The 144,179-nt window shown below is 39.1% G+C and overlaps 1 protein-coding gene across 1 annotated transcript; it reads right to left on the minus strand.

Moving 5' to 3' along the window:
• Positions 1-9,626: 9,626 nt before the first annotated feature.
• On the minus strand, positions 9,627-112,369 carry LOC137258769 (FMRFamide receptor-like). Its single transcript, XM_067796457.1, has 2 exons — positions 112,314-112,369; positions 9,627-11,068 (listed from the first exon to the last, which is right to left on the minus strand). Exon 2 carries the CDS (start codon positions 10,813-10,815, stop codon positions 9,667-9,669), a length of 1,149 nt encoding a protein of 382 aa, XP_067652558.1. The 5' UTR covers positions 10,816-11,068; positions 112,314-112,369; the 3' UTR covers positions 9,627-9,666.
• Between the last annotated feature and the right edge of the window lie 31,810 nt (positions 112,370-144,179).

Below are 144,179 nucleotides of genomic sequence, written 5' to 3' on the forward strand. Positions count from 1 at the left end.
AATCCAATTTGTCGTCTCTTCACGAGATCGGTCATAAATTAATTTCGCCTGTCAACCCAACAATACTGATTAGAGGTTCATTCTGTACAGCTGACAGCTGTAGTTCTTGACCGCGGTTGTAGTACAGGTGCCCAAGGGGAATAAATAATATGTTAATGGGTGCGTCCTTAACAGTGAAAGGATTGGCCATTCGTCTGCATTTGTTGTTTCAAGACGTTATACGAGTTGGCTCATGACATTTGCATGCGACAACTGATTTATAGACACAGAGACAAATTTTAAAAAGTTGGCAAAACTTTGAAAAAATATGAAACATTTCACGTATTCAAGTGAAAGGGAGCCAGGCACTGGAAAATTCGTCATATAAGATTTATGAAAGTGTTAAATGCTTAGAAAAGGTTGGAATGAGACAAACAGGTTGATTTTTCAAATTTGTTGGTTTTCGTAGATCATTTTTCGAACATCTGCGGGTTTAGAATTTCAATCATGTAATATTTACATGTGTAAAACCCCACATGAGGCAGAAAACAAACAGTAATGTTGTCAGTCGTTTCAGAAACTGAGTGAATGAATATGGTTTTATGCCGCCTTCAGCATCATTTCACCACTACCTCCAGTGAGGCTGCATTGGCTGCACACTTGAAATTCACGTGCAGAATCGAACCCAGTGCCAGCCAGCCCAAATGTCGGTGAATAATTTCGCAGCGATATTTCAAACATGTTTTTTAAATTAAAATGTTAAAATCTTAACTTTACAAAAATGATCCTTATCCTTCGTCATCTGGGATAGGCTACCAGACCAAACTTTGATATTTATATAAAGCTTGAGAAATCGAATTTGCTGACAATTGTGGTAAAATATACGTTAACTTGACGACCAGCATAATTCCATATCTGTAATAATTAATGATGATTCACGGAGTTATCAGCTGAGATAGATTACTGTTGTTGTGTCGTCCAGTAAAGTTGTAGCCGATGATCACTTGGCAACCCCGATAGTTCCTAACAACAAAGCGTCCGTTGATACTGACGTCAATGGGCGTAATTTATCGCCATCAGCGACCGAGTTATCATCAAGCAACGTGGAAGTGTCAGTGTTCAACACGTGGGAATTCTGCGCGTCAGAATCAGGGAATTATCCCTCTCGATCATCTGATGAAACTTATTAAATTTGTCGTAAAAGACAAAATAGGATTAGCAACTGGATTACTGACAATCAGTGAAGAAACCACCTATTTGCTGATAGCGTAGGCATGTTTTGATTCATTGGTAGTACGCTATGTCCACGATTTCCTTAACAATGTAATATAGGTGGATGCAACATACTGGGTCCTTTATGCTTTGTCTTGTTTGTCCATTGTTTAACAGACCCGTGAATGTCCCGGTGTAGAACAGGCCTTCAGCAATCCATGCTTGCCATAAAAGGCGACTATGCTTGTCGTAAGAGGCGACTAACGTTATCGGGTGGGTTCCCACTTGCTCAGAGTGATGCTCATGCTGTTGATCACTGGATTGTCTGCGCAGTTGGGATACGATGACATGTGTCAACCAAACCAGCAAGTCTGACCACCGTTAACCGCCTCTTACGTCAAGCATGGGTTGCTGAAGACCAATTCTAACCCGGATCTTCACAGGTCCACTCAGCTACTGTGACTTCCATAGGCGGGTTAAGTGGCTGTGCTGGCGGGCGATTTAAAGCCTGACTGTGAGGGTGCGGGTTCGAATCCTAGATGTGCATTATTCAAACCAAAAAAAAATGAAATAAAGAAAAAGATATATATAAAACAAACAAACAAACAAACAAACAAAAAACACGCTAGAATTGGCATTTTACTAAGAAAGTGTAATCTCAATTTCCGTGACGTGAAATCAGTAGATGCTGAATATTCAGTCATTTAAATTAGCCTGTTGGTGACAGTGGCTAACAAGCATGGCAAGCGGAAACTCGGTTTCAGTCCGAAATGAAATAGCATCGCTAGGGCAACATCGACACTGACGGATGGTTCTTGTGGTGCTATGATCATTTTTCTATAACTGGGCCCACTTCATCATCACCCCCATTATACAGTCCGTCTGGCTCATACGGATCAGTGAATCGGAATCTCACTCGAAAATTATTAAAGATAGCATACTCAATGAAACGCTTATCGTAATTAAAAAATCGTCACTGTTTCTCACTGTTTCTACTGGGAATTCCCATATTTAAGCACTGGGCACAAAATGCAGAAAATTGCTATTCTAGTGGTGATTTATTTAACCAGGGCTTAAATTCGACAATGCACGTCATATTGATAATAAAAAGAAAAAAAGCGGGATTTTTTAAAACTCTTTAATCGGGAAACTGGTCTATAAATTGAAACTGTTTACTCGAGTGAGTAACGTGTATAATAAAGTTGACAGTCTAATGTAAAACACAAACTATCAACACAGGACTGACTAACATAAACGACAATGACTAGTCAATAGAGGGAGTATTTACAGCGTCAAAGTCTCATCGTTGGAAAAGGACGTCGCTTTTAACACCCTAGAACAAAATCGAATTAAATTTAGCCCATGCGCTAAGTTTCGCGTAGACCTTAATATGAGAATTCCCAGTGCAAACTTTCTCCTGCACATTAAACAATCACGACTGAATAGGGCTCAGTACTAAACTTTGTACATCATGGGGTCATCTTCAGTTATAGAGTAAAGGCATGATACAATGTATAAGCGAACGCGCGCATTCATAGCCCATGGTAGTATAGTAATTCTGTCTTTACAGTCCAGATAAGGGCATTCCTTCCGATGAAGACAATACATGTCCCGCACCCATAACTAAATAAGTGTAAACGGGTTTAAGCTTAGGGTGCCACAGAGCTACCCTGCGTCGTTTTAACGCATACCTAGCTGAAGATCCGGGTTAAACCAGCCTTCCACTATGTCATTGAGTGAGTGAGTTTAGTTTTACGCCGCACTCAGCAATATTCCTGCTATATGGCGGTGGTCTGTACATAATCGATTCTGGACCAGAGAATCCAGTGATGAACAACATGAGCATCGATCTGTTCAACTGGGAACCGATGAATTGTGTCAACCGAGTGAGTCTGACCACCCTATCCCGTTAGTCGCCTCTTACGACAAGCATAGTCGCCTTTCATGGCAAGCATGGATTGCTGAAGGCCTATTCTACCCCGGGACCTTCACGAGTCTCCACTATGTCAGAATATATTGTCGCATGCGTTGCTCTTTGCTTTTTTCAGCTTACACTATATGCGATTTAATTCCTTAACTTATTTCAGTTGATGACTTCCGTCTTTAGAGGGTACTGTTTTACGAGGGGCATTCCAAAAGTAGTCGGTCTAACTGGATTCTCGATTTCCAATGCCAGAAAAGCTTCCATTTTATTTTAGAAGGAATTATTAGCAAAGGCATATCCAAAATTACACATACGTGGGTAATGTGATATTAATTAGCGAGATATTAGTCATGACAACACATTGGGATATAGCTGTACTGTATGTCTTTCAAAACTGAATGTGAAAAACGATCTGTCAGTTGGTACCTCATGGATAATGGTATGTCCTCAGATTATATCAAATAAAATATGTTCTGCAAGGTATTTGATTTCACGTCATAATCACCATATGCACGTTTGATTCTAGAGGTTTTCTGCCTATCTGAAACACACAAAAAGTCTATTCGTGTTTGTGTAACATTTATTGTAGATTTTGCGATTTATAGGTGGGTAGCGAGCAAAGTCAAACAAAACTAGAATGGTGAGACAGGAGCACAACAAAAGCAATTTGCATGATTGTGACAGATAATGTGTAGAAAAATATAACATAAAACATAAAACAGCTGCATTTGTATAATTGTCTAGGTAAGGCTGACTACTTTCGGAACGCCCCTCGTACCATGTTTTATCGAAAATTGAAAACGCCCCTTTTAAGCAAGATACAGAGATAAAAAAAGCAATTGCTAGACCTGCCGTTAGCTTGAAGTACGTTGAAAACAATTTGTTCTTTTACCACTTAGTCTAGTATTTCTTTTCACATGGTTCCATCACAAAAAAGTACCAGAATCGGCACATGTGGTGAGCCACTAATCTAAATTACATGTAATTATATCTCTTTCTTGAAAACAAAACGCATACTTTACAAGATGCAGATAACAAACCACCGGACACCTTTTTCTGGCACACGACATGATGCAATGCCAACCCCCCCCCCCCCCCCCCACACACACACACCCAAAAAAGAAAAAGAAAAAAAAAACCAAGTGGAAGGCCAGTCTCAGGAACGATGTTCAGTAATCATGTCGAGAGAGACGATAGACGTGATCGGGTGGTGAGGCTTGGTTGTGTTGGTGTAGCTCGTTTGAGTAAATTGATGATCATGATGTCTATCACTGGATTGTCTCGCTCGGACTCAAAAATATTTTCAGACCGACATCATATAGCTGGAATATTAAACAACGCCACGTAATACTCCTGTCAAGTAGTCTATCTTTTTGTGAGACCCAGGAATATCCGTATGGATTCCCGGATAAACAATGTATTACTCACCAGAAAATCAGATGTGCTTCTCTATCTAGACGTAATAGATCAGTTATTAAGGCAAGTTGAGTTGATTGCGTGCGTTTATTTTATCAATGATTTATTTGTCTCCGTCATTTCTGAATCAGGGCAGTCGATGAAAGTGTCTGGAAAGTGTTGGACACATCAGAGTGGCGTAAGTTCGGCGTAACGCGTACCTTCTTGAAGAGTCTGGTCTTCAGCCACCCTGCTTGAGACAATGGGATCTTGGTGAATACTATCGTGAGTGAATATGGGTTTTCGCCGCTTTTAGCAATGTTCCAGCAACATCTTGACGGGGACACCAGCAATGGGCATATGTAGGGAATAGAACCCTTGTGTCCAGCATAATGGGCGAACGCTTGAACCCCTAGACTGATGTCATTTCCCTGTTGCCAGGAGTGTGTGGTTCATAATAACAGATTTACCGATCACCTTCGTATTCAGCCAAACACTGCTGTGTCGAATACAGGAATTTACGTAAATACTTCGCACTATCCGTAGTTCAGTATAATCGAAAAACTACAGCTAAATATAGAATATTTCGAGACAACATTAAGTTTACTCAGCACATTTCGACACAAAAGTATCTAACGTGTTCAAATATTGCCCTTTGAGGAGTTAATGAACATACAATGAGTGAGTGAGTGAGGTTAGTTATGTGTTCCAGCTATGTGGCGGCGGTCTGTAAATAATCGAGTCTGAACCAGACAATCCAGTGATCAACAAACCGGGCATCAATCTGCACAACTGGGATATGATTACATGTGCCACCCAAGTCAGCGAGCCTGACCCCACAATCCCGTTAGACGCCTCTTACGACAAGCATGGGTTGATGAAGATCAATTCTAAACCGGTTCTTGAAGGGTAATAAATATACAAGAAAATATGTTTAAGCTGTCTATATCTATTGACGATAATATGGCGTATATGGTTGCGCGGTCATCAACCATTCCATATAAACTACAAGTAATTACCCCCACGTGTGATATATAATATACATGTAACACAACAATGGGTGAAAATAACCACAGAAGCCAATTATCGAGACTATGAAGCTGTTCTGCTGATAAACCAACACATAAAACAAAAACACATTGGCAGCATAATCTTTTATGTCATCAGTTAGATGGCATTTAACGTGATTGGGTATGACATATGTCTTACGTGGAAGTTACGAGAGTAAAGCTTATTGACAGGTGCGATAGATCTTACTACCAAAATAACACCACTGTAGGACAAGGTTCCTCAGCTCTAAATGTCACGCCTGAAAAACGATCCATTGGGGATCTCTGAGACACACTTCTTCCTTGACAATTCTTTCATTATTAGACATGCATACACAAGTGATGTCTCGGGTGAAACGAAATGAAGGATGTATTGCAGAAATTGTCACCATCAACATACTTTACGTCTTCCGGAGTCTAATTGTGACAGATTGCTGGAGTGTGTTGTCGTCAAATATCGCTATCGATTTAAATTGTGGCTGTTTGCTGGAGAAAGTTATCCTGGAATAGTGTCGGTATCAGAAGGTATAATTGTGACTGTTTGCTGGATTATGTTATCGTCAAATAGTATAACTATCAAAGGGTATAATTGTGACCGCTTGCTGGATTATGTTATCCCCGTATAGTATCGCTATTAAATGGAATTGTGACTGTTTGCTGCAAAAAAGTTATGAAAGGAGTCTAACTGTGAACGATTGTTGAGTATGTTGTCATTGAATAGTATCGACATGAAAGGAGTCTAATTCTGTAAGCTGTCGTGAAACAACGTCGAAGACTGCTGAAGTATGTTTAGGTCGAAAAGTATCAGTATTAACGGGTATAATTGTGACTGTTTGCTTGAGAATGTTATCATCGAATGATATCACTATTAACGGGTATAATTGCGACTGTTTGCTTGAGAATGTTATCATCGAATGGTATCACTATTAACGGGTATAATTGCGACTGTTTGCTTGAGAATGTTATCATCGAATGGTATCACTATTAACGGGTATAATTGCGACTGTTTGCTTGAGAATGTTATCATCGAATGGTATCACTATTAACGGGTATAATTGTGACTGTTTGCTTGAGAATGTTATCATCGAATGGTATCACTATTAACGGGTATAATTGTGACTGTTTGCTTGAGAATGTTATCATCGAATGGTATCACTATTAACGGGTATAATTGCGACTGTTTGCTTGAGAATGTTATCATCGAATGGTATCACTATTAAAGGGTATAATTGTGACTGTTTGCTTGAGAATGTTATCATCGAATGGTATCACTATTAAAGGGTATGATAGCGACTGTTTGCTTGAGAATGTTATCATCGAATGGTATCACTATTAAAGGGTATAATTGTGACTGTTTGCTTGAGAATGTTATCATCGACTAGTATTCATATTAAAGGGTAGAATGGTGACTGTAACTGCGGCATAAATCTCACATGATAAGGAGACGCGCACATTCGCGCAAATTAGCGTTACAATCTATGTTCACAGTGCGGTTATGACCGCAACGTACACGAGGTCACTGGCTTTCACTGTTAAACTACTCTAACCTACTACGGTTATATCGAATTAGAACTGACCCCTAGTTTTAGTTCGCCATAACCGTAGCCTTTATGTATAGCCAGAGGTCAAGATGCTGTAAAAAGCAGCTGGTTACATTCATCGGTTCGTTACATGCGAAGTCTACTGGGTCTGGGAAATGGGGGCTCACATGAATAACTGTTGGAAAGAACTTATCGTATTATCAGTGCATGTGGTTCTCACTGGAGCGGGGAGATAATCTACAGTCCGTTTTGGCTCAAATGAGAACGATGAATGATTAAATATCTTGACTAGAAATAGTGCATATTACATAACCAGTTCTGAAATCTGACGTTTTATGATCGATCATTGAAAAGTTGTTTACGAAACTATTTATCGGTGTGAAGTGAAAACAGAACAATGATAAATGATAGCTTCTTGAACAACTAATTCCGTGATCAATCATAAAACGTCAGATTTCAGATTCTGTTGGATACAGGACCATATGTTTCTTTTCTGTTTTGTGCACTTATCCCGAGTTCGAGTTATTTAAGTATTCGTCGTTCTCATTTGAACCCTGACGGACTGTAGTGGGTAACGCTTTCTCCTGTCGCGCCGAGGGCCTCGATTACTGCCATTAGTGAAAGCCAGTTCGTGTGCAACCCATTACTCAAGCGGCATAATTCTAGCTCACTCACTAAATGCTGCATTCTTGCCTACACGCTAATGGAACTCCTTGAGAGCCACTTTTAAGCTGGAATACTAATGCAGGATTTTAGAATATGTGGACGAACAATTTCCTTATTACAATAGGAGCGACGTTTCGGTGTAGGACGTACACGCCAACTTGGGATTGAGAGGTATATGTACAAGAGTCTATGCAAAGTTGATAAGAGCGTTCCAAAAGAGGGGAGAACTACACAATGGGTAAGGTCAGAGTATAGAGCGCTAACAGGTGAGGTCTCGAGGAAAAGTGAAAGGTTTTTGATTAATGGGAATATTCCAGTTTTATGGTGAAGATCTGTAAATAATCGAGTCTTCCACCAGACAAGTCAGTGATCAACATCATGAGCATCGATCTACGCCATTGGAGTACAATAACCTGTGCCAGTGGATTCTTTGGTGGGGATAAGACTTAGCTGGAGACAACTTTCGACACTGAACTCTTTTGTTGTTTGGTTTGGGTTGGGAGGGGTCTGGATATTTCACCGACAGGAACATGGCCACAACTGCAGGGAACGTGGCATAGTCTTTCGACTGGTTTCAGGATGCATGTCAACAAAGAACAAAATGTCCACATCCCTACCACAGGTGTGAGTAAATCCTGAACAAAAACTGGTGTTGTTCTGTTCAGTGGGAACTTTAATTTCTAAAATGCTCCAATCATTTTTCATGTTTTTTGACAATGTTTTCAATATGATGATGCCCGTTAGCCGAGAAGGTTAAGCCGAGATGTTTATGAAAATCACGTGTTTTCAAATTGCAGCAACCAAAATTCAAGTTAACGTCTTTTCGTCTTTCAATGTAAATAATCTAGTTACGTTTTTGCTTCTGTCTTCATTTGAACTTTTCCAGTACAATGTGTAGGTAACAAGTAGTAGGTAATGTTGATGTTTTAAGACCTCAGCGTACTGCCTGTCTGCACAATGGGAGGACACATTAACACGTGTCTGATCGTCCGCATAGCCATACACAAACTGGTTACGGTTGTTGGATTAATGATGATTTCATTGTGGCGTTACTGCTATTTGAAATGATGTTGGCGGATCCAGTTTGTGTGTGTGTGCGCTTGCGTGCGTGTTGGCAGGCGGGTGCGCGCGCAGGGATGCTCATCCCCGACCCCTTTTGTCCTGAAGGTTTATTAAATGACCATTGAAACTCGGGTGGAAATGAAGTGTACACCCCCCGGTTTCTAATTAGTATGCACCATCAAAGAGCTGTATCCGCACCTGGTTCCTCTTGAAAAGTTCATCTACAGCCTATACTGACCGGTGTCTTGTAGAGTCCCTGGTCTCCCTGGCTGACGGTATCACAGCAGGGAATGCTATTCACGATGGGGACAGATTCTTGACGTGTTTTCAAAACCGTAATACTCTAATTCAGTCATCTTTGAAACCACTTCCTCATAATTGCATATATGCCTCTCATGCCTTGACCTGTACACTACTTGCCTAAACCGGTGTTAAAACCAACACCAAACGTCGCTCCTAGTCTAGCAAACACGTTGTTCATCCATGTATACTGAACATCAAAAGAAACGAAAGTTTCGAAAAAATAATGAAATCTCATAAAGAGCGTTCATGTTTATGTTCTCTATTTAAAAATCTGGACAAAAACAGAGTTGCGTTTCTTTTGCTGTCAGTATATTATTACGAGCGTTCTACTATTTCCCACTTTACATATCTGAATGACCACTGTCGTACAGTATCACATGAAACATGACATGGAAATGTTTAAGGAAAAAACATACTAGACAAGGCAGAGGTGAAAAGAACGGTCATTTTATGAACACAATCTCGTTAACAGCTAATTACGTTGGCTTACATTTTTGTCGATGCACTCAATTATGATACTATGCCTTCCCGATATCTAAACGCTTGAAGGAGATGGGGATTTATGGGTCGTCATAGAAGTTGAAAAACGGGTTGAAAACATGTTTAACCTCGAGGACAACCCTTGCGAAATGCGCCGCGCTCTTTGAGGGCAGAACCTGACGACACACACCTGTCTGAACTTTTTCCCCAACATGCAATAAAACAAGAAATTAGTTGCGGAATTTAACATTATTAACAAGTCTCGACTGAAAAAGAACACGCTTCTACTTCGATGACACTGGGATACAAGTAGTTCTTTGGGAATTATCACATCGTCCAAAATTGCCATAAATGGGTAAGCAATAAAGAACAATGTCGTAACAGCCAGAACAGCAAGTGTCATTCGTTTGTCCATCTTATTTGACCGGTACCATCTGGACAGACTACTAGAACGTCTGCGGCTCCAGATTGCCCGGATGATCAGAAGGTTTAAAACCAACATGGCTATCCAAGGTAAAATATACATGCATATAAGCTGGACGTGGAATTTGTATATCTTTGTAAACGGGCTGTTCCACAGCGATGTGAAGCTGGGTTGTATCCATGTCCCACCAATGGCCGGTTCGTAGTACGTTTCAAATTTGAAAGAGATGTAGTATGGGATGTTGTAAACGAGTGAGAAACACACGACCCCGATGATGACGTAAATTGGCACGTTACTGTCACTAAACGTCATGCCGGAAAACGGTCTCGTTATTCCAACATATCTCTCCGTTGCTATGGTAAGCGTCATGGAAACCGTACCAGTCTGACCTATTTTCTGAAGACTGACCAGAAAGGGCATGAAAGCCAGTTTGATATAAAGGTCTGCATACAGAGTCACTACTTCAAGAATCAAGGTCATGAGAATTATGTTATCAAATCCTGCAAGACACATCAGGAAATAGGACGTAGGACTTCGCATATTACGATGAGATAGCACTATAATGGACAGCGTGTTTCCAATTATTCCAAACAACGCCAGGGTCGTGCCGACACCGCCTCTTATGACGAGGTAATCGGCAAACACATCCTCACACGTTCCGTTCAACGGATATATCCCCGCTAAGGTGTGATTCGCCTCGTTTCCGGCGTTCCACTGAGAAGTGTTAACGAATTCCTCCGCAAGCATTTCTGATGGAGCTGATGCGTTCATTGTTGGCATTCTAGGTGCACCAGCACTGGACCTCGATGTGAGAATAGTCTCTAATATGGTAAATTCCCTCCGGATATCTTCATCTCTCCTCTATGCACACGAACATACTGATTTTCTTCGTAAAAGTAATCACCTTTCACCTGTCATTTCAACGTATCCGGGAACATAGCGTTGAATGAAAGCTCCAGACTTGAGGAGTTAACCATGGTGGTAACTTTAACATCGACCCCGTCTTTTGAAAGTCAGCAACATCTCCAATATTCTGAAAAAGAAGAAGATAAACATGAACTCTGACAGAACATGTACAATGCAGGGGACACCGAAGTCACATATCTTTCCTCTCCGATGTCGGAAGTCTTTTACCAGCGGAGATATTCCACATAATGCTAGTCTTTTCAGAGAGAGTTAATGGATTTTCATGCCAGACAGGTCTTATAATTTAAATATGTTGTGCAGAGACGTATCAGTAAAGTACGGATATCGTGAATTCAAACAGATCACTAACTTTAGTTCGTAATACTGTTTCGATTAAAATAGATAGCAAGTGCCCGAAAAAACAACAACAGCTCGTTACCAGTGAGTTACTTCAATTTTACACCACTTTTAGCAATATTCCAGGTATATTACGAAGGTGGTCACCAGAAATGGGCTTCACACACCGTAGGAATCGGAGAATCGAACCTGGGTGTTCATCGTGGCAAGCGACCACCGTAACCACCTGGCTACCAACCTCCCTAGCATGTCTGGTACAGACGTGCTGTATGTATAATTTATGCTGTAATAACAATTGACATTTTCATGATATCAAGAATTGGGTTCACCTGCCAGGTTCTGTATACTATGTTGGGATACTACCAATCTAAACATCTCACAACAAGATTTCGTTGCATTGCTTTGTTGTCAACGTGGTCGCAGCATGTGTCTTGACGGGTGCTCACAGCGGGCAAGAAACCGTTCCCGTTTCCCCCACGCTGTGTCATCAGCACGTCTTTCATCAGCACGTGATTCATATGCGCATCATATAGTCCGGTACATTGTCAAGGAACTCTCCGGTTTCTGGTGGTTATGGATATAGTATTGTTGCCTATTCAGAACACAAATCTTCTGGTGTAATAACACCATATTAAATTTTTAAACATCTTTACATATGAACACTTACATTTGGTGATATAAAACCTTCGACACATAATATGACATGATGAACAACCCAGCGCCCTTGATAAGGAATAACTTAATACACAGAGTACAGTGTGGACAAAGAATATACATCGTGGGCCCCTTATGTATAAATTGACTTCATTTGCTGCTATTTGGGCTACTGCCAGAGATGAACTTCGCATACGTGACCTGAAAAGATATTATATATGACTGGGTTTAGCGGGTAAAGAGCGCCAGCGGTTAAACACTGTGCTCTAGACTTGCCTCCATTTTGTAGTTAAGGTTTGGGGGTCATCCATTGACGAGGGTCTGTTGCAGCAACTGTAATCATTTGACAAACAGTTTGTTACAGACACTGTCAACCTTTAACAAACTATCTGTTACAGATGATGCCATCCTTCAACAAACTGTCTGTTACAGATGATGCCATCCTTAAACAAACTATCTGTTACAGGTAATGCCATCCTTCAACAAACTGTCTGTTACAGATGATGCCATCCTTCAACAAACTATCTGTTACAGATGATGTCATCCTTCAACAAACTATCTGTTACAGATGATGCCATCCTTAAACAAACTGTCTGTTACAGATGATGCCATCCTTCAACAAACTGTCTGTTACAGATGTCAATCTTCAACATACTGTCTGTTACAGATGATGCCATCCTTCAACAAACTGTCTGTTACCGATGACGCCACCCTTAAACATACTGTCTGTTACAGATGATGCCATCATTCAACAAACTGTCTGTTACCGATGACGCCATCCTTAAACAAACTGTCTGTTACAGATGATGCCATCCTTCAACAAACTGTCTGTTACAGATGATGCCATCATTCAACAAACTGTCTGTTACAGATGTCATTCTTCAACAAACTGTCTGTTACAGATGATGTGATCCTTCAACAAACTATCTGTTACAGATGATGCCATATGCATCCTTAAGTAAACTGTCTGGTACACATGTTGCCATCCTTGAACAAACTGTCTGTCACTCATGTTGGCATTCTTTAACAAACTGTCTGTTACAGATGATGCCATCCTTCAACAAACTGTCTGTTACAGATGTCAATCTTCAACATACTGTCTGTTACAGATGGTGCCATCCTTCAACAAACTGTCTGTTACCGATGACGCCATCCTTAAACATACTGTCTGTTACAGATGATGCCATCATTCAACAAACTGTCTGTTACCGATGACGCCATCCTTAAACAAACTGTCTGTTACAGATGATGCCATCCTTCAACAAACTGTCTGTTACAGATGTCATTCTTCAACAAACTGTCTGTTACAGATGATGTGATCCTTCAACAAACTATCTGTTACAGATGATGCCATATGCATCCTTAAGTAAACTGTCTGGTACACATGTTGCCATCCTTCAACAAACTATTTGTTACAGATGTCATTCTTTAACAACCTGTCTGTTACAGATGTTGTTATCCTTCAACAAACTATTTGTTGCAGATGTGATTCTTTAACAAAACGTCTGTTACCAATGTTTTCATCTTTTAACGAGCTGTCACTCATGTTGGCATTCTTTAATAAACTGTCTGTTACAGATGATGCTATTCATCAGCAAACTATCTTTCACATACTTGAACTTCAATGAAATATAATATCTTTCATATGCCATCCTTTAACAAACCTTCTGTTACTCATTTTGTCATCCTTTAACGGACTGTCACAGATGTTGCCATCGCAAACTACCTGTTATTCATATTGTCATCCTCCAACAAACTATCATAGATGTCATCCTTCGCCACGCCGCCATCTTTTAACGAACTGTTACTCTTGTTGGTATACTCTTTAGCAAACTGTCACAGATGTTTTCATCTCTTAACAAAACACCTGTTGTTCATGTTGCCATTTTTATCCAACTATCTATCACAGATGTTTTCATCTTTTAACAAACTGACACTCATTTATCATCCTTAACCAAACTATCTGTCACAGATGGAGTCTTCCTTTAACAAACTGTTACTCATTTATCATCCTTAACCAACTATCTGTCACAGATGTTGTCGTCTTTATACAGATTGCTACTCATTTTATCATCCTTAACAAAACCATCTGTCACAGATGTGGTCATCCTTTAACAAACTGTCTTCTACAGGCGCTGTTATCTTGTAAGAACCAGTCTGCTATATCTGTTACTGCCTAAATATGGAATCAGCTTTGACTACGCGTGACCTCGGTTTTGTGACAGCACTAAGTGGGCAGTCTGTATATAAATGCCATAATGAGTGGCGATGTCAGTCATAACAAACGGTTTAAGACGTGTATAGATGTTTGGCCATATTGCTGGTTATTTTGTCAGACGGTACGTATTAGGGTAAAGGGCAAGAAACAGTGATCGAATGGTTCGTTCGCGAGAATGAAATTTGTGGTGATTAGGTATTCGATCGCAGACATGTGATATTATTCATACTTTGAAGGGTTGTAATCCACAGCTGGATATACCACCGAAATAGCCACTATTTGTTTCTGAAACAATACACGAGGAAAAGAAGCGAAGCGATAAGACGCTCCTGAAGACTAAAACCTGTTCATATTTCAGTTTGCTCCTAGTCTGGGTGAAATTAATTCCGGAATATTTGAAATCACACAAAGCAGTTATTTTCAGCTTCAATATAACGTTACCAGAATCAACCTGAAAAAAATCCAAAGAGCAAAGCGTTCTTTTGGCTGTTTCTGAAAATTAACATGTTATAATAGGATATGAGGATCACAGACACTCGAGGTTAGTACAGTTCCTCGGCAACCTGGGTGGATTTGCACCTGGATAAGAGACGGCAATGTGTAAAGACGGTTTCAGTCAGTGTGAATAATGGGAGCGAGTTAGTTGAGTGTTAGAAATATTCCAGCAAAGGACACCTTCAATGGATTTCACACATTGTACCCATGTGGGACATCCATCGTCGGCGTGACGAGCAAACGCTTTGACCACTAGGCTACTTGGTCCCATGAATATCGAGACAATGGTGCTCGACTGTTTAGTGTAGGGAATAATTATTCATGAGACGTAATGCATGTACCATTTGTTCCCAAGGTAACTGAAAATTAAACTCAAGCGCTGGGACCACACATCTCTCACTTTCCTTCCATCAATCACCTTCCAGGTATGTATAGTTAAAAGTCCCGGTAGACATGGTTCTGTAAAAATGATAAGCAATAAACCCCTCAAATCTACTGGGATCCTCAGATACCTGTGTAGACAGCAAATCACTCTCGAAGAGTGACGTGGTGCAGTAAAATTCACTATTTCGCTACGTTTTAAATGCCTTGATTTCCATATAGATAGGCATTTTGTGACATATGGGAGTAGGACATTTACCAAGAACAATGGCTCCATTTGCTACCGAAAATTCATGTTCCTCTTTCTTTGAGCATACGAGTTGGTCTTCCTACCAGGACTAGCAGAATCACTACAAAGGAATTTAGCCAGGACTTGCAATTTATAATTTGAAACTATTCATAAATGATTAAAAAAGCAAAATATCTTTCACTAATTCTCTCCTGAACCAGACATAAAGGAGACCTAGAAAACACATGCGTGTGTTTTATATTTAGATTTATGCATAAAGATTCCAAGTGATAAAAAGGCCATCCACAATGCTATGTGACAGGAAGGATGACTACATATTTCAAATATTCAGCTTACTTTAAGCCGAGCAACACCCCAGTTGTTCCAGTCTCATTTCACAACGTAGAGAGTACAATCTTTATGGTCTTTCCTAATATCAAAATGGGAAAATCTGAAAGGACGTCATACAGTCGAAAGCATCAACAGTCATCAAGTTTTGTGGTAGACGCTAAGGGCATTCTGAAAAAGAGACAGATACAACGATGTCTGTGGTGTTTTTCTATAAATTTTACCATTTGCTTCCATGTGTTATCGGATTAACAGAATTCTGATAATTATAGACACGATTTTGTCACATTTGTGTAAAGTACAAATATTGCTAGACCGTAATAGAAATAAAAACTTTAAACTTTACATTTTCATAAACCTCTTTAGAACGACTAATATGTCCATGTTAAATACAGATACGTACATTGACTTATGGCAGTCTCTGGGCTACGATCGCTTTGTGAAACGGGCCCCAAAAGGCATTTGAACGAATATCTTTATATAGCAAAAGCAGTTATCCTTTTAATAAATGACATAATATATATTTTTAAATACGAGTTGTAATCCGTTGTTTAACTATTAGACAGGCTGACCGCTTTATTGAAACTTCTTATACATTAAGAAATGTCAGAAGTAAAGGATTTATGAAAGTGTAGCTATTGTAGTATTCTCTGATAACAGCAAAACTTGAGATGGTCAGACTTAATCGATCATGTCCTTTTCTTTGACATTGAGTATACCTGCACATGATAAAGAAGTGTCGTCAAATTGCCATTGGAAACAGTTATTATTCGCTACCTCTCGGTGGAAAGGAGATCTGCAAATATTACAGTTGAAATAAAGAGCATACCAGATCTGATTAGACCAGATCATTAGGCAGTATCTAAGTGGTTATGCTTTACAAACTGAAACTGATCATTAACCAAGATTAAGCAATAAAAACAGTAGTATCACGTAGACCACCCACAACTAAAGCAAGGCACCCACTGATCAAAGCTAAACTAGCATCAATCAAAGCAAGACAATGAGCAACAAAGCTAAACCAGCAACCAGGCAATGTCACCAACCAAAGCTAAACCAGCAGCCAGGCAATGTCACCAACCAAAGCTAAACCAGCAGCCAGGCAATGTCACCAACCAAAGCTAAACCAGCAGCCAGGCAATGTCACCAACCAAAGCTAAACCAGCAGCCAGGCAATGTCACCAACCAAAGCTAAACCAGCAACCAGGCAATGTCACCAACCAAAGCTAAACCAGCAGCCAGGCAATGTCACCAACCAAAGCTAAACCAGCAGCCAGGCAATGTCACCAACCAAAGCTAAACCAGCAACCAGGCAATGTCACCAACCAAAGCTAAACCAGCAACCAGGCAATGTCACCAACCAAAGCTAAACCAGCAGCCAGGCAATGTCACCAACCAAAGCTAAACCAGCAGCCAGGCAATGTCACCAACCAAAGCTAAACCAGCAGCCAGGCAATGTCACCAACCAAAAGCTAAACCAGCAGCCAGGCAATGTCACCAACCAAAAGCTAAACCAGCAGCCAGGCAATGTCACCAACCAAAAGCTAAACCAGCAGCCAGGCAATGTCACCAACCAAAGCTAAACCAGCAGCCAGGCAATGTCACCAACCAAAGCTAAACCAGCAGCCAGTTAATGACCAACTAAAGTTAAACCAGAAGAAAAAAGAACAAACAAAGCAAGACAAACACTTTAGTGATGCACCCGCTTGTAGCTACAAGTAAGAATAAAGTGATGGAAATCATGTCTAGCTTGTTTGTTTTCTTGTTGAGATGTAAAGGTTTTCGTCTATGATTTTTCATACTGACCAAGGACTGACCAAGGACTGACCAAGGACAACATTCACTTTTGGAGCAGTGCTAATCCGAAGAGGTGAAAAACGTCTGGGATATATAAAGATTTGAATGCAGTCGGATTCCTCGACAGTATCGACTTGAATACATTTAGGCAGTGAGCTTTGTTAAGTTCCTGAGTTGACTCCCCTTTGGGGCAATTATCACTCACGAATATGTGAACACATGAATGCAATGTATTAATTATACACTCAATACTGAAGAAAAGGTCTGCTCATGCATCAGAAATTAGAAATTGTTATGCGATGAATATCATTTAAATGCAAATTTAGAGCAAAATAGGGTCGTTGTTTTCAAATAGGTGTTATCCTCACAGAGCACGAGTTACTAGTCGTTTGACTGTGTCAGCCTTGATGTGTAAACAATTCTAAATATTAAGGCAAAACCTATACTTCGTCTTTATCGTTGAGTAAACAGGAAAGGGAAATGCCGCTTTGAGCAAATAATGTATTATTAGTTAAAATCCGTAACGAAATATCCCATTTGTATGCTTATAACAAACCGACATAGGCTTGTTCTGTCTTTCATCCGGCAGCTGAGGTCGGTCGAGGCCCCATCGTAAAAGTCGCTCTTCGAATTTGCGTTGGTTTGACGTCATTTTTTACTGTGATTATTAGGTGTAATACAAGATTCCCCGATTGTTATCGTTGGTTTGGTAAGCGCCTAAGACCTGCAACCCCGGGAGTTACATCGACGTCAACTGACACGATGTGGCACAGATGAAAGAACGCTCAAGTTGCGATAAAAACAACCGGCCCGTTCAACATTCTATAGACCGAAACATGACGTTGTTTACAAGGTTACGTTAGTGAGTGCCGTAAGGTAACGGGCGTCATGGATCTTATTATTCTCCTATTGCAAGTACCGGTCAACAAGTGGCCGGGAATAAACAAAAGGTGGCCAATCTAGAGTTTAAACTCTTAAGCCAGTGTTGGAGATGCCCCACAGCTAAAATGCGTTTACACGTGTTTTAATACGCATCAGTTGTCAAGTGTTGCGTGGCCTTGGAAACGTAACTGCCGATATGCTCATTGTTTTGTATTACCCTTTCGCTTTAAAGTCAAGGCTAATGTTCTTAATTCAACCAGCAGTGTCGGGTTTTGTAAAATCAGTGAGATACCATGAAGAATAGCCGGAAACAACGGAGTGAAAAACAGGGCCAATTAATGAGGCAGGGCAGTGGAGGATGTATATCTCGAGAGTGAATGAGATTTGGGCAGTCACAAAGTTCTAAAGGTAGAGATTTATCACAAAATAGCATCAAATTGAGGATATCGAGGGACCCCCAGGGGCCGATTTGAAAGGAACGTCCTTTAGTGTGATCATGTTCCATCTCCCAAGGATAAGATGCAAGCTGGGAGTTTAACGTAATATTTCTTTGTAGCCAAAGAAATGAAAAGGACACGAATTCTAATAAATCCAGGGGTTATGAGTTTTTGTTTGACAGTTTATCAAACTCAAATCGATAATAAATTGTCAAATTATACTAACCGATTCAACCATTACATCAGTGTATTTTGAATTTGTAAGATTTGAACAGACCTGACGGAAACAGTTGTGTGTTTCTGTGTAATGTCTAATGATGCTCATTTTCGGCATTGTTATACTACTGCCTGACAAGTATTAGATGAGCAATGACCTGACAAATGACTCCAATTTGCATATATGTGAAAGCCCTCCAGAACATTCCATTTGACACAAGAGGGAAACAGGTTGTCGTCTCAATATTGAAAAGTTCAATTTCCTCGTGCGAATCGTGTCGTGATTGTGTTTTGCTGAACCAAATCGCTCTACGGGACACGTGTTAATCAGTAGTGGTATTGATTTCAGGACACGGTCAGCATGTATTGCACGTGCTTAATCGCCAATCCACTTGTAGCAACCAAGTGTATTCGTCCAGATTACTTGCTCCGCCTGCTTGTTACAAACATGTTCACTACGCTGGCTTATCTAATACTTGTCAAGTACTACACTGTAGTGTGATTACACTGGTATTGTGTAAGACAGTTACTGATTCAAATATGTCGGGGTTGTCTTCTCTGCGGCCTGCGCCTCCGAAGCAATTAGTCTTCTATTTCGATGCCTCGAGAAAGCCGACAGCGTATGGAGATGGCTGTTTTCAAGACAAAGCAGGGACATTAAACAATCGATGAGAATTTGAAAACTGAGAAGCGATGCACGAAATGCTGGTTATTAAGTGATTGAACAGTGATAACAGAATCGTGGATATTTGCGTAACCGGTGTCTTTACCGGAAGACTTTCAATACGAGGAACAGGCAAGGTGACGAACAATGCCATGAGCCTATGACCAAATTGTTTTAGTTATCCCTCGAAGATAACATCTCAACGGACGGCACCTAAACTTGCCAGGGGAAATGGTTTTGATGAACTTTGACAAACCTTGTCTTGTAGAAATTACTTTTGAAAGTAGAACAATTCATAATGCAAGGACAGATAGCATAAATCATGAAATTAAATATTCCATTTCCATGTGGTTGGAGACGCGCGTTTATGGTGCCAACAAATTTAACGGAGAATCTTGGACTCCACAGGACAAAGACGGGCTTCTCTATCAAGGGATTCAGTTCCTAAAGGTCATCATGTGGCGACTTGACGACTTAGTACTCGTGGTCCACTTTGAACATCCCCGTCCCTAACCCGCCAAAACAGAAACAAAACAAAACAAAGAAACAACAAAAAACCCACCCTAAAACACACACATAAAAATAAAAAAACCGATTTGATCGTAACGCCGAACGCCGAGTTTCGAGTGTCCAGTCGTGATGTTGATGGAAGATTGCTAGCTAAAAGCGGAGAAAACCTTACTCACAAACATAAACAGAGATCTTTTGCTGGAACCCAGTTTATTAGGCGTAGAATGGCAATAAAGCGACTGACATGCGTGAATCAGGGTGTTCACAAAATCGGCAGCACACATTTGGTGTAAAGAATGTCTTACTCCACACAGCTGTCCTGCCTGAGGATGCTCCCTGGAAGATGGGTTTCGACGTCACCTGTCTATTACCCTCAAGGAGTGACTGAGTGAGTTTAGTTTTATGCCGCACTCAGCAATATTTCAACCATATGGCGGCGGCCTGTAAATAATCGAGTCTGGACCAGACAATCCAGTGATCAACAACATGAGCATCGATCAGAGCACTTGGGAACCGAAGACATGTGTCAACACAGCCAGCGAGCCTGACTAAACGATCCCGTTAGTCGCCTCGGGGTTATATCTATCCATCCGTTACCATCATCGACACAGCTTAATAATAATGTAGTCATGTCTTATTTTCCAGCATCCCTTACTTTGGTAAAATATAGTAATACACAAATTAAAAAACCCCAAAAAACAAACAAACAAACCAAAAAAGAAAAAAAAGGAATTGAATTTGGAATAAACCCAATTGGTAACGTAACATTGTGTATTTGTTTGAACTGGTGCCAAGACGTTTTATTCAAAATTTCGGAACAACTCGCTCAGATTCTTGTCGGAAACACGATAATTTGACATTTAGACCTGAAGGCTTTCAGGTCCAGTGTCTCCAGGTCGGAGATACGTTAATATGCAATGCTGAAAATAGATAGAGTATTATAATCATGTGCTATTTATATCGCATCTGTTCACATCGGGTCAAGTACACAGCAACTCATACAAAGTCTGTTGCTTGAGATCGCAAGGTGGAAAGAGACAGAATGGCGGCGATAGTTCTATTCAGGATATAATCGGATAACCGGCTAAAACTGGACCGGATCAAAAACATGTTTTGGTCCCAGATGCACTTGTGACTTTTCGGCATTGTGTCGCGATACTAAACAAGGGACGAACACGTGTGTGTGTGTCCGCATGGTGGCGTGCGCGTGGTGCAGTTTGAGTCGTTTAAAACCTTGTAGTGGATAACAGAAATCTGGTCAGTGTTCATGAGTTTATCAGTAATTATGACATTACTCATAGTGGTCCATAAACACTTGCTCTGTCATCGCATCCCATTGTGACAATCACTGGATTGTCTGATTTACTCTCGATTTCTGTGCAAACAAGGTCGTACAGTTGCAATACTACTTAAACAATATATACTCACATACAATCACAACTGTACAATTGACGCTGCGTTCAACAGAGATTTCCTATGGATGTTGGAAGTTTTTTGTCGCTTCCATTTAAATGTTCACATATTAGGTTTCATCAATATTTCATTTATTATCAACATGGATCAGAAATATAATTTTTACCCATCAATGTAATATCTATGTACCCATCTAAATTGCAAAACTGAAATCAGTTTCCACAATCATTTCATTTTGTTTTTCGGATGTCACGTTTCGAAACACCTGGCGACATTACAATGTGATAGCACCTAACAAACGTCTACCACACATTATAAATCGTGCGAAAACAGTGTTTGTGTTTTTTAGTGCATTGTAATGAATAAACCAGATAAACTGAATAACACACAGGAACAAATACCTAAAGCTATACTCTATTCAACCATGTTTACTGCCTTCAGTGTATCTATCATGGTATCGATTGTGATGTGGCGCGAGTCAGCATTGGTATGTTCCATTGTTCAGCATTTGTATCAGTCACAAAGAGCTCATGGTCTGGCATACTGTTCATTTCAATAATGGTTGCATCGTGGTTTTATTGGGAACATTACAGTTGAAGACCCAGACGGCCATTTTTCACATCGGACACTTGAAGGACCGGATTTAAGGAGTATAACAGGCTTATTAGACTATACTTGGCGCACAACGTGTTAACAAAAGTGAAATAGGCTTCCTTAATGACAGCATTGTTTTCATTTCAGTGACAGTACTTTCGTGGCGTCATTGAGAAAATATTGCAGACCCAGATATTTGCCGACGGTCGTTTCCGACATAGATAACTTGAAGAAACGGATTTTATGAGGGCAAAGACGGTGTGAAACTAAAAATCAACTATATTTACATAAAAACCGTAAAAACCAGAATATACAACCAGATACTGCCACATATTTGCTAAGAATGCAAATGGTTTGTTAAATCTGAAATATAATGACTACAACTGGGTTTCCTGGTCACTACTGACACTGTTTTGGTCGTTTGTTTTCCTGGGTATTTAAAAGTCAGAATTGTGATTTAAGCGAATAAAACAATAACAGATTTTTTTGCATTGAATAAAGTTCTTTGATTACGTGAAGTTACATTTTAACTCTCTTTCAAAGAATGATTAAACAATCCGACAAAAGAATCTCGAATCACGACACTTACAACCTCACGATTTCTTATCTACTAGTACGGAAAGGCTATAAAAGCAGGCTGATTTAAACACAGCAGTAAACTGCAACCTTCAGGACTTCAAAACTTAGAATATACAATCTCCGTATTAATTTGAACAGTCTTCAGTGACTTACCTTTCTATTCGTAACAACAAGTCTTCCAATCACTGACACACGTTGAGCAGTCCAAAGCAAGAGAAGTTCTAGAGCTATTAAATCAATATACTGCAGCATCCAAATCATTGCCCTTTGACACGAAACTTCCTGCCATGCAGTCATTCATACAATAGACGGAACCAATCAGCGTGTTAGGTTACAAGCAGCAAGCACTGCATGTGAACCAATTTAGATCTATATTAGTAGGCAACAAAGTTCCGAAACCATTTCACATAATCCAGAAGGTGCCGTTTGCTGTGACAAGGTAAGGGGTGGTTATTCTCCTCTTACACGAATCGTGACAGAGAATTGGTATTTATCTTCCACAGCGGATATTGCTTGCAGGACACCAAGAGATAACTCAAGGGAAGTGTGGCCTCTGTGAAATTGCATCCCAGTGTTTTGCAGACCAATATGACGCCACGTCAGCACTAAATTACATTACCAATTTGTCTTCTACAGAACCTGGTTTTCCGTGCTCGTTACTATTTAAACACTGGTAATTATTGTTTACAAACTGGGAAGGTTCGAGGATGATTTAGATAGATGAATAGAATCTCATCCCCTATCTTTCAAGTTAAAACATTATCAAGTATCTATGATAAAAGTTTGAAGACAAGTCATTTCATAACTATAACTCGCCAACTCTGTTCTGTGTTCGAATCTTTGATATCTTCATCATCAGGACGCTAAGCATCACTTGTCTTCAGATTCCCATCAGTTTCTCTCGGAAGACACTCTTTATCATCTATGTATCTCTACATCACCTATAGTAACTGCCTGACTGTCTAGTTCTGTTTGATCTCAAAGTACTCCATTCGGCCTTGTTTCGACCCAGAGTTGAATGCTTTGTTGTTTCTAACGCCACCTTACCTTGTTTTCACATTCATGATCATTTGGCTGTCTGATCACTTCAATCACTTGGCTGTCTAATCACTTCGATCACTTGGCTGTCTGATCATGAATGTTTATAGCGGCACTGCAAAACACCAGTAAGTCCGGTCCATCAAAACAAACAAACAAACAGAAACTGATCAAATTACAGTGCCAAAGACACTCAAAGTCTCAAAGCTCCTATGTCCAATGCTCCAACAACTGCAGTGATGATTAGTACGCATGCACTCTTGCCACTGACGGATACTGGGACCGCAGGCGTTGGATTACAGACAGGTGCAGGGGAGGGAATAATGTCACAGATTTCGTTCAATGTTCTGTACTAATGAAAGTCTGCGCGCCTTGATCGGAAACTGTCGAAAATAGCATTTTGAAATTATCCAATTACTTCCTTCCTTCCTACTCTTACTAAATTCAGCGATTGGGAACAGTTCGATGACGTTTCTGTTTAAGTCTTCGTTGATTGATCACCGGTGGGCAGGACATGGTAAACGTTTTCGCGAACATCTGATATCACAAATAGATGGTGCTTCTTTTGAAATACATGCAAAATCGTAAATCAACGTTCATGTGAGATATCTTATGATATCATGATTAGTGAAACGGTTTTTCGTCATTATAGGGTACCTTTCTTTGTTTTTAGTTAGCAGCTTTCGTGTCAAGCGTTGTGACTATACAAATAATTAATTACCAGATTTATGACGTTGTACATTGGGGTTTATCTTTGCTGTGATTTTAGATTCGAAACTTGTCTCAAAATGTTGTCTTAATTTTATCATCAGCTTTGGAAAAGACCCCAACGCCCTGCGAGACGCACATCTCAGGCGGGAGTTATATCGATGACTGTGTACTGGTGATAAAGTGTGTAGATTCGAAAATTAAAATTATTCGAAAATAAAATTAGGAAAAGAGAATCTCACCCAAGTGTCTACTGAATCATGTTGAAATATCCGAGGCTTGCCGATGATAGTTTTACCTTTATTAACGAGTGTTGATATGATTATGAGGGTGAGATTCTGTTTATCATGCAAAATCATTCTTCATTAGTTTTCAATGAACAATGTACATCTCTCAACACTGTACTACCATCAGATTGCAGTGCAGCGATGTCATAGTGTTCATGACGTCATAGCATTATCAGGGCATTGTACAAAATCTACTGTCGAAACGATATCTCTAAGGAGATATCATATGATGTCACACAAGCGATATCTCCCATGGAACACCGGTTAGGATGATGAAGTGTAATCCCATATATAACGTATGTTTTATTTTGCAGCTTTCTTGGGGGCATTTTGTATTCATTAACCTTAATATTGCTGGTAAATGCCTCATGGACGTGTATAACAAGAATATCTCTTCAGTTTGATGTTCTGATTATAGCACATGGCCCCAAAGGGGGAGATAACAAATATATTTCACTGCCAAGTGTATTATTTGCCACACACTGAGGAAATTGAGTGAATTCGTTATTAATGAACGACGTTTTGCTCTTACGTTCTACGTTCACCGATATTATTTCGCACTAAGCAATGCCGTTTCGCTGTAGGGAGTTTGGATGGCATATATTGCAGAGATCGGCAAATATTCATTACCTTGTAGAAGGGGGAGTTTTTCTCCAGCGGGATACATTCATCAAAACGTCATTTAACGTCACTTGGCGTCACTAAACGTCACTTAACGTCACTAAACGTCACTATGTGATGGTGATTCATAAACTCACGATCGTGTAGCATACATCGCATAGTGACAGTCACTGAATTGTCTGGTCCAGTCTCCATTGTTTACATCATACAGTTGTAACGTAACGCTCATAAACATATAATCACTCCCATTAAGCACAAAAAACGAGGGATCTCCAATATGCGCGAGATCTGGAAGTCCGTTGAATAAATTGCGCCCGGGCGCTTATTAGAGGAAATACGGTATGTTTTAAACTCTGAATATCATTAATAAATATTTTTACTTCATATCTGTTATATCTTTCATACATTATTAAAAGAGTTCCTTAATAACTACTGCATCTAAATTATATTGCTGTGGTGCAATGATAATCGTGTTGTGTATGAGGTTTTCCGTTTTGATAAAAAACGATGTATTGAGCTTCCATGGAGGTACAGAAAACCTTGGACACCTGAAATGGTACCAATGACTCAATTTTCAAGCCAAACACCATGGAAATCAGTATTGACTAGCCATAAATGTATTAATCATGCCAGAACAGCGCAATATGACAGAACCATCTGCCATGAGGAATAACGATGATACAACGATTCATTAACATGGTGGTCCAAGACAGTAACATGGCTTTTAGAACTGAAAACATTACGACTTTTCAACTGCTGCTACTAGCATATACCAGTGTATGAAACTTCTAAAATACCCAGCAGAGGGCTGATGACTGGAAAACGTTGCTGGACCTGTTAACATGTAACCAGACTTGTCTTTAAAATAGGAAATTGAAATAAGGTGTTAAAACAATGTAATTAATGAATTGATGTGTGATTGCTACAAACTATCAGAAAAGAACAACACTGTTCATTGGCTGAAAGAATTCTCTAGACCAATCACATTTAGACTTAGATAAATGGGTAGGTTGATCTGTGGAAGGTATGGTTTGATTGATCATGAACTAGACAGACATCGTCTAGCTACCATATTTGTAAATTATTTTCGAAATATTTTCCGTAGTGAATGACATGGTCAAACTATACGCTTGGAAAATACATTGGTCCAGAGGACTGGCTATATAATAAAGTTGTAAGGTCGCCATGTAACTAGCAAGCAGCGGGCCGCCTGGCAGACGCCATTTCATACACTGCATGTACATGATGGCGTCAGGGTTTTCAATGCAATTGTACGTTTTCCGATGATTCTTAGAATACATAGTGGTATGAAGTTTTATATTACTATTCCAGATAGATAAACAACTTGGCTTCCAAAGTTCCTCTTGCAATGTAACATTGCAGCAACTCATGAAAGGGAAAAGAGTACCTCCTCCGAAAGCTGAAAAAAATATTAATAAAAAGAAAAAAATATCATATTGCACAATTCAATCAAATTAGCTGTTTTCCTTTTACAAGCAATGTGAAGTATTATTATCCTCGGGGCTTTAGCAAGTGATATTTACTGGTTAACGTTTTTTTTTTATAATTTCGAAATTAATTTCGAAATAATTTTTGTAATACAAAATGCCCTTGGTAAGTCACTGAGACAGGGATACTGCAGTTTATTGCTATACGAACGAGCATTTGCTTAATTAAAACCTCAAATGTCAACAATCCTACTGTCCCTGCAGCTCAACTACTGATGTCCACGAGGAACATAATACACTATTCTCAGTTTTAATTGGCGACCTAATAAGCAGAAACGAGGCTAGATATTAGCGCCACCTGTTGAGACTAATGCGTACTTCCAGGACATAGACTCTATTATGGAGGAATTAAATAAAATGGATTCAGAGTATATTGTTAACTGTACCACTTTCTCTCCTATAAAATCATGAAGTATATGTGTTCAGCAGAATATATACTACACACGTCATTCTCTTTGTACTGATACAAATTAAATAAATGTCAGACGAATTTTATTGTTATTCGCTTCATCAGATCCCTTGAGAGCAAATTGCAGGGTTTCATGTTGTAATCATGTCGATGCGATGACCGAGCTATTTTCATGGGATTCGTGAAGGATTCCAATAGTTTTTGATAAAATATCATCTTTCATTCTACTTGAACTGCAGTACATGATAATAAAACCTGTATACATGTATGTGTATATGTATATGGAACGTTAATTTTCTGTGTCGTACGCGTCTGAGTGAGTGAGTTAAAGTGTCAAGTCCTAATAGGTCTGTCTCACTCTTAGTGGAGTAAGTGAGTGAGTGAGTTAATATTTAACGTCACATCGGCATTATTGCAGTCATATCGTAAAGAACACAATTTAAAATTACACTGCATACCAAAAATATCAGAAACTAAAATCCCGTTGTTGAAGAACAGTAAAACCACTGGTATATCACAGACATCCATGTAAAACTAGAAATTAAATCTGAAACAGTTTAACTATAGGGGACAAAACAATATACAAACGGGCTATAGACTACCAAGAACTGAAGGTAGATAACCATACTAGGGACAATGGTCTGCGTGAAGAGACCATAGTTCACTTTCATGCACATAAGTACTTTATAAAGACAAAGTGAGTCCCTAAAGTCTTCAGTTATTTCCAGCTGTAGTGAATTTGAGGAAATGTATGATGCCCAAGATTAAACACAACCTATCAACAAGCAGCAAAGTAATTTATGCATTGGAACAGTGGCAGAAATCATTTTTGTTTCCGTGGTGAAAATCGTGGTTTCTGATTAGAGCGTAGTCTAATAACTTCCCCTTTAGGTTGGGACTGAAGCGTATCGGTGTAAAGCTGCTGTCACATTTTTACGTTGTAGTGCTAGCTTGACGTTAGAAACTACTCCCGGCATTACAACACGGGCGTGCGATTATAAATTAAGCGTAACGTGATAATTCCAGCGGAACGTCACGACTTCGCAATGAAACTGTGGTTCAAAATTAGCTCCATAACGCTACCGTCTAGTTGTACCTGCATCATAACGGTATAAATATGCCATGAGGTTGTGACTTGTGGCGCTATAACATCGACGCCATTTAAGTCCAGCGTAACATTGCAACGCGGGCTAGACGTTATGAATCACGCCTGATGTAACATAATGTTATATCAGGCGTGATGTCACGCACGACGTAACGTGGTCGAAACCTTGAAAATCCCAACTGCATACAATCATAGACTGTTTTACTATAAACAGCAACACGACACTACACAAAGGATATAGGATTTATCATAGGATAAATGTTTTTAATGTACAGTAAATGTACCGTCTCAACATCAGCCAATAACCAATCAGCATTCGTTCATACCGATTCTACTGGATGTAAAAGGCAAAACAGCCATACCACTGAAACTCTAGGTGTCCAGGAAAACAGAAATATTTTTCCCAGCGGTAGCAACATAAATAACTCACGGTCATGCAAGTCTTTCTACCACTAATCGCAATACAAATTATAGGACTGAATATTATAGTCCCATTTTCAAACTGCAATAATACGCATCATCCCCCATCCGCAATCAAACACTTTCCATATTCATAAGCAAATACCTATAATAGTCTATTCCGAAGAACGTCACGTACCTCAACAACACCTAGGTCCGTTGTATCCACTTTGCCAGTCTGATCGACGTTATACATGCTACGCTGAAGGGTATATATATTGTCGAACACGTCAGTCCCGATGACCTAATTCATGACAAGGCAGTCTTAAATCTCACGAATACCAAAGCTCCCTAGAATTAGCCCAAGATGGCTAAATTACATTATCTACTCCCATAGTTGTACCAACAAAATTGATATTCCACGACGTGACCCGCCCACACTCGGAAAGGAACTGATGTGAGATTTTTGAAGGTTCTGACATATTTGAGAGTCATGGTCATTGATTCGTCGTAGATTCCAAGATTTGTTATCTACCTCCTCGTGGTGTAGGTTATTAATGGGTTTGACAGCGTCATTTGATCGATTGAGGTTAATTATACAACATATGCATCTACATTGCATGCAAACACTGTTAAGGAAAGTGTAGTTTCATGTAAATGTTGAAGATACAAGTAGGCATTTCGGCTCACTGATGCCTGGTGGGTGTAACTTTCCTTTATTCATGGATGTTGAACGAACACACACACACACACAGAGACACACAGACACAGACACAGACACACAGACACGGACACACACAGACACACACAGACACACAAACACACACAGACACACACAGACACACACTATATTATACATTATTATTCAATAAATAAAGAGGGTTAATTTCGGCGTGAATTCGGATGCCTTGTCCTCGTTACACATCGACCAGGAAGGGACCTGGATTTCTTCCAGGAGCCACTGCCTAGTCGACGAACGTTTCGGACGGTGTGAAGACTCCCTGACAACTTTCTGCATTACCCAGAATCTAAGACAGGATGTGATCCTAGCAGCAAAGCCAGGTACTTAAGAAATTTGGAGGTGCTAACCCGAAGCACCAAGAGTCGGCTAATGTAAAGCTGTGTATTACTCTCAGAAATGATATGATCCCTACTCTGGGCATGAATATTGCATAGAGGTACCACTGCCTGACTTTGAAGCATTGATGCACCACCTGTTACGCAAGCTGTTAGACGGAGAACACCCAGCGATGTGACTGATCTGATCTGAGCCCTTGCTGGATCATCTGGTTTGATTTGGAGCATCGATTCAATGGTAGAAAACAGTGTGTGATAGGGCAACGAAATGTTGCTTTGTTGTTTAACGCCTCACTCGCTAAATATCAAAAAGTGAAATGTTTCTCGGGCATCGGCGCGTCACTTTTATTTGTGCCCGTAACAATTTTTATTGCCATTTAAAAAAAACTAATTTTGACTTGCCCGCAAGAACGAGTGTGACTGAATAAACAAGTCATTGCTGAATTAAGCTGTATTTCAAAGAGAAAAAAAATATATAAGTGCTCCTCCCGCGTCACGTTATTTATAAAAAATTACAGAAGTCCTGCCGCCCTCGTAACTTTTGAGAAAAATGAGCCCGAGTAACTTTTAATTTCTTTATGCAGACTAAGATTCCAGTCACATATACGACATCGATCTGTAAATAATTCAATCTGGTTCTGGGGCTCCTTTCACGGGGCAGCCTTTATTCTCTAACGTAACACTGTGGTTACTTTAGACTTGTGATCACTTTTATACTTTGTGAAAGGAGGTCCAGATTACCAAATGATCAACAACATGAGCATCGGTCTACGCAAGTGGGATACGATGACATGTCAACCAAGTCAGAGAGCTTGACAGCTAAATCCCACTAGTCACCGCTTTCGACAAGCACAGAGACCAATTGTAAACCTGATCTTTTATGGAAGCGACTCCCTAGAGGTATGAGACAGTCATTTTCATTGAATCAGATTATAGAAAATATCATCGTTCAAATTTTGTAAGCTCAGGGAAGAAGGAAAGAAAAACCAATAATCAAGATCGGAATCGAATGTTATGCAACTATCATTCATTTATGATTTTTGTCATGTTTGAAGTGAGTGAGTGAGTGAGTGAGTTTAGTTTTACGCCATAAATTATCGAGTCTGGATCAGACAATCCAGTGGTCAAAAGCAGGAGCATCTATCTGCTCAGCTGCGTACCGATGACATGTGTCATCCAAGTCAGCGAGCCTGACCACCAAATCCCGTTTCACCTCTTACGACAAGCATAGTCAGGGTCATGTTTGGATGCAGCAGAGCAAAGGTAATATTGATTTATTTATATAGTATTTACGGAAAGATCAGGTGATTGTGCTGACTGGTATGCGCAGTTAACAAAGAAACTCTCGTTATAGTGTTATTCTGTTATTAAGTCACCACTTACTACAGAATTGTACATTTTGATCTTAATAATGTTAAATACCGTAAAGCAGTGCTTATTTTCAGAAGCTGTTTCAACAAGGAAGGAATACAATGTGTTAGAATGGGTTTGCGATTATGAAAGCTCTGATTCTAAATGAGCTTTATGTAATGTTACGTTAGGTGAAATGCATATTTTATACCAATGTCAAACGTGTCAAACTCTTCGTGACGACGTACCTCTTATTTTCAAGCACAGTAGAAATATCAATGGGTTAATATCTTAAATGAATTCCAATGATCATAAATTCATACTATCAAAATAGCTTTACATTGTGTTTCGTATTCGAGGAGGACTACTTTGATACGCATGTGTATAATTCATGTACATGTATATTTAACGTGGGTTAACTGGCCTTGAAAATTATATTAAACAACTGAATTGAATTGAATAAATCAGGCTCGGAATGTGAGAGCACGTATACTATTTTCCGATGGTCAGAAAATCTGAAATTGTTACCTTTTAAGTCTTACTACTTGGGGTATATGTAGACTAGGACTGGGATGGGTACCCGGATATATTGGACGAGTGGGTAATGAGTTGGACCCGGGTTCCCGTCTCAGTATCTTGCCCCGATATAACCATGTGAGTAATTGATTAAACAATGTATATGTTATTCTTTCATGATTAACAGGTCGTATTGGCTTTGAAGATGTAGATATAATTTAGTCACCTGTGTTGAATATAATACATGGTTAAGATATAGAAAACTTCAAATTTTTGCTTTTTGACTCACATCACGGGTATCAGAGTTGGGTTGGGGTACTCAGTAAAAAATGTGTGCCCGTCCCAGCCCTAATGCAGACATTGTATGTGTTTCCATGAACATCGGACCTTGGCACCACAAGGCGACAGACAAAACGCGTACTCTATTCACAGGACCTAATGAACGAATGTTGTCTAATACCGAAGTTAACAATATTTCCACCACACCAACACCATCTGCAACTAATCGATACCATGCAATACGCCATCAAGCTCTGACCGACGCCACAGGGAAAAGAAGCCATATCATTAGCCACTTGGATTAGCCTGACTGTTCATACGGCGATATTGCAACAGCATTCGTTCGTCGGGCCACCTCCGGGGTTCGTTCCCTCACATGGGTGCAATGGATGAAACCCATTTCTGGTCTTCCCTGAAGGCATTTGGTTGAAATATTTCTACCGATTTGCTTGATAACTGTGTTAGGACAAAACTGCATACTGTAAAACTATAAGTTAATGAAAAAGGAAAATAGTATCCATGACGATGCTAACTAATTTTGAGACTGCTGTTTTGGGACTTGTATTGTAGAAAATAGGATTGACGTGATTACTGTCACTCACTGTCAAACACTGTAGGTCCAATATATCGCAATACCGGTACCTATATCGCAATATCTTGCAATACAATTTTGATGCCAATACAGTCCTTGTAGATGCTGCGAAAAAAAAATACATTTATCTATCTAGACGTATAGAATCAGAACGTATAATGGTTTTGTTAGAGAAACAACCGTCCACAGCATTGTTCACTTTACACACAAGGTACACAGATGCATGTATGTGTCGTTAATGACAAAGTGCGCAATATTTCATAACTTCTAACCACGGATGTCTACTGACGTGTTTACTTCCACACAATTTACATATATATTGAAACATGCCAAATGCACACGTGATTAAACCAACGCTATTGATGAGGCCGTGCCCTCAGATACATACATCCCATCAATTCATATTGGACATCATTATCTATGCATGATGTCGACCAATATACTAAACACCATGGGAAATAGGCGATATGGTTGAACATACTGCTATGTGGTCTCCGTTCTCAATGAACATCCACAATAAACAACAGGTCTTGACACATGTTTGATGGGTTTTGTGCCTGCAATATATACCCATAGCTTGTGTTCCAAGTTAACTTATACATCATAAATATATTTCGCCGTGGGACATCAATTAGAGACAGCAAGAGAGTGTCAATAAGGTCTTTTACACAGCATGTTTTGTTTGTTTGTATTTTAACTGAGCAAATAGCAATATTGGCGGTAGTCTGTAAATAATGGAGTCTTGGTCAGTGATCAAACAACATGATTGGGAACCGATGGCATGTGTCAACCAAGTCAACGAGTGTGACCACGCTATCCCCGTTATCATGGGTTGGTTAAGACCAATTCTAACTTGGATCTTCACAGTATGTGCTGGCTGTGAGATTTCATGTAGTATATTAACTTCAACTGCGTTATTTTCATTCTTATCCAGGGACGAGTACACATAAACATGGATGTTGCATCCCAGCCTGCTAGCCCCTCAACTGCTAACACCCCAAAACTCAATAAAAGACCCACAATATTCTTCACATATCCACAGGAATATATTTTTCGAAGAATCTGCTGGATATCTTATAAATGGAGATGAAACTGAAACAAAAATATCATTGTTAAGGAAAAATACAGTGGAAGATTTGAAGTTATGCTGAAAAAGTATAAAACAGAGACTCACCCTATAATATTGAATACATGGTCTTCCCCTGTCTTGGTAGAAAGGGCGGGTGTGTGGGGGCGTGGGGAGAAGGATGGAGGGGGTGGTTGGGTGGTGGTGGTTGGGGTCACGGTGGTGGGGTGGTGGATTCAAAACATTAAGTTCAAACTGGTACTGCGTCATTTTCAGAAGATGTTCGTAAAGTGTTTCCCCCTTACTAGATCCGCCAGTGACCATTCTAAGGACAGATAGTATCCAACCTGCCTGATGTCAGTGGTCGCCAAAGGTTATCAATTAGCATGTAAATGTGGTGATAACAACTGGAATGAATTTCTGTTGGCGCCGATCACAGCCAAATGAACTATCGCTGGACTCCTTCGGGGATTGACGGGTGTTCAACAGATTTTGCTGATTGAGGTCAGCGACCGTCCACGACCAACTGGGAATTAGAAACAAATAGCTTTGTGTGCCGTTTGATTAGTCAGTGACACCGGTCCCGTTGTTTTAAACAAATACATGCACTTGGAACACTATGAAGCCATGTCTAGTGGCTATTTCTCAATGTCATGCAGGTAAAGGAACGCCGATGAGGATAACCGACTGCCTCACTGTGATCGATAGATGGCGTCTTGCATCGTATGCAGCTTTAAGGATATTTAATTAAGATATCAGCGTTTTGGAGTTTGTTAGGAAGCCAGATAGAGTGGGTCACTGAGTCTAGCAGAATGTCCATATATACTATACCTCAAAAGAAACGCATATGCCATTTGTATTATTAATAATCTATTAATTACCTATTGTGGTGAAACAATAGTCAAAATATGCAACATAAATGTTGAAAACACGAATTTTCAAAACTGCATAAGTGAAAAATCGATTTTACCCGAAATTGTTGATTTTGATGAGATTTCTTATAATGATTAGAAAGACATGGCCACAACGCAACAAAATCATCTTGCAGTTGCATTGTGCAGCCAAAAGCATTCACTGTCTGACAATATATAAAAATCAAGATTGCTTTTAGAAATTGGCATTCGTTTTGGAGGAGTTTCAAGGTCAAATCACTACGTCACGTCTTGAGTCTGCGACACGGAATATCGCTATTGAAAGTATGCATGCTGGGGATTACAAATCTTCTGTTGCCAGGTGTCTGAATGTAACTTTGAGCAAGATATCACGACTTGTAACTCGTTTCAACCAAACAGGTTGACAAATGATGACAAATGACCACCCCGTAAAGCACACCTCGAATTACCATTGCAGCCCAAGATCGGTATGTCCGGGTACTACAGTTGAATGATGCCAAAGAAATGGGTCAAAGTACACGTAATAATGCATTTTTATTACCAAGCGACCATCTTTCTGGGAATGACCAAAGACTTTCTGGAGTATGATAACATCTTTTGATCGCACCACAGACATCATAAACACTCATCCAGGACCATCTTGCGACACAGCTCTTTCCGAAATAAGTAAGTTTCCCTCTGTTGTGGGTTTTTATCACTCCCCAGGCGAAACAAATTGGAGTAAACCAATTTAGCGCTACCACTGTCGATAGTTACGGCACCAATATCCAGGAGTTATGTTTGTCGAGATTAGATAAGAAAGCATAGAGGCTTCTAAACCATGACGTAGAGACTATCATTGATAGCCATTTGCTGGTGAAATGACACAAAAGACCAAACATCTGTTTCTGGAACATACTGGACGTGCATTAGCTAGTCGGATAAAAGACTATATACCTCGTTGGCATTCACATGTAGTCTCCATGGAATTCTTGCTCAAATGTTTGCTTTTCCAAATCCAGGTATTGTGATTGTAAACAAGCGCTATAAACGGGATAAAACCACAGAATGAAAAACACAAGCAGTTAGCCCCTCACTCAAACATACACACACATCATCTGCCCTGCACCAAGTACGACTTAGCGTGTTGTACGCACGTCTTTTCCGTTAACTAAACCGTCATGTTACTCTGATGCGCAAACCTGATGCATAAACAGATATGTCAACTAAATGCGTTTTAAAAGTGATTGATTTGGCTTCACCATGGTTACCATGCGTATCATGTCATGTTACTGTTTTTGTTTTGGGTTCCTAACGCATCTTTAAACAAACACAGATATCGCAAGAAAACAATACAAATACGGCGTAAACAAGTATTATTCTGGCATAAACATTAAAGATAAACGGTCATTTTTTTACACAAGCTGATGATAATGAAACACCATCAAATATTGCATAATAGTGTTGTTATTTGAAACAGCGCCATTGTCAACAGTAAGGTTTGATGTCATAGGGTAATATTTTCTACATTTATCTTATCCCTCTGACAAGCTGAGTCGGACGAGGAGGCACCTGATGACAGGTTAAAAATGAGAAATAGTTAAAGAAATACTCATATTTTCTTTCATGCAGGTAATTTGGTATTGTTTCCAAGTATCTGTTCTTCTAATATCGAAGGATACTTAAAGGACAAGTGTACACGAAAATATACCTTTTTGTCTTGCAGTTTTGCATCATAAACGGTGTTTGTAAAGTAGTCTTATAGTCAAAAACGGTTCAGATATCAGAAGTAGCTAATGTATTTTTTGCGCTACATCGATTCAGATTTTCCACATAAAGCGTGACGCCATGACTGATGCAGAGTCATACACACCGACGATGGTATTTTCCCTTATTTCTGAGTATTTAACTTGGTCACAATGAAGATAACAACCAGCAGATCGTCAGACTGTTTCGGACTACTTACATGCCACATTTATGCACATACATCGCTTGAAGCAACGAGAGTGTCCTTCGAAAAATCCGACTTACTCGTGTCAGTGAACACGACATTTTGAGACAGTCGTTTCCGGATAGTGATGTCATACATGTACATACGTCGACATTGTGACACATGTTTGATATTTTCATTGAGGTGACGCTATGAATAGAAGTATGTACGATCTGTCTGTCCTGCGGCTTTTAAAAAGTTCTTACGCTTCTTTCGTACTTTCACAAATTTTCTCCATGTGATTAATTTCATTATTATTATTTTGGTGCTAGATAGGAGACCAGTGTAAATTCAAGTGGCGCCACTAATCCAAGTTAAAATGAAAGGACGGTAATGTGGGTCAGTTTAGCTGTGCAAACAAAGGCGACATGATGTAAGTACGGTAATGTGGGTCAGTTTAGCTCTGCCATCAAAGGAGACATAATGAAAGGACTGTAATATGGGTCAGTTTAGCTCCGCAAAGAAAGGAGACATGATGGCATAAAGTTTCAGCGCCTATTTTGAAGGTTACTTTTATTGTAACAAAAATGAGTGTGTATTTTCAAACCTTGATATTATCAAATTAAACTTTTTCACTTTGTTTCAAATTAGAAAAATGTGATTTTGTCCGGAACACTTCCCTTTTAAGTTCCATTAATTGATAATAACCCAACTTAATGTGTTGTATCTATAAGAAATTTCCAACCATGCTTCAAACTTAAATAATGTTTGAATTGCAATCTATACACTACATTAAGTTATGCTATCTTTCTTATTATATTTTAACAATTGTATAACGTCAGCGACATATCAGTGAAACCGTTCCATTTCCACATATTGAACGGTTCCCTTTCCACACATTGTAAATTATCTCTCAACACACGACAGAAATATGTTTTGAGGATTTTAATCTAATTAATGTAAAATTTAAATTTATTATATCGATGCGATAAAAATGCCTATTTCATCAGTCAGGTAACTGATATGATCGTCACAAGAATATCAGTTATTTAATTTCAGCAAATTTTTGTACATAACAGCCTCCCGCTTTCGAGCAATCCAAATGGCAATAGAACATTTTCGGCGAAATCGTTTAGTTTGAGGCATGAAAGTTGTTTACTCCTACTTGAAGCTATTCATCAGTGAGTTAACTTCATGAGCTTGACCACTCTAACCCAACACTGTTATCTTTAAGGAAATCAATGAAATGATTGGCTTTTGTGTAAATGTTTATGGTCATGTTAAATGGACAATAAATGTAAAGCCTTGAACAGATTGTTGAAGTAAAATTATCACTATCATTTATCTTATAACGCAGTATAATAAAATATAATAAAATAGAATATAATAAAATGGCAACAAATAGATGCAAAATAATCTTTTCTAGAGAGCCTGAAGTGGTTTCGTTCTCTGAGGCAAAGAACCTGTCATGGAAAATCACTTTAGCATTTTATGTGTCTTTAGAGGTTGTGGATAGTGAACAGTAAAGGAGTAACATTGTTATAACATTGTTATACACACAGGTCGTTGTAAGATAATGAGAACAGAAAATGACAAGTAGTTGATACTGACATAAAAAATGATATTTATTCCTTAGTTATTGCAACTCAAATACTGTTCAATTTACACACTGAATACTTTGAACGTTTTATGTATCAACTCAGTTGCTAATCTGTGAAACTCCTAATTGAAACTGAGACATAAGTTCAGAAAACGTTGAAATGAACAACAGTGCTTCTATATATGATGGAGGAGCTAATTATGTTTATTGTTCCACTTTATCATTCCATTTATTACACTGACGAGGACCTATAAAAGCAATTACAACGATAGTGAGACAGAAGGTAAAGATGTGGCATTAAAACCTAATCTCCAAATCACTCAGACCGTACGATGTAAAAAGCAAGAGGAGATTTTTCTTCAATGAGATGGAACATCACATGTGTCATGCCGTGACCTATGTGATAGATCCTGCTCAAGGCTTTTCCGTTATTAATTGTTAAGAAGACAGAAAAAAGTGATAATGATGATTTATCGAACAGTGGACGCCAGTTGTCTGTCGGTGTCCATGTCTTAGAATCGCACACAGAGACAGATCTTTGAGAGGGAGTAATGGTTGTTGTGTCTAATGTCTGTGCTTGCAGTTGCTGCTGGTTGACGGTCAGAGACTGTAATGTGGCATTCGGGAATGGGAAACAAATAGCTCTTCATCATTCATGTTACCTCTAACAACGACCTTTACAGAACAAGAACATTGTCTGATATGTACATGGCCAAACATGCAAAGAACACCATCAAACTTCCAATACTAATTTTGGATACACACCTTGACAAACCTTGATCGAGTAACTTGCCAGTTTGTTTATCCACAGAGATTGGTGCTGATCATGAGTTTGTGAGTTTAGATTTATGCAACACTCAGAAAGCTCCAGCTGTTTGGCACCGGCCTGTAAATAGTCGAGTCTGGATCAGACTAGTCATTGATCAATGGAATCAGCATCGGTCAACGCAATTTGGGATACGCTGACATGTGTCAGTCAATCCAGCGAGCCTGACCTCCCGATCCGGTCACTCGACTCTTGCGAAAAGCATAGGTTACTGAAGACCAATAGTCAGCGATTCTGACCTTCCGATACCAATAGTCACCTCTTGCAACAAGCATAGAATCAGGGTAAAATCAATGATCGTTATGTCCATATCACTCTACGATTTGATTAGATTGAATGCGTGGTTACGTATGTGAGACTATTGTGATTTTTCAATGAGAAATATGGAAAGAATGTGATATATTGGCTTGCCCTAAGTCACTCATTTACAAGTACTGTTTACAAGTACTGTTTACAAGTACTGTTTACAAGTACTGTTTACAAGTACGATTGTTACATTGTAGCTACTACACCCATGACGAATCCGGGTTAGAATGTACATGTATTATGTATAGACCACTGACACGTAGCTGGAATATTGTGGAGTGTGAATACTAATCAACCAAAACCATTCGCCATTAAATAATATCCACTTCATCGCCATGTAATATGAATATATTCTGAAATCATATTCAGTGGTAAGATGCAATACATTTGATATCTTCAAGTTACTTCAAGTCAGAAATTTAAAACCTGCTGACGAAGAACAGTAAAACTACCAGTGTATCACAGATACTGAAATGAAACCAGCATGTTATCATTAAACAATATTTTAAAAGACAACAATACAACATAAAAGGAGGCGATGCATTACCAGCAACTGAAGGTATATCAAAATACATGGGATCATGGGTAAATGCTGATGTTGGTATTACAACTTCACCTTCAAGTGTATGGTGTCAAAATACTTTATAAAATTTTAAAAAAAAATCTATAATTTTATGACGCATGATTGTCTATTGTTCAATCATGCTAACATAGCCATTGTATTACCAATGAGTTAGATAAAAAAAAATCGAGCTCCGTCTGTTTCACATTCATATATATACTGTATAAATGAGAAAAGATTTCCAACAGCCAACATTTCTTTTGTTGTCAGCAATATTCCAGTCTTTCTACTTGTATGATATATTCGATCATACAGATCTTACACAGCTCTTTTCATTATACACAAAGTTTAAAAACGTTCCAAGACAATGATCACGTGAAGGATATTTAAAAATGTAAGGCATCACTGACTGAAATGATCCAAGTATCAATGTGATTTCTTTCTTTTTTGACCAAAATTGCTGAAACAATCAGTAGAATATTGGACTTTTTGAGTTGGAATCGATATAAATGATCCCCATGGTTCCTCAGAACAACGGTCGTTACATCTACAGCGGAGATAATAATAGGGTTGTAAGTGACATATCTATCTAAACCTTCCATGACAAACTACAGAAGTTAACTTCCAAAGTTAGACACAAAGGCAGCTAAATAATATAATAATACAAGAGATTATTGAGCAATACAGACATTTGGAATGTAGAAGTAATTTCCTTATTAGCTCTGCAGAATATCCAGTTATTGACGCAAGAATCGGTTTCACGAAATTCCGACATACAACTTTCATTTTACGTCCCCAGTGCCATGTAATCATATTTGACAATTGCCATTATGTGACGTGAAACAGATCAGAACCTCATGCAGTGAATGAATGCTTCATTATTCAGTTGAACTGAATAAAAACGACGCTCCTCGTGTGAACACTTGTAACAGATTCTACCGTAAAGTAATGTAATAGTGGCAGGAACATTTCATTCTGATTAGTCATGACGAATAAGCGGCTTTATCAAGTAATACAATCTGTTGCATCAGAAAAATGAGTTTTATTTCCAGAATCTACTGTATGGAACGCACTCCGGTGCTACCTAATTAAAACAGACATCCAATCCAGTCGGCAATACAATTCTGAGGGAGAAAATCTGTTTACAGGTAACATGTTCTACTACGGGAACCCCTGCTTCCGCTGTCACTCTGACGTTCTATTTCCAAAACTTGTAATGATGTGATGTAATTTAAATTTCAGTGGGTTCAGTTTCAACATAATACGTTATGACCTTCAAGCTACTCGTGGGAATGCAACGAATATCACATCTTTGTCACCAAACAGATAGCTGATACGAGTACTTAGCAAGGTTCAAGTTCATTTAATTTCAGCCAACTATTCCTCATGTCATCCTACAGCGTTCGAACTTCTGCTGATACTGATATGAGTTTCAAAATAACGTTCACGTTCATTAGGTTCAGCTAAATATTCCACATGACCGCCTACAGCGTTCGAACTTCTACTGATAGTGATATGAGTTTCACAATAACGTTCACGTTCATTTAATTCCAGCCAAATATTTAAAAATGGCCGCCTACAGCGTTCGAGCTGTTATTGATTCTTACATCATGCAATCCAAATGACGACAGAATAAATATACAAACGTTAGACACAAAGGCAACTTAATAATATAAATTACATGCGACGGAATCCTTTAGTTGGAGGCATAAGAGTTGTTTACTCCTCCTTGAAGCTATTCATCAGCGAGTTTAACTCTCTTTACATGGCAACTCCAGCTGAGCACAATTATCTTGAAGGAAGTCAATGAAATGATTGTCTTTTGTGTAAATGTTAATGGTCACGAAACGAATGTTAAATAGATAATTAATCCGAATTCATGACAGATTTGTATGGATGACAACTTCTTGTAATTCTTTACACAACGTTTCAGAACTAATTCGTGATCCTTCATCCTTATTAATTATCACACTCTCCAAAAATATCAGCAAATTTAAAAAAGGTGACCCTTCAAAAGATAGTGAGACAGTACGGAAACAACAATGACAAAATAATGGAAGCGGTGCCAAGAGGCGGCCACGTGGCATATAGGAATGAAAAACAAATGGCTCTTCATCATGTGATCTCTAGAGAGACCTACACAGGGCAAGGCCTTCGTCTGGTGTGTACCATGTACAAATGGGTAAAGGGTAACTTCCTGAATTATTGTCATAGTTTCACAATGTCAAGTGGATGACACACTGGTGGGATTTCGTTGACGAACTATGATCGCGTGGCTTGTATTAAGTGAAGCGTTGAGCTTTACTTCATTTATGATCGAGCGAATGAAGTTAGTTTTACACCGTATTCCACTAGTGGTCTGTAAATAATCAGTATGGACCAGAAAATACTGCCACTAGGCGCACCGAGTTTATCGTTTCTTCCACATCCAGACGAGGTACCCAATTCAATGCTTGGTGGACTGGGACATTCGGTAACAGTACTTCAGGCAAGTTTACTGTACGTTGCTGTACCCGCAACTGGGTGTATGCAAGTATTCATTTGGCTACCATCTGGTCGTGTACCAACGAATTCGTGGGTTCTTCTAAGTGCACAGGGTTGCTTACTGCACACTAGGGGTTGTGACAACACTGAAAGAGTCTGCACACAAAGCTGACTCCAAGGTTTTTACACCCGGTCACAGATGGGCTCGATACCGACACCTCAATCTCAATGGATCACTCCCCTGACTCCTAAGCCAGCTCGCCCACCGCGAGTCTGCACACAAAGCTGACTCCAAGGTTTTTACATCCGGTCACAGATGGGCTCGATACCGACACCTCAATCTCAATGGATCACTCCCCTGACTCCTAAGCCAGCTCGCCCACCGCGACCCCAAACAACTTCTAAACAGCTGACTTCGATAACCCCAAGGCTGGGTTTTAAAGGATCTCCTCTCTAGATACTACTTACATTGATGAATAAGCCTTTAGCCACATATTGAATATGTGTACTTCACTGGAAAAAATAATGTTGATTGATCATGAAGTCAGTGGTAGCAGGCATTGGGAATATAACCGGTAAAAACAGACGACGAACACTCGGACGAGCGGTCACATGTTCAGCACCATAGTAAAAACCTAGAATCGCCCGTGCTACCAAGCTATCTTACGCGTGTCCAGGACTGTACAAATCCCTAAAGTAAACGCGCTCAATCGACTATAGTTCCTTTGACTATAGTTGATTTGCCCTTCTGTATGTAATTAGTTTGATGTTGTCAATTGTCTTGGAATAAAAGCAATATTTGCATAACACGGTCTCTGGCTTAAGTGATAAAGAATGTGAACACGGAATGGCCATGAAATAATCAGTAGTATATTAGATAAACTCTTTATCCTGGAAATCAATGAAACCGATTTCTGTGGTTCCTGAGAACGGTCGTCAGAATTTGAGCAGAGATAATATGGTTAAACCAATCTAAATCTTCACTGACAAACTCCAGAAACTATTTTCAAACGTTAGACACAAAGGCAACTTAATAATATAAATTACATGAATTAGTATTAGAAAAGATGTATTGCGCACTCTTGGGAATGAAGACTTTGTGTTGCAAAAAACCCATAATTATCTCCGTAGAATATCTCACTACTGAGGTGAAAGTACGAATTCGGATGTTTAAACATTATTCATTTACAGATGCGGTGGGTAATTATTGAACTACAAAGAACACATCACGTTTAGGGACATTGAGGCATATATATCTGATTCACGTCTTCAGTATTATTTGATCACATATGGCAATTACAGTTATGCAACGTGTAACACGTAACCTTCAAGTGATTTATCGTGAATACCTCATGTATTGAATGAAACTCTCATTTTTCAGTTGAACGGAATAAAATGATTTAAAAGGACGTGTACCAGAGTCTACGACAGAGAAATGTAATGTTAGAAGGTACATGTCATTCTGGTTAGTAGTGAACAATAGTTGACAATGATTGTAATTAAAATTGATGACAGATATGAGTATTATTACAGGAATGTATGGAACTTCCTCCGGCGTTACCCGAGTATTATACACATCCGATTGAACCTGTAACACGAAGGTTTATACATTAAGGAAGACCAATTATTAACAAGGATTTGTGTTTCACATTAACGTTTACCTTTTATTCAATGTGCTTAACTAATCAGTTTTACTTACTCTATGTAAACGTTTTTCGCAGCAAATGGCATCAGTGAAAGGGTGCCCGGATAGACGCTTGTTTTGTTGTGTTGATCTTAACGTCAACCAAATAATTGCAGTTGTGTGAAGTGGGCCGTGGTGCTGGTGACATGTTAAGCCTCAGTTTGTTTTCAGACAGTTTCCAGAAATGGAGCATTTGGCTTTCCAATATTGCTTGAAAACACTACCTCTTTCGTGTAAATGTTATGTCAATGAAAAATAGATTTCTGGGATTCACTAACATGTGTTTGTTTTCACAGAAAGTTTGCAAGGATGCTTTCCATCTTGGAGAAACCCATGTATTTTGTAGATATACTAGTATCTTTAAATGACGCGCCAATATGTCTCCAGTAACGCTATTAGTGTTTTGGGAATAGCACGTGGTTAATTTGAAGAGAGTGAAACGGTAAATCTTAGCAGTTACTCCTGGAATTGCCATAATGATCACCGTTACCACGGAGAAGACCATAGAGTATTGGGAAACACCAACACCAGTGATGAACTTCCAAAGAATATTGGTCTGGAAGGAATTTGTCCCCTATTTCCATTGCCGGCACATTTATAAGGACATAATAAGCTTCGTTCTTGAAGTAAACGTTGGCTCCCCCTTAAGGACGATATGAATTTGAAAGCTTCAGGGGCTAGCGTGAGCGTTAAATTCGTATTACACGCAGAGAGGGCGCTGACGTGCACGATGCACTTTTAATGAAAGTACACAAAGCTGAAAGTAGTCTTGTTTAACGCGGCACGCAGCATTCCAGCTGTATGACGCCGGTCTGTAAAGAATCGATTCCGGACAAGGTAATCCCGTGATCTGAGCAGCTGCGATACGAGCTTAAGATCAATTCTAATCCGGATCTTATTGGGTCTCACAGGAAGTTGCAGTGATTAACACTGAAATAATAGATATTACGCGCCATTATCGTCTCATGACAAAAAGTGATTGAGTTTCCATAATATCAATATTTCAATGTTTGAAGACAGTATGATAAAGGGAAAGCGGGGTAATTTCATGTTGAAGATAATGAATGCTGTTGAGCAGTACGTACATAGTAATATAATGATAATGGATTTAAATTATAACGCCTAGTTTCTATCATACGGTGCTCAACGGAGCTGATTCTGATTATTATTACCCTACATATACCACCCTGTCTGTGAGGCGATAGAGGGTTAATCCAGATCTGATAGCGACATGACTTATTCCAAAAAGTACCCATTTCCTGCTGGGTGAACAGAAGCAGTTTTCAACAAACTCACTTACCTAACGTGAGACCACATGTATTACATGTGCGGAAGTCCTAGAAACTCTCAGGAGCCAAGCTTCCGTACACCCATCCAAGGACACTCCGCCCAACGTTGTTTAACGTCAAATCATTTATGAACTCAGCACTGTGCACAGGGCTACGTACGTGTCACTCACTTTGGTGAGGAAAACGAAAAGGATGCGGATTATGATGCTTTTAAGAAATCCCTGACCGGAGATTATCTTACGACATAGACTATCAGTCTTTGAAATCTATATGATTATGATGTCAAAACGTGACGTACGTTGAGACAAAAAAGTCCTCTCCTCCTTATATAGAGCTATTTGTTTTTATATTGATTGTTGTGATATCAATCTAAAGCCGGAAAGAAATGTTTTTGTTACACATATGAGTGAAAATATAGTACGTATTTGTAATTTGACATGTAAAGGACAGGAAGTCACTTATTGGTTCAGTTTCAATAATCTGACGAAATGTAAAATCAATTATAGACATAAAATATATAAATACATTCGTAAAATCTGACAAAAGAAAGATGGCGATTGTGATCAACATAAACTCATTACTACTCCATATGAAGAAAAACAAGAATTCTTTGGCGTTGACGTTTAATGTCATTACTTTTGTGACAAATTATTTTTCTCTTACACTCTCCCCACCTCTTCCATTTGTCTCCCCCTAACCTCCCACTCTCCTAGCCTCAAACTATCACTTTACTTGCTATAATGCTCTCCCTCCCGTCCTTGTTTTCACCTTTCCCACCAACTCTTATAAACACAAAGCCATTAGAAAGCATTAAACGAATATGTCATGACAATATGAATACTGATTTCAAATTGAAACCCTTGCTATAATTCTTCAAATAATCCCACTTCCAGTCATATTAGACTCCATGTCAAAATATGTGCATTCTAGGACGTTGGAACGATTTTACGCCATTATTGTCAAGACGCACGACGCCAGCGAGTGTGACTGGTGACCACCTAGTCTCCTGCTAGATTCAATCTTAATCTTCTCTCGTCTAATCAGGGAGTAACTAATCAATAAGTCAGTTAGCAAGGCCACACAGAAGACGGGAAACATTATTCAGACGGATAAAAACAATATACAAATGAAACGACTTCCTTTGATGAAAGCGCCATTGTCAGCAAAAAGACGGAACTCGGTTTGAAAATCAGCTGTCCCTTCACACACCCTGACAGGAAATACAGGGATGTTGTTTAGGGAATGGTACATTGCATCGATCAAGGGCAAGAATACCGCAGGACAATTGTCTCCTGCCTTTTGTGTTGTCTTGAGACAGAAATGTGATTAACCACACGGAGGTAGACGGAATAACGACGACTCCTACATAGTTGAGATCTGAGGTGGATCTGATGGTCATGTGTCAGACTGCAACTGCCACAAACCTTGGTCCTTGAACACCCTGGTGGGAGATCTGTTTGTGCTATTAAGACTACTAATGGCTAACGAGAAACTGTCAAAACGCTTTAACAAGTGGACTCCTTTGAGGTTCATTGTCTTGAACTGTGATTCTCGTGTGTGAGGAATAGTCATGACAGAAAACACTATCTAGGAGCCATTGCTGTGTTAATCAATGCTGTCACTTGAGACAGGTGTGTTTTTTGGACCGATTTGTTTGTTGATAAAGGAAACTGCAGCAAAGTCCACGTATTATTACCAAGTTATTAATACCAGACAATATATGTTTCTGGCGGGAAAGGGTATACAGGGGACAGAATATTGAAGACCCGGAAGTTTTCCCCGAAATTCAGAAAATGGGATTTAAAGGAAATGTTCTTATAACCGATGTCTGCGACTGGCATTGCTAGTAAATTAGTGACCTTTCTTAGTTGTTTTCAGACATAACATATTCCCACTATAAGACGGTATAAACACCAAGGTATCTCAACTTTGCTTCGTTACACCACAGAGTTATTTTAGGTCTATGTTCATACCTGTATATTTGCGTCTTACGGTTTCCATCATACATCCCGTTATGTTGGCCAAATGAACCATCAATCAAACAATATATGTCCCGTTATGTCATTCATTTCATTCCGGTATTAATCATTTGACTTAAATATCATGCATCATTAAGTTTTTACCAGCAAGTGTGTGAGTGAGTAACGTCACATCGGCAATATATCAACCATGTCGAGACGTAACAATTCACACAATAAATATGAAAACAATTTGAAGAAAAAGACCTGTCGAAGATGGACAGTAAAAATACTAGGGTATCACAGATATGGATATAAAATTAGCATGGAAAACTAAAACATTTTAATTAAAACAGACCATACATTATAAAACACGGGCTGTAGAAGGTGGGACACCATGCCAAACCATATATAATACTGACAACACTCTGTCCATAATCATTCTATGCTAAAATGTGGTCTTCTGCGGAGGACACAAGTAATAGGACTGTTCCCCATGTGAGATTCGACCCATAGCCTTCCGTGAGATGGACAAATGCTTGATCAACTACTTGACTAGTGTGTGGTTATTCTCACCTTCGATATCATGAAAACGACAAAACACTTTCCCCATCCACAAGAAAGCCTTGTCAAGAGTAGGTCGATTGTAGTTTTTATGCTAAATTGTGAGTAGCGGCGTATGACTAACTATCAAACAGAAGGGTTTTTAGTTGTTGTCGAAAAGGTAAAACCATATCCTGCGCGCCAATGACACTCGTCATAAACACGTCATCCACGTCATGATAAGAAACCAGCGTCATCATTTTCTCAAGACATGCTTCAACATCAAAATTATTGTTTATATGTAAGTAAAGAATAGTATGCCTGTAAATATTAAATAAGTCGCCTAATGTCTTAAGACTAAGTGAGTGAGTTAAAGCAATATTTCAGCCATATTTAAGACTTAAAATGTTATAAGTGTCTATAAATTTAATCAAATTTCAAAACCTGTCGACGAAGGGCAGTAAAATAAATTGTCACCGATAGAAACTTAAAGGCCGAACTTAAATCTAAAGAAGTGTAACTACAGAGTTCAACACAATATAAAACAAGGCTGTAGATCGCCAACACCCGAAGATTGATCACCATACTAGACCATGGGGGCTTACGGTGCCTTAGCCACCTGCATGGACCCTTGCTGGCGATTGTAGGCAAATTCAGAAACAAGATACAATTACAATAATACTACGATTAAAAAATGACAGCAAAATCAACTTATGTATCCTCTCAAGAGGGCAATACTTTTACGGTTCTTCAACAAGTGTCGTAAGAAGAGTCAGTGGTCATAGGGTTGTTTGTCGGCTTCGGATAAACGATTACATGTAAATGTGAACAAACATCCCATCTGTGGAATACAAAATCTGGCATCTGAAAATATGATTCATCGCTTTTGCCACTCAGCTAGATAAATGTCACTCTCTATCTTTATGAATGAATCTGGAAATGAAACAGACGACCTGGTTTAATTGTCCTCCTGTCTTCAATGCTCAGATGAGTTGAACATGGGAGAGAATGTGCTGTTTGACCACTTGAGAAACTGGCGTTTTAACTACAAGGTTAAGCACTGCTGTGTTCTCACTTCCACCATTTATCGCTTGTTCAAACATAGTGAGCCACTGTCCTTTTCTGGTCATTAAGCGAGATGGCTAACTTATCTCAGCCAAAATTCTCAATAGTCTGAAAGCCATGTTTTCAATCCAATAAAAAACATTTTAAATAATGAAGAGCCTCGAAGTTGTAATCTTTCAAATTACTATGTTACATGCAGAGACCAACCGGTGTTCCTTCCGGTTCATGGAGAGCGATAAGAAGAACTAAGAGATTCAGAGATGACAGTGCATTAATACGGATGCGCAGTAAGTGCAACGCGTCCCCAAGGAGATTGTCGCACAGTCATAGAAGACAGGAAGTCAATGCTGGTCAGTTAGCTGTAAAACCATTTGACCTAAAAAGTGACAACTGCATGCAGAGGATTTCCCTGGGTGGAGAAGGGATAGACTAGGTTAATAAATTAACGAGTTTGAAAAAGTCAAAGGTTTTATCAGACCTCGCGCAATGCTAACAATGTTAATGGACTTTGGAATGACGAATACACGAATTTGAAACATTCTCGCGGAGTTAATGTATTTAGCGAACTCCCCAGTCTGTAACCTAATTACTGGAGCAGATAGTAACTAAATAATGTGTTTGTCAGTGACTGAAACAGTAAGAATCGAGAAAGCATTTCAGAATTGTAGAATTCGCCATGTGCACTGTGAAATGATGGTTCATTGGTCACCTTCGAAACTACCAATGCCCTCAAAAACAAACATACATGTTTTTCATAGACATGATTATTGTAACCCTTGCACTGCCCACAGTCGATACTAATGACTGAACTATACTGACACAAAGTGACACAAAATAGCTGACCCGTTTAGTCGTTACACGAAATGACTGAGTTTTTTTATTTATTCCACGAACACTGCAGGTCTAGTTGATTTTTAGGGAGACTTTGAAAGATCGCCCAAGGAGTGACTGTAAACTACCTTTAGATATAATATTACTCAGTTCAGGAGCTATAGAGCTCCATGAATGAGGACTGCGAACTGAATTGTATATATCAGTGGGCTGTGCATCATCCACTGTTTACCTAGCCTCCTACTATTAACCTAACCAAAACCTGCATGACTTACACGAATGAGCTTTCAAAAGAGAACGCTCGTGCTATTAATATAGGTGTGTCTTATAGTTACCTTCCGTAATACGACAGATTTTCATCAGGTTCTATATATCTCGTTTCACTGGGGCTACTGTATTGTAAAAGGTAAACTAAGCACTTGTCTTTCCTTACATGCAAAAACCGTATGCCATTTGTTTGTCAAAGAAAGAACTCATTGGCATGTTTCTCATTACCATCCTCCCAAAGTCGTCCGAACGTGTGATTATCGTGCTGTGCGCCACGCAAAATTGTTGGCTTTCAAATACCACCTCTCAGAGGCAAAGGACCAGATATACGAGGGCCATGTAACTACTACTGAGTTTGTCCTGAGTCGTAAAATCGTCAGACCCGAAGTGAAGATTCACTTGACTTTTGGCAGACCTGACAGTTATGGTTCTCAGCTGCTACAGAATTGAGTTTACTCACTTTAAGACGCCCAAAGGTAAGCCCAAATTCAACCAGAGGATTTGCTGAAGTTCACCATGTAGATTAGACGGACTGGCATATGTTAGAACATGACTGAGTGTGATATTAACCGAGAAACAAAAATATAGGGTTTGGAGTTGCTGCCTTCTGGGAGGAATATAGCTGAAGTTGACAAAAGCAACATAAGAGTCAAGAGACGTGCATTTGTCCCTGATCACGCATGGGAGGAGTGTTGCTGATGTCGACTTTAAAAGTCAAAAGAGTCAAGAGACGTGCTTTTTGGAATTTGGCTACAGAGACTTTTGATTTATTGCCATTTGATACCGCCATTTGAATCAAGTCTGCACTTTAGAGTTAATGTTCTGGGAAAGTAACATTATCCATATTCTAGGCCAAGTCCTGTGTATCGAAATGCCCTTAGGAACCACTTCAACACCAGCTTGATATGAAGAGTGCGTTTTAGGCAAAATGCATAACATCAAGGAGTTTTTCTCTGTAAGCAGTCCCCCAACAGATAGGTAGATGGGCGTGCCGATCACTTTATCCTTCCCGACATCTTTTCATACAACAGTAGGGGGACTGGAAAAAAGAAATCGGTATGGGAGTCGTCGTCATGTGAGTAGACTATTGCTTTGTGAACGAATAAAACGTAATGATTCGGGTTGCTGTCACGTGCACATACCTAGAATATTGCTGACTCCTAGGCAACTATTGCGGCATGGCCTGACACTGAGAATTATCGTTGCCTGGGACCTTTGCTGTTTTTTTTTGTTGAGTCAGTGATTAAACTAGATACACAGGTATGATTTGAAAGTAGGAGCCAACTTATTTATTAGCAAACACCCCATGTAACTATAATGTTACATTAATAAAGGCCATTAATTCATACGATACAGATCGTCTAGACATGATATTTTGTGTCAGATGGGTAACGGCACTGGAGGTGTCTTGCTTTAAGCTTAATATCAGATTATGCAGTTAAATATTCTATATGTCACTAGGCGTAAATTCTATAAGTAAGGTCTCTTTGTATTGTGAAATGGATAAGATTTGTTATTGAAATGGAGCAATATTAGAATTGTTTTGTGAAGGAAAAAAATGCAAAGACTACAGAATATAGCCTCTCTGAAGGGCACAGATACAACATATAAGAACCTGGACGTGTGTATCGCCTGCCACGCTATGTGGTCAGTTATAGAGTTGCTATGGTACTTTCATCCGATATAATCTTCGTAATAGTTCCATATACATTTTTGTTTAAGGTGATCAATGCCCTGCCTGTTTTAAAATGTCTCCGAACACACGGACAGGCCAGAATTTAGACACCGGACACATTGCTTTCCATCATACTCACAAAGTTTATATAAGTAAATGTGCAGTGTTGTTAAATGCCTCGTGTAAATTTATGACAATTTATCTGTCATCTCATACATGTTGCTTGCCTGAAAACAGCCCAACACTTCCAAAGTTAGCGACTGAAATCTGAACTACGCAGTGGAGGCCAGACACAGACGTTAGGCTTAGTACACATGTTGAACTCTGCCTGCCATCACACTTACAACGTTAGCGTACAAAATGTACAGTGTTGCTAAATGTTTCATATGATCTAATTCATGTTAATTGTCTGAAACTAGACATCACTAACATACATTACCACCTTAATAAGGATGTCCTGTTTCATCTTGAGCCAAATGTAGATGTACTTTGTGATGAAGTTAACATGCGTCATCGTCTTCGTATTTACACAGATGTCATTTCATAACGTCAACTATTTTCATCCACACAGCTATGGACATTCTATATTTGTCATCTGTGCATCTCGTTTACACTTTCTTGCATGGACTAATCAAATTTCACTGATAAATATGTACGAAGGTGTATTTATTAGATTCTTGTGATGCTTTCTTTTCGCTTTAAGAAAGAACGTACGGAACAACTGAAATGCCAACCCTACAGGCAAACACGACTGAAGTCAATCAGATATTTTTAATCGTTAAAAACGTATCAGTTAGACAAAACAATGTAGGGTTGTGTTGCCACCGATGCTGTATAAGATGCCGTCAGTATGTAGATGGGTGAGTGGGTATGGTTTCACGCCACGATTAGCAATATTGCATCAATTCACTGGGGACACAGGAAGTGAGTTTCACATATTTTACGCATGTGGAGAATCGAAGCCGGGTAATCTGGTTGACGAGCACCGCTAAGCTACCTACCTTCCCTCAACTAAGACTAGGGGTCAGTACCGTTCTTAGACTTTGTGGAGACACCAAACACTTGTGACCTCGGTCTCAAACTGCGTTTTGTCCCTGTCAAGTCACTTGCTGTTTAAAATACTTAGCGCTTAGTAGAAGCTTTTGTATCAGCCAGGGAAGTAATGTAATACCAGAAAGCAGCGTCGCGTTGGATACTAGGCGCAAAATTTAGCATTATCGTCATTGACAAATCCTACATGAAAAGTCATTTGTTGTACAAGTAGTGGTCTTTTAACAATAGGAATAGAAGGCTGATTCCATTAACTGACTTGTGTGTGTTGGGGGTTCAGGTATCAGATTCAAATCACTAAAATGACATTAAATACCACACTCCAAGTGTTTGTCAGCCTGTCAGTATTCACCCATTTGTCATATTGTGAACATTCTGTAGATATCACTGTCCGATTGGCATCTCAACACAGATAAATAGACCATAGACACACAAGCTGAGAGAAACAATGACGAATAACAAACGTTAACCCAGAAACATACAAATACCTCCACAGATAATACCGAGAAACATTGACTGAAATTAGAATGTCCCTGTCTGCTATTTGGAGCTGAGATGGTGTTAAAGAAGGATGTTTTGGTTCGCTGCTTGGGGAATTATCTCAAACCACAGTCTTCAGATATTAACTGCAAGACAAACAATAAAAAAAGTAAAACATGCCCGTGGTTTACTGTCAGACAGTTAGTGATCATCCCGTTATGCCTTCTGCAGACTTTCTACACATACAAGTGTCCGAGTGGCCTCTCAACAGAGATACACAAACTAAAATAAGAACAAGAATAACAAGAATAACAAGAATTTGTTGTGTTGCCATATTCTAGAGCCACCCAAATACCGACCATTCAGCGCCATATATAACACAGAGGAACAATACTTGAGTCGTCTACAAGTGTTTGCCATTCTTGTTTGTGCTATCAGAGCTTCGTTGATGTTTGGCATTAACGGCCGGTGATGGGCATTAAGGGCCCGTGATGTGATGTTTTTCGATGTGAGGTGGTCGCGGTTTGGGGTTGTAAGAGAACTGGTTGCGATGTTGGTGCATGTGTGTATGTGGGAGGGTGTGAGTGTTATTTGGTAAAAGTATTTATGGATAGATTGTGCCCTTTCCCTCAATAAAAACCTTGATAAGTGTTCACTGGACTTGTCGAACGTCTGTTCAGACATAAAAGATTAGAAATAGATATTTCTCAATTCTATATTCCTGATATTCCTATTCAACAAAGTTTTAACAAGGGCAAAGTGACCTACGCTTGATCGCCTTTCGTATAGTAGCCTTATAATTGTCCTAACTGGCATGCATTACATGGCTGCAGACAGGTTTCAAATGCTACATGATGTCTTCACTCAGACACTGGCAGGTAGGTGGTTCTATCAACTGTTCCATTCCAGTTGTTAGAATATGGTACTTATTGTTACCCTGCCTTATATTCAGCATTAGATGGACATAACCACGAATGGAGAGCTCGGGTCAGTATTCGTGTCTGACTGTGACCTTGTTTCACAGCAGCTGCCACCTTGAGATCATCCCAAGTATGCACATTTATCAGTCTCTATATCAGCTCAGTAATGCTAAAGACGAGGTTCAAACCCATTTAGTTCATCCTACACAACGCTACGATCTCTATAAGATACAGATCAAATGACACGTGATGTCTGTATTATCGTATCGATCTCCATTGTTGGTTCTTGACTACAGGTTACAAAAAGTACATATCTTTAAGACTGCTACTTCTGGCCAGATATCAGAGTGATGTTTTCAGTCTGATGGTGTTACAAAACAAAACAAAATCTTCAAAACTGTACAGTGTAAACATGATACAAATATCACGGCAAAGGACAACCCAGCACGAAGCAGTGGAAGAATCGAGAATAAAAATGCTTGTCATAAACAAGATGATCAATGCTAAATGAGTTGCAAACAACTTCGTCCCATGCACCAGATGTTCTGATACATGTATCACTACAAATCCAGTGCACAGAAGGTCTCCAAATTCCCCATCTCTAAAACAAAGAACCGTTAGTCTGTAACTTGATTTTACTTTTTTTTAACCGTAATGCCATAGCTGTTTACCAAAGTATTGGATTTTTAATGATTTCTACAATAACAGCTGCATGAAAAACGATCAGTCTGTGAATTCTAGAATGTCATATCATAATACCAATATTACCCAAGGCAGTGGTGTAATCTAGTTCATATTTATGCCGCCATGTAGCTGTTGTTACAAGAAAGTTCATATATAATTTTTCAAATTTATTATTATCTGCTGTTTTTGTTTTGAGTTATTAAATTACCTAGTTTTCTTATCCAATTTCTGGGGTGCAAGAAGTGCACTCAAAGCAATATGTAATCCTTTACTGACAATCTGTAAAGACATCAATTTACATTAGAGCCCAAGCCGACATGTTATGAGATTGATTTGGAATTCAACTTTTCTGTTCTCTAATAGTGTATAGAGTCGAAGGACAAGTACTCTGTTACATGGACTGCTCGATGTTACAAGCATATTCTCAAAGGTGCATCTGTGCATCGTTTGTATTTGCTTGCAGATAAATCGAATTACCGTTTGTAAATGAATATAATACAATTACTGTTTGTAAATACGTACAACCACTCCTTTATAAGACATAAACTGCGCTACAGTAGAACAGGTGTAACAGAAGTTGTTCTAGTGCGGATTGCATAGCCTAAGAGACTGACCATTGAGCATTCTGTGCCCTCTGTGGTTTTTGTGCTTGTGTGCGTTTTTGGATGTAATGTTTTTTTTTAACAAAAAGTAAAATACCGTAGGGGTGTGTGTGTGTGTGCGTGCGTGCGTGCGTGCGTGCGTGCGTATGCGCGCGCGACCGGGTTTCTGTATGTGTTGATGGGTGTGTGTTCTCAAGCCAGTCCAGACTAATGCCGCTCTACCAGGACGATACGATGGTGTGACATTCTGTTAGCGCTGCAGTTCACAGTTGTCGTAGCGTAGTGTAGGGATCGACGACCCGTGACAAATGGATCCTCTCTTGACCCAGGGAGGCGGTTTGGGGCAAAACTGTTTCATGGCCGCTCAGTGCCTTAGTTCTATTACACAGCCACGTTCGTTGTGACCTTCATGTTTCATTATCACAACATTTGTAAACTAACGCTCCATTAATAGTCGGAAGAACCATATGTCTTCTCACCAATCTCCTAATTAACCCGTTTCTGGGATTAACGATGTTGGGATATTGCCGCCTGAGTTAAAAGCGCCAAGTGGACTTTCAAATAAATTTCGGGAATTACAATCCTTCATTCCAAGTGACATCCTCCTGTGAGTGATTTCTGATTAACGAAATGTTATGTCTCAAAGCTCTGCCAGGAGTTTTAGAATGACTTTTAAGTTTTACCTCCATCGGACGTTTACGGGATTGTGCGTGTAGACACGACTGAGTGATTCGAATTAGCAGTAGTTCAGTTATTTCACTGTGTGTCACCTTGAATCGATTCATGTCTGGGAACTTCACCTCTTTGGAAGAGTCGCCAACAACATCTTTGTATGGCTAATTTGGACTCAGAGGCACAAAACTTGGTGCCTAATCAGTGCGCATTTGATGACTGAGGTATTTGTTTCCACTCATAAATTCAAACGAAAAAAGAATGATTGACCGCCGCAATAGTCCATTTTTGTGTTTCAATATACTGAACCAAAAAAGAAGTGTCGCACGATAGCGGTTTCTTAAACCACACACTTTAATTCACTCTAATTAACCTCTTGTCCAAACTTGACAATTATGCTTAGCGCATTTTCGGGGATCACATTTAGAGTTCACACAACCAGAATCGCAAAAGTGGTTCCAAAAAGATACCCCAAAATCAGTATTGTGTGTGACCTCTATCGGCATTGATCTGTACATGGAATGAATTACCCGGTTGATGAATTCCATAGGCACTTATGGTCATGATTTTGTGCAATGCCTGATCCAGTCCATCAGCAGTCGTCGGCCTTGGGTGGAATGAATGAAGAAAGAAAAAAAAAGAAAAACACAAAGTAAAATTGCTCATACTCATCCATACACATTCACAACAACTACAATATATGAATAATGGTAGATGCTGCAGAAAAAAAATAGTCAGCAATGTATCTGAGGATCAAGTTAAAAGTAGTACACATACACACATACACACACACACACACACACACACACACACACACACGCACACACACATACATTAAGTCAACGATATAAAAAATATTAAATCAAGGATATCATCAGGTTGAAAATTTTGAGTAGAGCCAAAGTGGATTAAATGTAAAACAATATTTATCTTAACCGCGTGTAGACACTTTAATTCAATCCATTGTTAAAATATTTTTCAAAATATTTTGCTTACCCTTTAGTTCCCGAACAGACGTTGGGTAGATTCTAGTTCAGCCTAGCAAAAAGTGGAGCAACAGTTATCAACAATATACATCCGTGCAATTAATTTTTGAAAAAGTCTGACCTTGAATTTTGTGGAAAAGTCTGACCTGGAATCAGCTAAACTTAGGGTCTGAAGTAATTTTGTGTGCTCATGTAAAAAGGCTGGGTCAGTACATGTTGAATAATAGTCCTGTTTCCCACTTTTCAGTCTGAGTTATTACATGGTATTTCTTTGAGCCTTTTTCACATGAGAAAGATTGTTAATGAATATATTCGTGTTGTTTGTTATTTCCAAGTCAGGAATTATTTTAATACCTAAGTGTTTGCAGTATTTCATAACTGCCCATATATCAAGGAAATTAAAGGGAAAGTACTTGTTACAAAATTGTTGCAATGTGATATAACTGCCCTCCGTATTGAGCAGGCAAGGAATACTGCATATATTATTAACATAGAAGTTTTGACTATAGAATGATTTGCCATTTATAGGTGATATTTTGGTTATATAGCAGGGGTTCTCTTAGGAACCCTTCGCAGTTATTTGCTTGATCTTGTTGCTGTACTTGGAGCACACAATAAAGCACTCTTTCCAGAAGTGGATTTGAGTTTTTCTATAACGCTTTAGCGGAAATCACTTCCAAGAAAGAGTATATTAGAAAAGTCGGGATTCACATTAATCATGAAAGTTTTCAATTTCTTTTCAAAGTCAACTGATAAGTTTCAAAGAGTCAACATAAGCAAAAATATCTATCATACCGACTCTTCCTGGGATATAGATTAAAAAACAACCGTTCTCTTTATTTTTTTCTGGATCATTATCCCATAAAAACCTGAAAAGAACATTGTTTAGCTTTCTACGGATTTTTTCTGGAGGATTTGTAAGTGTAAGGAAAAGGAAGTTGAGTTTTTGAAATGAGCATTGATTTGATTACAGCAATCTTGCCCGATGGTGTTATTATTCTTTTCATCCATCTGTAAATAGTTTGTTCGATTTCAAAGATTTTGCTTTCCAAATTTAGTTTAATCATTCTATCACAATAAGTTGTAAAGATTATGCCTAGAATTTTAAAGGTTTCAGGGTTCCATGCAAGGTTTAGGTCTGTTGTAAATTTGACGTCACACGCTTTTTTCGATTTCATCCATACAATTTATGACTCATCAAAATTTATTCGTAATCCAGAAATATTTGCAAAAGTTCCAAGAATGTCTATGGTGGCCTCGAAGGATCTCTTAGAGCCATCCCAAAAAAGTTCTGTATCATTTGCGTTTGAGCAATTAAATAGTCCCTATCATCGATAGTTAAGCCTTGAATATCTCTATTTTTTGGACAGGAATGGCAAGACCTTCAGCATACAGGAGAAAAATATATGTGGATAATGGATCCCCCAGCCTACAACCACGACCTATCGAGGGTGACATAGTTCCATCTATGATTAGGCTTGACTTGATATCTTTAGATGCTTTCACTAAATCCGAAATAATCAAGATTTTAGAAATAAAAGACAAGCAGACAGTCGAGAGCTGTATCTAAACGTAGCTCATACATTAAGCGGATGTTATCACCAATGTATCTTCCAGACATGAAACCAGTTTGGTCTTCACTAATGATTTCTGTCACCGATGATAATAGTTTATATATAGAATTTAACAGGATAAGAGGATGCCAAAGTTCTATGAATTGTCTAGGTTTTTCTTTTTGGGGAATACAGGTGATTATCCCTTGTTTCTGGGTGACTGACAAGTTTCCAGTTTTATGACTATGGTTAATTGATCGAAGTATGAAGGCACCCAGATCAAGCCAAAACATTTTAAAGAATTCATATGAAAAACCGTCTCAACCTAGACTATTATTGTTGTATCTTCTCCTTCATCAAGATTAATATCATTCATAAGATGATCTCTAGAAGAATACGTATTTTGGTAGGAATTGCTTCGCTTATATGATGTCCTTAGTATCATCCAGTACAGGTCCATCTTCTGTCTTGATTTCTTTCATATTTTTGCTAATATAGTTTCTATTTTCCTGATTAAGTCCAGCAGCAGTTGTCGGCCTTGGGTGGTGGTCATTCAGTCATCTTTGAATCTCGTCCCAAAGGTGTTCTGTTGGATTCAAATCAAGACTGAGTTCAGGATATTGTAAGGTTTGGATGCCGTATTGTCTTAGGAAGTCAAATGTTACTCTGGCAGTGTGATCACAAGCGTTTTCCTGCTGGAAGACGTGAATGATGTCTAATGTCCAAAATGTGGTACAGCGTGGGGGTTTATGACTTTGTCACCATAGCCAGCAGCTCTCATGTCATTTCCTCATCCTGAACCGAGCCCAGATGCTGGTTCAGGGCAACTGGGCTCCATAACAACCCCACGAGTCTCTTTCACCAAATATGTTTTACATTTACAGTGAGTGAGTTTAGACTTTACACCGCACTCAGCAATATTCCAGCCATACGGCGGAGGTCTGTAAATAATCGAATCTGGACCAGACAATCCAGTGATCAACAACATGAGCATCGATCTGTGCAACTGGGAACAGATGACATGTGTCAACCAAGTCAGCAAGCCTGACCACCCGATCCCGTTAGTCACCTCTTACGACAAGCATAGTCGGCATTTATGGCAAGCATGGGTTGCTGATGGCCTGTTCTACCCCGGGAGCTTCACGGGTCTTGTTTTACAAAAAAAATCAGTCCATATGCAAACAGTACCTTGAAACAGTATGGATAATTTTTAAAATCTAGTTTAGAACAGTGCACTGGAGTAAGTGGCTACAGTCACACTGGTGAGTCTTGATGGGTAGTGTACATGACCCTAGGACATACTATCACAGAGTTGAACCACGGATGAGCTAGTGTTTGAACATGGTTTTACAAAGCTTTTGGTAATATTCCAGTTATATCATGGCGAAGGACACCCGTGATGGAATTCATATAGTGTACCCAGTTTGGCGAGTGCGAACTTTAAACGTTTTGAGCTCTGTGGATAAAGTAGATCCCCCGCAGAAAGATCCCAAAGGAGGTATTGTTTTGCAATCAACAAAGTCAGCTCGTTAATAATACCGACCAGTTTGAAAAAAGGTGTCATCGGTACATGAAGTTCTCTCAAGGGTTCTTCCACGCCATGCCTTTTAAAGCTAATGGAAATGAATAATTTATACATGTACATGTGATCTAGAGGAAACATTACTTCCAGTGTTTCAATTTCCGCAGAGACGTTTTGTTTTCTGCAAAAGAATGTAGGTTTTATTCATGAAACCGAAAAGTTTAAGTCAATTTGTTTGCACAGCCCGTTTACGGTTAAGAGTAATACTTAACCATAAACGGTTTTTCTTTTGAAAGGCAACGTGAAGCCTGTCAGTTTTGGATAAGATATTTGTTCCTGATTTTTCTTTCTCGAAACAAGGATTGTCTATCACATTGCTTTGCCAAATGAAAACAACAACAACTGCAACAAAAAACAAACAAAAAACAAAACAAAACAAAAACAAAATTAAAAAAGACCCCCAAAAACATTACCCTCACCCAAAGACCCAAAACAAAACAAAAACAAACAAAACAAACAAACAAACAAACAAACAAAAAAAAAGAGACCCAACCAACCAAACTAACAAAAAACAAAGAGAATTTCCGATTATGACGAGACCCGTGAAGGTCCCGGGGTAGAATAGGCCTTCAGCCTTCATGCTTGCCATAAAAGGCTTGTCGTAAGAGGCGACTAACGGGATCGGGTGGTCAGGCTCGCTGACTTGGTTGACGCATGTCATCGGTTCCCAATTGCGCAGATCGATGCTCATGTTGTTGATCACTGGATTGTCTGGTCCAGACTCGATTATTTACAGACCTCCGCCATATAGCTGTAATATTGCTGAGTCCGGCGTAAAACTAAACTCACTCACTCACTCACTCCGATTATGACGAACATACCTATTAATTATAAATGAAAATATTTTCAAACTCCACTCGTGAAAGGTAACAACTAATAAAAAGATTTGAACTGAGACCAAGATAGACTTTTGTCAAATACTTTACACTTTCACTAAAAATGGCTACCTTGAAAAACACATCGCCTTTACACAAAAATACTAGTCGACAATATGAACACTAATTTCAAAACAAAAACCAGACCAAAACTTCTTCAAACAATCCCTCTTCTAATCAAACTAGACCTAAACTCCATATTGAAATATACTTTAGGACGGGGTTACGTTATAACTGTGGTAAGTCAAGTCTCATGTAAGTTACACTACTCAACCTTAATGTTCCTTCGGCTAATCAGGGAGTGACACATCAATAAGTTAGTTAGCAGAACCACACAGAAGACGGAACACACCATTCAGATAGATGAAATAATCAACAAACTGCCATTGAGGAAAGCTCCACTGTAAGTAAAAAGACGAAACTCCGTTATAAATTCACCTGCCCCCTTCACGCACTTTGATAGGAAATACCAGGGCGTTGTTTAGGGAACGATACATTGCATCAACCAAGGGGAAGAACACGGCAGGACAATTGTTTCCTGCCTTTTGTGTTGTCTTGAGACACAAATGTTATTAACTACACGGCGGTAGACGGAATAGCGAGAACTCCAATGTAGGTGGATCGGTGTCCTATTGTCACTTCCACACACCTTGATCCTTGAACACCCTGTTGTTTGTGTTATTAAGACTACTAATTGCTGAAAATTGAAATATGGAAATCAGCTAAGTGCCCAAATCACTTTAAAACCTCCCCATCCTCCTTTGAGATTCATTGCCCAGAACTGTGACCTTTGTTTGGAAACGCCATATTAGAAACCACTATCTGGGAGCTATTGCTGTGTTGAGCAATGCTGAAATACGTCAGTTGTGACAGATGTAGTTTTTGGATTGATTTGTTAAGGATAAAGGCGAATGCAGCATAGTCCACCTGGGATAATACTAAAGAATGTTATTGCCAAGTTATTATTTCCAGATCATAAATCTGCGAGGATGGAAAGGACTTGCAGGGGGGACAGCATATTCAAAACCGTTTTCCCCGAGATTAAAAACAAGAAATTGGATATGAATATTGCATGAAGTTCAGCCTTTAATCAATATTCATTTTGCAGTTTTTCCCCGAATTTGCTAACTGTGCAGCTATATACGTCAGGGTAATATACATGTTTGTAACTTCATCAATCAATTAATCCATGTTATGTGATTTATTTCATTGCATAATTCATCAGCTGACGTACTTATCCTATACACAAGAAAACCCTGCCAAGATGCTGATAAATTGTAAGTTTTCTGCAAAATTATGAGTAGGTGTTTTTGAATCATTATCAAACAGCAGGGTTTCCAGGTGTCAAGAAGGTAATCATATCCTGCTGATGACACCGGTCATAAACATGTCATCCATGATAAGAAACCAGCGTTATCACTATCACTACAGGCGGCACATCAGAATTATTGTTCATTTGGAAGTAAAGAATAGTATGGCAGTAAATATTAAATAAGTCTGTGTCTCCTGAAGTCTTAAGAAGAGTCAACAGTTATAGGGTTGTGTTTAGGCATCGTCAGAACAAACGATTACAAGTGAACTAAACCGCATCTGTGGAATACAAAATCTGGCATTTGAAAAGTTGATTCATCACTTTTGCCACTCAACTAGATAAATGTCACTCTGTATCTTTATGAAGTCAATCTGGAAATGAAACGGACAAGTTTTAATTGCCCTCCTGTTTTCTATGCTCAGATGAGTACAACAAGGAAAAACAAGGTGAAGATCCGTCACGTTCCCATTTCCATCGTTATAGAATATTTGTTCAAATATAATGAGACACTGACCTTTTCTGGTCATGAAACAAGATGGCAAAACCTATCTGTACAAAGATACTCAAAACCGTGCTTGAAAGCCATATTTTCAATGTAATAAAAACAGCTTGCATGAAATGGAAAGCCTCGCGAGATGAAGGTAATCCCTCAGTTTCTCAGCTGAGGTTTTTGAAATTGCGGTTTTACTTGCAGAGGACAAACCGGCATTCCTGTGCAGCGATACAGAAGAACTAAGAGCTTCAGAGATGACAGCACATTAATACGGATGTGCAGTGAGGACATCGGGTCTCCACAGAGACCATCACACATTAATACGGATGTGCAGTGAGAACATCAGGTCTCCACAGAGACCACCACACATTAATACGGACGTGCTGTGAGAACACCAGGTCTCCGCAGAGACCACCACACAGTCAAAGAAGACAACAATGTTGGACACATCTGTTACTGAATTATCACTGAAAGCTAAGAAAGCATTGATAAGTGTTTTATCTGCTTTGTGTAAAATTGGTGTGTTGACGCCCAGTATTTACTTTAAAATATTTGATTGTCAAATTCAGCCTATATTTTTGTATGGATCCGAGATTTGGGGATTCAGAGATATGAATGTATAGAAAAATACATCTGATGGCCTGTAAGAAATTTTTAGATGTAGGATCCACAACACCGAATTGTATGGTGCACGGTGAATGTGGGAGGTACCCCCTGTATATAAATGCTCATATTCCATGTATAAAATTCTGGTTTAGGAAATTCGGTATACAAGAACATAGATTACCAAAAACGGCTTATAACATGCTTGTTCATTTGGACAACATTGGCAAAGAGACGTGGGCATCTCGTGTAAGAAATCTCCTATCTGCACATGGTTATGGTTTTGTATGGTTAAGTCAGTCAGTTGGTGATGCAAGTTTGTTCTTAACTCAGTTTCGAGACAGAAGTCTTAATACGTTCAATCAACAATGGTGTTCAGTACTAGATAACAGTTCACGCTACGACTCTTATTGAATATAGAAATCACTTCTCCAGCCTGAGAAATATCTGTATTTTTAACATCAAAGATTATGCGTTTTAGTTTAGGTTTGATCATCATATTAGTAAACGAAGAGAGACGCTTTTATATTGAACGATGCAAAAGATTGTGCTCATTGTGCAATAAATACGTGGAAAATGAAATGCAATTTCTACTTGTATGTCCTTTGTATAAAGATTTGCGCATTAAATATATAGCGGAATACTATCTATGTAAGCCACCTACATTACCATTTAAACTACTTCTTTCAACAAATGACCAGCATGTAATAATAAAGCGGTCGTATTATATCAATTCTGCTCTTATTAAACGTCTTATTAAACAGTCTGATAAAATGTTTGTATGTCCATCACATTTCACTACTTGTACACAATCTACTGCTTATATCGTGGATTGCTTTTAGATCACTAATCACTTTTACTCATTGCGTTATGTATGTATGTATGTATGTATGTATGTATGTATGTATGTATGTATGTATGTATGTATGTATGTATGTATGTATGTATACATGCATGCATGCATGCATGTATGTATGTATGTATGTAACTCTAATGTCTATGGGCCGGGGGCCTTTTGTACAGTAAACACATTTGACTTTGACTTGACAGTTAGCTGTAAAAGCTATTTGACCGTAAATGGTGATAACTGCGGATTTCCTTAGGAGGTTACTATATTAACGAGTTTAAAAACGTCAAAGTGTTTTATCAGACCCATGTTAATGGAGTTTATAAAATGACGTGTACACACGAATTTGAATCACTTTCGCGGAGTCTGAATTCTGTAACCTAATTACTGGAGCACACAGCGACTAAATAATGTGTTTGTCAGTGACTGAAACAGCAAGAAGTGTTCTTCGGCAATTGCACGCTTCGTCTTGTGCATAGGATATTGATGCTTCACTGTCCCTTTTGAAACGACCAGTGCCGTCAACAAGAACTATAAATGCTTTTCAGGGATGAGATCAGTTTCGAATATCAACAGGTGTTCAGTTCCTGAAATCTACATATACTTGATCATTGCAAACTGTTCCATCGATACCATCATCGGTTGGTGATCGAGACAAGCAATTTCCTTCCATGGAGATTTGTGTGCATGATAAATATGGAATTCACCCTGTATTCACATGAGGTCGGTGTCTGGTCCTGGAGTCATCACAATAAAGCACTCTAGTCAACACTCCATGTCTAGCTACATGTCGTATGTTTATTAACCTCAGACATGTCAGGCACTTTGAGATCCTATTTATAAATGATATGAAAACAACAATGGTTGCGCGTAGTTTCTATCTTTTTGCTGGATATGCTCGGAATCGTACAATTTCTTTTCAGGCAAATTATGTAGATGGCATTTTTTTAACTATCGTGGGACGTCTGCTTGTTTGGTTTTTAGATCGAAGTCAGATCGAATTAATTATTTTTGCATATCAGTTAGGATACATTTTCCTTAAAATGTGAAAAAGGAACTTCAGAAGAACCTCCGGCTTTAATGCCCTCAGAAGGAGTTATTGAAATTTTAAACATATTGAGTTATTGGTACGTCGAAAGAAAGGGAGATAATTATGATCAGGGCTCAGTTACCTTGGTGTTTGTCTTGTTGATCGATAGGTGTTGGAGCTTCAGTGTAGTTATACATAGACATGTCCAATTTTGTCTCGGAAATTACTTCTGTAAGGGACTCATTTGTGGCCTATGTCTTTCAACATTGGCTCTATTGCATAAACTAAAAGGTCAAACACAACCAACCAAAACATCAAACATAATGAAAGTTTTTACTTATTTATGATATATAAAATGCATTGCTGATTAAGAAAAAGCAAATAAGCCATATTATAATCGCAAATATAAAGTGCAATATTTTGTATTTGGGTTTACCGCCCTCGAAACGAAGCAGCCGCGATACCAAACTAAGTCTGAGTCGGTGGGTGTGCACTCAAGTGTAACGAAGCTTTGTTTATGGTTTATTAGTCCGATAGGTGTTAATTTCAAATTGGTTGTGGTCTGTGATTAGGGTTGTGTATTGCATATTGCCATTAGCAGACAGACAGACATGCAAGTGTTAAAAAAACAGACATTTAGTTTTCTCTGTGACAGAGTCGACTGGTCACAATCAACACATTTTCTTCTCATGTAACGAGTAAATTACTTACTTGTTTGTGTACACAACCAAGATTAGACTACTGCTCACGACGTCATACTCCGGGCACGCACACTGTTTCAAGCTGTGCGAACCTATTCACTGCGCATGCTTTATGAGTGCAGCGCAGCATAGCTGTAGGAACCACTTCCCAACAGCGTTGGGGGAAAACTAGTGAAACGTCTGAACTCAAATTTCATGTTTTTTTCAACTTTATACGTTGAATTGGCGTTTCTGATTATTTGTTTCAGTGGTACACACCAAAAGGTATCAGGATCTGCAAAATTGTGTTTTACGTTGCATGTGACCTTAAATTAACAATCACAGGCGCTATGGCAAAGTAGAAGCCAACAACATCCGCATAATGCTGAGCTAAGGGGTTGAGTTTTATAGAGGGACGTCAAAAGATCTTAGATATTCTATTCCTCAGTTCAGAAGCTATACATTGTGTAGAGCTCCATAACTAATGACCGCAAACTGAACTGCATATCATCAGTGGGCTGTGCGTCATCCACTGTTCCCTTAAGCACCTACCAATAACCAAACGCTGCATGACTTACACAAACGAGCTTTCAAAACAGAAGGCTTGTGTTATATAGGTGTGTCTAACAATTACCTTCACAGCCTTAACTGAACCAAATCCAGAATTTCATCAGGTTCTGAATCATTCATTTCACTGGGGTTACTGTATTGTGAATGCAGGCTAAACGTTAATTTATCCTCACATGCACAAACTGTATCGCATTTGTTTCAAAGAAGAAACCCATTGACATGTTTCTCGTTACCACCCCCGTCTTTCAAACATGTGATTATCGTTCCATGTGCAACACAATTTGCTGCCTTTCAAATACCTCCTCCCTCGAGCAATGGACCAGACATATGTGGGCCATATTATTGCTATTGAGTTTGTCCTGAGTCGTACAAGCTTCAGACCTGTAATGAAGATTCACATGACGGTTGGCAGACCTGACAGTTATGATTCTGAAATACCACAGGATTAGATTTATTGACTTTTAGATTATAAAGTTACGCCAAAGCTCCATCAGAAGAGTTGCTGTCCTTCACTATGCAGAATAGAGTCATTGAATGTTGTTAGAATGTTAGAATATTGCTGGGTGGAACGTTAACCAAAAACGCAGACATAGGGTTTATAGTAGCTGTCATCTGGAAGGACTGTTGCTGAGGTCGACTTTAAAAGACAAAAAGAAAGAGTCGAAGATTTTCGAAGCTCTCCTAGCGCTAAGATGGACTTAAGTTAGTGTTAATGAATAGCATTTACGACTATCTTACCGCTAAGAGAGCTTCGAAAATCTAGGCCAAGAGATGTGCATTTTGGAATTTGGCACCACTTTTGGTTTCTGCCATTGGATACCTTGAATGATGTCCGTACTTTAGAGTGAGTCTTCGGAAACGAAGAATATTCTAAGCAAAGTCCTAATTATCGAAAAATCAATAATCATCAGAAGGCACCATTCAACACCAGTCTGATCTGAACAGCAGGGTTTTACACAATATGTGAAATATCAAGAAGGTTTTTTTCCCGCGTACAGATGAGTAGACGGGCATGTTCATCACTTTATACTATCCGCCACCTTTTCATACAATATACAGTAGCAGTGGGATTGAAAACAAAAAAACAGTTACAGGAACCGCCGTCGTATGTGTGCAATATTGCTTTGTAAAAGACTAAACCACAATTTAGTGATTTGGGTTTGTATCAAATACACATTCTTATAATATTGCTGAACTGGAAGTTTAACAACAAACAAATGGCAACACGCGAATCTTTTACCTCTCCAGCATGATCAGACACACCCGTTGATCAGGAATTCTCAATGATTCTCTTTGATAAAGAATTCTCGTTATCGGGGTTAGATAAACAAAATGTTGTTGAGAAAGGGATTAAAATAGATGCTCAACTATTATTTGATAGTAGGCACCAAGTTATTTCTCAGCAACTCATGCAACTGTAAAAATGACATCAGTACAAGACAGTTGTTTCATTCGATACAGATCGTGTTGACGTAATATTTTTGCCAAATGGGCAAAGGAATTTGACATGCTTTACGTTAAGCTGGATATCACATGATGCAGTTATATATTCTAAATGCCACCAGACAAAGATCCCTTAATTCTGGGCATTTGCTGGTCGCTTGGTATTGAGGGTCTATTTTGGCAATACGATTTGTCATCAGCACAATAATGGATATTTTATATTTGTTATCGGTTTATCGTGTTTACATTTTCTTACATGAAGCATTCAATTGTCAGGAGGGAACATGTATGTAGAACGTAAGGAACAACTGAAATACAAACCCTACAGTCAAACATAATGGATGACAAAATCTAGAAATTAGGTTTGACAATATAGGGTTGTGTTGACACTGCCGCCATAAGATATTTTATATGTAAGTGATGGTTTTACGCCACTTTTGGCAACATTCCACCCATACCAGAAGGAACACCAGAAGTGAGTTTCACATATTATATCCATGTGGGGAATTAAAGCCGGGTATTCGGCCTAACGAGCACCCCGAGGCCACCCACCTTCCCTTAACCACGACTGGGCATCAGTACCGTTGTTAGACTTTATGGAGACATCAAACATTTGTGACGCGGGTTTCATGCTGTGTTATGTCATTGGACAAGGCACTTCATCCAAATTGCACTCCGTCCACCCAGGTGTTAAAAATGGGTACCCGAGGAACGGATGTGTGGACCTAAACGGTCGCACTTACCGCTTAGTACCAGCATTGGTAGCAGTCAGAGTACTAATGTAATAGAAAGCTGATTCCAATGACTGACTTAGGGATGATGGAACAAAGACAAAGAGTCATAGCCAGAGACATCTCGATGATAGATCCCATTCGGACAGGAAGGTACATCCTCAGCAGCCCTATTAGGCATTTAAGACAAAATAGTTGCGGAGGGGTTCATGAAAGGGATTCAAATTCACTAAAATGACATTATAACCACACTCCCAGTGACGGTAGATGTTCGCAAAACAACATTACCAACTCAAACCAGTCTCTAAATATAATTAACAAGCAACATTAAATCCCACATTACCACTGTTTGTCAGCCAGTAAGTAATCACCCATTTGTGATACCACTGTCCGATTGGCATCTTAGCACAGATAATTAGTCCATAGACACACAAGCTGAAAGAAACACCTACATTCATGAATAACAAACAACGTTATACCAGAACCATACAAATACCTCCACCGATAATACCGAGAAACATTGACTAAAGTTAGAGTAGCTGAGTTGGTGTTAAAGAACAACCATTTGGTATTTCTGTAGATGAGTTGGGACGCGTTTGGATGTTAGAACGTTGTTGGCTGCTTGGGGAATCATCTCAAATCACAAGTCTTTAGAAATTAACTGCAAGACAAACAACAAAACATGCTCGCTTTTCATTGTCAGACAGTCAGTGATGATCTCGTTCTGTCTCTTACAGACTTTCGACAATTACAGCTGTCAGACTGGCCTCTCAACAGAGATACACACGCTAAAGGAAGCACAAAAATAACAAACATAATCGAGGTGCCATGTTCTAGAGGCATACGAATACCGACCATTCAGTGCCACAAATGTAACACAGGAGCAAAACTTGTCTGTTGTTCCGGTTAGTGCTATTAGAGCTTCGTTAGTGTATTAAGTGCCATGTTTGATATGTTTGGATGTGAGGTGGATGGATCAGGGGTTGTAAGAATTATTGGGAAATTGGTTGTGGTGTTGATGCGTGTGTGTATGTGGGAGGGTGCAAATACTATGTGATGATTTATCAACATTGTGCCCCGGCCCTCAGTTACCGCCGAGATAAGTGTTCACGGGACATGTCGGATGTCCGTTCGGAAGTACAAGATTTGAAATAGATTGCACCGTTTTCGTGTTTCAGAACTTCACAATGATGGTTCCATCAGTGATTCCCCCCAGTTGTGAGAATATGGTACTTTATGGCCTTGTGTTCAGCATTAGGTGGATATCACTACGACTGGAGAGTTCGGGCCAGTATTCGTGTCTGAATGAGGATTGGTTTCAAAAAGACTGGCACCATGATACCATCCAAATCAGGACACTTATAAGTCTTTATATCAGCTCAATCATGTTAAAGACGAGGTTCAAACCCTTTTCATCTCACATCACATAAGCCATGGTCTCTGTAAGATAGAAATGACATGACCCGTGATATGGGGATTATCTTATTGATCTCAGTGGCCTGTTCTTGATAGCAGGTTGACTGCTACTTCAGGCCAGATATCAGAGTGATGTTTTCAGTCTGATGATGTGCGGAATATATTCCAAGTACTTTTATGAAGCACATCAATTGTGTTTTGGGCAGGCGATTTGCAAGTGGAAAAACAGTGTCTCTAATAGTGATGAATGATAATTCGTTCTTGAAACAGAGGAGACATTTTGACTGCTAGTTTGTTTTCATATTTCATTTATGATTATTGATGTGTAGCAGATGGGGTCTGGCCAATTGCAGGTATAATGTCTTGTGAACAAAGACATCAATCAATAATCTACTCAATGCAGGAGCAGAAGCACCACCAGCATCGTCATCAAATTCAATATCATGTACCCACCAGAAATATAGGTTATCACGCGAGTGTGTTTTGGTATGGTTAATGTCCTGCATTAGGAATAAACATTTATCGAACCTTGGATATTTCATTTACCACTGAACATGAAACTAAACTTCGCCCGCATATCTATGACGTCACAAATATGTGCGTACTAATACGTGATGTCACAAGTTCGCTTACGCAGAATTCTGGTGATCACTCATTTGACTGTTACGTCATCTAGTTCCCAGCATGCTTTTATGTTAATGAGCATATTGTTGCCAACAAATCTTAGCTTACGTTTGAAAAATATATAAAAACACTCACGTGGAATTTCAGAAAATTTCATTTAACCCTTTGAAACACAATAGTTAACACTGACAGTCGGTCGGGAAACTGTTGTTGGTATCTTTGCAAGCCTATGGATTTCTATCTTCGCTTTGTAATATACTCCACCTATCATAACCAGGCATAAATTTGCATATGACCTCTCTAATCTGCATCAATATCTGCATATGACCCAAACGGATACCGAATGTATCCGTTGGCTTTGTCCTGCCGAGAACACTATCCCTTGTATGGTAATAGGTCATATTTTATGAAAACAATTCTTTAACTTACCCAAATCAACCGTCTTTTACACTAAACAAGTAAATTTGTGACCTATTAGTTGCAAATTGATTCAACATTTACAAAAAACCAAAATCTTCAAAAGATTACGGTACAAATATCACCTCTTCTCGGAAAAGGACAACCCAATACGAGCGTTTCAAGGTAATGAAAGCATCGACCATAGGTATGCTTGTCCCATACACAAGATGTTCTGATACATGTAAGGCATCAATACAAATCCACTGCAAAGAAAGCCCCAAATCCCCTTATTTCTAAAACAAAGAACCGTAATGCTATAAGGTAGCCAAATCTGATTTTGCATTTTCCCGCAATCCCTTGAGCTGTTTCCTAAAGGAAATGGATTTTAATCATTTCTATAACAGCGATCGGTTTGTGAATTCTGGATCGCAGTCATATCATGCTAACAAGATTATCCAAGGCAGTTGTGTCAAGATGATGTTAATACTAAAATGAACGTATCTTAAGCTAAAAAGTTGCTCGCAAATGTTCAAAATTATTGCACATATATAGCGATATGTGTGTGTGTGTGTGTGTGTGTGTGTGTGTGTGTGTGTATGTGTGTGTGTGTGTGTGTGATAGTCTCTGTACTCATGGATGTGAATGGTGTGTCTGCTTAAGCCAGTCCGGAATAATGCCTTTCTATATGTTCACAGTTGTTGCTGTCGTAGGGTTAGGAGACTAATACCCTGATGACCAGTGTCAAATCGATCCTCTTGTCCTGACAAAGGAGGGCTGTTTGGGACAAAAATGTTTTAGGGCAGACCAATGCACTTACTGCTATCACACAGCTAAGGTCGCTGTGACTTACATGTTTCATTATCACAACATGTGTAAACTAATGCTCCAATTACAGCCAGTGGAACCGTACATGTTCTTGCCAGTGTCGTTAATAACCCGTTTCTTGGATTAACGATGTTAGGATATTGCCACATGAGATAAAAGCACCGTGTGAACTTTCAAATAAATTTCGGGAAACAAGTATAGTGTAGTGTTCATGTGTAATCAGTATCTTGAAACAGTATGGGATATTTTGCAAAATGTGGTGTAGAAAAGTGGACTGGAGTAAGTGGCTACAGCTAATGGGAATGAATAATTTATACATATACACGTAATCTAGAGGAAACATCAGATCCAATGTTTCCATTTCCGGAGAGTTGTTTCTTTAACGCGAGCACTGGTATCAAGGGATATTAAGACCCGTTCACAATTTATTGGATGCATTTGTTCGTGAAAAGGTACCGTTTGTTATAATCAAGCCTACCCTCTGCTTGCTGACCTGTATTTCATTTGATCTGTAGTTCTATGCCAAAGGAAAACCGATGTTAACCAAGTCAATGATGTAAAAACACGCAAGAAAAAGATCGTAACGTCTTTATGTTTCATTTAAAAACACACACACACACACACACACACACAATTAATAATAATAATAATTCCCTTTGTTGATGGCGATATGGCGATGTACAGTGATGGGAGTAAAACAGGTGAAGTCCTTTACCAAATCTGCCCAGAGTCGGTCCATTGTGGAGAAGGTGTCTGAGAAGCCATTGCATCGTGTGTACATGCAGTGTGTGGAACAGGACAGCAATCCAAATGACTCCTTTGTGTGAATGAAGTCGGCTGGTCTCAAATGTGAAACTGAGGGCTTCCTTTTCGCTGCTCAGGACCAGTCACTTCCCACTCGCAATCGCCAGAATGTTAGTCTTAAAGAAAATGTGAACATGAAATGTCGTCTATGCAATGAATTCACAGAGACTGTCCAATACCTTGTCAGTGGATGCCCTTCCTTGGCACAAACAGGATATCTTAAAAGACATGATGGCATGGCTTGCTGCTTTTACTATCGTCTCCGCCATGCCTGTGGCTTCGACGTCGAGGTCCATCCATGGTACGACCCTGAACATGTCCAGGGCGTCCTGGAAAATGTTGCTTTCAAACTTCTCTGGAATAGGCCAATATACAGCCTGAGACGAATTCCAGCCAACAAACCTGATCTTGTCCTTTTTGATAAAACCAATGAAATTATATATATCATAGAATTTTCTGTCCATTTGACAGCAATGTGATTGGCAAGATTCAGGAAAAGCATGATAAATATGCGGACCTCGCCTTTGAAATGTCTCGCTTGCATCCCAAGTACACTGTCGTCAGGCTCCCCATTGTTCTCGGTGTCCTTGGTTTGGTACCTTCTGATCTCTTGGCGCACATCAGGAGAGTGCCCGGGTTCTCCACCGTGAGCACAGCCCTTCTGACAAGCTGGGTAATGCAGAAGGCTGCAGTGTTGGGGAGCCTTCAAATGCTCCGGAAAGTTCTTGGTAGGTTCGACTAGGCAGTGTTTCCTGGGAGAAGTCCCATTCGTTGTCTGGGCTGCGTGTAGAGGGGGCGAGGGCCCTGAGCTGATGATGAGCTTTACCAGCCTGACTGTGCCAGGATCACCCAAACCCTCTCTGCTGCATTTGAAGTCTAATATGTAAAAATAAAAAAATAAATAATAATGGTCTGTAGAAACGGATGGACTTTAACCCTTTGGTTTAATAAAAAATACATTCTGTTGCAGGAAACACTTTTTTACTTCAAGTGATCTCTTACAGAGTTTAGAAAACCCATTCAGACAGTAGCAAGTTTTGCCCCAAGACTGACCTTTGAAATATTCATGATTCCATATCACAGAGAAACTAGTTTGGTAACGTTAAGAACACGCTGCCATTTTATTCATGCCCTCTTTTCTAATTCCAGCAGAGATAGGTCACAGTGTACCAAATCCACAGCTTTTGTTGTTCGATGAAATGTTCTTGCACACAAAGGATAAAGTTGGTTTGATAATTCATCGGACCTCATGCTGCACAGTGGAATAATTCGTGTTGTGAAATACTTGTACCTCTGTGCTAAAAAGGGGTAAAACTACTTCATTATCTCTTGAAATAAAGTTGAATATGTTATGTACGTGTCCCATGGAAAACAACGATTCCTCTCTAGATATATACCAGTTCAAAAGAATTCCCAGTTTTTCCCACAATGACATGGATTGAAAAACAGTGATGACACAGGTGTTCGGGAAAGGGTAATCCAAACACCATACAGATGTTTAACCTGTTTTGAGGAGATCGAGCATTGGTGAAAATGTAGATACACTTTTGTCAAACACTTTACACTTTCACAAAAAGTTTCACCACTCGGTTCTGCAAGTTGCCGCCTAAAGAAGTGTTTTTGAAGCCTGATTTAACCTTAATCTTCTGTCGGTTAGTCAGGGAATGACACATCAATAAGTTAGCTGGCAGAACCACATAGAAGACGGGACACACCATTCAGATAGATAAAAATAACACACAAACGTACTTTGATAAAAGCTCCATTGTCAGTAAAAGGACGCAACTCGGTTTTAAATTCACCTGCCCCCATCACGCACTGTGATAGGAAATACCACAGCGCTGTTTAGGGAATGGTACATTGCATCGATCAAGGGGAAGAACACGGCAGGACAATTGCCTCCTGTCTTTTGTGTTTTCTTGAGACACAAATGTCATTAACCACATGGCGGTAGACGGAATAGCGAGAACTCCTATATAGCTAAGATCGGAGGTGGACTGCCACTCCCTCACACCTTGATCCTTGAAAACCCTGGTGGGAGATCTGTTTGTGTTATTAAGATTAGTAATTGATGAAAAATTTAAATGTGAGAATCGGCTAACGATGAAGTGCCAGAATCACCATAGAAGGACTCCTTTTTTGAGGTTAACTGCATAGAACTGCGACCTTTGTTTGAGAGGAAACGCCGTACCAGAAAACACTACCTTGGAGCCATCGCTGTGTTGAGCAATGCTGAAATAGGACAGTGGCGACAGATGTAATTCTTGGATCGATTTATTAAGGACAAAGGCGAATGCAGCACCTTCCACATGGTATAATATTAAGGAACATTATCACCAAGTTATTAATTCCCGATAATAATCTGTTAGGAAGGAAATGGCTTGCTGGGGGACAGAATATTCAAAACCGTTCCCCCGAAATTAAAAGTTGAATTTGGATATTAATACTGCATGCAGTTCAGCGTTTAATCAATATTCATTTTGCAGTTTCTTTCATTCTGCTAATTGTGAAGCTACATATGTCATACATACATGTTTGTAACCTCGTCAATGAATGAGTGTAATGTGATTTATTCCACTGCATATGTTACGGGAATCTATCTGTGTTCTGTAATGTGTATTATTATTGGTTAAGTGATAGATATTACTGGGTCACAATATTTACAGTTTCGACTGATAGTTTTATGGGTCATGTATCACAGTAATACTATTTTAGCGGCACACAATCAGCTGTTCAGAGTTGCCTCCCCTTAGGGGCTCTTATGCATATGAGTTTGTGTCTTTGACTGTTGGTAAACAAAGGCCGATTGCGACAGTTCCATATGTCGCTGGAATGCTCAAGAATCAGTGACTGTGTAATATATATATAAGGCAGGTTGTTGTGTTGCCGACACACACGGACGTACACTCAGAGTAAGAAGGAGTTGCGTCACCATTCGGCCAAAATTCAAGAACGCTTGCTGAGTAACATCTAGTAGAACTGTTTCTCACTGAAAACCAAGACTCTGGTGAGTTGAAATTATATTTGTGACCCGTTACTTTAGATTTGTCTCAGTTGCAATGTACTAGAAACCTCTATTGTAAACCATTGTATCTTGCTCTTTGATCAGTACATAATATTAAATATTGTAGACTTGTCAGTATAATATTTTGCAGGTTCTGAAGGGATTTATTATACTTTTATTCACGGCAAATTATTAACTGTAACACATAATTCATCAACTGACTTACATATCACATTCACAGAAGTCTGCGAAGATCTGATCGATTGTAGGTTTTCTGCAAAATTTAGAGCCGGCGTTTATGAGTCACTATCAAACAGCAAGGTTTCTAGCTGTTGTAAAGACGGAAATCACATGCTGCCCTGTTGATGACAATGGTCATAAACATGTCATCCATGATAAGAAACCAGCATATCTCCCGACATGCGGCACATCAGAATTATTGTTCATATGCAAGTAAAGAATAGTATGCCAGTATGAAATAAGTCTGTGTCATCTGGTGTTTTAACTACAAGGTACTGCCATGTTCTCATATCCAGTGTTGTCGAATGTTGTTCAAACATAGTGAGACACTGACCTTTTCTGGTCATGAAACAAAATGGCAAATCTTAACTACTTATACCAAAATACTTAAGACCGTGCTTGAAAGCCACATTTTCAGTGTAATAAAAACATCTTACGTGAAATGAAAAGCCTCGCGAGATGAAGGTAATTCTTCAGTATTTTTTCAAATTGCGGTGTTACTTGCAGAGGACAAACCGGCATTCCTATGCAGCGATACAGAAGAACTATGAACTTCACAGATGACGGCACATTAGTACGGATTTGCAGTGAGAGCACCAGGTCTCCACGGAGACCACCAAATAGTCTAAGAAGACAAGACCTGAAAAAGCCATCCGACCTGAAAAGGTGATATCTGCATACAGATGATTTCCTAGGGTGGTGACGAGATTAATATATTAACGAGTTTAAAAGCTTCAAAGATTTTGTGACACCTCGCTTAAAGGTAACTATGCAGTTGGAGTTTAAACTGATGTTTTCACGCGAACCTGAAAGATGTTCGCGTAGTCAGTTTAAATATAATGTATTTAGTAACTAAATAATGTGTTTGTCAATGACTGAAACAGTAACATCCGGGAAAGTCTTTTGCGTTCGTCCAGAATTACAGCATTTGTATTGTGCACAGTGTAACGATACTTCAGAGTCCCTTCCGAAACTGCCAGTTCCGTCATAAAGAAATATACATGCTTCTTCGGTGTGACATCAGTTTCGATTATCAAAAGGTGTTCAGTTAAATAAGCCTAGACATGGTTGTTGCAAACCGTTCACTGATCATTGACATTTTACCTGTGGTTGATGATCGAGACAAGTAATTTCCTACCGTGGATAATTGTGTGCCTGATAAATATGTAACTTACCCTGTATTTACATGAGATCGGTGTCTGCAATATGTTTATTAACCTTTCAGATGATATAGGAAAAAAAGAAAAAGAAAAAAGAAATAAAATCGCGATTTCTTTTTTAAATTTAAATCGATTAAATACCTACTGTGTTCAAACAATCGTCAAAATGTGAAATAAAAGTAATGACAACATAATTTTATACAATTGCGCAAGTAAAAAATATCGACTTTACCTGAAAATGTTGATTTTGATGAGATTTCTTGCAGTGGTTAGCAAGGCATCGCAACACAACAGAAATCACCTTCCAGTTGAAATTGTTGCAGCAAAGGGCATTCACTGTCTGACAATAAAAATCAAGATTACTTTCAGACTTTGGCATTCGTTTTGGAGTTTCAAGTTCAAATCACTACGTCACGTCTTGACTGTGCGACATTGAACATCACCATTAAAAGAATGCATGCTGGAGATAACCAGTCCTCTGTTGCCAGGTGTCTGAATGTTAGTCTGAGCAAGGAGCAGCTCGTTTCAACAGGTATAACAAATGACCGTTCCCGTAGAGGCAGACCTCGAGTTACCACTGCAGCCAAAGATCGGTACATCCGGGCACTACAGTTGCGTGATCGTACTGCCACGGGTGAGAGCACAGTAGCCAGGGTGCCTGGACTTCAGACGATATCCGGTCAAAGTGTACGGAACAGGGTCAAACATATTGGCCTGAGAGCCAGGAAACCCGACGTCGGGGTCGTGCTTCGTCGCCACCATCGCTGTTAACGTCTCCATTATGTAAATGTATTCACTTGGTTGTATAGATATTACCTTATTCTAAACTGGTGTAAATGCACTAAAGTCTATTTGTGGACGAGTTATACATGTTTCATGTTCGCAACAGATTTCTCGTCCTTGCGTTTCTTTTCCTGGACAGTATATCATAAATGATATGAAAACAATTATGGTTGCGTATAGCGGTTGTATCTTTCGACTGGATATAATCGGAATCGTAGAAGTATTTTCTCATGCAGATTACATTGTTCTGACCACCATAAGCATTCTATGACACGTCTGGGTGTTTAGGTTTTAGCTCAAATTCATGTTTACATAGAATTAATTATTTTTATACATCAGTTAGATACATTTTCCTCACAATGTAAAAAAGGAGCCTCTCGCTGTAATGTATTCAGAAGGGTTTATCTACAACATATTGAGTTACTGGTACTTCGAGACAAAGGAGACACTTATATTTATGAACAGGGCTCTGAATCCTACCTTTGTCTTTGTCTTGTTGATCGATAGGTGTTGTTTGAATGTAGTTATCCATAGACATCACAAATTTCGTACTGGAAATTAGTTGGACAGTCACTCATTTTGGGTCTATATCTTTGAACTTGGCTGTATTGTATAAACTAAATTAACAATCACTGGAGATTTGATAACCATATCCAAGATGAAATGTAGCTAACGTTTCTTTTCTTTTTCTTGGTGACTGTCTCGCGAGACCGAAATCATATGCCTATATATCTTGTCTGAAATTAAGCCTTGGGTTACCATGGATACCAGACTACTTACTTTGGTGTCCAGTATCATTACGTTAACAGAATGAAGATTACTCTTGACATGTAACAGAATAGACCATTGTCTGTAATTACAGGCAGCCTGTGGTGTTCTCTGATGCCAGAAATATATGATTATTTCCTGGTGACCATAAACTGGTGTCCGATATCGTGTTCCGTTCATCACGTTAACCTGCTTCAGACGAATAAGGACTAAACTCCTTATAAAGTGATGTATAATGATATAAATCAAAACAATAAATAATAAGATTCAGGAAAAGCATAACAAATATGTGGACCTCGCTTTTGAAATGTCTTGCTTGCATCCCAAGTACGCTGTCTCGGGCTATCATTGTTCTCGGTGTCCTTGGTTTGGTATCTCCCGATCAGGAGAGTGCCCGCGTTCTCCACCAGGAGCACAGCTCTTCTGACACTCTGGGTAACGCAGAAGGCTGCAGTGTTGGGAGCCTTCATCTCCTCCAGAACGTTTTGGGCGGATTCGACTAGGCAGCGCTTCCTAGGAGACGTCTCATTCGCTGTCTGGGCTATGCGTAGAAGGGGCAAGGTCTCTGAGCTGATGATGAACCTAACCAGCCTGACTGTTCCAGGATCACCCGATCCTCTAATGCATATATATCTTACTCTGTAAAACATAACCATAAGAATATATTTTAGCAGCTTGTATGCACAGGTGCGCACAGGCCATATGACAAAGTAAAACAACTACATGTACATATTTACACACAATTCTGCACGTCCACTGAAATGCTGCACTGAAGAGTTGTGTTTTAAGGAAACACTTTAAAAGACCTTTAGATAGAATGTTTTTCTGTTAAGAAGCTATATAGCGCCGTAATTAAGGTCTGCAAACTGAACTGCATATCATCATTGGATTGTGTATCATCCACAGTTCACATAACTCTCAACTATTACCCTGACTTACACGAACGAGCTTTTAAGACAGTTCTCATGCGTTACATAGGTTTGTCTAACGTTCAGAAATACCACAGCCCTAAATGAACCAAATCCACAGATTCGTCAGGTTCTGAATTTCTCATTTCATCGTGAAAAGGAAAGTGTTGCTGTATCCAAAAACTGTAAAAAAATGCCCTATTAGCATGTTTCTCATTACCACCCCTGGAAAGTCGTCCAAACGTGTGATTATCGCTCTGTGTACCACACAAATTGTTGGCTTTCGAATACCACCTCTCAGGAGCAACGGACCAGACATATGAGGGTCATATGTTTAATACTGAGTTTGTCCGAGTCGTACAGTCGTCAGACACGTACAGAAGATTCGCTTGATGGTTGGCAGACCCGACAGTTATAGTTCTCAATTGCTACAGAATTTGATTTACTAATTTCTAGTTACACACAAACTCAGCTAGAGGATGTGTGTGCTTCGCCATACAGATTAGAGGCACTGTCGTATGTTAGAATATTGCTGAGTGTAATGTCAACCAAAGAAACACAAATACAGGCTTTAGAGTAGCTGTCATCTGGGACGAAAATTGTTCAGGTCTGTGTTAAGGAACATGACCCTGGTCACATGCATTTAGGATTTTGGCTACTTGCACACCATCTTCGGTTGATTGCCATTAGATACCTTCAGTTAAATGAAGTCCACACTTTGAGGTTAATGTTTGGAAACGAGCATTATCCATGTTCATGGAAAGTCCTACTTATAGAAAAGCTAAAATCATTAAAGCACCACTTCAACACTAGCATGATCTGAAGAGCATGTGTTTACACAGAATGTGAACCGTAAAGAAGTTGTTTTTTCCTCCGTGAAAGGAAAACGATCCGCGTACAGATGAGCAGCGAGCCATGCTGATCACATTATCCTGTCCGGCACCTTTTCACACGAAAGTTTGTAGATTGAAAAATACTAATATGCGAACATTGTGTTTTAAAAGAGCAAACCACAACTTAATGATTGGAGATTCTATTACATACGTGCACCTAGAAAATTGCTCAGTTGGGCGTTTAACAACACGCCAATATCTCTGCAGCATGACTAGACACTATGAATTGTTGTTGCCAATGATTTTTACAAGATAGAGAACATTATTGTTGGGTGAGTGATTAAACCAATTTGTTTTAAACGCAACTATAGTCGTTTTGTTAGGGTTAAAAATAATAATTGTTACTTAATCAATAATTCAGTTTACAGAAAATACACTCTCGTAACAAGTTCAAGACACCTATTTCACAGATTGTCTAGACATGATGTTTTTGTCAAGTGGATGAAGGTATTAGCAGTGTCATATTTTAAGCTCAACCCGTTATATATTCAGATATAGGACACTTGCTTGTCTCATGGTATTTAGGATCTATTTAGGTAAATATGATTTGTCATTGTGCTCGCAATGTATCAGTTATTCAGCACCAAAGTGAATATTCCTGAGAATCACTGTACTGATCAATGCCCAGGTTGTTTTAAAATGTATCCAACGCAAGCAGAGTAGGCCAGACATGGAATTCGACATCGTGCCCATATTCATGTTGAACATGCCTTCCATGAAACTGACAAAGGTAGTATAATAAATTTTGTGTTGCTAAATATTTCATGTAAATATATCTGTTTCGGAGCGTATGCTAAATATACCTGATGAGGGAGTAAACATACATTCCAAAACGCCGTATTATTAACAATAAAGACGTTGCCATCTATAACACCAAGTCAGCTCCAAATAGCAGACAGTTGCGAAAACTCTTACTCCAGGCCTTGTTGATCTGTTTTATCTGTGGTGGTATTTGTATGATTCTGGGAAAACAATGTTTGTTATTCTTAAGTGTTTCTTTTAGCGTGTGTATCTGTGGTCTGATTATCTGTGAAGAGATGCCAATCGGACAGTTGTATCCCTAGAATGTTCACAATTTGACAAATTGTGTGACTACTGCCCGGCTGACAAACACGTGGTATGGTATTTAATGTTTGTTTCTTAATTATGTTTGGAGACTGTGGTTTGAGTTGGCGAGGATGCTTTTGTTATCATTTGTAGTGATTTGAATTTGTTTCAGGTATACCTCCCTCCACTATTTTGTCTTTGGCGTCCAGTGGAATCTATCATCGAGAGTGATGCTTCTCTGGCAGTGGAGTTCTATTATCATCGCTAAGTCAATTATTAGAATTCGCTTTCTATTCTTTTCGGTGAGCAACTTCTAATTGTACAACAAATGGGTTTTCATGCAGGATTTGTTTAGCCACAAAGTCTAAGAACGGTGCGGATTATCAGTCTTATTTCAAGAGGAGGTAGGTTAGTATAGTGGCATTCGACAAGCATCAGACCCGGCTATCCTATAGGTGCAATACCTGAAACTCATTTCTAGTGTCCCCCGTGACATTGATTGAATATTGCTCAAAGTGGCTTAAAACCACAACCTCTCATTCACTCCTTTTTCATATTACACACATCTTAAGTAGCATCATTGTCATAACAAACCTATATTAGTGTACTTAATTGGTAGATTTTCGTCAAACGAAAAAGATCTGGCTGACTTCAATGGTGTTTGACATTTTCCTTGTTCGGTACGTTCTTTCTTAAAACGTAAAAGAATCATCAGAAGAACGTGTTAAACACACTTACATACATGGTCGTCCCTGACATTTGACAGTTTCATGTAAGAAAACGTAAATGCTCTATTCGGTTATACACAGATACCACATATAGACACTCATTAAGGTCCAGGGTAGAATAGGCCTTCAGCAACCCATGCTTGCCATAACCCATGCTTGTCGTAAGAGGCGAATAAGGGAATCGGGAGGTCAGGCTCGCATATTTGGTTAATACATGTCATCGGCTCCCAATTGCGCAGATCGATGCTCATGCTGATCACTGGATTGTCTAGTCCAGACTCGATTATTTACAAACCGCCGCCATAAAACTGGGATATTGCTGAGTGCGGCGTAAAACTAAACTCACTCACTTACTCACCCAAATATAGAATTCCATCTATGTGTGGATGAAAACATGACAGACGATCACGTATGTACACGTCATTGCAACCGAAAGCACACACCAATATTCGATGATGACTCAAGATGAAACAAGCAATGGTTGCTCTGATGGTGATGTATGTTTGTTACATATCTACCTCAGAATGCGTTTGGGTTAAAGAGGCTGACAGTCATACATCACGTTTTTTCCTCACTTCTAAATGCCCATGACAGATTCAATCATTTGGTATCTATGGATATGAGATGGGACGTCTGTGTGTGTGCGTGTGTGCGTGTGTGCGTGTGTGCGTGTGTGTGTATGTTCGAAAGTTGTTGGCTGGTTGGGGAATCAACACACAAAAAGCTCTTAAATAAGCATTAAATAACACCTGCCCTTGTTTTACTGTCAGTCCGTCACTGATGATCCCGTTTCGCCATAAACATCTACACATACAAGTGTCAGATCAGCCTCTCAACATAGATACACGAGCTAAAGGAAGCGCAAGAATAACAAACATCGTTATGGTGCCATATTCTAGAGCCATGCTTACAAACAATACTTGAGTGCACACAACTGTCTGCTGTTCTGGTACTTGCTATCAGAGCTTCGTTGGTGTTTTGGCATTAAGGGCCGGTGATGTGATGTTTTTGGATGTGAGGTGGATGTGTAAGGGATTGTAAGAGTCTTGATTTGTTGGGGAATTGGTTTTGGTGTTGACGCGTGTGTTAGTGGGAAGGTGCGAGTGCTATGTGATGACTTGTTAAAAGTATTTCTGGACACATTGTGCCCTTTCCTTCTATAAAAACCGAGATAAGTGTTCACTGGAAATGTCGGATGTCCGTTTGGAAATATATGATTTGAAATGGGTATTTCACAATTAGATATTTCTGAAATCACTAGTCCCTGACAGGTTTCAACAAAGGCAAAGTGACCTTGGACTGTTGGACCACTTTTCACATAGTAGCGCTGTGGTTGTCCTAACTGGCACAGGATCGTAACATGTATTTATTTACATGTTTGCAGAAAGGTTCTAAATGCTACATAGTGCCTGCACTCTGTCTGTTAGAATACGGTACTTATTGTTACCCTGCTTTCCGTTCGGCATCAGGTTGGCATAACCACAACTGGATAGCTCGGGTCAGTATTCGTGTGTGAACCTTGGTTTCAAATGGGCTGGCACCGTGAAACAATCGCAAGTCCGGACACTTTGACCAGTCGCACACGCATTTTGATGCAAGTCTTTATATCAGCTCAATTATGTTAAACACGAGGTTCAAACCCATTTCATCTCACCTCACACACCGCTGTGATCTCTATAAGATACAGTTGAAATGGCACTTGATATGTTTATTTTATTGATCTGCTTTGTGTGTTTTTGATTGCAGGTTACAACGTTAAGTATACATCCTCATGGTAGGTCTAGGGACTGCGACTTCAGGCCAGACATCAGAGTGATGTTTCCAGTCTGATGGTACTAATGCAACATGTCTATGAAACACAGATTTGGAATAAAAACAGTTTTTGGGGCAAACAATTTGCAAATGGATGTAGAGTACATGTAAATTGGAAAAAAACAGTATCTCTAATAGTGACGAGGGATTATTCGTTCCTGAAACAGAGGAGGCGTTTTTGACTGCTGATGTGTATTCCTATTTCACTTATGATTATAGCTGCGGAGTAGGAGATCGGCTTGGACCAATTGCAGGTTTTATTTCAGCAAGTGTGAATCGGGGCATTCAATCACAATTCTACTTAAGTATTAATTTAACAGCAGAAGCACCACCACCATCATCAACGTCATCATCACCAACCTCCATGATATGGCAATAGATATTGCTGTATGTAACAATTCGTCTTTAATCCAAATCAGTCACGTTGTACACAAACCAAGACAAGTTATGCCATATTAGTTGCATATTGATTCCACGTTTACAAAACAAAACCAAATCTTCAAAACATTACCCTGTAAAATCTGGTACAAATACCATCACTCCTCGGAAAAGGACAAGCCAACACGAGCGAATAATGAAAGCATCGGACACAAGCAAGCTTGTGATATAGTGCACAGAAAGTCCCCAAATCCCCCTATATCTAAATCAAAGAACCGTTAGGCTAGAAGCTAGCCATGAGTAAACCGAAATCTGATTTTGCATTTTTTCCGCAAAGTGTTAGATTTTTATGATCTCTTCAGTAACCGTTACACAAAAACATCAATAAGCTTGTCAATTTTAGATCGCAGTAATATCATGCCAACATGGTTACCAAAGACAGTTTTTATTCATGCCTCATTTTTCTTTATTGTTTCTACAAAAATTCTAGTCCCTGACAAGTATCAACAAGCGCAAAGTGACCCTGGACGCCTGTTCATGTTTCATGTGTAGCAGCGCCTATTTAGCAAAGAATTCTAACATGTACTATAACTGTAGTAACGTTATCTGTAATACTGACGAAGGATACTTTATTCCTGATGCAGAAGAAGTGTTGTGACTGCTGACGTGTATTCATATTTCATTTCTGTCATGTACACAGAGTCAATTTACGCTCTGTTAGTTGCAAATTGAGTTGGAAACAAGTTCGTTCCATGCACCAGATGTTCTGACACATGTATCAATGCAAATCCAGTGCACAGAAAGTCCCCAAAATCCCCTTTTCTTTAAAACAAAGAACCGTAAGGCTATAAGCTAGTCTTGCGTAAACCAGAAATCTGTTATTGCATGTTTTTCCGCAATCCCTCGAGCCGTTTCCCAAAGTATTGGATTTTTAATGATTTCCGCAGTAACAGTTGTACAAAAACAAAGACCAGCTTGTCAGGCTAGATCGCGGTCATATCGTGCTAACAAGATTACCCAAGGCAGTGGTGTAATCTAGTTTCTATTTATGCCACCATTTCCTTTTACTGGCAACTTCATATGTATTTTTTTCAAATTTAGCCTTATCTGCTGTTCTTATTTTACAGTTATTAACTTATTTAGTATTCTTGTCCCATCACTGGGGCTGTAGAAGTGCATACAAAGTAATGTGTAATCCTTTACTGACAATCTGTAAAGATATTAAGTCCATCAGACATGTTATCAGATTAGTTTGGAATTCAAGTTTTCTGTTCTCCTTAAAATGTGTTTGTTAGGAATATCGTTTAATAACGATAATCGTGTTTGAAGGTAATATTTTAGGCACTGAGTCTGCTATATGGGTTGCTCAATGTTGTAACTGTATTTCAATGTCAATTGTTTTAAAAGTGCACTTGTGCATCGTTTGTTTTTGTTTGTAGCTAAATTGATTGCTGTTTGTTAATGAATATAACATAACTATTGCCTCTCAATAGATAGAACTACTCCTTGATAAGATATTAACTAGGCAGATCACTTGAGAGGCCATGATACAACAGGTTAACGGAGGCTGTTCTAGTGCAGATCGCATTACCTAAGGTACTGGTCATCGAGCATTCTGAAGCAGGTCTTTTCTGAAGCAGGTTTGTGAGCGTCCGTGCGTTATAGATGCATTTGTTTGCACAAAACGTAAAAGAACACGAAGAAAGTGCATTTACTCCGGTAAGAAAGAACAAAGTCAAGATGAGGTTAATGCTAAACTGGACATACATACCTGAAGCAGCTTAGGTAGCTCACCAATGTTCAAAATTATTGCATCTCTCTCTCTCTCTCTCTCTCTCTCTCTCTCTCTCTCTCTGTGTGTGTGTGTGTGTCTGCTTATGTGTGTCTGGACTAATGCCTCTCTGCATGAAGGGCACTATTATGTGTTTCTGTTAAAAGCGCAGTTCAGTTGTCTCTGTCGTACAGACCAATCCGCCGACGACCAGTGTCAAATCGATCCTCTTGTCCTGACCCAGAAGGGCGGTTTGTATTATACAATATTTGTATTTAATTACTATTAATATTTAGAAGAACCATGCATCTCCTTAATAACCCGTTTCTTGGATTAAAGATGTTGGGATATTGCCGCCTCAGGTAAAAGCACCGAGTGAACTTTCAAATAAATTTCGGGAAACAAATGTGAATTCTTTAAACTTGAAATTGAAGAACGTTCTCTCAAAGCTTTAATAGGAGTTTTAAAGTTATTTTTCAGTTTCACCTCCATTATACGTCATAATGTATATGCTAATATGGGCACAGTAGACTAAGTGAGTCGAATTAACAGTAGTTCAGTTTTACTAAGGTGTGCACTTTGAATCGATGCATGTCGGAGAACTTCACCACTTTGCAGGACGTGAGAACACCACATCTTGTGGCGAATCTGGAATTTGAGCCTTGACATGGGAATCGGTGTGCCTTAGATGACCGGGCTGTTTCAGCTTGAACATCATAGCAAATCAAAAATGAATGATTCTAACAGTCAATGTTTGTTTAAATATACGTACTCTAAAACACAGATATGAACCAACATCAGTTAGTGTTTGAGTATGGTTTTACACCGAGTTTAACACATGTATGATTACAGTTATATCACGACTGAAGACAACAGAAATGGGTATATGTTGTAGCCAAATGGAAAATCAGTCCTTTGGGACGTTTTGAATAAGCGTTGTCATCGAAACAACATCTGTTATGTCGAAACCGCACTTCCAGGCAATTCCTCTTAGTGTTTACCCAAATGAATAATTCATGTTTACCTCGAGAAAAGATCGGATCCAATGTTACCATTTCCGTTGAGTTGTATAAGTTCTTTAAACACTGGTATCAACGGATATTAAGAACCATGCACAACTGGATGCATCCCTACATAATAAAGTCAATAATTAGCAGTTGGTTTCACCAGGCATGCTCTTGCTGATGTACTTATTTCGGTATTTCTGTCCCCAAGGCAAAATCGGTGCTACAAAGTCAGTGATGTAAATACACGCAAACGATTGTATTATGGTTGTGTTGCATTTAAACATTGGTTTCAGGAAAAAATATATTGCAACAAACATCGGGTAATGTTTGAAATTGATTTGAAACATTCCCCCGATTATGACTCACATATCTGTCTGTCAGTTATATACGAAAATATATTCAAAATCCAAAATCAAAATTCAAAAAGAAACAAAAGAAAAATGTGAACTGAGTCCCTCCCCTTCCACTTCGTACAAATCAAGTAACGTTATCACCAAGTTATGAATTCCGGAAGGAAGAGGCTTTCATATAAGGGGTGGGGGTATTAAAAACCAGGACGTTTTCCCCAAACTTAGAAAAACAGAATCACGTGGAATTCGCATGCAGATTTGCGTTTAATCAATACTGAATTTTGGATTTTTTGTCTGATTCTGCTAACTGAACAGCTACATATTACATATGTCATAGAAATATACATATTTGTAGCCGCATATTTGTCTGGGAAATGTTTTTAAATCTTTCATATCTGAGACGATGACGTGGTTGGTAATGAATGTACTCAGGTCTTTGCTTACGGTGACCACGGAAGTTTCACAACTCGAAATATCTGGCGCGAGGGAAAGTCTCCAGTCAGAAACATGGCGTCCATGATAACAATGCAGCGTCATTGCTATTCCCAGACACGATGCAATTACAATTAGAATTGTACATATGCAACTGAAGAATAATACATGCATGCCCCGGAAAACCAAAACTGGCATTTGGAAAGTTGAAATCATCCTTCTTGCCACACAACCGGATATTGTTTGTTCACTTTATCTTTAAATGAATGGATCTAGGAATGAAATGAGATGTATCTTTTCAGCCTATGGTGCTACTTGAGGAGGACAAACCTGAATTCCTTCCTGTTCATGGACAGCGATAAAGAAATTCAGCATCAGAGATGGCAGTGCATTAAAACGGATGCGCATTGAATGCTAATGGCCCCAACGGACATCGGAAACCGCCACACAGTCATGGAAGACTGAAAGCAAATGTTGGTCAGTAAACGACAGTAACTGTAAACGACATTTGACCAAAAAAGGTAATAACAGCATGCAGAGGATTTCCTAGGTGAGGGCTAATAAATTTGCGATTTGAAAACCTCCATTTCATAATACGATAAATGGCAAAGCGTTAACAAGACTCATCAGAAAATGACATATCTCCCCGCACCCAACATATTTGGAAGAACATATCATCTGACAGTTACTTGATGACTTTGTAATTTTAGACTAAGTTCGAATCGTTTTCATGGAAAACATGAAAATATAAACGTTAAATATTAGTAAACAGAAAAGTCACCATTTCAAGGTCTGCTTCATATATTTGCCAATTTCTGTTAAGATATCAAATGGTTTTCAAGTTGTACTCAGGCAACGGAGCTCATCTCTCCTTTTTGAGACTAAGTCCGAATTGCTTCCATGGAAACACAGAAAAAAGCTAAACATCTGTAAATAGCAAAAGACACCACTTTGGAGGTTGCCTCACACATCTGCCAAGATTTGTTTAAAGATATTGAGAAGTTGTGCTTCTGAAGCAGAGCCCTCTATCTTTTGAGTCCGGAAAGTTTCCATGGAAACTGAGGAAGTACTACATCAGAAAACTCTGAAAATACCAAAGGGCACAACCATAGGTTCAGTTTATCATATCTACCAATTTTGGTCCAAAACTATTGCATGGTTTTTGAGTTATGCTCAGGAAATAAAATGATTATGGACGGACAGACAGAAGAGGTGTCGACCATATCCCCCATGTAATTTTACATTGACATATGCCACTAAATGTGAAAGATTTATGTAAAATGATGAGTCGATGAACCGTGTAACATACAGTCTGCAGCACGTAATAACTAAAACATTTTGTCAATGACCGGAACAGTAACATTCGGGAAGGTGTGACTATACGTTTGGACATGATGCTTCAGTGGTCAAATTCCAAACTGCCAATATCGTTTCTTTTCGTTTCACTCCGTTCCTGTTAACGGAAGTTCACGGAAGTACTTTCTGATCATTTGCAAATATCAGTCATACCTTAAAAAGGTCTGAAAAAAGTTCCCATCAGTTATACATCAGTCATATTTCAACCAATGAGAGTGGTTGTTATCAATTTTAACCAATATTGTCAAAGATGGGTGCACCCTATAACAGCATGATGGCAGTGGACGATCATGGCCAAAATATCGACATCTTTAAGTTTCGTGTGCTTAATGCACATTAAAAATGTAGCAAATGAGTCAGAAATTAATTTCAGAAGCATGACGTGGGAGAAATCAAAACAGTGTTGCACTGAGTGGCAGAAGTCCACCAGTGTGTGCTTAACGTGCGTGAATCAACGAGCTGCGTAAGAAACACTGAAGATCTTCCAACGAATACAGAATATCATTGGACATGTTCCAGATGATTCACGGACAAAACACGAATTTCAGGGGCTCAGAAAAGGTGAGCGAAAACCATCAATAGCGAAGCAGATTATCGAACTTATCATTTCATTTTTCCAAATTGGCAGTGAAATGCAAAGCTGTTACAAAAGTCTGTTTAGAAATATGAACATTTATATGTCCAAAGTTATTGTGTATAAATTATTGCCAATGCAGTTTCCTTCCTACTTTGGAAACGGAAAAACACAAGACAATATATAAAAGCTGTTTTCAAATATACCACCGTTGTCTCATGTACCACCGTTGGTGGGTTTATGACAAAAAAGATCATGATGATGATGATGATGATGATGATGACGATGGATTTGTACGCCGAAATCTTATCATTTAAGGTTATAGTGCTGTTTAACACCATTGATGCCAAGTATTGCTGTAAACATTTGTTACTGGAACATATTTGGTCATATTGCTGTCTAGGGGTTAACGGCAGGTATAGTTTGAAAAGGCAAACTAAACATTATGTAAAGACTATATTTTGCTAAGAATATGGTAGGCAATCTGGACATTTTCAACACTGGTGTAATTAGTTATCCTTTTAGATCTTAAGAGGCGACAGGTTCTGATTCTCTCGTTTTACTGTATTGTAAAATCGGGACTTAATTGTTGCTATGCAAATGTTCGGAGAATAAAAGCGTTTATCTAGCTTTACATGCACAAACTGTATGTCATTTGTTTGTCAAAGAAGAAACCCATTGCCAACTGCATTTGCCCACTGCAATTAATTCAAATTGTTGGCCTTCAAATACCTTCTCTCCCGTGCAATGGGCCAGACATACGAGGATCAATACAATTACTTACCTCAGATCCCGTAGTGAAGATTCACTCTAGGCAGACCTGACAGTTATGGTTCTCAAATACTACAGAATTGCGTTTACCGACTTCGAAAATAGAAAGTGACGCCCAATACCTAAGAGAGGTTTGCTGTGCTTACCCATGCAGATTAGGCACTTTCATAAGCAAGAATATTGCCGAGGGGAGGCTAAACAAGAACGCAAATATAGGGTTTAGTGTTGCTGTTATCTGAGGGGAATATTGCTGAGGTTGGCGCTTAAAAACAAAACAGCCAAGAGGCTTCTTCCCATTTGAATACCGTCAGTTGATTGAAGTCAACAGTTTAGAAATAGTCTTCCGAAACGAGCGAAGTCCAACTTATGGAAAAATCAAAAGCATCAAAAGGCACCATTTTAACACCAGCCTGTTCGGAAGAGCAAGTGTTTACAGAAACACATTTTTGTCAGAAAACGGAAAATGATTCAGTGATTATGTTTCAGCAACTCTTGCAAGTGTAATATTACATTAATTCAAGACATTTGATTCATTCGATACAGATCGTCTGGACGTGGTATTTTGTCAGCTGGGTAAAGTCGTAAGAGGTGTCTTGATCATCATGCAGTTATACTAAATGCCACCAGACAGAGATAAATTAATTTTTGACACTTGGTAATTTGAGGTAAATGGATTTGTTATTAAAATAAAGCAACAATAGAACTGTTTTGTGAGAAAAAAATATGCAAAGACAACAGACTTTAGTCTGACTTAGCCCACAGATAACCCATAGTCTACTGTATGTGAGTGAGTGAGTTGAGTATGTGTGTATGTGGGCGCTTGTGAAATTTTGTTTGTAGTGATCAGTTCCCTGCCTGGAACTAGGCGGAGAAGGTCAGACATAGATTTCAGACATAGTACCCATGCTGAACATTAACTTTCATCAACGTAACGGTATGGTAAGTGTACAATGTTGCTAAGCAGCCAGAGGTATCTTAAAAAACCCCAATAACTAACCTACATCACTATGACAAAAACATTTACTTTTGTCTTGAGCTACCGTCATATATCGGTGTCTACTTTCAGTTGTAACGCTGTGTACATGCCCGATCTCCATAGGATTTACACAGTTGTCAGAATTTCATAACGTTAAAAACTTTCAACCGCAAAACAAATGGTCATTCTATATTCGTTATCTGTTATTGACTGTGTACAATATGTGTTTGTATTTACAAGTCTCCAAATGCAACCAGTCAAGAGTGAGTGAGTGAGTGAGTAAGCTTGTTTGTAACAATATTCCAGAAATATCACGGCGGGGGAAACCAGAAATGGTTTTCACATACTGTACCAATGAAGCGGGTTTTCGGCTTGACAAGCACCACTACGCTACTCGAAACCCCTTTAGCAAGATTGAGAATCCGCACTGTTCGTATACTCTGAGCGTATTAAACGGATTCAAATCACTGCATATGCCAACAAGTGTTTGCATAAACACCCATGCAAAGTCAAACCACAGTTTCCAAATATAATTAACAAACATTAAATACCGCAAACCTCGTGTGTGTCAGCCAGTCAGTTATCATAACCCCCACCCCCACCCCAATTTATCATACTGTGAACATTCCAGGGATACCATTGTCCGACTGGCATCTCAGCACAGATAATTAGATCACAGATACACAAGCTGAAAGACGAACAAACACCGTTTTTCCAGAAATATAAAAATACCGCCACAGAAAATACAGAGAAATATATTAATAATGCCTTGCCGTTAAGGACCGATCATTTGTTAAGAAAAGATTTGTGGATGTCGACATTCTCTTCCCACAGAGGTTACTTGTCATATCTTCCTACGTACCTCTGTTCCAATACAACTGCCCGGTTCTCTTAAAATCCCCTAGCGGCAAAAAATGGCAGCAGATTTATCTCCCTTTTTTCTGTCCAATCAGAACACGTGTTACATCGACCTAGATTCAACATGACAAATGGAAGTAATGTGGAGAAACAAATATGACATAACTGAGTTCTGTCTAGAAGAAACATTAGAGTATCGCGCTCGGGAAGAGCTTCTAGTTTTCACGATGCATCCGGAAATTACCGAGATCTTGAGAACGATCACTTTTGAAACAAGGTCGCTGATTGCACTACTATAACTGATTGCCTCCAATCACGAGTCTTGAACACTCGCACCATGAGAGGGTCGTATTAGAACAGAGGTTACGTAGGAAGATGTGACAAGTAACCACTGAGGGAGGAGAATGAGATGTCGACTGCTTTATTGTGAAAAACACGACGTTTCTTGCTGTATGTTTGCTTCTTCGTCAGGTGTATTTCTTCGCATACAGTCCGATACGTGGTGTTATTCACAACTTTGGAAGTTAGGAAGTAATGTGGATGTTAGAATGTTGTTGGCTGTTTGGAGAATCTAATCAAACCAGTCATCAGAAATAAACTACAACACAGTCATTAAATATCACATGCCCATGTTTCGCTGTCAGTCATTCAGCAATTATCATGCATATTGTGTCATACATACACTTTCTACAAATACAACTGTCAGACTGGCCTCTTGACACAGACACACAAGCTCTAGGAAGTATAAGAATAACAAACATCGTTGTGGTGTCTAGTAACGACCGTTCAGCGTCACAGATAATACACGGGAACAATATATGTAGCAACAACTGCCTGCTGTTCTGATGTACGATGTCAGAGCTTCGTTGTTTTAGACTAAAGGGCCGGTGATGTGGTGTTTTTTGATGTGAGGTGGATGTGTGAGGGGTTATAAGAGCTTGACGTGTTGAGGAATTGCTTGTGGTGTTGGTTGCATGTGTGTTTGTGGGAGAGTGCGAGTGCTGACTGCTGAGTGATGATTTGGAAAGAAGTATTTTAAACACATCGTGTCCCTTTCCTAAATGGAAACCGAGATACTTGTTCATCGGATATGTCGGGTGTCCGGTCGGAAATGCAAGATTTGTGAAAGACATTTCTGAAATCCTTAGTCCCTGACACGTTTCAACAGGGTAGGGCAATGTGACCGTGGACCCCTGATCACATTTCACAGAACGGCTATAGTGGCACCCAACTGGCATAGGATTTCAACATGTATAACATTACGGCAGCAACAGGTTCCAAATACTACGTAGTGTATGCAACGCGAGAGGGTAGGCAGGTGGTTCCATCAGTGATTCCATCCCAGTGGCTAGAATATGGTATTTGTTGTTACGCGGCCTTGTGTTCGGCATCCGGTAGATATAAACACGACTGGATAGCTCAGATCAGTCATGGTTGCTTATGGGCTGGCGCCATGAAACCATCCTAAATGTGGACACTTTTAGCAGCCTCGCACGCGTTTGGATGCGAGTCATTATATCTTCTCAAAACAGTTAAACACGAGGTTCAACCCGTTTCATCTCACATTACATAACACTATTATCTCTATTCTCTATAAGATAGAGGGTCGGTGAGGTAGCAAAATGGTTAAAGCGTTCGCTGGTCTGAACACCTGCACCATATGGGTGCAACATGTGAAGCTCATTTCTGGTGTTCCCCGCCGTGATATTGCTGGAACATTGCTAACAGAGGCATAGAAGTAAACTCACTCACTCTATAAGATACAGATCAAATGACACGTAATATGAAGATCATCTTATGGATCTCCTTTGAGTGTTTTTGATTGCAGGTTACAACCTTAAGTATATACCTTCATGATGAGGACTGCTTCTTCTGTCCAGACATCATAGTGATGTTTTCAGTCTGGTGGTGTCCAGTACTAACGCAACACAGTATTGGGGAAACCAGTATGTTGGTGACACGCATTTGCAAGTGTGGAAACGGTATCTGTGATACCGTGGAAGGATAATTCATTCCTGATGCAGAAGAGGCGTTGTGACTGCTGATGTGTATTCATATTTGATTTCTGTCATGTACGCGAAGTCACTTTATGCTCGGTTAGTTGCAAATTAAGCTGCAAACAAGTTCGTCCCATGCACCAGATGTTGTGATACATGCATCAGTGCAAATCCAGTGCACAGAAAGTCCCCAAACCCCCCTTTCTCTAAACAAAGAACCGTAAGGCTATAAGCTAGCCTTGCATAAATCAGAAATCTGTTATTGCACGTTTTTCCGCAATCCCTCGAGTCGTTTCCCAAAGTATTGGATTTTTAATGATTTCTACAGCAACAGTTGCACAAAAACAAAGACCAGCTTGTCAAGCTAGATCGCGGTCATATCGTGCTAACAAGATTACCCAAGGCAGTGGTGTAATCTAGTTTCTATTTATGCCACCATTAAATAGGCATCTATTTAATATATATTATATTATCTATTTTTTAATTATGTTATCATTTCCTGTTACAAGAAAGTTCATATATTTTTTTCAAATTTAGCTTTATCTGCTGTTCTTATTTTGCAGTTATTAACTTATTTAGTATTCTTGTCCCATCACTGGGGCTGTAGAAGTGCATACAAAGTAATGTGTAATCCTTTACTGACAATCTGTAAAGCTATTAAGTCACAATAGAACTCCATCAGACATGTTATCAGATTAGTTTGGAATTCAAGTTTTCTGTTCTCCTTAAAATGTGTTTGTGAGGAATATCGTTTAATAACGATAATCGTGTTTGAAGGTAATATTTTAGGCACCGAGTCTGCTATATGAGTTGCTCGATGTTGTAACTGTCAACAACGTTAATTGTTTTAAAAGTGCACTTGTGCATCGTTTGTTTTTGTTTGTAGCTAAACTGAACTGTTGTTTGTTAATGACTATAATATAATTATGGTCTGTCAATAGACAGAACTACTCCTTGATAACATATTAACTGGGGACAGATTTCGGTGTTTGAAAGTAATATGTTAGGCACTGAGTAAACGGACAGTTGCTCTGCGATACCGGTTGCTCGGTGTTACGAGCTTATTTGTAAGCATATTTCACTGTCAATTCTTTCAAAGGTACACGTTTGCATCGTTGGTTTGTGTTTGTAAATAAATCGAATTACTGTTTGTAAATGGACATAATGCATTTATTGTTGTCTGTAGAAATACTCTCTGATAAGATATTAACTGGAGATGACAAGAGATGCCACAGTGGAACAGGTTTAACAGAGGCTGTGCTAGTACAGATTTTATAACCTAAGATACTGGCCTTTGAGTAGTCTCTGGTGTGCGAGTGTGCTTTGTTTAATGTAATCGTTTTGTTGAAAAATGCAAAACCAACGTAAATAGATTTCATTTACTTCGCTAAAAGAATTTGATTAAGTTAATGCTAGAATATATATCTGATAAACCTGAATTTGTCAGAAAGGTTCACACGGCGAAGTACATGCACGTATGTGTGTGCGCACCTGTGTCTGTGTGTGCGTACTCATAGGTGTGACGGGTATTGTCTTCGTAGCAAAAGGAGGCAAAACCAGACCACCAGTGACAAATCGGTCTTCTTGTCCTCAACCAGAAGGGCGGTTTGGGGCAAGACCGATGTAGTGTATCTTAATGCCATCACTTCTATGAGATATATCGTAATCGACTTTTATGTTTGATTATCACAACATTTGTAGAATTAACGCTCCCTGTATTGGTAGAAGGAACTTTGTCTCCCCAATCTCTACACTAACATGTTTCTTAGATTTGCGATGCTGAGATATTGTTACACGAACTAACTTCTAATAAGTTTCAGAAAACCAGTATAGATACAGTCCTTCATTCCGAACGGCATTGTCTTGTGAGCGATTGCCCTAAACGTAATGCTGACGAACGTCATGTCTTATACCGTTGCTTGGAGTTGTATATTAAAACAAATCAGTTTTACTCACATTTTACAACTATGTTTACATGCTAATGCCAATGTGTGTGAGTGGCAGTTCTTCAGTTATATTACATTGTGTCGATGCAAGTCTGAGCACTTCGCTTCTTTGGAGGTGTCACCAGCAACACCTCTCGTGGCGAATCTGAGCCCAAGAACTCGACGAAACTCTGAAAAGCGGATTGTGCGCCTTAGATGACTGCGCTGTTGGTGTCCGCGTATCAAACAAAAGCAAAAATGAATGATTCACCTTGTTTTATCCTGCAATAGTCAATTTTTGTTTAGACTTACATGATTCCAGGACATATGAAAGGAGTAGGGCTGTACACCGAGATTATAGTAATATCACAGCGAAGGACAACAGAAACGAGTTTCATATTGTACCCAGATGGCAAATCAGGCCTTTCCACCTGGGAATTTTGTCAAGAAAGCTATGACAGATACAAGAAATTGCCATTAACAAAGTAAGCCAGTTATTAAATACCACTCATTTTAAACAGTGTCATCGGAAAAGATGACACACGTATGTCAAAAGTGTACTTCTAGGCTATGGCTTTTACAGAGTTTACCCCGACCTGAATAATTCATTATGTTAACAGAGAAGAGACCGTTACCATTTCAGCTTTGTTGTATATTTCATGTGAACACTGGCATCAACAGATACTGAAAAAACATTCACAAATGGATGCAACCCTACCTCACACATGTTCGTTCGCATTTAATCTAATCAGAGATGCTTTCTGTTGGTGTACTTGTATTTAATTAGATCTGCAATTTTTGTCCCCAGGGGCATACGTGCTAACACTGTCAATGATACAAATACACGGAAGCCAAAGATCGTAACATGCCTGCGTTGCATTTAAACGTTTGTGTGATAATCAAGGGCAAGCGATGTATTTGCTGTCACGACTGTGATGGTATCTACATAGAAACGTCCAATCAGTTGAAGTGAAGAAATTGCTTTTCCGTTTAAGACTGTAAATCGGTTTTCTAAATCGAAGTGTTAAGGTCAAATTGTTTGCGCAGCTCGTTATTTGTTGATGTTTTTTTCTTTTTAAACGCTGTGTGTTTGTGAAGCTCATCATGTCGCTTAAAATCTCTGCCCCTATTTTCAGTTGTTAAAAACGGTCTTTCTGTTTATATGTGTTGAAAAGGATTTATTGACAGAAAATGCGTTTCAAGAAATTGCCTTTTTTCAGCTTGCGGAAAATAAACATGAGTCAAGATCAGGTTGACTTGGAGTAAACCAGAAAGATCAAATGTAGTTTGAAAATGTTTTTCAGGCTGAAAAGCTTACCACTGATATCTCTGATGTTTCCCAGTTTGTTTGAACCCACTAAACAAAGTCTCGTTAACACAGAAACCAATGATGTTGTCTTCAAATATGAATATCGCTTTACACCGCATCATCAAGTTTGCAGCATTCGCGGGAAGATTTCTTTGGTGAACTGATGTATGTTGATCAAAGCTCATGAAAATATCAAAGAAACCCCCATGAAAAGTAAAGGGGGAAGCTGGCGGGAAGAACCGACGCAGTCGTTGCCAACATCACACACATGGATAATAAAGTAACGCCAAGCTCCTGATTGGCGCCGATATTGAGTAGAGTCGACCGCCATTTCATACTGCCATTGAAGCACGACTGACCCAGAACTTATTCCTGTCGTAAATATCAGAAAGTATCTTGAGTTATAGCTTGACTGCGTTCACGAAGTCGGTAGCCTTGATTAAAAAGAGTATTGGTATCAGCAGTTCTTTTAGTGGCTGGTGCACGTAAAGTTTCAGCATCTAAAGCTTTGTGTCATTGAAACATTCTTAGTTAACTTAACATTTAGTCCAGTCAATACTGTGGGACTTTTCTCGTTCTCCATCCCAGTGGATAGGTTTAGAAATGAAATATGCGAGTTTTGCCCATGGCAGGCCTTTGAAAAATTCATAATCCCAGGTCCCGAAGAAATACATTATGAAATTGAAACTCAACCAAAACGTCGCCTCAGGGGGAAGTGCAGTTTGGTAAAGGATGCTACTTTATCCATGCCTATCTATCGCATACAAAATCCCCAGGCATCATTGTTCCAGAAGAAATATTTGCATCCGAAGGGTAAAGTAGATTGATAGGTCATTCGCCATTGTGCTGCGCAGTGGAATAACTCGCGTTGTAAAATATATGTACCCCTAAGATGATATGAAGGATGTCATGTTTCTTTATCTCTGGAAACAGGTTCTATGTATGGCGTTCAAAACAGCAATAACCGTATTTGACAATTAACGTTGCTTAATAGATCTAAAACGTCTGCGCAAAGGAATATCATGTTTTGTCTGCCTCTAGGAACCGATTTCATTTGGAGACAAAGGCAGTAAATGCTGTGATAAATGACATGAATGGACTGCTGAAAAACAGTGATGACACCAGGTGTTTGCAGAAAGGGTAATCCAAAACCTATGCACACATTAAATTGCATGATTTTGTAATTACATGTTACAACAGTTACACGATTGTAACGATTTGGGTGTTTCTTGTTTAACAGTGGACTTCGAAATAATCAGGCTACATGACGACGGTCTGTCGACAAAATCAACCTGGACCAGATAATCCAATGACTAACACCATGCCCGAGGGACGGAACGTGTCCGACGACGACAGATGAGTCTTGAGGTATAATGTCAGTGCAACAGAATTACAGAAATACATTTTGTGTGATGGAAGGGAAAAAATAACTGTGAATGGTTCACTGAAAGTCAGTAATGACACCAGGCGGAATATAAGTAACGTGTTCAATCAGGAAATAATATCTCAGTATCTGAGTGTTGACAATAGTTGCAAGGGTTGTCGGTTTTGCTCACGTGATTTCAACGTCCGTGTCACGTGACATCCTGTTCTTGTGTGTTTCAGTAGTCAGTTGGTGGCTGCACACAATCCACGTTGTCAAAAAATACTGTCGTACTTTACATGTAAAAGACTATGCCGACTATTTAATATTATTAGTGGGTGGGATCTTGTACAGTATTTTCCCTTCAGTTTTTCCGTGTTCTCCGAATTATTTTACACACTATTCACTTCAGGAAGCATGGCACTTGTTGGAGTAAACAGATTTACATTATCTTTCAACCTTTTTAAGGAACACGTCGACCTAGTATACCTGTTGAATATACTGAAATGCACAAGAAACGTCTTAATACTGGAAATGACTTTTATGTATAAGTGGAGTATTTGAACCTATGTTTCTTTTAAAATATACACCCGAAGTCAAGTTTGAGAAAAACATGAACCGTGGTAGTAAAGCATGTTTTGTCCAATAAAGTATTGTTTCAGACTCAGGGAAGAGTTCGCAAGAACACAACATTGACATCGAGATGCATGTGCATCATGCACGCATGCAGTTCATTAATTGCCGGCCTGAATGGCAATCGTTCACTGCTTTTTAACACAGCAGTTATGACTAGTTTAACGAGAGATCAGCCACAAGCCCTTGGACGTCTACATAATCTCCAGCGACGTTTGTTTTGCCTTTCGAAATGGTTGATGCCAAGACATCATTTCTGTGAAACACCAAACAGCAGTTTCAATGAGCATACATACAAATTGGTTGTTTGAGATCAATCTTCATCAAAATTTGCAAAGCTTGTTATGCCACTCAGTGGTTATATATATATACCAAATCAATACAAAAATTTGACTGTTGTTATAATCAAACGCCTATGTTTAATAAATACACATGTGTGCTCAATGAGTCTTGCTGTGCACCAAAAACAACACCACACAATTACTTGAGACAGTTAGTAACCTGACCATGCACTATGTACAGAAGCATCCTTAAGGTATGACTAGATGGCATAGCACACATGCCTAGGAAGTATTCGCGAGCCTAAAACACCAGGCTACACCACGGTAGAACAAGTTTGCACACTGACCGTTGATAATTATCGTAAATATAGTGTTGACACAAGCATGCTTCAGTGGCCTATCCTTTCCCCAAGCGTATACTGAATAAAAGGTCCATGGGTGTACTGTGATTGCTTGCATGTAACTGGCACAACTAAATGAAAAACCTTTTCTCCTACAGTGTCCTTTTTATGAGGACATCCATCTGTCTGTGTTACCCAGTTTTTTCAGTAACACGTCTTATACTGGTAACACTTTAGATTTTAAGGTAACACTACTCTTTTCTTCAAAAAAATCTCCTATTCATACTAGGCCTTATGTGTTTAAAATGTTTAGTCGCCGCAAAAGTTTTAAGGATATGGTAGCAAATTAGTGTCAGTGTTATTTTCATATCATGTAACTTTTACCTTCATATTTTTATTGTTCTAGGTCATTATGAACGAAAGTAAATTATCATGTCTTTACACGTGTCTCTCCGGCCTACTGAAGGCCTTGCATAATTATTTAACCTATGTATATATACCCTGTATGTAACATTCTGTAATGTGTATGCGTGACAAATAAACAACAATTCACTTCACTCAACCACTGATTTTTAAAGACAAGCGTCTTTAAATTTAACTTCGTGCTAATATTATTGGTATTAACTATCTATTGTGTTTAAGAATAATTGCATTATGAACTTGTGCAAGACTAGCCTCTGCCTTGAGGACACTGTTGGCTTATAACTACTTGTTCTTTGATATAGTCGGGAGCCTTGATGTGTTCAGCACGAAAGTGATTAAAAAGCGATAAGCAACAGAGAGCGAGATATTTGCTGCTGCAGTGTGTGCGTTACTCCGAGGAAGAACCTGTTTGACTATTTGGAAGTGAGCCGAAGTAGACGTAAGGGATTTTAATGAACATTTTCATTTGTCAGATATAAGCAATTCTCAATATTATGCGCAGGATATCTTTATTATACTAGGTTAATAAATATTAGGTGGAGGTGAAACTTGTGGTTACAATGACAATCTCACTTTGTTGCGCTTTGGCTTTTTTTTGTTCGTATTCTGCTTAGCTTAACCCCGCACTCTGCAATATTCCAGCTATATGGTCGCGGTCTTTAAATGATCGAGTCTGGACCACATAATCAAGTGACCAAGTGACTGAGCATCGATCTACGCAACTGGGAACCGATAACATGTGTCAAAAAGTCAGCGAGCCTGACCACCGTTTCTATTAGACACCTCTTATGAGCATGGGTTGCTGAAGGCCAATTCAATCCAGTGATCTTCAGGGGCATGTTGTGTTTTAAGTCTTCTCACTCGATATTGACTACAAACAGGAAATACGATGTCAATATTCTGCTCCAGAATCATGACGAGGTTTCAGAAATCAGTGTGATTACCGACTTTCTTTAAACTGTTAACAGACATCACAATTTCTGTTAGAGCGCTGCTGCGAAATATATTCTCTCCCTGGGCACACGTTCCCCAATCATTTGTAACGCCGTAATTAGCATCTCTTAGGGACTGTCTCCGTGGTCACAGCAATGCTGTTCAAAACGCCATGGCACCAAAGTCACTCAGTTACATTGACCTCATTGCCGACATCAATCAAAACAAGTGTTATACGCTGCGATGACCTTGTCCGTTAGGTGACCTGTGGCTTTGAACCATCAAAGAAGATGGGTAATTTGTGGTTGATTTCTTCTTTTACTACCGTCGGACTGATTCCCTTTGATTGAAACCTGGACTGTACGTTTTGAACATATACCAGATTTCATTAGCTGATTGGTCTTTTCATTCATATCTAGTTAGGTTCCCCTCCCTATGCTACGGACCTATGTCCTAAACGGATGCAACAAACAGATTTGAAGATCTCAACGTCATCTCCAGACGTTAACCCCCATACTGTGCCGAAACATTCATTCGGTTAAAAACACATGAAAAGGACGAACAACTGATCACTGATAATCAGTGACAACAAGTGTTCACTGCACTATAATCTTATATAGTTAAATATTTCTGACTTTTTATTTGAGTCTCTATGGTCCCTATTATGGTGATCTACCTTCTGTTGTTGGCAGTCTATAGTCTAAAATTCACATCTGTGAAAATCTAGTTATTTTACCGTCCTTCGTTGACCGCATTTTAATAATTTACCATTAATTAATATGTATAACAGGTAAGTGTGTCCGTCGCGATATGGATGAAATATTGCCGTTGTGACGATAAATTGTAACTCACTTTTTATCTGAAAATAATAACAACGTAAAAACTTTCAAAATATTTCAACGCCTCATACACCATTTAGAGTCATCGGAACTGCCGAAAGTTGCGAATTACACTTACTTAATCAGTCATTCACTTTCACCTAGACCAACGCCTCGGACATGCTGAAGAAACACCTGTAATTGGGATGTATAAACTGAATAATGTTTTTTGCTCGTCAGTATATGCAAGCAACATGACACATACATGTAATTCAGTCATAGGGTGTAAGTAACTGTTCAAGGAAAGTCTCTTATGTCCCGAGACGAGACATGGTAGTGAAAAACCAATAAAACTATCTGAACGTATTCGCTATTCGAACCTACAAGCAGCGGATCCTGGCACAAAGAATGCCCCCTCTAAATTTGCCATGTTCCAAAATCTTGTAAGTTTGGTACACGTGACTGTGACGTGACAGAGCAGAAGCAGCATTCGTGGACATTATGAATCATGTGAACTGATATTGTGGACTTTTTGTCCATAGTCCATTGTTCATAATAATATTTAACTCGAAGCCCCAGGACAGTGAACAGAGAGAGAGAGAGAGAGACACTCGCACAGAAACACACACACCCACAAAGACGCACTTTTATAGCACTGGCGGAACCTGCCCTTTTCAAAACATACGTGAATCTAATAGTCAGGACAACATGTTTGATTTTAGCTATATTTTAAAGGTTGATGGTAATTTGACCTTTTCATTTCGGCATTACTGTACCTTTTTATGACCTTTCTAAAGACATATGTTTTAAAATTGCAAAGACATTTAGAACTTGTGTGGTTAAGGGTGGGACTGAACTATTATTCTTGAGATATGTTGCTTTGTGATCTTAATCTGGCCTTTGTCGGTAGATTAACCTCTTTTTCGGAAAAGGTACATCTGGCTCCATTCAACCCCTTTGACGTTTGCCAGTCTGAAGACCCGTGTATGTCTTTCGATGACATACTATTTCATGCCATCATAGTGAGTCCGGTTCTAGTTAATAGAGCATGCCCCTATTGATCATGTCTCTGATGATAAACTATTGATTAACTATCGAGATGGGGTAAAGTGCCTTGGCAGTATGTGGTCCTTTTAACCTTTCTCCTAAACTCTAGGTGTAAACCTAAACACAGCATTCTTAATTCTAAAACTGTATCACAACTATATGCCGATTATAAGAATAATGACAATAACATATTCATTAGACCTCTACAATAATGTTCAATACACAAATTGGAGCGGTGGGGGTAGCCTAGTGGTTAAAGCGTCCTCTCGTCACACCGACACCTAGGTTCTATACCCATGAGAGAACGATTTTCGATACCTAAACAGTTGAAATACTTCCAAAAAGCAGCGTATAACCGCACATTCATTCACTCGAAGTTCACAAAAAAAGGTTTCAGTTCAGATAACGAAGGTCACCTTCAAAAGGTTTCTTTTATCGGTGGTAGAAGATTTCAAGGCTCGATAAATCCCAACTTGGATCGTGGAAATCTTATACGTTATTGAAACCGCAAGGGATTGGTGGTTAACAAACCTCCTACGCAAGGGTTGCATTTTGCGCTATCCCCGTCACCTTTCTTTTCTGTGATGCAGCATTTTGACCGCTATAAGCAATTTGGCAAACTCTAGTATGTTGGCAGGCGTTAACCTTCACGAGGTTGTAAACAATCGCCTCTTAATTACACTTCTACAAGACATTCCCCATGGGAATTGGCGAGGGATCGGTCACAGGGAGGCCACGGTGGTCGTAGGACCGACGACAGAGTATGGTCTTGTCAGTTGTTTTGTGAGAAAGTAGGGTGTAGAATTTGAGTGAACAGTTCTGGTTATGTCACAGACTACTCTTGTCCTTTTGTCGTGTTGACAGAAAGGCGTAGTAAAAGAGAATCGATATCTCTGTACAAATCAATAACAAAGTGAATGAGTGAGTCTTGATAGCTTGTGATGAGAAACTGCTACTTGTCAAGGTGGCACTGAGTTGTCTTGAAATCTGTATGTAATCTGAATGAGAGTGAGTTTAGGTGTACGCCACATTCAGTAGTATCGCAGCAATAACAGCAAGAATGACAATAGTAGATTTATGTAACCTATAAACATCGCACTAAGTTATGTTCCAGCGAATCAGCTACAAGCGACAAGCCTATACAGTGGTGCTGATCCACGTTGAAACCCTCGATCCTCTGGTGCTGACAAACCTTAGAAAGGAGAGCCTTGGATTCGAATCCCTGATCAAAGGTTTCTGCTTGGTCCAAGGTACGTAACTCTGCTCAGCGATTTTTGGTGCTTAGAAGCCCTGTCACATGTTCCTTATGAATTTCGCATTGACATTTCTTTCATACGCATACGTGCGCACAATACGCACCTCATATGCATCGTAATCGTTATGCACGCCAGCATGCACACAGTATGGCCCAGCGGGATAGCTTTGGGCATGCACAACTGTTGCTCGCGTCCTCAGTTAGAAATAGGCAGTGCATTAGTCGAACGTGAGTGTATGCTGTGTGTTAAGAGGATCATACGCGGCAATACCCTTAACCCCAGCAGGAGCAATGAACCGCGTAAATTGGACGCATACATAATGTACTTGCAGCGCAATTACAACGCACGCTGAACGATTGCCGACATTTTGCGCGAATAGGTACCGTTTGTTCAACGATCGAGCAGCGCATTGTTCTTATTTGTAACTTGTTAACGCGCAGATAGCGTACAGGTATTGTGCTTGCCAAACAGCCAGGATACACGCGAACTTTGGTATAAATATGATCTAAACTCCAAGATGAACATACGCCCTGAAAATGGCAGATCCAGGCCAGAATCGAAAAAGAACGGCGGGAAACAGCGCCTTTTTAATGTATACTGAATACGCTCGGAATACCCTTGGTGTTCGTCAGAACGCGCCAGGTATATGTTGGGTGCGTACGCAATACGCTCGGAATGCGCATTGTTTATACAGTTATTTGTAGCGAGCGTACTGTTACGCTAATCATGCGAACCTCATACAACACGGATGCGCTGAGTTCGTTATTTATACGCTACGTGTGAGTTACACATAGGTCACAGTAAAAAAATAGCAGTATTAAGCTTATGGCTGCGTATTGAAATGGGTTTTTTTCCAATAAGAAACACATAAGCACTTGCAATTGATCTACTAAAATGTGCGACAGGGGCTCAAGACACGTGGAGCACGTGCACATTTTTGTTTACACTCTCAAACGTTGGATTGCTGGTCCTGAGTTGTCATATCTCCTATATAACAGTAGATTATTAAAGAGTGTGACTGAAACAACATTCACGTGCGTGACCCTCTGTCGTGCCATTAATCTTGTCAGTAATCATCTCACAAAACGTCCAAACACATTTTCAATTTTTATCATTTCACTTATATCTGTTAATCGTGAATGTGTTGATTAATGATAATGATCATTGATGCAAACCTTTTGGTTTAATATCGTAAAAGGACACTTTGACTATTCATAGACAAAAATTTAATATATACCGGATATTTTCGCAATGGATTAATCAACATTCGATTGATGTCTGGGAATACAATCAATGATGTCCGTGGATATTTTGCACAAAGATCACTTATTGTTGACCCCTGTCATTTACATCGATGAAATATAATAAATGTAAAATTAATTACAATTTTATTTGAGGTAGAGTTAATTACATTGATGTCATAATATAATTTTGAAACAATATTTCAGTGGTACAATATCTTTTGAACTATACTGCTATGACACATCTATTTGTCGAGTATTTTTCGGGCATTACTCGGAACAAAACACGGGGCATAAGATGAAGAACAACACAGGGCATTACACGGATCTCTGGATGAGGTTCTACGCATTGCATAAGACTTGCCACGACACGAGGCATTACTCGGATCTCTGGGTGAGGTTCTACATAGGGCATATGACGCAGATCAACACAGGGCATTACGCCTTTCTGTGGATAAGGTTCTATACAGGGCACAAGAGGGGGAACAAGACTGTACACTACACATCACTTCAGGTAGGTATCTAAATGTGGTGTGATAAACATTTGGTAGTATGTTGGTGGTGTAGCTTCATTTCGCCGTTTCCTCGTTTTCGCAACTGATATTATTTCTAGGTGTCAGCGGAATTTCCTCTATTCTTGCAACTGATATTATTTCTAGGTGTCAGCGGAATTTCCTCTATTCTTGCAACTGATATTATTTCTAAGTATCAGCGGAAGAATTAAAAATAGCAAAACATATTATTTCGACTTCTGTGGAGATGAAAGTATCTCCCATGTGGATGAAATCAGATTTACTTAGATGAAAGTGTGTTCTACGTGAGTGAAATCAGATTTACTTAGATGAAAGTGTGTTCTACGTGAGTGAAATCAGATTTACTTAGATGAAAGTGTGATCTACGTGGATGAAATCAGATTTACTTAGATGGAAGTGTGTTCTACGTGGGTGAAATCAGATTTACTTAAATGAAAGTGTGTTCTACGTGAGTGAAATCAGATTTACTTAGATGAAAGTGTGTTCTACGTGAGTGAAATCAGATTTACTTAGATGAAAGTGTGATCTACGTGGGTGAAATCAGATTTACTTAGATGAAAGTGTGTTCTACGTGAGTGAAATCAGATTTACTTAGATGAAAGTGTGTTCTACGTGAGTGAAATCAGATTTACTTAGATGAAAGTGTGATCTACGTGGGTGAAATCAGATTTACTTAAATGAAAGTGTGTTCTACGTGAGTGAAATCAGATTTACTTAGATGAAAGTGTGTTCTACGTGAGTGAAATCAGATTTACTTAGATGAAAGTGTGATCTACGTGGGTGAAATCAGATTTACTTAGATGAAAGTGTGATCTACGTGAGTGAAATCAGATTTACTTAGATGAAAGTGTGTTCTACGTGAGTGAAATCAGATTTACTTAAATGAAAGTGTGTTCTACGTGAGTGAAATCAGATTTACTTAGATGAAAGTGTGTTCTACGTGAGTGAAATCAGATTTACTTAGATAAAAGTGTGTTCTACGTGAGTGAAATCAGATTTACTTAGATGAAAGTACAATGTATGTTCTACGTGAGTGAAATCAGATTTACTTAGATGAAAGTGTGTTCTACGTGAGTGAAATCAGATTTACTTAGATGAAAGTGTGATCTACGTGAGTGAAATCAGATTTACTTAGATGAAAGTGTGTTCTACGTGAGTGAAATCAGATTTACTTAGATGAAAGTGTGTTCTACGTGAGTGAAATCAGATTTACTTAGATGAAAGTGTGTTCTACGTGAGTGAAATCAGATTTACTTAGATGAAAGTGTGTTCTACGTGAGTGAAATCAGATTTACTTAGAAGAAAGTGTGTTCTACGTGAGTGAAATCAGATTTACTTAGATGAAAGTACAATGTATGTTCTACGTGGATGAAATCAGTTTTACTCAGATGAAGTGAGTGAGTGAGTGAGTTAATATTTAACGTCACATCGGCAATATCTCAGCCATATTGTGACGAGACTTTTTAACAAAGAAAAGGAGTACATGTATATTGTAAAATCTGTCAACGAGGGACAGTAAAACAACTAGAATATCACAATTTTAATTAAAACTAGCTTGGAAAGTTAAAACTAATATGACTATTCGGACAATACAATATAAAAGCAGGCTATAGATTGCCAACAACTGTACTCAGATGAAAATATGTTCTACGTGGATGTTATTCTCATCCATGAAGACATTTTTGTCTACATACATTTGTAGATGTTGAATTATTTAGACTGGCAAAATACCGTTCCATAATTCTGCAAGATCTGTTCATTCAATATATTGCACTGCTGAGGTCAGCAGCAAGGGAATGCCTTCGTTAAGTGATTATTCAACGTGTTACGCTCTACATTTTCACCTTTACTCTTTGTAATATATGATCAGTAGTTAGCACATGCGTGAGGCTCTGTCTACAACTTTAAGTACTGTGGGCATTTGCCGTTCTAGTAACAACAAAATGACTAGCTTAGACATAACTCAGATTCTGTTAACCTGTTTAACCTTCCTCACAATATTAACATACACTGGTAAATGTACTATTTGAGTACGTTGCTGTAAAAGCCTTGTAGTCTCTACGCTGTACATTAGTCTTTAGTCTGTTTTGACATCATGAAAAATAGGAGTCCTGGTAGCACCACTATGTCCTTAAAACAAGCGGCGATTGACATAAACTGTCGGACTAGCGATGGGCCCTGACAGACCGCACAGCCTCCGACATATTCCAGGGCTGTGGGATATGCAAATCCATTCTTTCAGGAATGCCATTAGGAAAACGAAAATCGAGGTGAGTAATGAAGAGCACATGGGTCTTAACCTTGACCTTCCATATGTCACATGCGCCCCTACGGTGTAAAATTATCGGAAATAGGGAACTGCCCAAGCAAACATTTTCGTGTGTTTACAGCCTAGATCAAGATTTTAAGATTTTCCGTAATGTGGGACAAACATCTTATGACCTCAATGTGGGTACAGCTAAATAGGATATTCCACTCATTACATAATGTTACAGACCAACAACAGTATTATTTTAAAATTGATATGTCTATTATTACGTTTTCGGACCCTTTTTATTGTGTATTATGATTGTTCAATACCTTCGACCTTCGCTTTGAAATACATTTCAAGAAATAAGTGTATGTTTACAAAAAATATCGAATAAATCAATAGCATGTTCATAGTTCTACACAATAACCAATGTTTGTCTTTAGTTAACATATCAAGCTGAGGTGATTGTTTAACAGGTACGAACATGACTGACGAGTGGCATCTCTCCCCTACCCCCATCCGATCCCCACACTATCCCCGATCCCCACCAACTATTTATCCTCGAACAGGTGTGTACCTCATAAGAGCAATAGCGGTTTCCTCGTACAGTATTTAATAGACTACACATTTAACAGATGTACCGTTGGTAATTTTATGGTGCAAGCTTCAAAGACTTGTCCGTTATTAAAGCTGGTGATTATTGAGAGGCACTATACGATCAGCTTAATTGATATCGAGGTCAGCCTGTCGACAGTTAATTTGACCTCCGCACAGACAAAAGGAGTGGTTTTATAGGAACATGCTTGTGTTAATGGTGTGTTCCTGTGTGCGAAACAAGTTAGCTATAGGTTGTGTTGAAATCCCCAGCTATAAAGATATGTTGTATAGTTGAATATCATAGGTTTACAGCGTTTTAATTACTGTGGTAATGCAAGTACGTCATTGAAGAATACAGGTGTAAATACGGGTGTTGATAAACATGTTATTGTTGCCGTGCAAAGTATGTCGTTTCCCCAAGAACCGTATTGTGTGCGATTTTAATGCAGCAATATTAATACCGGTTACCACAAACCCCGTGTCATACGTGACATATATATATATATAAACAAACTGTCACGTTGTCCCGAAAATAAGATTATGCATAGGTTACATAAAAATGATCTTAAGGGAATCTTAAGTTTTGGGACCATTCCAGGGGCGAGTACAGATTGCTGGATTTCATTCATTGTTTGATTGTTACTGAAAGCCGCACCCAGCAATATTCCACCTACATGGCGGCGGGCTGAATATAATCGAGTCTGGACAAGACATACTAGTGATCAACAGCATGAGCATCTAGGGACTTGTGATACGATGAAAACTATCAACCAAGTCAGCCGCTTCTTACAAGCATGCCATGCCACAACGATTCTCACCAGGTCTTCAACATTGTGTTGGAAGTAGGAAGGCGATTTCAATAAAATGCGACTGATGCCTTTATGGGACATATTCTCTGGTGTCTCCAAGTGACACAAACGGTTACACTAACATTCCGCTCGGTATCAGTGGAACAAACGGTCATACACCTTCAACTACTGACTACAGCTAGGGATATTTTAGCTATACTCGAGGTATTGCTGAAATACGTTAAACTTTTAAAACTGACAGTGAACGTATATTTAACCTACTGAAACAACCCCAAACAGATACATATATCAACTAAAACAAGGGAATCAACTAAACATCCACCGTCGTTTGTAGTATGTTTGTAAAACAAAGCACTTAGTGTTGTCGCTGGTATTTATAGAACAATGCTCATGCTTTGCACCACGATTTTGCTTTTACGTCTGTAGGATTATATTTTAGTAGATACTGAAGACTGATTGCTCTCTGGTAGTGACATTTCAGTTATAAGGGATTAACGTATTTCGATGGTGCACCGTTTATGAAATCTTACGTGAGTCAGGGTCTGTAAATGTATCACTGTTACAGATTTGTTACGTGAAAGGTTACATAATGCAAGATATCTTTACCTAATTTGGTGTGTCCAGTACTTTGTTTCCTAAGTCTAAAATGTGCACATTGCAGAGACGTGTATTTAGAATATCATGGAATAGTTATACCACATCAACACAAGACGATAACAGTTTAAACATCTGTACAACTTACTGGGGATGTTCACAGTTATCAAAGGATACCAGATCAACACAAGGCACTAAAGGTTTAAGCTTTTGTACAACTTACTGGGGATGTTCAGAGTTATCAAAGATTACCACAGCAAAAGACTGTAAAGGTTTAAACATATCTATAACATACTGGGGATGTTCAGACTTATCAAAGAACACAGACGATACCACTTTTAATCATAAAAACTGATTCTTATAACTTTCTCAGCTTGTTTATTACAAGAGTCTTGGGTATGAACAGCACACGCACGGCTACGTTAGCGCCCTGGGCGATTAGTGATTCCAGTTGGTAGCCAACCAAGCCACAGTCATCTCCAAAGTATTGTGCTATGATTCCATTATACCCCTGTCTCCTTCGAGACATCACTTCATCGTAACCAAGAGACATTCTTAGAGACGCTCCAGTACAATCCAATTTGGCACGATACTTCTAGGCCTGTAAGTAAGGATACTAAACAGGCCTCAAGATTTTTTAAAAAATTAAACGAAAAACGCCTTTAATTGTAATAAAGGACCCTATGTATCTTATGATTTGTTTGAGTGGCAGTCTAGAAGTTGCTAGTATAGAAATGACACCATTTCATGGGCTGTTATTTTAACAACTGCGACGTTTCGGTATAGCTTCCTATACCGTTTGAAATTCTTGAAAACATTGCAATAGCTATACCGAAAGGTCGCAATTGTAAAAAGTTGTGTCATCTCCATGTATCTTATATTTACGAAGTACACCAACACCTTCGAAAATAAGTTAATCGATAATCCAGACTTCCGAGCAATTATCATCTGCGGACGTGCATGATTACCTGCAGCGATAATACACCTTGGCACCTCAATCCGGGCATTTGCTAATCAGCGAGGTTTACTTTATATAGTTCGTGTTATTAACACTGAACATTTCTCCCGTAACTATCCTTAACTTTTACACGAGTAGTTTTCAATGATGATTATATCTCAAGACTTTTTTCTATATTTGTAAGCATTGTCATCTCAGTGCTCTGAGCTGAAAATGGTTTCACTGCTCAAGCAGTGAGTTGTTTCTTTTTCATCCTAATTACATATCACATAAAATTACATTGAACAATCCCTTTTTCTAATGCAAACTGCATAAAATAAGAAACTGTATAAGTATTAACTTCACGAATATACAACATTCATTAAAACATACAGCTCGTTGTTTTGTCAAATAAAGTTCGAGGTATATTTTCACCAACATAATAGATCGTAAAGTCATAGCCTACCTTGGCAATGAAGTCTTAACCAATATCCGCGCCTCAGCACTAGACATACGTGTAGGCCATCCTCAAGCCAAATGACGACATCACGAGCCGTGAGCCTAACTCTCTCTCTGTGTGGCTCCCGGTGAGGGGGCTGGCGTGTCTAAATAACCGATTTTCCGTTCATTGGTTGAGACATTATTTTATGTTATGCAACAGCATTATGAAATGCATGCATCATATTCCATTTAGTTGGCTATGTCAGCTAAATACGCCATTAGACTTGACTGAAATTTAATCAGAATAGAGTTGTGAAATTTAATCAGAAAAGAGTGGTTTATATGTAAGTGCGAATGTGCAACACGTGAAGATATTCTTAATGGAGTAAGGGAGTGAGTCATAAGACTATCTTAACGGTAAGAGAGCTTCGAAAATATAGGCCTTGGATCGGGTAGTCAGACTCGCTGACTTGATGGACACATGTCATCGAATCCTGCTTGCATGCATTGAGACTATGTTGCTGATCACTGGATTATCCCGTTCAGACTCCATTATTTAAAGACCGTCGCCATATAGCTGGAATACTGCGGCGTACGGCGTAAAACTAAACTCACTCAACAGTCCATTATAAATACATTCACATTCGAAAGCATTCTTTCATGAACAGATTTTGACAACATAATACTAATATATAGATAATTTAAAAAGTGGGCTATAACGATATTATTCGCAGTCTAAATATATGAATACAGTCTGCAGTTATTGAGCGAGTAAGATTTTACGCCGTATTTAGCAATATTGCACTAATATCACAGCGCACAATTTCAATCTTTGCCTGTTTGATGGGATAATTATATTCATACACATTGTTATTAATGTGAAAAGCACGAGCTGTTTATTCAGCAGGTTAACATTACTGACTTGACCTGTGGAGCGTGGTCATTCAAGTCACGTCAAGATGTTCTGTGCTACTACCACAAAACTGCCAACAACTCGGACGATTTTACACGAGACCAATAACTCACAGACGCACACGCAGCCAGTAGAGTATCTGAGTGAGTGGATGAAGTTGTGCCGAGAAGGGGGGACATCAGAAATGGGCTTGGCACATTGTATCAATGTGGTAATCGTACTCGGGTCTTCGACGTCACGAGCGAACGCCCTGGACCCAGATTTCCGAAGCTCTCTTAGCGCTAAGATAGTCGTACGTTAATGTTAATGTATGGCACTTACGACTATCTTACCGCTAAGAGAGCTTCGAAAATCTGGGCCCTGACCGCTAGGCTATCCAGAAGCCCCAGCAGTCAGATGGGGAATCACAACATATGGCGACAAATTTTGCTTCAACATGACCGTAGATCACGACAAGGTTCGTATAGACAGGATCCGATGGTCCAAATATTGGTCCAGGTTTCAGCTGAAGGACGGCTACGACAGGACCAGAACCTGCAATGATATGCCTCTAAGTGGTTGACAGACAATTGGAACAACATCCCACGGCCGTTTTCAATCATCTCGTTTCTACAATGCCTCTCTGTATTAATGCAGATTGTGATATTGTTATACAGTTGTTATAACACCCGTATTTTACAGTACCTCGCTATCTACCGTTTAGTGGTATAGATTTTTGTCAGTGAATTTGTTATGATAAGGGACAAACTAATGTAAAACATGCACAACTACCGGCGACTGTGGCACACCGATTTATATCGATCATTAAGAGTTACTTTGATTTAAAAAAATACTTTACGTCAAAGAACTGAATCACTTCTTGGTATTCTCATACACGAAGTTGACACCTCGCTCGGTTACGAAGTTCGTTTTGAAAGCTAACTCACTTTCTGACAATACACTACGCAATGAAACCTTTCTTGGAAACAACGTCAGAAGTGAAAAATGAGTAGACTGATGCTTACAGCCCTTCTTCCAGTCTACCGCTTTTCTTTTGAAATGGCATTATTCTAATGACATTTAAGCCAATCTTTCCAAATATGTATGGTTGATTACCTGGCATAAAATGTACATGTAGCGCATGGTTTACAGCGGACATCTCTCTTTCACTCACCGCCTCAATTTTGTTTTGTTTTCCTTCACTTTAGATACTTGTTTGCTTTTTCATCACTTTTTCTTCTCTGTATTGTTACCCCGTCTAAATGCTCCTTGCGTTTTGACAACAAATCCCGAAGTCGGCTTAAAAGAGCCTTTTAATCTTTTCAAGTCAAAGTGTCATTGAACTCGAACAAAATATCGTACTCAACTGCCTGAACATTTGCTTTCATGTTCATTAAGATACATCATTCTTCTTATGAGTGTAGGCCTGCCTAATACGTGTTTAGACTCATTCAAGTAGGGCAAAAGATGTTGGATAAGAAATAAAAAAAGGGTTCCCTAGACCCAAAGAAGGCAGCATGGCATACTGTTCAAGATGGGTCCATAAATTTTAATACAGATCTTCACGAGTATTCGAACATGCATATACATCATTGAGATATACACTTCAAAATTCTAACCCAGCTCTCCATGTTTTGAATTTGACAATCCGAGCAGGCATACAGAAACAGATCAGAAACGAGGTGAGAAAGGTTGGTACGTAGTTAATGTATCTGAACTCAATTCTAGTACAGATCTTAACGGGTATTTGAATTGAACGAACTTATATATATATATCATTGACGTCTGTTGTATATTGATGGTTTTTTGTACGGGGCCACACCACAAGTGGCCGTCTTGTATGGAGATGATTGTTTGAAGACGATTTCTAATCGTTCGACCTGTAACTTGTGCCTCAATAATGTTCTAGTCCTGCTCTACTCCGGTTTTAGACAGACGTGAAAATGTGACAGGAAAGATGAATGGTTTCAACACATTTCTACTGAGGGAAAATATCATCTTCACATCAGGCATTATTTAGATATTTTAATGTGGCGATATTCACATTTGGAATCTTGTCAATGGGCACCACTCTAACGTACTTACCGTATCGATTATATTGTGAGGACAGTTGTTTACAAAACGCCATCTTATGGCAGGATGATGTAGGCAACAGACATTTCAAAAGCTTATGCAAACTGAGTGGGTGCTACTTGCATTGTATAACACATACTAGTAGTTTCATCATTGTTTGGAAGGGATGACTTTTGCACATTGTCAAGTGAATCTGTTTTAGCATGAATGTTTTGAAATTACAAACAACTGTGTTTTTGAGAAACAAAAGAATTATCAGATGAACGTTGATCTCAGTTTAACCCTACACATAGCGACGGGTTACAGCAGGGTCAGTACTAATCTCTGTGGGCTGTACCCATTTGTAGTCAGTTCATCGGTACGAGTAAAACCATAATATGATTTCAAAGAATGAGATTGAAGGTGTCCCAAATGGTGAAATGCATGTGCCATTATTATAGTAGTTTTATGTGTCACGCACTAATTCCGTTTTCGTCGGACAATATCTGTAATAGCCAATCTTGAGTACTTGATTATGTTTAAAAATGACCCCTATTGGAAGGAATCGTGTTTCTAGTGAGAAGGTTCAATTGGGGCTTTGAGAGGAGGCGCTGTGAGATGATTCAATAGCTACAATATTAAACAGTTCTGGCTGTATTTCATAGTGAAGATTGACGTGCAACCTCACAGCTCACCTTAAACTCTATCAAATAAAAATATATCATATGAATTCTGCATAAATTATATTATGCCTACTAGTTGCGTTAAGGTTTCTTAAGGTTGAACAGAGCACATGGGAACTTATTTAATCTACCTCACTCAAAGACTTCGAAATTGTCACCTCATCCGGCATGTTCAGATTCAAGTCTTACGTGTTCTTGCAATATCTAAATTAGTTGTGAAGATGTTTCACCGATGCTGACACCTTATTTTCCAGTAGAACGTTACCCTGTAATCCGTCTCCTAACGTCATCAGTCTGAATGGCTTCGTTGTCGTAAACCAGGTTAATTCAATACAGATATAATGCGGGTTAGTCCACGGAATTATTTTTTCCTAACACTGGAAGGCTTATGGAAATTCGTCTTTTTTCTGTTTGAAGTTAATCTTTTATGGTCTTTTTCTGATGTGATGACCTTTGTATTTGACAGAGAAGAGGAACAGTCCAAAAATAATAGGATTTGGAAAATAATTACTGAAAATTTACACACACACACACACACACACACACACACACACACACACACACACACACAACACACACACACATACACACTCACGCACACGCACGCACCCGCACACCAGTCTAGGTTTGCTTTACTTCCCATAGTGCTTTACCGATGTACATTGTTCAGTACCATGTATGTCTACAGTTCGCGAAGACAGCATTGGGAACCTTGCCTGAAGATATTCTGCTAATGTGGTGGTGGAAAGGCACAACAGAATGTGCCTACGTGACCATGCACACTTACAGGATCGCGTTTCCACCAAAAAACTAGAAACATGTCCCCCGCGTTATTTTTACATGTGTGAAGTTTCTTTTTTAGTTCAGTATATATTTAAGGAGGCGATATAAAACCAGCAATGATCTTCTGAATGAGTTAGTGGGATGAGTTAGACGTTTCATTGAACAGCATTGCAGTTATATCGTGCCAAGTCAGCGAAATATGCCAAGTGAAAGCTGAGGTGATGCTTGTTTCCATTTAGTGAAAGACACCTGCACGTTTATGGTGCGCAGAATTATAATCGTCACCTAACGAGATATCAGTTTTCTGGCCTGCCCAAGGGAGGCAACTTTGTTCAGACCAATATTTAACTAAGTAGTCACTTCAGACGAACGGATGACCACTGTTGGCTTGTAATTTTCAAGCGTCATAACTTCTTTTCAGGTGTGAGCGTTGTTTCCACACCAGAAATTAGGTTCCCGAGTTCTGTTTGACCAACACGCGTTTGATAGATAGATGTGATTTGAGTTCAGATAGATGCAAAGACATACCAAGTTCAACTAATTGTGCTTGTGAAGATGTTAACGTATTTAATGTGCTTGCAACATTCCATCTAATTTCACTGTCATTCTCCTTTCTGTCACAGGATTAAATGTAATACACCGGTCCATTATACACACAAAATGTCCTGTGCAAACATTTCTATGTACACATCTTATAACACTGTTTTAAATGTGAAAAGCGGAATTAAGCAAACAGCACTCCACGATTGGTCAGGATGACAATGCTACTGACGTTTCCTTTAGACTACGTTCTGAAGAATGGGTCGGCTTTTTAGTTTTCTTCAGCCATAAGGAAACAGAAGGTTTCAGCGACTATTGCATAACTCAACGTTTTTATTGGAAATCGAAATAGTGGCGTTACATCTTCTTGTTAATGGAACAGGTTAGTGGGATCATGTTCTACTCGTTAAGCAAAAGCAGCGACGTAACGTTAGAGTCGGAGTCGTATAATGCTCGCCGATGTCGTTACAGATATTGTTTTTGCTAGCTTAACTTTATGGTACTGCCATGGTTGTAGACCTGTCCCCAATAGAACATTGAGGAAATGTAACGACGACTACGACAGGACCAAAATCTGCATGTCATTGTCATTTGAGCCAGTCTATGACGGACCATCACAACATATTGTCAATCTATTTTCAATAATCTCCTTTGCAATAAGAATTTGTGATTGGTAATATCAGTTGCTGAGGTGAAACACCCCCTGTCCTTCAGAATATATCTTTCTGTTATGTATGCATTTCTACCGTTATTTAGTACTGGTTTTGTCAGTGAATTTGTTGTGATATAACAATTTTCGCCACCTTATATACAGCATAGTTCTTTTTTGATATTAATATGCATTGCCGATACAGATGTTCAAGTTTATAGTTACTTTTTTGTCCAGATGTGTCGCTCACTTTAACAGCTGTTTGCTCGAGGTTTCAACACATGGCTCAAACCAGCTTATCGTAAGTCTATTCTGTGATTGAACCCGTTTCGACGCCACTTTAATGGATCCTTCAGTAATATCACGATAAGAGACAACACCATGTTACACCTGGTGGCACAGTGTGTCCATTGAAGCCAAAGAATAACACTCCTCTGGTCAGGATTATAGCTACACAATAATAGGTGTAAACGTTACAGTGGGAAAATGATGTATCTACAAGATGTGCATTGCCGTAAATGTTTTATAACAAGAGATAAATACATGGGAACAACATATCTGCAATGCCAGTAAGTGAACGCGTTCTCTTGATCACACTCAGGAAGAAATGCATGACGAGCGGCATTGCCAGCGCAGAGAAGTATCAAACAGTTGTTAAGATCCGGGTTCAGTAGGTCTTCAGCAACCCATGCTTGCCACAAAAGGCGCCTATGCCTGTCGGAAGAGGCGACTAACGGGGTCAGGTGGTTAGGATCGCTGACTTTGTTGTCTTCTGGCATCGGTTCCCAATTGCGCAGATCGACGTTTATGTCGCTGATCACTGGGTTGTCTGGTCCAGACTCGATTATTTACAGACCGCTGGAATATTGCCGAGAGCGGCGTAAACCTAAACTCACTCACTCACTGAATCGGAAACATTAACGTCACTGGATAGGCAGCGTCGAACATCTCGTATGGGCGGAAAAGGCACCATAACTTTGAAAATTTTAAACAGGAATATGTCATTCCTGGTCCATGACCATTATCCATTCTAAAGTACTTAACAGAACTCCTGTGACGGACGTTCGTGTAAAACGAATATGGAAAAAGGTCAGGTTGACATTAAATAAGAGTATAATATAGTAATAATGAATAATGTACCAAAACTACCATCCACACGGATGCATCATATTCCTCATGCCCACAGTATGCATATTGCAATATTCCTGTTTTTACATGGCGGTATGTAAAATAACCGAGTATGACCCACATAGCCCACCGATCAACACAATGATCATGGGTCTACGCCAGACAAGTCAGCTAGTCTGACATCCCAGTCCCGTTAGTCACCTCTCACGACAATCATGGCTTGCTGAGGACAGAATCTGCAGACCGTCCTTTCAATATAAGCTCTGTTAGATACCGGTGAGATTGATCAATTGCTGTCACTTTCGACACGATCGTAATGTGTGTAATACATACTGGGCTTGCACTGATTAATTACAATCAATGGAATGTGTCGTGTTTGAGATCTACGTCTTTATATACTGCAGGGAATATTTCCAGTTTCACAGCTGATGGGAGATACGGGAAACGAAGATGTCAAGACACGATAGAAATTTAATTCCAGTCCGTCAGGGAATACACTCTGAACAGAAACAATCCCTCATCTTTGAAAGGAAGGCTGTTTCTCCGTGCAGATGTATTTTATTCTACATGTCGGACAACACTTAAGCTTGTTAAGTCATTTCTTCTGGATCTCTAAGGAGTTCCAGAGTCCTTCGAACATGCACCACGGGACCATTTAATAGAACTTGTGTTGAATAATCTTGCAAATGCCTTATGGACTGATTGTCATTCCTTCAAAGTTTTTAAATAAAGGAACATAAGGTGACATCTAGATGAGCTCATCAACTTGAAACCATGAGTTGGTACCTTCTCGTCAGCTCTGATTTGATAATATATCAACCCTGGTTTCAACATTTCATTTTGAAAATTAAGTCCCTCAAGCAATTAACAGATACAACAAAGTAAACGCTACGCGTGTCTGTGAAAATTATGGACAAAGCTCATGACGCGCCCAAGGGATGTTGCTTTCTCTTGAAACTACGTCACACTGGAGTCAAGTGGCGATGTTTTTCTGTGACAAAGTCTTTCATTTCTGGGAAGAATTAGAATTTGAATTGGACCAGATTGGACTGTTATGCTTGAAACCTCAAATGGCGCCCAACAAGGAAATGTCACGAACTTAAGTTAATGCAGTGTTTTGTGACTTGTTTACTTCTTTCAGATCCTCGACTGTTTTAATAAAAAGGTTCTACGGCAGATATGTCCAGACATAAATTATGTGTCATGCAATGCCTTATTTAGTTATCTATATTACAAACAAAAGCCCCAATACGCAGACGCGGCAAACTATTTTAATAAGTATAAGGAATGTCTGCTAAATGTATGCGATATAAGATTTCGGACATTATTTTGCGTATTTACGTAAAACACTCTAAATACAGTTGACTTCGTGAATCCATTGCTTCTCAAAAGAGGGTTACTTGCAAAAGTTGCCTGTCTCTATCCCCAGGAAGAAGAATTACATGGACAAAGAACCTGTTTCTCTGACCTGTATCAGGGTATTTATGATGAAACTCGAGTATTGCTAGAAGGGACACACCAGCCTAAACTATGCTCAACTATCTCGACTGATTCATCCTGATCATTTGGTTTCATGAAATTGTTTCAAGTCGAAGGACTGAACCAACATGTGGTTTTCTCATATACGAAGCTGACATACCGGAAGTTTAACTGAAACCTCACTCACATTCTGACACTACTACAAAATGTCGCCCCTCTGTGTAATCACTTCCGAAGTGAAAACTGACATGAAGCTTCCTTATTGCACGACATACAGGGTGTTGAAAGTGTCCCTGTCTTTAAACAGTCTTCCTAAATCGTTTAACCGTTTTGCATCGATCCAGATTTGAAACAGGAGATTTCACTGGTCACCCGTACTCCAGCGGAGGTGAATAATACCTTGGGAAGGAATTGGCTATTTGACCATAACAGTCGTGAAAATTAAGATACTTTTGGCCTTAATTAAAATTCTGAGGACGATTGCTTTTAGTTTGAGCACAAATGGTGAACAAATCAAATACCGGAACTCGCCAGGAATCCTGACAGATGATCATCGACGATTCTCTTTGTTTGAGGTTTTTGTGGCACAACAAGTGTATGGAGATGAAAGCATGAAGATGATTTCCTATTGTCCGACCCATTACTCATACACGAATAATAATCAGGAATTTGGTGGTACGGTAACCTCCCACAGCGTAGACCGCCAACAACATTCCTGGTTCAGTGCACAACTAATCCTCAAGCCGATGCCTATTTCTTATAATGGATCAGTCCGGTAGAATCAGTTAAACAAGACGTTATGTTAGTTCCACATGTATATTAGAAGTTTAACAGACATAAAAAATAAACAGTAATAAATAAATATGGTACTATGTTGATCATGTCCACTGCATTTCCACATCATTTCCCTAAATATATTGTTTGTATCTTGACATCAGCATTTATCAAAGACATAACATGGAATACTTAACGGTCATTATCATTATCACTGATCATGTACATTCTTGGCACATTAAGCAGTGCATTTATTTGTAAGCCTGATACAAAATATATAACCAAGATGAACCAAATACCCAACTGCATAAAAGATCTGGATGGGTGTTTTCTCAGTTTGATGAAGTTGCTGCTTGAGTCTTTCCACTCTGTTGTCAATCTCGCGGTAGATTCTCCTTCTCCTGGGTGGGGCTTCTCCGACACTGAACTGCGATAGCTTAGCTCTGTCAGCATTCTCCTGATAATTACGATGGCGTATTCCCCAGAGTGGTCCCTCTGTCTATTATGTAACAACCAAATTCAGTCAATACGGAACAACTCATTAAGAAGGTGTGAACGTGGGTGTCGGTGTGGGACAATTTGTAAGTTGCCAAAACAAAGAGTTAATCTAGATCTGCTGACCACCATCCCACAATCTACCAAGAAGGAAAAGTACTGACAGGTTCAGCAGACTCAACAGCACTAGAAGTTTGCAACAAATCTTAAGCTGTTTCATAGTGTGGAATGGAGTTTGTACTGAAAATGTGTCAAGAAAGTTCCACAGACACTGCAAGCAGCAACAGATATGCACTGGATGGTGAAGGACAGTGATGGTGATGCCTTTCTGCATTTCTGGATCTCCGGACATTATTCTATCTCTGTTTGGTGCCACTTCCGTCATGAGACTGCCTGAAGATACAACTCCGAAGGATGCAACAGCCGACTTTCAGAACGGGCACTGAAAGCTAACCTGAACATTTATGAACTAATCTTTCTTTTCAAAGAACAACACACAAACCTCTTGGTATATCTGGTGTATCCGGGAATACATCGATGAATCGGAAGATGTTGGGATGTCAGTGCGGAGGGTGCGGTTCATTCTGTTCTGAAATCCCTCCAAATTTTCGTTCGTAGTAATGGCCCTTGATCTCAGCATGATGACACGGATGGCAGCAACTTCAAAGTCAGTCTGGACACGACTTGCAGCTAGAGGTCTGAATGAATGAATGAATGAATGAATAGTGACAGCGAAAAAGACTGAAGCATGCGCAGACCGGTTTACACAGTGAGTCGTTATATGATACTGTCAATCAACGTTGACCAAGAGGTGTAACTATATCAATTTTATCCATCACAAACCAATTCCGGATAACTGCAAAAACTACAGTAACCCAATTTTGATTTCTTCATTACGGTTATAAATGACCCTTCGTGTATACTTAGTTTCCGTTAAGAGATATCAGTTTTGGTTTTTTGGGAGGCGACGTGATAAGATGAAATAACTCAAATATCAATCAGTGCTCCAATACATTACATAGATAAAAGTGACGTGCAATCCCAAAGCTCACATTAAAGCCTCTGAAATACAGATAATGGAGATTGTTCACATAAATGCTCATATAAATGTTTATGCTTTATATGGGAAGTTTAGACCATAACCGACGAATGACAGATTATCTCCTCTGAGTTCTGATATAAATTCATATCGTCAATTCAAATCGTTAATTCTCGAGCTTTGGCAAGACAATAGATGAGTAACATAAAGAGTGGAAGATAATCTAAAATCAGCGCAAAATTTCAAGAATATGCAGTGTTTTTTTTCGTAAAGTCGTTTCTAAAACTAGATGAGTATCAGATGAAGCTAAATGGTGTTTAATCATTCCCCGTTACGAGCTGGTTATTGCTTTTATTACCCATTTAAATTTTCGATGCAAAAAACGGTAAAATTAAAACAACATCCTGTTTAACATAAGTCGTGTTTATTTTCCGAAACAGCCATTCAACGCTCACCAACGGGAATGAATGAATGGTAATTGAGATTTTTGCCACTGAAAACAACTACAGTGAGACTCACTGTCACAGACTATTTGGTAAAGACGACAGGAGGATATAGGCGACAAACACCTCAATATTTATGCAAGCTAAGCGGGCAGCAAATGCTGTCTGTTCGACAAGGTCACCTGATGCCATCTTGAGTTGGAGGACTCGTTTTTGTGTCAGATGGAATCTATTTCACAATTTATTGCAACTGCTAGTTCACTGGCATTAATGTTTTGAATTGCGTGTTTTGTGTAATTTAGATCCCGGTGCTTGTACATGTAGTTATAATCGGTTCATGGAGGGAAACGGTACCAGCCGAGACAGATGGATGTTTCAACGATTCTTAGATTCTTCTTTGTAGGAGTGGTTTTACTTACCAATGATCACATTGCTTGACAAGACTTAACTCACTGAAAGACATTCAGAAATTCAGAGAAATTGATTTATGTTTTAGAACGTAGTTTTGTTGAAAACATCCATTCTCGTGATGGCAAAATTTCAGCATGAAGAGTTTTCTTTGTGTATCGGATGAAGCTAAATGGTGTTTAACGTTGAGTTTTCACATTTATATAAGGACACGTTAGAGCAAGTTCAACAACATTCCCTGTAGGCTCTTAGTGGTAGAAGACCAGCATGTCATCAAATGTAGTGTCATGGTGTGATGTCAATGAATGAAATTGAAGATTCACAAAATGAAGTACCAATACTATATCAGATTTATCCAACACCAACCAGTTCCGTCCACGCCAGAGAATAACTACGATAATCATAGTAAGCTATTTTGATTTCTTTATTATGGTTATAAATGACCTATCGAGCCTACTCGGTTTCTCTTAAGAGATATCAATTTTGGTTTTCAGGAGAGGAGAAGTGATGGGATGAAATAACTAAAGAAATATCAATCAGTGTTCGAGTACATTTCACAGACAGAATTGACGTGCAATCTCAAAGCTCACATTAAGGTCTCTAAAATACACACAATGGAGATTGCTTATATATATGTTTCTGAAATATACGTCGAGGGCATATCAAGCCATCAACGTAATTGGGGTGTAAAGGTTACTAAAAGGTTGAAAGGTTCACGTGGAAACTAATAGAAAACTAGCTAAAAAACTGAAACTGTAATCTGACTTGTCACTGTATATTCAGAATCAATGCTTGGTGGTTCTTACAATCTCTAAACTAGTTGTGTAGATGTGTCTCGGATCCTGACGCCATATTTTCAAGAAAAAATGACATTGTAATCTGTCTCCTAACGTAATAAGAATGGATGGCTTCGCTGTCGGAAGGGGATTATTCCATAAGATTAATTTTCCATTTCAGCAAATATCAAGGGTCGTTTTCATCCGTTCGATTGATAGGACCTATTCCTAGACCGTGGAAGACTTATGAAAATCGGTCAAAGTTTTTTTCTGTTTTAAGTTGATCTTTTTATGTTGTTTTCCTGATTTGATGGCTTTTGCTGTTGACTCAAAAAAGCAATCAGAGAATAATGGGATTTGGAAAATCTTTGAAACTTTATGTGAACGAAAGGAACATCATAAATATGCTCAACTGGTGTTTCCTTGAAGGTGATGGTATACCTTTTTGTTTGAAAGGTACAAAGGTCTTTATATTATATTGAAGTCTATCTATCAAGGAATCGGAACATCACGAACGACATATAATGGGTTAAAGATCACATATACCCACGGGGGATACAACTACATAAATCATTTATTGGCATCGATATAAATGAAGCCCCGTCATTAACACTACTTATTCCGATCATTTAGTTAAATTAAACCGACCTTTTTGACAACAGTGGAAAATTCTCCCGTGAACGAAATTACAACCAATCAGATCGGCGCGCCTCCGTGACGTAATGAGGTAGATTATCTTGTTTATAGGCTTGCCTAAACCTGCAATCGCGACAGTTGTTTTAAAAAATGAAAACTCTGTTTTCAGTCTGTTGGCATTTAACCTTGTCACCTGACTTGTTTCATGGAGGATTCTGTCAAAATAGTATGTTGTCATAATGTTTATAAATCGTTCTTGTAGTTCTGTTACAAACGGTGTTATGCAAAATCATTTTGGTCATGACTCAAAAACATATTTAACTATGAGAAGGAAGTCGTGTTGATTTTTTTTATCTTGATGAAAACAAACTAGCATCTAACTGATTCTCATACTTCAGACTTCAGACCATGACGCCACTATTAAGAAAAATGGCGGCACCAAGTCGCGAACATCTGCCAGTCTGAGCATAAATGCTATATAGGATTGTTTCCACTGAGTTACTATGCACTGGTTGTAAAATATGTATTTGAATTTTGGACAATAGGATATTACACGACATTGCTTATTGTATAACAATTTCACTCTTGGAAGCGAGGTGGGACATTATTGTCACTTCGACCAGAACCTCGCTTCTGAGGAAGTTTTGTCATGCTAAATCCATTTGTTCATCAATCATTTACTACAACTAGCAAGTAGTTTTAATGTTTTTTAACTCAATGAAAACAAACTTAAATTGCATATCTTCTACCTTCTATCTCGGAAGCGAATTGGTTAAAAGAATAAAAAATGTGAGTTTATTCATTCTTTGAACAATTTTCAAATGGAAAGGGATAGGACTGCAAACCAGCCCATAGATAGCAAAAGAGTATTCTTTATATCCTTCTGTCTCCGCTGGTACGGTTTCCCTCCATGAACCGTTTATAACTACAAGCACCGGGATCTAAATTACCCAATACATGCAATTCAAAACATTAATGCTAGAGAACAATCAGTTGCAATAAATTGTGAAACAGATTCCATTTGACACGAAAACGAGTCCTCCAACTCAAGATGGCATCAGGTGGTCTATCAAACAGCATTTGCCGCCCGCCTAGCTTGCATAAATATTGAGGTGTTTGTCGCCTGAATCCTCCTGTCGTCTTTACCAAATAGTCTGTGACAGTCTCATTGTAGTTGTGTTCAGTGACGAAACCTCAAATACCATTCATTCATTCCCATTGGTGAGCGTTGATTGGCTGTTTCGGGAAAAAAAACACGACTTGCCTTAATCAGAATGCAGTTTACCGTTTTTACATCGAAAATGTAAATGGGTAATGAAAACAATAACCAGCTCGTAACCGGGAATGAACGATTTAGCTTCATCTGATACTCATTTGGTTTTGAAAACCAGGAAACAACTTTTTTAAAAAAACAAAAAAACAAAAACAAAACAACTTTCAAAAAAAGAAACAAACAAAAAAAACAAAAACAAAAAAACCCCGAAAAACAGCATGTTCCTGCTCTTCAAATTTTGCGCTACTCTTAGATTATCTTTCACTCGTTATGCTAATCATGTGTTGTCTTGCCAAAGCTCGAGAATTAACGATTTGTATTAACGATCTGTCATTCGTCGGTTATGGTCTAAATATCCCATATAAAGCTAGTATCTTCACTCTGAAACATTTCAGAAACAGTTATATGAGCAATCTCCATTATCTATATTTCAGAGGCTTTAATGTGAGCTTTGGGATTGCACGTCAATTGTGTCTATGAAATGTATTGGAGCACTGATTGATATTTGAGTTATTTCATCTTATCACTTCGCCTCCCCTAAAAGCCAAAATTGATATCTCATAACGGAAACTAAGTATACACGAAGGGTCATTTATAACCGTAATAAAGATATCAAAATTAGGTTGCTATAGTTATTGCTGTTATTCGGAATTGGTTTGTGATGGATAAAATTAATATAGTTAAACCTCTTGGTGAACGTTGATTGACTGAACGCTGGGTTGACTGTTTCATATAACAACAAAGCTTATCAATATATAGGGATATGGGGATTCTCCTCATCGCGAGTTTCCTTAAACAGAATGCTGTTATCATTCTAGCGTTTTTCAGACTGACATTGGTTAAAAAACCAATAACCAATGACAGATTATCTTTCCTTCAATATATGAATTATGTAATTATCTCTTCAGGGCTTGAGAATTAATGATCTAAAATAATATAATTCACAATGGTAATCTGTCATTCTCGCGATTTGTTAGTTATTGTCTAAATGTTCCAAATCGAACCAGTGTGTTTACGCTGGAAGAAGAAGTTTATTCTCATAAATCACATGAAGTGAAACAGAGAACATACAGATGATTTACAATATGTACAGTATAGTTTGTACAAGTGAACAATAAAAAGGAAATTACAATTTTTCACATGGTAGTCTCATTTGTACAGACATAAACCTTCTTTGATATATTTGGCTAATTTCAGAGTGAGTGGTTTATAATATGATTTCATTATTGAGATGAATTTATCTAATGAAGGATTATTACAAAAGTTCCTAGGCAGATATTTATTTCTTAGCGTTGCTAGACATGAGCATATTAGCATGAAGTGGTATTCATCGCCCACTGCAGCATTACATCGTGTGCATTTCCTGTCAGAACAAGCGATACTAGTCCATCTTCCAGTTTCTATAGGTAATCTGTGGTTAGCTGTCCTGAAGCGTGTATACCATATTCTGAGATTTGGAGGCAGTTCCAGAAGATTGGGATTTAGATTAGGTACTTCTTTATAAAGAATGTAATTTGCTTTTTGAGGAAGCATTTGCTGTTGCATTCCATGACTGATAGAACTGATCAATAAGAACCCGTTTAACAATAGTTTTCAAAAAACTTTTGAGAAACAATAGACTGTGACATCCACACATGGTAAAAGCCAGTATCCCGTAAGATATTTTCTATTGCCGAAAGTACGTTAAACGTATAATTAGGGCAGGCTGACTTCAGGATATACATGAGAGAGTATATTTTGGATGACAGTTTGTGTGGGAGTAATAGCATTTTACACCAGTGAGAAAGCATTCGGATTTTTATAGAGATATCTAGCAGGTATCGGCCCAGCTCACCGTATACCATGTAACCAGGGGTTGTCATTTTAACCTTAAGAATGTATTTACAAAACTTTAGATGGAGACGTTCTACGATCTCTGTATTTTCGTATCCCCATACTTCTGAAGCATACAGTAATATGGGTTGTACAATTTGGTCAAACAGTTTTAACTGGCAGTCTAGTGGCATATCTAACATTCTTACTTTTCCCAATACTGCATACATTGCTCTGGAAGCTTGAGCATGAAGTCGTTTAATACCTTTACAATTACGCCTATTATTGTTAAACAAAATACCAAGATAAATGTATTCTTTCACAACCTCAATATTTTCATCATCCGGTTTGAAGATGGGACATTTTTTACAACTTCCTTTGGAAAATATTACAGCCTTAGTTTTTGATATATTAACATTCAGTTTCCATGTTTTGCAGTATTCTGAGAATATATTTAATGCATGCTGAAGATCATCACTTGAGTCTGCCAGTATTATAGTGTCATCTGCGTACAACAAAAGAAATAACTTAGTGTACAAACCGATATGATCTTCAAACATACTCCGAGTTGACTTCAAACCAGTATAGTTATGTTCAGCAAAGAAAGATTCTAGGTCATTCAAATGCAGAGTAAACAAAAAAAACGACAAATTTTCACCCTGTCTCACACCATTATCACAGGAAAAGAAAGGGGAGTCGGTTCCATCAAATACAATACAGAATTTTATGTTTTGATACATGTTGCGGATAACTCGGAAACATTTTCCATCAATTTTATTTCTAATCATTTTTAGCCAGAGACCATAGCGCCAGACAGTATCAAATGCTTTACGAAAATCCATGAAAACACAAAACAATTTCTTCCTCATATTTTGATATATCTCTATCAGAGCTGTCTATAAGAATGTATATATTATACAGTGTGGAGTACGATTTCCGAAAGCCAGCTTGTGATTCACATATCAGATTCGCATTGTCTGAAAACTTTTGTAGGCGCTTGGATAGGATTGCCGTGAACAGCTTGCCTGAGCAACAAACAATGGATATCCCCATGTAGTTATTGGGGTCGGTTTGGCTACCTTTGCTTTTATAAATGGACTTTGTGTAACCATCTGACCAAGCTTGGGAAAACCCCCATGATCTAGCACCATGTTAAACAATTTAACATAGGCTGGTAGCATTACATCAGCAGAGGCTTTGATATATTCATTACGTACATTATCTAAACCACAGGCTTTGTTATTTCCTAAATCTTTAATACATGCCATAATCTCAGTTCAGTGATCCGGCTGTCTAACACAGCTATGTCAGCTGAGAACACATCACTCATTTCTACATTATCGTTATGGACATCGGTATTCAGGATTTCAAAATGGTTAAATAATGTGTCGATTTTACTTTCGAACGGCTGATTTGCGCTTTTACCAAATAATTTTAGGATACCCCAAAACGTTTCAGGGTCACTGCCTTTTGTCTCACGCAACCGCTGTGAAATTTGTTTGTGAATAATTTGTAAGACTTTCTCATAGTTTTTGTGTAGAATTTATGACAAAGCCATTTACTTTTACTTTTCAGCATTTCACTTATCTGCAAAATCGATGTACAGTGGTTACAACAGAGTTACATTGTTGGGTTGAGTAAATATACCACCGGTTACCTCCCAAAACGTAGAGAGCCATATCTTAGACAGCCATGACATACACACTAATGAAGTGGATTAATTAAAACAACACCCATGGCTCATTTCTTTTTAGTGTTCCCTGCTGAGTAGACCTAGCTTGCATTGATTAGGAAATGATATGAATTGTAAGATGGGGATTATTAGAATCGTTCCGTAAGCAGTGAAAACTTGATGTCAATATATCCAAAACTAAAATCGTCATATTTGGTGGTGGAGAACCTTCTAAAAGTAAACACATGATTTATTTTTGAACACAAGCACTCGAGATCGTTAACTTTTATGCTTATTTGGGTTTAAAATTACATAGATCCGGTAGGTTGATACACGCCATCAAAACATTAGTGGACTCAGGAACTAAGGCTATGTTTTGTCTCTTGAAAAGGCCAGAAATAGAAATATTAATCTTCCGAAATACTGTTTAATCCGGGCTTTTGATGTAATGGTTGTCCCCATTCTCTGCTATGGGTCTGAAATCTGGGGATATGAATCATTGGACATTATTGAAAAAGTTCATCTGAAGTTTCTGAAAATCATCTGTAACCTTAAAGTGTCTACCCCAACTTAGATGGTTTATGGAGAAACGGGAAGGTACCCTCTGAGAATTAAGATGGTAAAGCGATTGATTAAATATTGGCACACCCTTGCAGTACCTAAAATATTAAGCGTTAAATTATCCCACACTTTACACAACTTTGTTACTCTACAAGAAAAGCACCATGGCTATCAAGATAGGTGGCTAAATTTTGTTGAATGTACATTAAATCAGCTAGGTCTTAGTAACATTTTCAGAAACCCAGAATGTGTTAACACTGAATGGCTGGCCTTAAAGGTAGAGCTAGTTTTAAAAGATCAGTCTACTCACAGCTGGTTGTCTTTGATGAATAAAAGCTCCAAGGCTCTTTATTATAGGATTATAAAAGACTCCCTAACATTTGAACGTTACTTTTTTCTTCCAATCAATGTTTATATGCCAATTCTGAAATTCAGGACAACTAACCACCATCTACCCATTGAGACCGGCCGCTGGAAGGGTATAACGAGAGAACATAGAACATGTAAGTTATGCGACTCCCCAGCAATAGCCGGTGAACTTCATTATTTACTGCGATGTATTTACTTTAATGATATTAGACTAAAATATATCCCTCCACGATACCTCAGATGGAAAAACTTGGCTACCTTCCGCCAATTAATGTGTACAAAAAAACCTGCAGAATTGAAAACGCTGTCGATATTTATTAATTATATACTGTCACACTTTAAACATTAACTATGCCCCATCTTGCAATTTTTCTATGCAGTCCGATTTTCTGTACTCTTGTACCACCGCTTGGTGGTTGAAGGAGAATAAACAAGTTTGAAGTGAAGATTAAGTTGAAAGATGCACGATGCATGATATGTTTTAATTTGAAAATCTCATCAGCAGCACCTTACCAGGTGTGATTAGGTTATCCCCATACTTGGAAGGTATCTATGACAATGTACGCATAAAGCATTCCTGTAAAAAAATTTTAAGTAACTACTCACCGTGTAAACCGGTCTGCGTATGCATATTTTTCTCAATGTTACTATTGTGCTATTCATTCATTCGTTCGTCCGTTCGTTCGTTCATTTTCATTCATTCATTCATTCATTCATTCAGACCTCCAGCCGCAAGTCGTGTCCAGACTTACTTTGAGGTTGCTGCCATCCGCATCATCATGCTGAGATCAAGGGCTATTACTGTCTGGCCCTTTGGATGAAGACCTAAGACCTTGGACTGGCAGTTGCTTACCGAGTGCATCTAGCCAAGCACTCATTCCTCAGCCCAATGCCCAGCATATGATAATCGAGGACTACATGGTGAGCAACTGGATCGACCACGATGCGCGAATCCCATGCCCTATGGAACCACCACGAGACCCAAGGTCAATGAAAGAACAATAATTTGGGATTTCATAACAGAATGTACCGCACGCTGCCGCCGCAAAGTGTTGTTCCTTGAAAAATAGGATCAGTTCATAAATGTTCAGGTGAGGTTTCAGTGCCCGTTCTGAAAGTCGGCTGTTGTATCTTTCGGAGTCGTTGTTTGTCTGGGAATCTCATGATGGAAGTGTCACCAAACAGAGATAGAATAATGTCCGGAGATCCAGAAATGCAGAAAGGCATCACCATCACTGTCCATTCACCATCTAGTTGCATATCTGTTGCTGCTCGCGGGGTCTGTGGAACTTTCTTGACACATTTTCAGTACAAACTCCACTCCACACTGTGAAACAGCTTAAGATTTGTTGCAAACTTCTAGTGGTGTTGCGTCTGTTGAACCTGTCAGTAGTTTCCTACATTCCTGTTCATATATCTGTGGGCTGTTGGTCAGCAGATCTAGATTAACTCTTTGTTTTGACAACTTACAATTTTTCACACACTGATGTCAAGATACAAGTATTATATTTTGGGAACTTTTGTGGAAATGCAGTGGACATGATCAACATAGTACCATATCTATTTATTACTGTTAATTTTTATGTCTGTTAAACTTCTAATATACACGTGGAACTAACATAACGTCTTGTTTAACTGATTCTACCGGACTGATCCATTACAAGAAACAGGCATCGGCTAGAGGATTAGTTGTGCACTGACTACGTTGTGGGAGGTTACCGTATCACCAAATTCCCGTTCTGATTATTACTCGCGTACGAGGAATGGGTCGGGCGATAGGAAATCATCTTCATGCTTTCATCTCCATATACCTGTTGTACCACAAAACCTCAAACAAGGAGAATCGTTGATGATCAGTTGTGAGGATTCCAGGTGAGTTCCGGTATTTGATTTGTTCACCATTTGTTCGCAAACTAAAAGCAGTCGTCCTCAGATTTTTGATTAAGGCTTCAGGTATTTTAATTTTCACTGCTGTTCAATTATGGTCAAACAGCCAATTCCTTCAGAAGGAATTGCCCACCTCAGATGGAGTAAATGTGGCCAGTGAAATCTCCTGTTTCATATCTGGATCGATGCAAAACGATTAAACGAGTTAATCTGACCATTATCTGCTGTGATTGTAAGTGCAATAACGTAATGATTGTAGCACAGACGTCTTGCTATTAATTAAATGGTTTCCAGGAAAAATGATAAGTTGAAACACACACACACACACACACACACAGACACACACAAGTAAGCAAAACAAAAGAAACCAAAAACAAAACCAATAATGAACTTCCTGAAATATCAAACAAATGCATTTCATATACAAGGTATAGTCCAGTTGATACCCGTGCTTCTATTATTAACAATTTCATGTAACACCGCAGTTTCTACACATAGAAGGCATACTAAAGCCAGTGTGAAAATCTTGAACATCTCTTAATCTTTTATTGTTGAAATGTTTCAAACTGTGAACCCATCTGGAGCCTCCTACCATGCTGTCCTCTTGGGTCTGTCGGTTAGCAGCCCCAGTATTTCTTTCTTCTTATCAAACCATTTGTTACACACAAAACATGAAAATAACTGTTTAAAATATCAAGTATCTGGATGGCCGGTACCCTGCAGTATATGTGTCTCACAGAACCTACAAGCAAAGGTCCCTTCACACTGGAACATTTAGTGGTGAAATATTTAGTTCGAGTTGAGTGACACTTGGCTTTTTGCAACCTTTGGGATTTGTTACTCTCAGGGTAATTTGTCGGAGAGAAATTACATAGAAAAAAAAGCGCTAATACAGCAGAGGGAAAACTATAGGAGGTGAGGGAAACAGTACGAAATTGCGGCGATGAGTAAAGTCAGACACGCGCTACATACATGTGTATTTCAGTTTGGTGAGTGAGGAAGTTTATATTTACGTCGCACTCAGCAATATTCCATCTATATGGCTGCGGGCTATATATAATCAAGTTTGCAGCAGACAATCCAGTGATCAACATCATGAACATCGTAAAATAAAAGTAACAGGAAGAACAGAGTTCAGTTTCATCATTTATTCATTTTAACATATGTACCATATAGCAACATTCCAAATGAAACAAACGTGAATATTTCCTTCTTCTTGACATGCTTTAGTATCAGTTTTACTGATCCTATTTAATACATAACAAATGATAGCATTTTTCAAGTAAAGAAGCACTGTTTTGTGACAAACAAAAGGTTTCTGTAAGTTTTAATGATATTGCCATGTTTGCATGATATTGCCATGTTTGCATGTTTACTGACTCCATTCTAATATTGTAGGCAACGCTTCATAAGTAGTCTAGACACCCGTCTGTTGGGGTAGTCTGTGGCGATTAGCTGCAGGCACTGCTGGCAGTCGCGATACTGTTTCCTTGATCGGGCAATGTTCAACACAGATAGCATCTGGGTTAAGACCTGTTCGCTGAAGGCCTGCTCTCGTCTAAGAACATCCAGGTACCTCCCGATGGAGGGGCGACAACACTTGCTCAGAATACACATTACAAGTTATTTTAATAAATAGGTCTTCCGTCACCATCTCAAAATATGTATATTGTACAACAGTAGCACCCAAGCTCAACTAAACTGGTTTTATAAACATTTAATCTTAAAGGTTCATCAAGTTTATATTTTATGAAAGTGAGTATTGCACAAAGTAAGAACTTCTTCAAAGTCAATTGGTTTTTAATGTCACAATTTGAACGAGAGAGGGCTATAGGTATGCCGTGATGAGGTCAACACACGCCAACGTTGCAAGAACCGAACCTTCAGCTGTATCCGTGTAGCCGTCACTCGACTGCTGCAACGTTACAGGCAGACGGGCCAAACACAGGACAGACAAAGAGGTGGGAGACCACGAGTAACATCAGCTGAAGTCCGGCATTTGAGGATGTTACACCTGAGAAACTGTTTCCTGACGGTAACGTCATCAGCGGCGAATTCCCTTCATCACCGTGTCAGTCGATACACGATGAGTGAGTGAGTGAGTGAGTTCAGTTTTACGCCGCACTCAGCAATATTCCAGCTATATGGCGTCGGTCTGTAAATAATCGAGTCTGGACCAGATAATCCAGTGATCAGCAACATGAGCATCGATCTGCGCAAAGGGGAACCGATGACATGGGCCAACCAAGTCAGCGAGCCTGACCACCCGATCCCGTTAGTCGCCTCTTACGACAAGCTGAGTCGCCTTTTATGGCAAGCATGGGTTGCTGAAGACCTTCACGGGGCCGATACACGATGACCAGGCGTCTTCGGGCAACAGGTATCAGAACCTACAGACCCATCAAAGGACGTAACCAAGACGTCACAGATTGCACTAGTCAGAGTTGTTCGTCGATGGCAGCGACAACAGGAACAGTTCTACAGTGGCCACCACGTTCTTCAGATCGATCACATGGGGGATGCACAAGACAGACGCTGTAACCCACCACGGAATAGAAAACATCTTGCTCAAGGCCTCCAGGACGAATGCCACGTGACCTTGTCCGATGTCTAGAAGGAGGATGCGTGCCTGTATTGGTGCGAGAGGGGAATATACAGGATACTAAAGTGGTGGTAGTGACTAGTTAATTGTTTGAAATTCAGTACCAGCTTATCCTTTATGTTTTTGGGAACTGGTTTTCAGGACCCCCAGGGAACTTGTAAATGTCTTACATCGCATGTGTCTGTAGTATGTGTGTGATTTTTAACTGACTTTGAGTAAAGATGTTGTTAACACTGCATTACTCTGGGTCAACATAAATGTGTGTGAGCTATCCTTTTACAACTACACGTACGTCTTCGCGTTTGTAGTTCACATCGAAGACGACTGATTGTCTGTTAAGGAGAACAGACTTTAGGTTGAATCAGAAATATTCCAGGATTATGACGAATGGGTACGGAAAAAAATGAGTGGGTTGGGTTTTATTAGTAATTTTGCAGCAACATCGCATACACATATTCTAGTATCTAAAACTGTTTCCAAATATAAACTCCACAATGAAAGAGTGACAGAATGTATTTTCCATCTCTGACAGTTACTCACGGTAACAGAAACTCGATAACTGAGTCAGTCATCATTCTTCAGTTGCACTGCTGAAATAGTCTGAGACACAACAAAGCTTGTGGCTGCCGTCCATTCGCTGCTGTTTCAACAGAAATATCAACTCGTAAACGTGCTACATAGTGCTATGGGCTGTTTAATCGACTTCAACACTGCCATGTCCAGGTACATCCGGGACCTCACGCTGACCTCTCTGACGCATGAGTTTCCAATCGGTTGTTTCTGGTTTTGTTGTAAAATCGAAAAAAAACACATGATTTCGCTTATCATTTTCCACATGATGCAGTTTTATTTATTTCTATTCCCATAGTTTTTATGTACTGAGCATATGTGATTTCAGTGCTTAGCATCGTACTAATCAATATTCCAGTTGTAGCAACTCGAAAACCTTACAATATCTTTCAGCAAAACATGGCAGATATATTAGACATATCCCAAAGCGGCGCCTTTGGGTTTTGTGCGGGGCATTTGGGGCATTTTAAATTTTTCTCGATTTATCGATTCGGATTTAGGGGAGTTCTGAAGGGCAACCAGACAACCTGGCCACTTCAAAAACCAAAAGTGTACCCAAACACTCATGGACGCTGAGGCCCATATTCCCGACCTACGGACAAAAGCAGCGTTCACAAACACCACCCATTACCCATAAGAATACAGCTGGATGTTGCTGCCATAATAATCAATATTCTAGTTTGTAAGTATCCGAGTTGAAGCCAAAATATCTCGTGTTTGACATCATACGATTCTATCTACGCAACAGGGATACATCAACTAAGTCAGCGAGACTGACCACCCGATTATTCGCCTACGTTCATGAAGAACAATCTTCGAACATGTAAGAGACAGGAATGTCGGCGATTCTATCCTTTGACCAAATAATACGAACATGATAGGATAAAACAATTACTGGGCAGTTCAGAGTGAGTGTGCGGTGTCTCATCACGCCAACATTATCCATGTTGAGCAGCTCAGCATATTCAAATATCAAGATGACGAAACGACACACACACGTACGCACACGCGTACTCTGGAACAATTGTTCAAATGACCTTATTTTCATTTTATCAAGAGGATTACCCATTTATAAATATAGAAACCTCATCGGTGACGTGTTAAGCTAAGGTTCAACATCCGAATTATGTCTTTTCACTTCTCAGAGACTTCTGATATGCTTCCAACGAGCACTGTCAGAACGAACGAAATGATCTATTAGATTGTGAAATATCCTGAAAGGCTAGAATACCTGAAGTGCTTGTTTTGGTTGACTTTAATGACAATCATGAATTGATACTGTTGAGGCTTCTGGACATCAAAGGTAAAGAAAGACACTATTTCCGGTTTCGCAGTGCAGGGATGTCAAACGCTGGTAAGAATTTCCGATACTAATATGTTCTCCATATACCTGTTATTACCAGGATTAGTTTTGGTCGGAAAGAACAAGACTAAGTACCCTGAAAATGTCATGTGTGTTGCGTTGGATTGAATAATGATTGTTTGGAGAGAATGTAGTCTTATTTTGATCCCGTTTTAAAACACTGAAACCATTCACCTGTCATTCTGAAGTAGGCAATATATTTATCCTCCGTCCTTGTTAGGTGGTGATATGTTGATCTTAGATTCCGAGGTTTGAAATGAAAACCAGCTTGACTTGATATAGACACAGGCATTATTTTGAAAAGCTATATTGGACTTTTTCTATTCATTTTCCTGCCACACAGTGTCAAATAATTATGTTTTGTTACTTTGCAGATGGCGACTGTGTAGGTAAACATGGGCGTGAGTTATACGACAAGACTTACCTTTAAGTTTGTAGTGGCACTAAATATGATCCCTGTATCATAGCAGATAGGTACGGCGAAATCTCTCAGTGCTAAACATCCTTGAGAAAAGATCTTCAATGTGCTATTTGTAGTAGCACACTCAGGACAGAACAGAAACAGTTCATAAAGTAACATGCATATATTGTAATACATGTTCTCTGTATACTTTCATTTCTTGGGCTGTATTATGGGGTGGGCGATTAGTTGTCTTTCGAAGGTATTGTATTTCATCTTCAAATTAAGAGGGACGGTATGTAAGAGGTGCTAGCTATTGCATGTCATCTCACATTACTTCTCAAGTCACCAGAAGGTAGTCATTGGGTGTGATCTTCATGCCCTGCCTTGCCCTAGTTGTTTGTTAAGTCACAGGTAATTTGTCTTACACATATTTCTTGGACTGGTTTCTGGTTACGTTAGGTTTTAGTTTGTGAATCTTCAAGAGCTCAGACAGGACATTCTGCATTGCAGAAAGTGCATTGCAACCACTTATTGATTCAATCCCCGTAAAGCTCTAAGGCAGTCAGCTATCCTATATTTTTCCTAAATTCATTCATCTTGAGGTGGTGGGGAAAGGGCCTTGATGTATTCGAAAATATTAGGTTACTTGATATGTACATAAAAATAAGTTATCGTGTCGACCGTTGAAAACACGGCAGCCATGCAGAAATCCATGTGCAGTACCCTCCCCCATCTCACGTGACCCGTCGCCTCATCTTGTCATATTCGTCGGTAATGTGCCATTAACTGCCCTATCAAGTAACGTACTGGACTACTAACTAACACCCACCTTACGATATTTATTTTGCGTTTGATGCAACTATTGCTAAAACGATCCTTAATGGCAATATAATTGTTACCCAATGCACAATGCAACAAGTGTAGAGCAGTTAACGTTAAAACCACTTACCGTGAAACTAGTTAATGATACATGTTGTACGACTCAGTGTCTACCACGAAAGACAGTTTGGGTGATACTGTGGACTCTCACTATTGGCAAAAAGATCCAATTCAACCACAATATATAACCCATATCACATGAGTGAAAACTGTCGGACGATGGTTTTAAAACATTTAAGCAAAATGGTTGTTCTGGCTGTCTGGCTCTAAACGATTGAGAGAATAGTAAGGTATGTCTTACGTCGGTAAGTTTCAGTTCAAATCCAGATTCCAAGTTAATACCCTGCAGTTTATTTAGCTGTGTATATTTCATCGCTCGGTCAATAAGAGCGTTATCTGCTGTGTTGTCAATGCTGGGTGTGTCCTGGGCAACAAAACAGTAAACTTAACTTTATAAAAGTATTTTAACCAGAAGTGTTGTCAGTCAAAATGGTGTCACATCATGGTCATTAGTGTGTATGCTTATCACACATCGGTCGGGGGCTTCTATTTATCCCCCATACATATTGACGTCTTATAATGAGATCCGAAAGACTTTACACATACTACTTTCTAATACACTACTTTATATACTGTAGTACGATACAAAGGCACCATTAAATGTCTTGTGATAGTGTAAATACCTTTTACAGTGACGTTTTATGACAGTTTTCCTTTCAATATGATCAGTGCTATATCCACTTGAGCACAGAGGACGTGACTTAAAATTAACATATAAGTTTATTTAAATCAGGCCGCCGTCTCTTATTAAACTACCGTAGCATCACATTCGAACCATCAATTTAGCTGGGTGCCATCACAGGCAGTAATTACCTGAAAATGTCTGGTCAGCGTTTTACCCCACCCGCTCACCTACCGATATCTACTTTCATGTTCGTGTATTGTGTTACATATTCGTTCTCGATCATTGTTAGTCCTTTGTATTGTTTGGGATACATCTCTGGAGCTGTTAATTATTCACGTTTAGCATTATGACTAAAAACAGACGCATTAGTCCCACAATGATAACATTCGATAGGCAGATATACCTTTTCTCCAAACATATTGTTTCACTCGGAGATCTGAAAATCGAAACGCCTTATATTTGTAAATAATGCAACGTGATGCTGATTTTGACCAGGTGGTATTTGATGCACCATTCAGCTCATCATAATATCGCTTTATATTGAGGTTTAGATACTTAAATAAAAATATAAATAAATAAAATAATTAAAAAAATACAAAAAAAAAAAATAAAAAAGCGCAATACAAAACGTTAACAACTCAAGCAAACTCTCGGAGTTTGATATCAAAATCACTTACATAGACTTACACTTACATCTGCTCTAAGGGAAAATTAAATATAACAATTAATTAGTCATTCAAAAGTAAGTAAAGATATTATTGGTTACATAATGAAGATGCCTTGACAACAATGTCAAAGATAATGAAATTACGAATTAACTAGTACAAACCTTCGTTATTAATCCACGATAGGCTCATAATTCGTTAATCCTCAGAAAGACCATATCTATTTCTTCTGACTTTTCATAGTAAGTATTTAAAATGAGAAAAAAATCGAGAAAAACATCTTTTCGTGATATCCAGAAGAAAATTAATGATTCCACATCTGAATTTGGAACTGTCGTCGTCATGCACAGTTCATGACGTGTAGCATATGCGACAATGTGGATATAGAGTGTTACATGTAGATGTATGGGCCGCCAGAGATAGTGAAAGCAATGGAAGAATTTAGCCAACAGAACATTACAACCAACAGGAAATAAAACATTCTGAGAACATCAATCAGAAAGTAATAACACAAAAATAGTATACCTCTCAGTAACATTCTCTTATGCTCTTAAAGACACGAGAATCACAAATCTAACACATTTTCCATGATCTTCAAGTATGCCTGGAACAACATTGATCGTCTTGACATTTTGTAAAAGTGATCCGGTTTACTATTAGGGACTACTGCAAACGTGCTTGCAGTGCTCTCAACATTTAAAGAAGATATTGATGTATAGCAACAATTTAACACATATGGTACCTTTTTCAGTATTACACCAAACATTGGTTTCGCCTTGCGATTGTTAAAATGTTAATATTTTGAACTATTTACACGAGAAAACAAGATTACCATGAAGAAAAAGAAAATGCTAATGGAATTGGACGTAACTCTGCTAGCACTTTTCCATACACAATCAGTAACATTTGTGAACTACATATCACTTTTAGTCTGTTTGAACTCAATACACAAAGAGAACACGACAGAACTGAGCATCGATCGATGAAACTGCCGCATTTGTCAAACAATTTCCAGAACACCAGATTCTAATGGTTGGTGTAGAAACAACACCCGAAACCGCCAGGAAGTAATGAGGTTTGAAATTCTAATTTAACAGGAGTTGTCAAGTCGTCCGAATAGTCAACTGAGGTGCCGTAATGATCTGTACAGAGTAGTGTCCCATGGTAATGTCTAAGTCAGCATGTCTTCAGACTTCCCATAGTTTGCTGTTCAGGAAGACGTTTTACTGAACTCACTCACCGATTCAAATGAATTATTGCTGATTTTGTACACAGACTCTAAACAAATAAATGCAAGTCAATATGTGAAGTCAGAAGACAACGATGTGGTGATGGGGTTGATTGACGATGATAATGATGATCAGATGAAATGCTGAATAAACATTATTTAAATGAGCCAGCACATGATTCCACCCTTTTCCACTTTGTCCTTGTGGTTTTCGGACGCCGATTATTTCCTGTAGGACATTGGATGGCATGGCTCTTTCCCGATACTCTAAGGCTTGAGGTCCTCAGGGATTGATGCTACCATAGTGCTCAAGAACTGCTGCTCGGTTTGAGACGACTGCGTGGTTCGAGTTTGCTTGACGACTATAAAACAATAATAAAGCCTCTTTGTTGTTGTACCCAGTGACGAGATCTCAATAACATAACCATGATATCTGAGCTAAAATACAATAACAACGTAAATAAACGTGGCAAAACCCATTAAGCTCTGGTGTTGAGTGAATTGGTAATTGGTAGAGGAATGCGACAAACCCATTTCCACATCCATAAGAAATCTCTGTACCATCACAACTCGGTCGTGTGTGTGTGCCTACGGATAACTGTCAAATAGTGAGGCACGAAAAACATCGGCGTATCCTGTTGCAAAGGTAATGTCTACTTGAAAACGTAAACCCGGAATGTATGGTGCATGTAACAAACAAAAGGAATGTACACGTATCTACCAAACTATGGATATGATATTACAGGTCTATAGTTTGAAAATTTTAGGCACCGGTGGCGAGCCACCTCGTGGTGGGTGCTAGGTAACGCTGAGAGCTCGCCAACACCCCTGTTGTGGACCCGGGGGCATATTTGGTCCACCAACCTGTTGGCCGTGGGTTGCGCCCCTGTGTCGGTGGAGGACCGGATCCTGGTGGTTGAGGGCAGGTGGAACCTGGACCAATGGTCCGTTGCTCAACACACCACTTTGGCCCTTACTTCACCTAGACAGGGGGTAGAATTGGCCCAACTCTATCAATCGGCTGGTCACGCCAAGCCCTGTGTGTGGACAGCATGTTGTTCAAAGCTATTGTTCATGGCAGGTCTATGACACAGTGTTTACTAATGACATTTTGTTTTGTTACATTGCCTAGAGTCCAATGCCAGAAGACGGTCGCTCATGGGCCAATCTGGATCTACGAACCTCTGAATTCTGTATTTCTTGGGTACGGTGTCATGGGCCGAACGAGCCTAGCATTTATCCCTTTAGTCATTACAGCTTTTCATGTTTTTATATTTGGAGTATAACACCCCGGTAACCCTAATATTGCAGATCGGTTTCCGCTGCCACATTGTCCTTGTTGACACTCCATGTTTAGAGGGGAACAGAGGTGTCGAATCACATTACTATAACCATGGCTCTAAATACTTTTCCTGGTTCATCAAAGCACAAGCGCCGGCATGTTTATGGTTCATCATCTGACGAAGAAATCCTTCAACCTGTCACAGATTCGTGGCCGAGATTTCTCATCAATGCATCTGAAGATGGCACTCCGTTAAACCTCAATCCATTTTTCATTGCTAAAGGCATCAAAGGTGTCTGTGGCGACGTCACGGCTCCGAGGTGGTTCTATCCTAGTGGAATGTGCAAGGAGACGACAATCAGTTAATCTACTGTCCTTAAATCAGTTTGTTAACTCTAAAGTTGTTGTCTGGGAGCATAAGACGCTTAACGCATGTCGAGGGATAAGCAGAGACCGAGCTCGTTGTCTATCAGGCATGAGCGAGGAGCAAATTGCATTTGAACTAAAGAATCAAGGCGTTACGGCCGTTGAACGCTTTATGAGAAAACAAAATGATGAAGTTGTCAAAACACTTATCTCTGTACCTTTGGTATTGCAGTCCTTCCAAAATCAATCAAAACTGGTTATTTTAACATTGGTGAGGAAGTTTATGTTCCAGATCCTATGCGATGCTATAAATGCCAGCGATTTGGACATGGAACAAACATTTGTCGAAATACCACGGTGTGCTCTCGTTGCAGTGGTAACCATGAAACACTGGGTGCACAAATGCTATCGAGTGCACTCACTGCAATGGAGAACATTTGGCCTCATCCAAGACCTGTCCCTTTTTTCCAGCGAGAATCTCAAATTCATAAAATCAAATATACCCAAAATATTTCTTTTCTTGAAGCCAAAAAAAATGGTCCCAAATCCTTCTGAAACTCCTACTATTAAATATTCAACTGTCATTTCTTCCCCACCTCCAGTCGTTAAAGTTGCCACCACCTCCGTCATGTGTCAGACATCAATTTCTTGGGTTGCAGATCAACTCCTTTGAGCTGACGTTTCTCAGATATCCATGAAACAGACAGACACATCCGTATCATATTCTCAGACAGAGTTATTGTCGAAATCCATAAATGACGTTACATCTGAACCAGATCTTCAAAGCGGTAAATAATGGTCAAAGCGTGAAGGGAAAAAAGATAAAGAGAAACACCAAGGCTCTCCAACACGTTGATATTCCCTCTGGGTCATCCATTGTAGAGGTTCACAATCCGTTTGAACCTTTAGAGATGGAGGTCAGTCCCACAGTTCCAAGATATGGGAACAAACCCCGCTCTCAATCAAGAACTCCAATTAAGCCTCCATGAGCTCCAATGCCATTATTCAATGGAATTGTAGGGGACTAAGGAATAATCTCAATGACTTACATTTATTTATACAAGATTTTAAACCGTCAGCATTTTGCCTACAGGAAAATTATTTCAAAGAAAATGATCAATTTGATTTACGGCAGTATAATTCATACCGTTATTATTCACCTCTCTTGAATGAGTTTGATTGGTCAGCCCATGATGACCTGTGTGGGAGGAACCATTTCCCAACCATTCTAAAAGCTGTCACTCCGTCTGATGTTCCTGCATGTTAAAGATGGAATTTCTCAAAGGCTGACTGGCCTTTGTTTGAAATAATGTCATCAAACATATTGCAACCTGAACTCTTCAGAGAGGTTTCTGACCCTGTGCGATTGTTTTCGGATGAACTAAAAAAATTGCTGACGAATGTAGTTCAAAGTCCTCTACACATCCTCACATACGTAAACCATGGTTTAACAATGACTGTAAGCAAACTAGGAAGGCACGGAAGAAAGCTGAACAC

Source organism: Haliotis asinina, chromosome 12 (genome assembly GCF_037392515.1).
Source record: "Haliotis asinina isolate JCU_RB_2024 chromosome 12, JCU_Hal_asi_v2, whole genome shotgun sequence".
NCBI classification, from domain to species: domain Eukaryota; kingdom Metazoa; phylum Mollusca; class Gastropoda; order Lepetellida; family Haliotidae; genus Haliotis; species Haliotis asinina.

Excerpts from the sequence above, each read along its gene's own strand:
- LOC137258769 (XM_067796457.1), bottom strand. The coding sequence starts at position 10,815 with ATGCCAACAATGAACGCATCAGCTCCATCAGAAATGCTTGCGGAGGAA.